Source organism: Prionailurus viverrinus, chromosome A2 (assembly GCF_022837055.1).
Source record: "Prionailurus viverrinus isolate Anna chromosome A2, UM_Priviv_1.0, whole genome shotgun sequence".
NCBI classification, from domain to species: Eukaryota; Metazoa; Chordata; class Mammalia; order Carnivora; family Felidae; genus Prionailurus; species Prionailurus viverrinus.
Window position 1 is genome coordinate 147,513,044 of NC_062562.1, and position 121,896 is coordinate 147,634,939.

Sequence of the window (121,896 nt, forward strand, 5' to 3'; positions counted from 1 at the left end):
GAGCCTGCTTCGGATACTGTGTCTCCCTCTCTCTCTGCGCCTCCCCCGTTCATTCTCTCTCTCTCATTCAAAAATAAACAAAAACAGGGGCGCCTGGGTGGCTCAGTCGGTTAAGCGTCTGACCTCAGCTCAGGTCACGATCTCGCGGTCCCTGAGTTCGAGCCCCGCGTCGGGCTCTGGGCTGATGGCTCAGAGCCTGGAGCCTGTTTCCGATTCTGTGTCTCCCTCTCTCTCTGCCCCTCCCCTGTTCATGCTCTGTCTCTCTCTGTCCCAAAAATAAATAAACGTTGGAAAAAAAATTAAAAAAAAAAAAAAAAGAAATACGATGTTGGACACTACTCACCACTGATTACGAGCTGGCCGAACAATGCATCAGTCACTCATTCTACGCTACAAAAAGGCATCAATGCTTATCAGAAGGAAAAACCTTCAGTGACTGTGAATGAAAGCAAACTGATAAATCTCAGGGCTGAGGACAAAGGCAGAGGAAAGGGAAAGAGGGGTTTACTTGCGTGCCCATCTTTAAGAAGTTGTTAACACACTGGTTTTCTTTTCTTTTTTTCCATCGACCCAGCCACACCACACACGCACACACATGCACGTGCACCTGTTTCCATTTCTAACACACCCATATATTCCCTTGGGTTGAGAGCTGCTTTACAGGCAGCTTTCTTTAATAATGCAATTTCCGGTATGTGGCACTTCTCTTAGCATTTAAGAAGAATGACTTGTGTGTGCAGCACCTGAGGACCAGCTGGGCGCCACAGGACCTAAGTCATTAGTGAACATCACTGTGACTTTAGAAGTGGAGCGTGTGGTACAGAAGTTCTCATTCCACAGCACTTGGGGCTCATTAGTTCACAACACTAGTCCCTGGCATTTAACCTACACTTAACCTGCAATACATTGTTTTCATTGATTTATTCTTAATTTTTTTTCCTGTTCATTCATTTTTGAAGGAGAGAAAAGACAGCGTGAGCGGGAGAGGAGCAGAGAGAGGGAGACACAGAATCCAAAGCAGGCTCCAGGCTCTGAACTGTCAGCACAGAGCCCAACATGGGGCTCGAACTCACAAGCTGTGAGATCATGACCCGAGCCCAAGTCAAGACACTTAACTGACTGAGCCACCCAGGCGCCCCTGTTTTCACTGATTTATTTTGTCTATATACTCCATTGTTTTTGCATTAAACAGAATTTAAGAAAGGTTGGTATTTTGTTGCCGAATTAGGCAGTTTTGTGTTTTACTGTGGCCTTAGACTCTTGGTGTGCAATAGCTACAAAGGAGTTCAAGAAAAGCTGACAAAGAACCATATTATAGAGAAACATACAATGCCTTTTTAGGTCATGTTGTGGTAACTATGCTACTCCTTGAAGCAATTATGTCAATTTCTAACTGAACTTAATGTTGTGTTACTACAAATGAATGTCAGCTTGAGGGCTGAGAATCCCTAAGATTTTTCCTGTTGAAATTATTTAATTATTGACAACTTTTAAGAATTTGTCCTACAAAGCTTTTTTAGGACAAATAATCCATGTAAAGTTGGGGCTTATAAGATTTTTTTATTAAAAAGTTGTTTGTTTCTAATTAAAAAAATATAAAACATCTTGGAGGAAAAAATGAAATGTGGATAGACCCTAAGACATTTTCACAGAAGAAAAACGCACTCAGGGCTTGGTGAGCTATGCAAGTTGCTATAATTTAGAAACTTACACCTTAAAACACCAGAGTCCACAAACGTGCTCTAATGGAGGACTACAAAGGGTTAGGGGCATGATACCAGGACATGGGTTTACAGAAAAGAGCCTTCATTAAGAGATCATGTATGGTGTGGTGCAGAGGGGCCTGGATAGCAGTCAGAAAAGCCTGGCTCTTATTCCCAGTCCTACCACTAGCAACCTGGAATGTTCATCCCTGCATCTCTGCTTCATCATCTACAAAAGGAGACACCTGATGTTCTCTCTGACTCCTTCCTACTCTGCGTTTCTATCAGCCTCATCAGCTAAGAGAACAAACACACACACAAAACACATATCTGCCGAGTACAGGATTCTAGATGCTTAGGACAATTAAATTATGCATTAACAACAACAACAACAACAACAAATGGAGGGCTCAGCTCAAACCACTATCCTAACTTTTTAGTATTTACCCATCCCATGGATATCTTCACATTTTTATACTTATGTCTGCATCAATAAAAGCTAAAGGATGGGGTCTTCCTGAACTTGTCTCTTCAGGTACGTGTTCCAAAGTTTCTCTAGGGGATACACCTAGATGGACGGTCTGCTCACATTAAACCCATCTACACACCTTCAGACCCGCGTTACTCACCCACCACAGCTTCTCGCATTGGAATTTATTCTTAATTCCGATTCCTACTGATTCTGATCCATGTGGAATTTTTTCCTTCCAACTTTACACTCAACCCAGCTTTTACTGTGTGACTTTGCTTCCCCCACTTTTTGATTAGGGATCATTAGGTACTACTCCAGCCATGCTGCCTCAATCCAACCCCAGCCTCAGGAGCTCTTCAGGTAGATGCATGCCGGCTGTGCCTGGTATAGGAGACGGCATTCCCACAGATACCCGTATCTTCCGATTTCAAAGGCCACCACTTGATACTTCAACAAGTATTTATTGAGACCTGGCAAGTACTTGCAGAGTCTGAATATCATTTGATTTCCCTATATAGACTCAATGAGTGCTATTACATTAAAAGGCTTCCATTAACATTACAATTAACCAGCTGTCATGGGAAACCCCTGTGAAGTTTGGTAACATTTCCAGGCAAGAGGATAAAGGAAACAGGTGTGCGCAAGACAAGCAGGCAACCTTCCTGTCCCTACCATCCACCCTATTTCAATGTTTATTTATTTTTGGGACAGAGAGAGACAGAGCATGAACGGGGGAGGGGCAGAGAGAGAGGGAGACACAGAATCGGAAACAGGCTCCAGGCTCTGAGCCGTCAGCCCAGAGCCTGACGCGGGGCTCGAACTCACGGACCGTGAGATCGTGACCTGGCTGAAGTCGGACGCTTAACCGACTGCGCCACCCAGGCGCCCCCATCCACCCTATTTCAGGTGTAGGCTAGATTTGGGAGATGAAGAGATTTTCTGCATAGCAGTGAGGAACATGAACCTTGTTCCATCAGGTATCATCCTGCCCCCTTCTCCCACTTGAGGGGCCACTACTGACAGAGAGTCGGCTATTACTTGTTTTGTCATGGCCCTGGCAACTCATTTGGTCTCTAAAATCATTCAGAATCTCCAGTCTCTGAATCTGTTACTTTATCTGTAAAAGGGAGGTGAAAGATACCCACCTGCCAGCCTTGTTATAAAATTAAGTCAGAATGTATAGAATATACAGGGGGTCCTGGGTGTCTCAGTCAAACATCCAACTTTGGCTGAGGTCATGATCTCACAGTTCGTAGGTTTGAGCCCTACGTGGGGCTCTGTGCCGACAGCTTGGAGCCTGGAGCCTGCTTCAGATTCTGTGTCTCCCTCTCTCTCTACCCCTCCCCTACTCGAATTCTGTCTCTCTCTCTCAAAAAATAAACACTAAAAAAATTTTTTTAAAAACCACAATGTATAGAATATACATATGCAGTAGGGTTTCCGACCTCTCTCCCTGAATAGGGCTGTAGGACAAAACCAAGAACACAGGCCAAACTCGTCGTAAGGCAGATGTCCACAAGAATAAAAAAGAACCTAATAATAATCAGAGCAATTCAAAGACAGAGGAGCAGTTAAGTAACAAAGTTCAAGCAAGAGTTGTCAGGCCTACTCAATCAAAATGATCTTTCATTAACCTTCTCCCTTCTGACAGAAGAATTACTCCAGTTCAAACAGGAGAAAATACTGTGGCTTTATTATTTTTCTCTAAAACTTAAGACTGTAGACAGTGGTTCATAAAAACATAATACTCAAAATTGGGGCGCCTGGGTGGTTCCATTGGTTAAGCGTCTAACTCTTGATTTCGGCTCTGGTCACGATCTCACGAAAGGTTTGAGATCGAGCCCTGCATTGGGCTCTGTGCTGACAGCATGGAGCCTGCTTGAGGTTCTCTCTCTTCCTCCCTCTCTGCCCTTCCCTTACATGTGCACGAGTGTATGCTCGCTCGCTCTCTCTCTCTCAAAATAAACATTTAAAAAAAAGAGAACACTCAAAATTAATGCCACAAAAATTTGTGACAGGTGAAATTATGACAATAAATAAAACAAAAAAGAACCTCTTGTATAATAAAAGAATCCAATTTCATATAGCAATTAATGAATAAGGGTCTAATAAGTTCACCATGAAAGAAAGAAAATCTAAATTAAAGCAAAATCATAATGTGGGCCCTAATGATGTCAATCCTCTTGGCCTTAGCAAGAGAAATTTCAAAAATCATTCTTTCCAAACCCTTCACGCCATGAGAAACATGGCGGTTAATGAGCAGCGCCCGATGGGCTCAAGGCGCTGCCGATCTGTAAAGTATGGCGACAGCTGCAGCGCTGTCTGTTCAGCTGTTCATTTGTTCTCGCTTAGGGGCCACCCAGAAGTAATCCACTTTCCGCATTCTCTTGCAGACAGAGCTTGGTGTAAGTCGTTCTTAGCCACACAAATAAAATGATCAGTCACAGCAGTCCTGATCCGGGTTTTTGGGTTTCCTCTGTGACACTTCTTTTACTGAGCAGCATCCGTGCCTCCCCAGGCACTCCCTCTTCTGCTCATTTTTATTCCAATGCCAAACCTTGACAGGCATCAAACGTCAGTTCTTTTGCTCTTATCCATCCCCATCAGGAGGAAGCACTAAAAAAAAGGCTTGAAAGTAAGGAACTAAGTCCAGTCATTTCCACTAGGAACCAAGTAATGGCACATGAAGAGACCCTGGCCCCATGCTCACTTACTAGCTGTTCCGGACTCTGGCAAATGACTTAACCTCTTCTGAGGCAGCAAATGAAGAGGCACGATTACATGACCTAAACGGGCCTTTCAAGCATTAGAGTTTTGCTGCCATGAACTCGATACCAGCAGAGATGCACGACGCTTTCGAGAATATGGACCAGCAAGTAAGAGCAAAGAGGATGCCAAGAAAAGTCCCATGTGGTTAGATGCAAATCCTACATTTTCTCAGGAATTCAACCCGCCCAAGCAGCCACTTCCAAGGCCACTGCTAACCGCTTACTGAAAGAATCATGAAGCAGTCTCCACAGGATACTGTATTTAAAAAAAAAAAAAAGTACAATTTCTATTTTCAAGGAAGTTTCAGAAACTGGGTTAAATCAAGTAGAATAGATTTCTCACCTTAGACTTTTAAAATGCTAAAAGCATGCTGTGAACTTCCAAGAGAGGTATTAGAACACGGCGTTTTCCCAGAATTCTTTTTTACACGGCAAATCCTGCAGGTACAGGGTTCCCAGGAATACACTCAAGACACTGCTGTTCTGACCAATTAAGTGTCCACTGTGAGACCGTAAAAATGAATGGACTTGAAGCCTCGCCCAGGGCACCACCGGGGGCCCCGGCAGCAGGTCAAGGTCCCCCACCTACTGCAGGTTCTGCTGCCAACTCATTGTTTGCACCGCACCTGCTTTACCAGCCTCCCCAGACCTGCTGGTTCGCCCCTGCGCTCCGGGCATCGGCTGCCAGCCTGCCCACTCCACCCTCGCCCCGCGCATGGCACACAGCCACCTCGCGTCTCTGTTCTCCTGTCTAAATTGTGCAGAAAGGCTGGCTGTGGAGGCTGCCCCCGTGTGACAATCCGAAAAATTCATAACCTTCATCCCACTAACATCCTAATTTCTACATTATCACGTAATAGAAATGGGGGTGGGGAATGTTCTGCAGTTGCTGCACAGTGAGGAGAATTCTAAAAAAAAAAAAATCCCAAATTTTCTTGAAATTTCCTTCGGTGTAGATAGAACTGAAGAAACTGAATCACACAGTTTCTCTTCGAAATATCCTCTTTTCATAGAAATGTCCTAATTAGCAAATGACAATGAAGCAAACACTGGAAATGAGAGGAACAACACGGCTTTCTTTGAAATTAAGAAAAAACGCTTTTCTGATAAGTATTATTGACTGAGAAACAGTTAACATGTTTGTCACTTTCAAAAAGCCACAAATGAATTTCTCTGAAAAACCCAACGTCTTTTTGAAAAAAATCCACAAAATTGGGGCTCTGCCAAAGCATGAATGTTACAAAACCATGTGCCACATGCCCTTTATGTTCCACGTTAATTACTAAAGCAAGGATTAAGCTCCTGGCGATCTGAAGTCAGAAAGATCAGACGTGGATTCAAATGCTGGCTCTGATACGTGGGCAAGTTGCTTCATTTTTATTCAACCTCCGTCTCCTAATCCCTTACCAAGGAACAAGAATACCAAGTTCACAGGAGTGTTAAGAGTTTAAATAAAACTGAATTTGCCTAGGAGATTAGGGACCCACAATAGTTAGAATTAGGTTTGGCTGAGGGTGTCTTCAAGCCCAAAGTCGTTGTGACCTAAACAGGGGAAGTTTCTTTCTTTCTCAGGCGAGTGTGGCCCTCTACTTATTTTACTGCTCCACCACAGTGACGTCAACTCCGTGGCTCAAGATGGCGGCATCCACATTCTAGGAAGCGGAATGGGAAAGGCATAAGTAAAGAGAGGGCAGAGGGGGGAACACATACTGTCCCTTAAGGAAGGTTCTAGAAAAGACCACATGATAATATGCCTCCCACTAACCAGAATTTAGTCATATGGCCATAAAGCAGCCAAGCACCCCAATATCAACTAGTGACTCTATAAAGATGGGTGTTATGGACACTGAGGGGACAACCCGCAGGCTTGGCCGCAAAACCCAGTAATGGCTCACTTCTCGTCTTGAATGGCTTTGTTGTCCGGCAGGAATGACACTCAGCCTGTACACACTGGTACGGCCACACCAGTTGTGCAAGGCTGGCATCTATTCTGAATGTGTGAACTCCTGTGCTGTGCCGGTCATTCAGTATTTTGAAAATTATCCTTGCCTTTGGGAAGTGATTGCCTCAAACTCCCACCACAAACAAGATTTCCTTTGGTTTTTTGGGTTTTTTTTTTTAAATTTTTTTTAACGTTTATTTATTTTTGACAGAGAGACAGAGCATGAGTGGGGGAGGGGAGAGAGAGAGGGAGACACAGAATCTGAAGCAGGCTCCAGGATCCGAGCTGTCAGTACAGAGCCAGACGCGGGGCTCGAACTCACAGACCGTGAGATCATGACCCGAGCGGAAATCAGACGCTCAACCGACTGAGCCACCCAGGTGCCCCAAACAAGATTTCCTTTGTAACGCTTGTAGTTTAGGGCATAATTTTTCCTTAACTAGTTTTCCCTTAGTTTGCTTTCCTGAAAAAGCACAAATCCCAGCCACTCGCTTTCATAGAAGAAGATCAATTCTGCTGAACTACAGGATTCTGTTTTCAAAACCTAACACTTGGTTTTGACTATCTGGGCACTCCATTTTTGATGTCACAGTCACCTGGAAGCTGAAATATGGAGACGTGATGGTGGAGGAAAGGAGGTTTGTCCCTTGTGCCCATGCCCCACATTGTTGGACTGTCCCACCTCTTGGTCCCTGACAGTGGCTGTAAGCAAAGGATGGGGGAGGACACCGGGCAGCCTCGATGACCAAGTCCGTGTTCAGTGTGTGTGTGACTTTTATGTGGGCGCCGTGTGCTGAATAATCTGTGGTATGTCCCTATTCAAATTAAACTCAATTAACACCAGTATTCATCTTCCTGAAAGACTGTAAATGAAGCAGGGTGCCCCAGACCTGGAACAACTTCTTTTCAACCTCATCTTTCTGGGATAATTATTTCCAAGAGTTTAAATCAGCATTTCCTAAGCCGTGTTCCATGAGAATTAAGAAAGGCTGCGTGGAAAAAAAAATAGTTCAGTACTATGAGTATTTTTTCTCCTAAAATGTATTAAGTTATACGTAATAAAACAGTTGCAAACAGCTTTAATTACTGCAAAATAACCAGCCTGTGAGAAATGGTCTGCCTAGCCCGGGTCCTGGCATGCCAGGAGGCCTCACGAGGTTTCATCTGATGGTCACGTGAAACTTCAGACCAGCCCTATGCTCCTATAAATCTATGTAATTCCTTCTGTCCTAAGTGACCCTTACCTCCTAAACCATCTATTCTGTATCCCGCACATTTTAAGGATGTATTTTGGTTTTTTTCTTCATTTTATTTATTAATTTTTGTATTACCATAAGCACATAGTCACAAGGTACATAAAGAAAGGGCAGAGAGCAAAAAAGTCATTCTATCATACCTGTCTCCCTCTTACACCATCTCCATTCCCACAGGGAACTATTCTTCCTGTTTCCTATGAATCTGTCCAGATTACATATTTCCTTTTCCACCAAAGGGTGCATTTCCAATAGTCTATTCTTTTCTCAATTTAAAAAGTTTAAACATAATACGTTGTCAGCACCCACAGTAACTAAACAGTTTGTTACTAAACACTTTCTATTGCAAGTTGAGCAGTGACACCTACTGTATGTATAGATGCAGTTTAATAGCATATAAGCGTTGCCAATTATCAAAATAATATTCTAACCTTGCAATGCTATCAGTACCAATATTCTTTCCCACAATTAACTTACTACGGAACACTAATTCTCAAAGATAGTAGGAGGACATGCGTCTTCAAAGGGGAGGATGAGAATCTTGACCGGGAAGGGCATGGAAGTGCGAGCTCTCCAGTCACTTCCACAAATTCTCAGACATCCTCCTGGACAGAGCCCCCCACCCTCTACCTGTGGAAAAATCACTGCATTTAAATGAGAAATGGACTTGAAGAAAGTTTCCTTTTTTTTTTTAATTTTTTTTAACCTTTTTATTTATTTTTGAGACAGGGAGAGACAGAGCATGAACAGGGGAGGGTCAGAGAGAGGGAGACACAGAATCCGAAACAGGCTCCGGGCTCTGAGCTGTCAGCACAGAGCCCGACGCGGGGCTCGAACTCACGGACCGCGAGATCATGACCTGAGGTGAAGTCAGACGCTTAACTGACTGAGCCACCCAGGCACCCCTTGAAGAAAGTTTCTAGTACAGAGCTGCCCAACAGAACCTTCCGTGAAATGACAACGTTCCAGATCCACGCTATCCACCATCCACACGTGGTTAATGGACATTTGAAATGTGGCTAATACAACTGAGGAACTAAATGTTTAATTTCAATTTAAATAACCACATGTGCCTAGTGGCTACCATTTTGGACAGTGCTGGTCTACTGAATAGTGAGCATACTAAACAGGAGAAGGTTACAATCCCTGTTACAAAACAGAACTAACAGGAAGTGTGTGTGTGTGTGTGTGTGTGTGTGTGTGTGTGCATGTGCACGCAGGTGTGTATGTCAATCTACACGGTAGATTAAGCTCAAACTACAGCTCCTGAACCTTCTTTCTTTACATACCCAAGGCTGAGTGGATGATTTCCAAAATTAACTTGTTTAGTTAAAATTGGAACAAGCATTAGGATGTGTTGCGATTACCTCTAAAATCTGAAATTAAAAGATTTTTAATGCACTAAAACTCTATGTTTGATTATGCACCCTGTTTTAAAATTTTCCTGGCATGATGCTGTGTGTGGATCACACCAAATTAACAGTTTCTCTGTTAGGTGGAAAAAACAAATTGCAGAAGAGTATGTACAATATTATGCCAACTGCACAGATATGTGTATGTGTGTGTGCATGCACGTATATATAACACACACACACATTTGTATATGAATAGAATTCATCGAAAACAGTGCCATTCGATAGCACATTCTGTGATGATGGAAATGCTGTCTATTCTGTCCAACACGGTTGCAGCTAGTCATGGCTCCTGAACACCCGAAACATAGCCGGTATGTGTGACTGAGGAATTGAATGTTTAGTTGTAGTTAATTGTAATTAAGTAAATTTGAATAGCCACAAGTGGCAAATGGCTGCCTCATTAGACGGCACAGGTCTAGGGGCACCTGGGTGGCTCAGCTGGTTAAGCGTCCAACTCTTGGTTTCGGCCCACGTCATGACCTCACAGTTTGTGAGTCTGAGCCCCATGTCAGGCTCTGTGCCGACAGCGTGGAGCCTGCTTGGGCTTCTCTCTCTTCCTCTCCCTCTCTGCCCCTCTGCTGTTCTCTCTCTCTCAAAATGAAAAAATAAACGTAAAAAAAATTTTTTTTAAAAAAGAAAGCACGGGTCTAGTAGAATAAAACCCAAGCTTTCAAATGGATACCTCAAAGGGGTTACTTCTGGAGGGAGAAAAGTAAACTTTTACTTAAACCTTACACACCGCCGTAGTGTTTGAATTTATTTAGTTTTGTACACCTGGCATGCATAGCTCACGAAAGAAATAAATCGGAAGGGAAGGTGTTTCATCTGGGGCTGCTGTAACGGAACACCGCAGTCTGGCTAGCTTAAACAATATGAACTTATTTCTCACAGTTCTGGAGGCATGGAGTCCAAGATCAGGGTGCCAGCAGCGTTGGGCTCTGGTGAGCGCTCTCTTCTTGTGCGGGTGGCCGCCTTCTCACTGTGTCCTCACGGGGCACGAGGGGAGAGAGCTCTGGTCACTCCTCTTCTTACATGGACACCAATCCCATCACGAGGACCCCACTCTTACGACCCTCAGATAGAAGCCGAATCACCCAAAGGCCCACCTCGTAACCCTGTAACGTTGGGGTTAGGTCACACCCCACAACTGATCTCTCAGCAAAAGGTACCGGCTCTACCTTCAGTGTCCCCAATCCAACCACCTCTTACAACCCCCATCGCTACCAACCCAGTCTTCTCAGCCATCACCTCTCACCTAGACCACGGCACACATCCACTCCTGGCCCCCAACCCCAGCCCCACGGCATCCAAAGTGACCTTTTAGGAATGAAAAGTCCTAGCACATCCTTCCCTCTGGAGACAGGCTCCCCCATGCCCCTGGGAATCAAATCCAAAGTGGCCCACCACGTAGGCCTTCTGTGGTACCTCTCCCACTTCATTTCTGAACGCTCTTTCCTTCGCTGCCTGCTCTGCTCCAGCATCAACCCTGCAGCCAACAGAGCTGTTCCTCTGACATGGCTCACGTTAGGTCTCCGAAAGTGCAGTTCCCGGGGCCTGGAAGGCCCTTCCTTACTTCATTCAGTGCTACAGACTGAACGTTCGTGTTCCCCCAGGACTTCTGTGTTGAAACCCTAATTCCCAACGTGACAGTATTTGTAAATGGGCCCTTCTGGGAGTGATTTGGTCACGAGGGTAGAGAATTAGTGCCCTTGCAAGAGAAGACACACGAGAAATGATCTCTCCCTGCTCCCCCCCCCCCACCCCCCGCCATGTAAGGACGTAGCAAGAAGGCAGTTGTCTGAAATGGGGAAGGGCGTTCTCACCAAGAAGCCTACCCTGCTGGCTCCCTGGTCTCAGATTTCCAGTATCCAAAACTGTGAGACATAAAAGTCTATTGTTAGGCCACCCAGTTGATGCTATTGTCACAGCAGCTCAAACTCAGCAAGACACTCAGGTCTTTGGTTAAATATGACCTCCCCGGTAAGACCTGATGACTTAGCTAAACAGCAACATACCCCCCACCCCATCGCTCCCCACCCCTTTATTCAGCTTTACCTTCCTCACGGCATTTATCATCATCTGACAACACATCCCATGTTTACTGGCTTACCGGGTGCCTCCCACACCAGAACAAAAGTTCAAAGCGGGCAGAGAGCTGAGTGATGCCAGCAAGATGGGGACATAGGTTGTTCCTGACTTCACACCCCATGACAACAACTAACATCTGTTCAAGAACAAGACACCACTGAGAGAATCCCGGAACACAGGGGTGAGGCTGAAGTGCCCCCTGCACCTTAGAGACCAAGCCAGACTGCATCAAAAGGAGAAGAGAAGCAGCCACATGTTGACCACGCTGCCCCGCCCCTGGGGCCAGTGCAGCCCACAGAGAGGTCTCCTATGGGCCACCAGTTCCTCCAGTGGGAAAAGAGAACCCAGGAGGGACAAACAGCATGCCCGGCCCTGTGGGTCACTTTTAGGAGCCCCCTACTGTGATCTCCCACCACGGGGATCGCAGGGGAATCTGAGGGGCTCAAACACCGGGACTCCGACTGTGATGGAGGCTAGGGGAGGGGCTTCCAACAACCAGCACAAGGATCTTGACAGATGGAAGTTCATACCTGCAGGGTCCTAAGAGTAATCCCAACCAGTGGCTTTGCTCATCTGCAGAACCAAGTTGGGGGCGCACCCTGACTGGGGAACTTGGCAGGGTGCAGATCTGCCTGACTCGGATCCCCAGATGAGGAATCTTTCCACCCCAAGAGCCCAGTCTGCCCACACCCAGGGACCTGTGGAAAGGGTCTTCCAGACCCTGGACCAGAGTTGTGACCAGAGTGCTGGGGACAACTCCTGGAAGCTGTGTAGCCCAGCAACACTCTGGCTGAGAGGCAGAGGTTCTGAGAGGCTCACTCCCAGAGCAAAGCCAGTACCGGGTATGGAGGCAGGGGGATTAATTCAGAGCCAAGGCTGAATGTAGCTTCTGGCCCCTCCCAACCAGATCGCCTGTCTGGGGAAACTGAATTAGTCTAGAGTGGACCTTCCCGCTCCTGCCCAGGCAAGGGGGCTGGGGCATAGCTTCGCACACTGTGAAGACGGTCTTCTGGCCCCATCTGACCAGATGGGCTGGTGACAACTCCTGGAAGCTGTACAGCCCAGCACAGCACAGCTCAGGCCAAGAGAAGAGCACTCGGAGTCAACAGTTTGCAGAGCAAAGTCAGAGACCCTATTCGGCCAGGGAACTTGGGGTACAGATCAGCTCCAGTGAAGACAACAAACAGAGCCTGACTGGTTTTACATTTACTTCTCCCACTGTGCCCAGGCAGGGAATTCACAGCCCTGCTCATCGCTGAATACAGCCCTCAGGCTGTCCCACCAGGGAACCTAACGGGAGCACCTGGGAAGCTTCAAAGCCCATTCAACAGCTCTACATACAACACCACCTGAACAGAGAGCAAAGCCCATGGCTTCTCCTGTTGGTAGAGCAAAACAGATGGCCTCACCTAGGCAGGGAATTCAGGCACACTCTGGGCTGATTTAGGTCTCCAGGCAATGAGGTATACGGGCCCTGGGGCCCTTCCTGCTGCCCTGCCAGGGCAGGGAAGCTAGTTCACAGACCCATCTAAGACTCAATACAGTACCCAATTCTGACCATTTGTGACCAGAGAATCCAGGCAGTAAAAAAAACCGTCCTACGGCCTCTCTTGCACGGGAACTAAGCCAGCAGTCCTACCCAACTGTTCTCAGCCAGTGACAGACACCCTCAACCCACATTCTCAGAGCTCAAACAGCTGCCTCCCCCCAAAATAGACCATAAGAGCAGGTCCCACCTGCCCCAAGGTATTACCAGCAGACACACCCAGTAACTCAAATTGAGGTGACTGGTGAAGAATTCTCTCTGCCAAAGCAAATCTGAAAAGTCTGGAAGAGGAGCCCCATTATTTAAATATGCTGATATCAACATAAGGAATCGATGATCATGAAAAATCAAGTAAATATGACACCATGAAAGGTAAATAATAAGCTCCCATTACTTACCCTAAAGAAACAGAGATCTATGAACTGTTAGCCAAAGAATTCAGAGTAACTGTCTTGAAGTTTAGTGAACTTCAAGAAAATACAGACAGCTACACAAAATTAGGAAAACACCACATGAACAAAATGAGAATTTTGATAAAATAGCAACTATCAGGGGGAGCGCCTGGGTGGCTCAGTCAGTTGAGCATCCAGCTTCAGCACAGGTCACGATCTCATGGTTTGTGGGTTCAAGCCCCGTGTCGGGCTCTGTGCTGACAGCTCGGATCCTGGAGCCTGCTTCAGATTCTGTGTCTCCCTCTCTCTCTGCCCCTACCCCGCTTGCCACTCTATCTCTCTCTCAAAAAATACATGAACATTAAAAAAAATAATAATAATAATAAAGAAGAAAATAGCAACCACCAAAAAAATAAAATAAAAACAAACCCAAAACCTAGAGTTAAAAAATACCTAACTGGGGGTGCCTGGGTGGCTCAGTCAGTTGGGCTTCCAACTCTTGGTTTCCGCTCAGGTCATGATCTCACAGTTCATGAGTTCGAGCCCCACGTCAGGCTCCTCACTGACAGTGTGGAGCCTGCTTGGGATTCTCTGTCTCCCTCTCTCTCTGCCCCTCCCCCTTGCTCACTCTTTCTTTCTCTCAAAATAAATAATAAATGAACATTAAAAAAAAGAGAAACACATAACTGAACAAGAGAATTCAGTTTTGAAAGTAGACTCAACCACACAGGAAGAAGAATCCGTAACCTGGAGGATAGGGCACTGGGAATTATGCAGTCAGAGGAACAAAAAGAAAAAAAATATGGAAGACTGAAGAAAGCCTATGGGAAGACTTTGGGAAAGGATTTTAAGAGCAGCAAAAGAGAGAAGGTACATACAAGGGAACCCCCAAAGGGGCTCCTGGGTGGCTCAGTTGGTTAAGTGTCCAACTCTTGGTCTCAGCTCAGGTCTTCATCTCAGGGTTGTGAGTTCAAGCCCTGAGTTGGGTTCTGCATGGGACATGAAGTCTACTTTAAAAAATAAAAAAGGAACTCCCATAAGACTATCAGTGAATCCCTGAACAGAAACTTTTCAGGCCAGAAGAGTATAGTATATTAAAAATACTGAAAGAAAATAACTATCAACCAAGAATTCTGTACCTGGCAAAGCTGTCCTTCAGAAATGGAGGAACACTTTCCAAAACGAACAAAAGCTGAAGGAGTTCATTACCACCAGACCTGCCTTCCAAGGAATGCTAAAGGCAATGCTTTGAGTGAAAGGAAAAGAATGCTAATTAATACCAACAAAAAAACAACACAAAAAGGTAGTGTAATCCTCACTGGTAATGGCAAATATATAGTCACAGATTCTGCTGGCAAGATGCTAACAGTGGTGCATAATTCACTCACCAACTCCAGTTTAAAAGTGAAAAAAAAAAGTGGGCAGAGGTGCTGTTTGGTGCCCTGTTCTATCCCATGTCCAGCACTCAGAGCAGTGCCTCGTGGGCAGCGATGCTGAATAAACCACTGAATAAATTCACTAAGTAGTTCTCACAGAACCATTTCTTAGAATAATCTGTGAACCGGCTGTCTGGAGTGAAGCAATAAAAACAAAAGGAGTCAAAGTGGGAGAGAGGGTGGGAACTACATTGATCAGAACATAGGAAACTGAAGCTAGTCCCTTAGAAAGAACCGAGGCCCGGTTCATGTCAGCACCCCAGGCCCAGCCCAGGATGTGAGCAGTTTAGGCTCCCAGGAAGGATGAACACAGGTGCTGGTCTCGGGCTAACTGCAAGAGATAAAATTGTACCATTAGCAGTAACACTGTTATCTTCAGTGATCCAGAAAGTAGTTCCTTTATACCCTCTGTGACAAATAACCCTATTTTTTTCCTCCTTCGGCTGTAAAGTACTTAAAATTTCAAACCTATAGTGAAGTAGAAGTTTGAATCTGGCTCTTAAGAAGGTAACAGAGGGGCGCCTGGGTGGCTCAGTCGGTTAAGCATCCAACTTCGGCTCAGATCATGATCTTGCTGTTCGTGAGTTCGAGTCCCGCATCAGGCTCTGTGCTGACAGCTAAGAGCCTGGAGCCTGCTTCAGATTCTGTGTCTCCCTCTCTCTCTCTGCCCCTCCCCCACTCGTGCTTTGTCTCTCTCTCTCTCTCTCTCTCAAAAATAAACGTTAAAAAATATTTAAAAAAAAAAGAAGTCAACAGGGAGGCATGTAAGATATTCTTGTAAGAATATGTTATGCATCAGAATCCTAGTGATAACAAATGCACTGTAAACTAAATAAGGTAATATAATTTCAGGCAATGCCACTGAAACAACGGAAGAATAAAAACACTACGACTAATGGTTTCTAGCTAGTTAGAGTTCTCCCCATGCCTAATATTCAATGTGTTGAGAGTCTATTATTAGACCTTGAATTCTACTGTTCAGGGTCAGCCCTCCAACAGAGGCAATGTGGCAGAGGAGGAAAACTGTATTCACAGTGAAGAGCATGAGCTTTTGCAGCTCAAATGTTGGGCTGTCTTTCCCACTGGGTAACTTGCTGTTTAAGTGACCCTGACCAAATGATGTCACCTCTCAGAACCTCAGTTTTCAGCTCCATAAAATAAAGGCCAAAAAAAAAAAAAAAAGAGCAACTTCACAGGATTTTTTAAAGATTATATGAAGCGATGTAAATGAAATGCTCAGCCTACACCTTAACAGTCTTCATCACAATACACTGGAATGACACATCTCAATGTTTCTCTCCTATGATCACCAGAAAGGCAGCTCTGTCATTGTCCTAGTGCTTACAGCCTCCCCAAGGGACCAGCTCTGGAACTAAATAGTGAATTAACCGATGATCAGTGTCTACTAAATGTTCCTATCTTTACGAAGAAATGATACAAAACAAGGGAAGGGGGCGTGGAATGAGGGAGTAAGGCGCCATGCAGAGGCAGCAATTAGAAGGAGCAACAGGGGAGTGGGCAGCAGCCCTCCAGAGCAGGTCAGAGAATGAGTACAAAGAAGTGTAAAGAAGAAGGTCTGGGGGGTGCCTGGGTGGCTCAGCTGGTTAAGCACTAGACTTCAGCTCAGGACATGATCTCACGGTTTGTGGGTTCAAGCCCTGTGTCGGGCTCTGTGCTGATAGCTCAGAGACTGGAGCCTGCTTCGGATTCTGTGTCTCCCTCTCTCTCTGCCCCTACCCTGCTTGCACTCTACCTCTGTCTCTCTCAAAAAATACATAAACATTAAAAAAAAAAAAAAGGTCTGGGGTCCACTCGGCAGAAGCAGGAGCCAAAACGCTCGCCTCACTGCACCTCGATAATCTGCAAAGGCACCGGGGAGCCACCGAAGATGACACATGTAGCACACTGTAATAGTAGCAAAACCCATCTATCTGGGAAACTCCTGCCTATTTCTAACCTGAAAGATGTCAATCACACTCTCCCCCACGTGCATGCAGAATAAAGCCTGGGGGACTATTTCTGCAGAGGGCAGAACCATTCAGCAGCCAAGGGAGATGGCTACTGAACACGGCTCAGCACACGGTAGCCAGATCACAGAGCCGAGCCCCGTGGCCACACAAGCACGCACACACGCAGGCACACAGCATGAGTGCACTAGGGGCCTGCCCCCCTACAGTAAATCCCAGCTTTCTCCAGCAGAAGGCAAAGGACAGCAGTGTGAAAATGTTTTACTGTACTTGAAAAAGGAAACAGACATCTTGTAGTTGCCTTTTGACAGAAGCCAGTTTGACAAGAGATGAAACCACAAAGATGACTCAGACAGTATGAAAAGCAGAAGAAAAAGCAAGAGGCTGTCAGCTCACGGACACCAAGGGGAAAGGAGGAGGCTCAGGGGCAGGTAGGACTGACAGTCCTACTGCAGGAGTGCATCGTCTGAGCAGAGCAAGGGGGGAGGAGGAGCAGTCAGAAGTTGGAAGAGAGCTTAGGAATAGTCACCATGAAGAATCAGAGTGGCAGACAGCTGCCCCGGAGAACAAGAAGCAACGGCCACACGGTGCTGAGCCACCACCTGAATTTATGCGACCAGGTGCCAATCTGCCCAGCTATATGGCTTTCTCTGGCACTACTCAGGAGCCCATGTGCAAGCCAAAGGACAAAATGGTCAGGAGTATAGGGTTTGGGCAAGACCGTGATTTAATATATGGACTATGGTTTCTAAGTTGAATCAGGAGGAAAATAAAGATGGAAAGGTACAGAGCAAAAGTGTCTGCAACCTAGAGGTCTCAGTAGGATCAAACGAGAGGTAGGGTCCAAGGTGGACGGACAGGAGGGTGTGGTCCAAAAGGACATCTCTGACTAACGGTCTGAGCCCCGAGTAGACAAGGCCTAGAGAGTGGGGAGATGGCGGAAGCTGGGGAGAAGTTGGGGAGATCGCTGGTGATGAGAAGCTCCAAAGCAAGACCCATGCAGCCAAGGAAAATAGGTGGGTCATCCAATGAAGCCGAGGCAAGGTGGAAAACAGTGAGGCAGTCTCGAGCGAGGAGCGGGAGTCATGACAAAGTCAGCATACTGTAATGGATACAAGGGGACAAAGGGCGATTATCCACATGGCTTGATGCTCAGAAAAGCCAGGAGTGGTTACAGAAAGGTAAAAAAGCGACAACCCAGTGCTGCCGAGCCAAGCACGGGGCCCGCCAACCCCACCTTCTGAACAGTTTTGTAACTGTGCAATGATAAAATTAACCTACCTAACTTGGCAGTTCCTGCCAACTTTTATTCTGGAAGAAATCAATCTTTCCCTGCATTTATTCAAAATATATACCAGTAGACTATTTCTACAGCTTACCAGAGGCTTCCTAAGATAAAATATCCAGTGTTGGGAAATTCATCTTAGAACGTTCGAAGGGGTCACACATTTACCCACATGCTGACAGAGTATAAGGAAATTAATACTTTCATTAGGCTTTTTTTTTTAATGCCAAGTTTTTACCATACCTTACTAACTGGAAACAAAGGTTTGCCTCAACATTGAAATCTATTTCCTTGTCATTTACATTGAAGACTGCAGGGATCTGGTATATTTTTACTATCTCCCTGTCTTCCGATATTCTTTCTTTTTTTTAATGTTTATTTTTGAGAGACAGAGAGAGACAAAGGGTGAATAGGGGAGAGAGGCGGAGAAGAGGAGGAGACACAGAATATGAAGCAGGCTCCAAGCTCTGAGCTGTCACCACAGAGCCCGATAGGGGGCTCAAACCCATGAGCAGTGAGATCATGACCCGAGCCGAAGTCGGACACTTAACAGACTGAGCCACCCAGGCGCCCCTCCCAGTCTTCCAATATTCTGTCACGGATTCAACCTACGAACTCATTTATGATGTAGTATTTTATGTTCCTAAAGAAGTATTTCGTGGCTCTTCCACTCCTCTGAATACATTTGTTCAGGTACTGCTTCCTTTGGGAAAATTTCATGGATACTCACACTTCTAGTCCCCATTTTCCCAACTAGACGCTACCCTGTCCTTCCAGGGCACTCCAAGAGCAGGTCTGTTATTGCACTCAATACATCTGACTGTCAAACAAAACAAGCTTTATGGCCTTGGGACAAGTACCTAACCTCTGAACTTTTTCATGTGTAAAACAGAGAAAATAATAGTAAGAACTTCAAAAGGATTTTGTATCAATTCATGAGTTAAAGCTAATGCCTAGAAAGCACTTACAACAGTACCTACATACAGTAAATACTACAGAAGTGTTTTCTATTCTCATAAGAATATTTATTTGTATGTCTCTATTTGTGGACTTACTAGCACCGTTAAGTTTATTTATTTTGAGAGAGAGACAGAGACAGACAGAGAGATGGAGAGAGAGAATGTGGGATGGGCAGAGGCAGAGAGGGAGAGAGAATCCCAAGCAGGTCCCATGCTGTCAAGCCGGGCTCAACACGGGCTTGATGTGGGGCTGGAACCCATGAATGTAAGATCATCACCTGAGCCAAAACCAAGAGTCTGATGCTCAATCCACTGAGCAACCCAGGTGCCCCCAGCACCTTTAAAATAGAGACCAAGTCTTAATCTCTATCCCCAATGCCTAGTACGGTGACTGGCATATCAGAGACATTCAGCAGATGAATGCATGAATCGATCAATAGGTCAATTTCTACCTCACAAAAAATGTGAAAATGTAGATATTAAAACTAACAAATTGAAGGATTACCTTCTTTATAACCTGCCTTGTTTAAGAGTAAGTTAAGGCAGGTCATAAACTACAGCCTGACATTTCAAATAGGTAAAGGAAACAAGTTAAAATTAAGGGTAGAACTCTATTATCAATACCACTAAAAAGTCAGTGGACTTCTTTTATTCAGTGTTTATTTTTGAGAGAGAGAGAGAGCATGAGCCAGGGAGGGGCAGAGAGAGAGGGGGACAGAGGGTCCGAAGCAGGCTCCGCACTGACAGCAGAGAGCCCCATGCGGGGCTCAAACTCACAAATGTGAGATTATGACCTGAGCTGAAGTCAGACACTCTACTGACTGAGCCACCCTGGTGCCCCAGAAGTTGGTGGATTTCTTAAGAATTAAGTACACTTACATACATTTTGACTCTAAGAATTAGAAATTTTTCCCTTATGTTGTGGGGGTGGGGGGCCAAAGCCTTGGCTCCAGACCAGGATTTGCTATTCCATGTTTGTTTGTTTTTTAATGTTTTTAAATGTTTTATTTATTTTTGAGAGAGACACAGAGTGCGAGCAGGGGAAGGGCAGAGAGAGAAGGATACACAGAATCCGAAGCAGGCTCCAGGCCAGCCAGGCACCCTGGTTTTTGTTTTCTTTTTGTTTTTGTTTATTTTTGAGAGAGAGACAGAGCTCAAGTGGAGGAGGGGCAGAGAGAGAGGAAGACAGAATCTGAAGCAGGCTCCAGGCTCCGAGCTGTCAGCACAGAGCCTGATGTGGGGCTCGAACCCACAAACCGTGAGATCAGGACCTGAGCCGAAGTCAGACGCTCAACCGACTGAGCCACCCAGGCGCCCCGGGATTTGCTACTCCTAACTTCTTCCACAGATCCAGGAACTACGGGAGAGGAAAAAGCCGTAGCGACAAAGTTCACCTACTTCATCTGTCACATGTGTGCAAGAGCGGTGTCTCAGAGCTTTTGCTGATAGAAAGGTATCCACTGCATCCAAAAGAAAATACACATTATTGTGACAAAAAGCTCAAGATGTTCATAAAGCCCACAGGTACTCAGAGAAGTGGCTCTTCTCAGTGCCCAGCAGAAAAGGGCCATCTTCTACATTTCATCTTGTCAACATTTCTAGAAAATACCTGATCTAGGATCATAACATAACCCTACTTAAACTGAGCACTGCTAATATTTAAATATTCTGGTGCTTTTCAGATTATTTCTAACACTACTGAAAATGAGTCTGTCACACAGCAGGACTTTTCCTCTTTCACTGGTCCATGCAAAAAGCCACCGTATTTGTTAAAATGGAATTCAATGAAAGTCCATGTTAAGTAAAGTCTGGGAGCATTAGGGTTTCACAGTGGAAGAGAAATGTTTATCTTATCCTCATGGCCATCTAAGAAGAAAGCCACACAAAAAGGATGAGAGTGAAGAGTTAGAGGGAAATCTCTAGCAAGCCAGGGCTATGTCTACTTGCTGGAAGAGTCCCAATCCAATTCACGGGTGGCCCTTCCACTCTCGCCCTCACGTCCCAGGGCGGAATGTGCCAGCACAACCCAAGGTGGCAACTCCAGCATCAGACACATACAAATACAAGCATGAACAAAGAAGAAACAAATGATTAGCAAGCTTCTCTTCTCCACATGCTGCAAGTTCTGATGGTAACCAACTCAAATACAGGCACACGAAAACATCATCTGCTTTTCCAAATAACTTCACGGCTAACTGAAATCACTTGAAGCAGTAACTTCTCTCCTACTTTCCCAAATAAGCCAGCATTAACACATATGAACATTCTCATCAGAGAAAGTGTTTAAAAGGTAAGGTTAAAGCACCACACCCACACCCCCCCCACACCCACACCCTAATAATAGTGTGTTTTTCTATAATTAAGCAGTAAGCTTTTTTATTATTTTTAATGAACAAAACAAAAACTGAGGTCTCAATCTGACGAGGAGCACATCACCTGAGGATTAAACCTCCAAGTACGCACCCCCTAGTTCCTCATCCTTTAATTACTGCATCCATGCTTGCCTAGGAAACCTCCTCAAAGAGGCTCAAATAAACTCATTTCCGGGCTTGCAGGTATGACTCACTACCTCTTGTTCCCACAGAGTAAGTCCTCTTGAGTTCTTAGAGGCAGGTATTTTTGCAATCTGGATAACATTTAAAAAACAAAAGGAGAATAATTATGTATTGTGAATACAGATTTCTAATGGGAATAAAAGCTAAGAATAGGTTCCTGTTCACATCAACTTCAGGAGAGAATTGTAGATTCTCAAATATGCCCATTCAATCTACATCAAGTAATTATGCAGTATTATTTTCACGGCAATATGTTGACACGAAAACGATTAAACATGGTCATGAAAGAGACCAGAAAAGACGCTGGAACAGTAAGGCCACGGACACAACAAAGGAGAGGACAGGCAGAGGGATGTGACCTGCCACCACCACCACCACCACCACCAAAAACACTGAAGAACTACCCCCAGGTCAGGTTCCCTGATGTTGCTTGCGAAGTGTCTACACCTCTGCCCAGAATGACACCACAACTTCAGGGAATAGTGACAAGAAAACACAGCACAGGTCACCCCGTGCCAACGGATCTGCGGCCTGGGGCAAGGGCATCTCTGAAGGTTCTATTTTAACCACAGCAGACACACTGAAGGAGGTTCTGCCTGCAGACTTCTGAGGAAGGGCAGAATCCTTTGTAATCACAGCAAACTGTAGTAGGAATACGCTAACGGCCTCAAGGCCAAGGCCAGATGATAGCGAGGTTCTGAAACGGTCCCAGGACAGAGATGGGACCAAATCCTTGGAGGGGGAAGGGCAGGCGACGGGGCCCAGGCCTGGAGGCGGAGCCACAAGGTCCACAAGGGTCTTGGACCCCTTTCTCTGAACTCTTATCTCAACCTGGCTGCTGCTTCCAGAACCTTCTCAGCATCTTCTTCACGGTATCACATTTTCTTTCACCGTGACGAGAGCAGTCACCATTTAAAATTGAGTAAGTTAGGGGCACCTGGGTGGTTCAGTCGGTTAAGCATCCGACTTCAGCTCCAGTCATGATCTCGCAGTTCGAGCCCCGTGTCAGACTCCGTGCTGACAGTTCGGAGCCTGGAGCCCGCTTCAGATTCTGTGTCTCCCTCTCTCTCTGCCCCTCCTCCGTTCCACTCTGTCTCTCAAAAATGAACAAACGTTAAAAAAAAAAAAATTTTTTTTTAAACTGAATAAGTTAAAACCAACTCTTCTGGAGGAAAACCAACTACTAACTTCTACTCCCCAACTACCACACGAGGCGGTCTCAGAGCTGCTCCAGGCGGAGAGGTGGGGGAGGCCAAGGGGGAGACACGCCTGAACTGAAAGCTCTCATCAGTTTTTCGAGGGAACGTTAAAGCCTTCTGCTAGCTTCTCTCCTGCCGCTCCTGCCTCACGCTGCAGCTAATCCACGCCCACGATGATGGCTGGGGTTTAAACTCCTCTCACAGGCAATGGCTCCCTATTGCCCTCAAGATAAAAATCCAAACTCTCCTCAAGGTAGGTTAAAAAAGCTCTTCACCAGCAGCACCCTGAAAACTGGACTGCACTCCACTGTGACCTTGAACCTATTAAAGGAAAACTGCCCCAAACCCGATCTGGAACAGAACCAAGTTGCTTACTATATAACGCATAACATCCTAGTGGGAAGAAATCAACAGCTTTCCAGATAAATCCTTTCTTCTAAGGCAATTTTTAAATGAACTTTAAGATTAAGGCTTGTTCTGGCGAACTCATTACCATTCACCTAGATGGCTATCAATTACCAACTAGACTAGTTAGAGTCTAAAGATTTTTCACCAGACATTCTTCCCAATGATGATTCAATCATTCCTCCTATAACAGACCCCCACCCTTACTAAGAGTGAATCTTTGAGTCCACCTACCAGGGGCCTCTTCCCTTGCACTGCAAAACTGTTAATACAATGTTGGCACATGTTCTTAACTATCTGAAGAGTTTTAACAAACCCTGACCTCAGGCAGGTCTTAATGTCCCGCAGTTTCCAGCATGTTTCTTAGTCTCTAGCCTTTGTAGGCCTTTCAATACACAGCAACCTCCCCCCCAGGAGCACCACCAGAGTCTGACATTTCCCCTGGCTCTCTGTCTTCTCCCAGTGTATCACAACCCTCATCTTCTCCCAGTTTACTCGTATCCATCCTCCCAAACCTGGGTGTCTCATGTCAGGTTCTGCAGAAGGACGTCCGGCGTGTCTGGACTGCACGCCCTCCCCAGTGCTGTTATCACACTGCACTCCGTTCCTCTCACTAGACTGGAAGCTTACTGAAGACAGCACTGGAGCTTTTTGTTTCTGTACACCCCCCTCATCGCAGAGCCTGGCTCCAAATGAGCACGTCCTAAACGTCTGTTGAATGAATGAATGCTAACAGCCCAGGGCAGGAGTCAACCTTCCGGGCAAAGGTGTTACATCCTCCGGTGCAACCCACTTTTAGATGCTCTGAGTCTGGATCAAGTTAAAATCAGACGGATAACTTGACGTTAAGACTGACGTTTCTGCATCTTAGTGTTAAGGAGAGAGATGAAGCTGAAAAAAATTCACTGCAAGAGGTAATGACTGTGCAGCTTAAGAAACCGTGCCTGAGAGGCACGCTGGTTCTGAAGACGGCCTCCCTCTGCACCGGGGTGGAACGGGAATCCACGAGGCAGCCCGGGCAGCACAATCTCGCACACCTGTCACACAGGGCCACTTAAACCTGAACGCCACCAAAGCCACTAAAAAGAGCACAGGCAGGCCAACAGCAGCTGACTTAAATGGGAGATTTCCTGAAATTTTACAACTAGAGGGAAAACACAGGGGGTTTTAGAGGAGAAGTAAAATGTAAAAGGGGGAAATTAAAAGATGGCTAACAATGTTAAAGCATCCTCCCAGATCTGAGTCTTCTTGGCACAAGAACATAAAAATTTAGTTTTCCAGGAAAACATGTTAGGTAAGTTTTGGGGATGTAAAGGTGGAGAATGAACCATGACAATTCAGGAGGAATTCTATTCTACCGTTTGCTGGCTTTGGAACAGGGCTGGGAGGACTTTTCAATGCCCTAGGGGAAAGGCAGTCTCTGCCGCCCACCCACTTCCCCCAACCTTTCCTCCCTCTGGAGCACCCTCTCCGAGAACAAACCCGCTGAGGCCTGTGCAGGTGCTGCAGGACAGGGCAGACCAGGCCCAGGGGCTGCTTCCTCACACAGATTCGAGTCTTCCTCTCATGGAGGAAAACCTCCCAAGTGCGCTTGTAGATGGTAGGGTTGAAGACTACACTTTCAGGGATCGTTTCTATAGTTTGTTAGTAGATGGTAGGGTTGATGGCAGGCTCCTGTCTACTGCTGGGGGTTGTCACACATGATCCTGGGGGGACAGGGTGACTGAACGGACAGAAGGGTAAACATAACGCTGTCCCTACACAAGCCATGGGGTCCCCTCGCACTAGCTCAGGCAAGTACAGGGCACGGCACAGGTGGTCCACACACACTTTTTCTGGCTGACTTTCTCACAATATGTCATGGCTCTTCATCCAGTATATTCTCCCAAAAAGGGCTCAGTGTTTACCATTTTTTTGAAGATCGCTTCAAGACCTTAGACACTGACCTGAATAGTAACTGCGGGAAGCCCATCTGCCAGATCTAAGCAGTAAAAATATGCCTTACTCTGAGCACAAAGGACAGGACAACCACGGCTAGCCAGGGAGGACACGGTTAGTGCTGTGGAAGGCAGGGAAGGGGGCTCCCGTCTCCAAAGTTCTAGAGTTCTCTTTACTCGCTACAGAAAAGCTAGTATTCACCCAAAGATCTTATATTTAATAGATCTTTAGCCTACCTGAGAACAAGTGAATTCATTTTTTTTATATTTCATTTTATACCACTCAGCCTTTCTCACTCTTGCACATCCACACTTAGAAAAAAGAATGAGTAATATTAAAACAAAGGAACGGTACACTGAACGGCCCTCGCACACCGAGACATAAAACGTATGTGATACTAGCCAACATTCTACACATCTATGAAAACTTGCAGGGAGACTTATAATAGAGCACGTGGGAATCCCCCACATGAATTTAAGAATCTTCTGACTGGACTGAAAGTAGACTTCAGGGGCCAGGGAAAGGATTTCCCCTGTGGTCGATTCAAAACGTTACTCTGTTTCTGAGTCGTCATGCCAAATAACCATGAAGTGAGCAAAAACTCTCTTAAAATGTATTTTTTGAACTCTCCCCCCTCCCCCAGTACTGAACTCTAAGACTGACTGAAAGACAAAATACTAGAACATACTCAAAATGGGTTTCTTAAAAATAAGCTCACAATAAGTAGGAACATGAAGGTCTAATGTTCTGGAAACACACTCTAACCAGTCCAGCTAAATGAAACATCCACACCTGTTGATGAAATTAAGGGTCTGCAGATGTGGATTTGCAAAACTGATCGTTCTGGAGCATCACAAATTTCTCACAAGATTTTCTGAAACAGTAAGTTCCCTTAGAGCACATAAAATGTTGATTCAATGAACAAAAACCCAATTTATAGATCATTTCAAGAACATTCCTGTCAGATGCTAAAACAATAATACATCATTCTTTTTAAATTCTTTTTTTCCTTGTTAAATTCTTAGAAACTGACTTGAAACGTAAATAAAGTCATTTGAGTTGTGTCCGAAAGGAGTAATCAGAGACAAAAAAGATCAAAGTCATCAAGAAATTTACCCCACAAACAACACAACAAGTGATCTGTAATCTCAACTCCTAAGGTTCAGCTGCTTTCCAGGGGGCCAAGGCGTGTGGTAGGCTAGCCTATTATGATATTAGGACAGGTGTCGGAGAGCATTAAAACTCATAAATGTTTAACACAATTTTATAATAGAAAGATTTCCATCACATTAAGTAGAATTAAGTATCTTGCAGTGTTTACTAGGTAAGCTTCAGTATGGATAAAAATGTTCTTATGCTAAACTTTTTTTCCCAACAGTAAGAGAGACACGAGGCTTCCTTGTGCTAGAAGAATAAAGTACAGGCTGTGCAACCATCTGAGCAGAACAAAGTAGGCTGTGTGGTACAGGAGATAGCATACAGGGTATGAAGATTTTTACAATTTTTTTTTTTTTAAAGTAAGCTCTATGCCCCATGTGGGGCTCGAACTCACAACCTGAGATCAAGAGTCGCTCGCTCACAGACTGAGCCAGTCAGGTGCCCCCAGGGTATGAAGATTTTTTTAATAAAACCAATAAACCAAACATAAAAGGAATGGAATGAAGACTCAATACAGCTACTAGATACTTCAAATCCCACTTAAGCCTAGGAAACTTTTATTTATTCTTAAGGCTTTAAACACAAAATCTATGCATTTGGAGTACAACAAAATAATAGATGTGGCTTAGGCATAATAGGGCACAGATAGATGAGACAGTTAACGAAACTCTTAAATTGAGTCTACGCTGTGCTTAGTGACTCGCTTCCAAAGAGCAGAGAATGGAAGAAGGCGGGAAAGAAATTTACACCTGGCAACACTACCCTGGCCAGGTGATCAAGGTCAACATCATGAGGGACAAGGCATGTCCCCTTCATACAATGTGGCAGGAATATCACTTCGCTTCTGTGGTCTTCCTCTCAAAAGCCCATCACTCCAGTCCAATCAGGAAAAACACGAGAAAAACCCAAACTGAGAGAAATTCTACAAGGTATCTGACCAGTACTCCCCAAACTGACAATGTCATCAGACAGAAGGAGAGTCTGAGAAACTGTCACAGACCAGAAGAAGTGAAGTAGACAGGACAATAAAATGGAATGTGGATCCCAGAACAGGAAAATGACGTTAGGGAAAAACCAGTGAAATGTGGACAAAGTGCGGGTTTTAGTTAATAGTAACGTAGCAACGCGTGCTCTTTAATTGTGACAGATGTCGCAGGATAATGTAAGAAGCAGCAGTTGGGGTAATGGGGTGAGGGGCATATGGGAGCTCTCTGTACTATCTTTGTGACTTTTCTTCAAGGCCGAAATTATTCTACATAAAGGGCTTCTTCGAACTTTCCAAAACTGAGTCCACAGCCCCAGTCGGATACTTGAGTGTGTTCAGTAGCACTGCTTCCACCAACACACATAGGCTAGGACCCTGACCATCCGGTGCACTGACCCGCGGACACGCTGGCCAACTTGGGAACCTGTGTAGGATGCCAGGAGATCACAGATGGCGTGCATGTGACAAGAACAAACATCTCTCAAGTGCCTAACACCCCCATCTGAAGTGAAAAATAGGCAGTTTTATGCAAGAAAAAAAAACAAAGGCTAAATGGGTTGGCCTGCAGCCATCAGTGCTCTGCGAGAACACTTGACAAACCAGCCTTCATCCCCACTTAGCAAATACCACTGCCAGAATCCAAGCAGGTGTGAAAAAGAGTTATACAGACTTCCCTCGTGCCCACGAGCTTTGTAGCCTATTTCTTTACCCTAAAAAAGGTAAACCAGAGAAGTGAGGGCACAGAATTCCTTTAAGGGTTGGTGGGAGAAAGGGGAGAGGGTAGGCCATATTAAAGAAAAACCAGGTCTTTGACCAAACAGCACGTCAGTTGTTACCTATTTGCAAGTATCTGTCCGGACAGGGAGCGTGTGGTACCATGTGAGCCGTGTTTTTTAAGAAGCAGGCAAAGCCGCTGAAGTGCTGCTCAATACAGAAAAACGTTTTGTCTTTACAGAATAAACATGTGCTAGGATTCTGTTGGCTGCAACAAATTTCTTTAATTGCCCTGAATTTCAATCGAAAAGGAAATCTGGGGATTTATCTTCTCTAACCCAACAATTCCAGAATCTACAAACTAGAGGAACATGCAGTACTTATTAGGCCAGAAACTTTACATATAAACATCTTCAAATTTCTTCAGAAAATGAATATACTGTCAATCGAAATTATAACCGTTTTAAAGGGACAGTGGCCAATTAGTTAAAGTTCAGGGGGGAAAAAGTGGTGCAGAAATAGCCTAGGAAAATCTGAAAAAGTGTGATGATGTTGATGATGAAGAAGGAGGAGGAGGAGGAAGAGGAGGAGGAGGAGGAGGAGAGGGGAGTCTTGTTCCAGTGGCTCTGATCATTCCAACAGTGTGGTACTGGCTTGAACCGACAGGTCAACGCAGAAGAAAACACCTCTGAAAATAAAGCAAACATTAAAAACTGGTTCACTTACTCAAACATTTACGGTGTGCACTGTTGATGGCTCCTGGGTGGTGACACAAAACAGGCAAAGACAGTCAAACCAAAAGGACAAAGTACACGAAAACTGGTTAACCATATGGGGAGGAAATCAGTTAGATACTTTTCTCGCACCTTACACCTGAACACATCTCAGATAAATACTTAATTATACACAATATCCCAGCAGTACTAGAATAAAACGTAGCTGCATGTATAATTTTGTCATGAGAAAGATGGAGTTCCAGAATAATCACTGTGAAACATGTTCATCTAAGTGTCAATACGGTCACGATAAAATAAATGACTCTCTAGCCACGTGGATTACCGTGTAGTTGTTAAATTGTTGGTGGAGACATTTATTTATTAACATGAAAGTGTATTCAAGTAGAAAGGTAAGTTACAAAAATGTTGTGTACAGTAAGAGGACCTACATGTGGGTATTAAAGAAAACAGTGAGGGGCGCCTGGGTGGGCTCAGTCGGTTATGCGTCTCGCTCTTTTTTTAATGTTTATTTATTACTTTTGAGAGAGAGAGATAATGGGGGAGGGGCAGAGAGAGAGGAGATAGAGAATCCCAAGTAGGCTCCCTCCACACTGACAGCACAGAGCCCACATGGGGCTCGATTTCATGAACCGTGAGATCCTGACCTGAGCCAAGAGCAAGAGCCAGACGCCACCCGGGCGTCCGACTCGAGCCACCCGGGTGCCCGACTTAAGTGTCCACCGGCTGACACTGTGGAGCCTGCTTGGGGACTCTCTCTCTCCCTCTCTCTGCCCCTCCCCCGCTCATGCTTGCTCTCTCAAAATAAATAAATAAACAGTAAAAAAAAGAAACACTGGGAAACACCCACTGTTCTACAAAGATGCCAATTCTCCTCAAATTAATCTATAAATTCAGCGCATAAACTCAATCAAAGGAAGGTTTTTCACTGGATGCAACTCTAAAATGTGTATCAGAGATCAAAAGACAAAAAGTAACAACAGTTTTAAAGAAGAACAAAGAGAGGGGAGGATTGGTTCTACCAGACAACAACACAACACAGAGAAATAAAGACAATAAAGAAAGTGTAAAATTGGAGCGGGGGGAAAAAAACAAGTAGACCAGAGCATAAGATAACCCCCAAAAGGTCTCCACAAATGGACCACAGGACCGAACCGCACCGCACTGTGGTGCAGCCAAGATGAACCGGTTCACGAGCATTGCCAGGAAAACCTGCTGTCCAGAGAAAAATAACATGAGGTTTCTAGACCTCCCAACAGACACATAACTCCATTTTAAATGGGTTGCAGGTGAAACCGTGGAAAGCAAAACTTTCAAAACTTGTAGTAGAAAACGTAGGAGAATATTTCTATACGACCTAGCCTAAGGAAGAATTTTAAAAATAAGACACAAAGAAACAATGCCAAAGAAAAGGACTAGTTAAATCTGACTGCATCTAAAGGAAACTCTTATTCAGCGAAATGTATTATTTCAAAAGTGAACAATTAAGCCCCAATCCAGGAGGAAAGTATACACAGAGATAACAAAGAATGGATAAGAAAAATATATAAAGACTGTCAACAAATTAACTTAAAAAAAAAAAAAAGAGAGGGGCACCTGGATGACTCAGTCAGTTAAGCGTCCAGCTCTCAATCTCAGTCCAGGTCATGATCTCATGGCTTGTGGGTTCAAGCCCCATGTCAGGCTCTGCATTGATAGTGCAGAGACTGCTTGGGATTCTCTCTCTCTCTCTCTCTCTCTCTCTACCCCCTGCTCTCTTGCTGTCTCTAAAAATAAATTTAAAACACTGTTTAAAAAGCATAAAATTAAAAAATAATAAAATAAAATAAAATAAAATAAAATAAATAAAATAATAGGAAAATGGGCACGTAATTGGAATTCACACTTCACAGTAGAAACCCCAGGAGCTAACAAACACATAAATTCTCAATCTCACCAGAATTCAACAAAATTCTAATTAAAACCACACTGAGATACCATTTCATATCCATGAAACTGGAAAAATTAGTCTGACAATGACAAGTGTCTTAAGGGTATAAAGCAAGGTAAAACCACTTCAGTGAGAAATTTCATTACAGTGTAGTTATGAAAGTTGAAGTTGTCCATATCCTAAGACCCAGGAATTTTCTGGTTACATAACCCTGATGAACTAAGTACATACATTAAGGAGATATATAAAAAATGTTCATAGCCACATTTTTTTTAACAGTGAAACACTGCAAAACTTCAATGTCAGTCAATAGGGAAATCTATTTAAAAATTATGACATATTTATAAAACTGAATACCGTAGGGGCGCCAGGGTGGCTCAGTCAGTTAAGCATCCAACTTCAGCTCACATCATGATCTCAAAGTTCATGGCTTCGAGCCCCGCGTCAGGCTCTGTGCTGACAGCTCGGAGCCTGGAACCTGCTTCTTGCTTCTGTCTCTCCCTCTCTCTCTACCCCTCCCCCACTCAGACTCTATCTCTCTCCCTCTCTCTCTCAAAACTAAGTAAACATTTAGGAAAAAAACTGAATATTGTAAGACCATTAATATGGGTGACTACAGCTATGGACATTAATATGAACAAATCTCAAAAAACGTAAAATTGAGAGGCACCTGGGTAACTCAGTCGGTTAAGCGTCCAAGTCTTGACTTCGACTCAAGTCACAATCTCCCGGTTGTGAGATGGAGCCCTGCATCTGGCTTAGTGTGAAACCTGCTCGAATTTCTTTCTCTCTCTCTCTCTCTCTCTCTCTCTCTCTCTCTCTCTCTGCTCCACCCCTGCTCACGCTCTCTCTGTCTCAAAATAAAATAAACAAACCTTAAATAAAATAGTATTGGGCCAAGAAGGGAAGAACAGAACACACAGCACGCACCGTGGCGAACCCTGAGATCTTTGTGCCGCTAGGTCTCCTTTAGCGCTGAAGGGCTTCCTCCCCCAGCCACTGGGAGTGCTGCAGACTGACAGTTCTCAGCTGAGCAGGGTCACCTCGCCCAAGTCATGTGCCCTCTCCAGGGGCCGCTCAGTGCCTGACCCCTCACCCAGAGCTGGGGCAATTCTGAAGGGCTAGCCCGCCTCTCCACTCCCCTTGGGATGGGCTGAGGGCTTCCTTGTGACTGCACCGCAGCCCAGTCTCTCTCTCTGCCCAGTCCTGCTTCCGTCTCTTTCGCGGGCGTTAATCCTAAAACTTCCTTAGTAAACTTCCTGCGTGTTTATCTGCTTCTCAGAGTCTGCGTTCCTTGGAACTCTACTTTCTTTCAACAGATACAATTTACATCTTGTTTGAAAACATGCGCCACAGCAAATTTAGGAAGGCTGAAATCATACCAAGTATATTTTCTGACCACAGTGGAATGAAACCAGAAATCAAAATTAGAAGGAAAACTGGGGAAACTCACAAGCATGTGAAAATTAACTGACACGCTCTTGAACAACCAATGGGTCACGGACGAAATCAAAAGGAAAGTTAGAAAATATCTTGGAAAAAAAAACGAAAATGAAAACACAACATATTAAAACTTCTGGGATATGACAGAAGCAATACTAAGAGGGAAGTTCTTGGTGATAAACACCCATGTTGAGAAAGAGGAAAGATTCCCAAATAAGCTAACCTTATACCTCAAGGAACTTGAAAAAGAGCAAACTGAAGTCTAAAGTTAGCATCAAGAAGGAAAGAATAAAGATTAGAGCATAAATAAAAAAGAGAGCAAACAGGAAAAAAAAGGCTAAAACTTGTTTTTTTAAAAAAAGAGCAACAGAATTGGCAAGCCTTTAGCTAGACTAAGAAAAAAAAGAATGCTCAAATAAATAAAATCAGCAATGAAAGAAGAGACAATATAACTGATGCCACAGAAACTAAAAGGATCAAACAAGGTTTGATCAAACAAGGTTAACAAACCGGATAACCTAGAAGAAATGGAAAAACATCCTAGAAATACACAACCTGCAGAGACCAAATTAAGAAGAAACAGAAAATTTGAAGAGATCTCTAACTAGTAAGGAAGTTCAATCAGTAATCCAAGGCGAAAAGCACGGGACCAACAGCTTCCCTGGTGAATTCTACCAGATATTTAAAAAGGCACTAAAGTGAATTCTTCTCAAACTGGTCCTGGCGTAAAGACCGACATGGAGAGACGAATGGAACCAAAGAGGGAGCCCAAAAATACACCCACACGTACACCCCGCAACTGATCTTCAATAAGAGTGCCAGGAGGAAGAGGACACAAAGGGGAAAGGATGATGTCTTCAATAAATAATCAGAAAAACTGGATATCCTCATGCAAAGGAATGAAACTGGACCCTGATCTCACACCACATACAGAAGTCAACTCAAAGTGGGTTAGAGACTGAATCCTAAGGCCTGAAGCTGGACGACTTCTAGAAGAAAACATAGGAAGAGGATGCCTACCGAACAGCACCTCTGTCTGTCTGCCTTGCCCTTAGTTCCATCACTCCAAACCCACCTACCAAGGACCCAGAACCTGCCCACCCCAGGAGAAGAGAGACCTTCTAGCTGGGTACCCCCAATCGAGAGGGTACTTCCAAACATTGCACGTTGCACGTCCAAACGTCAGCAGGGTATCTTAAGCAACCACCTTACACAGTCAATGGGCTGAGTCTGACCACTTCGGGCACGTACCTGCTGCGCCCCTCAGTGGGCCACCTGGCCACCCCCCACCACCCAAACAGAGTCAGGAGAGGACAACGTTCACCCAGGTGCAGCCAGACACGCTCGAAGTGCTGTCTGCTAAGACCTGGTACCCTGACATCTTCACGCTGTGGAGGTGGTGCTGAAAATCAGCTTGTCCAGGTCCAGGAAAAAGAACCAGGCTTAAGAATCAACAGGCTAAGTGCTGCCGGTAGCAGCAGCAACAACAGAAGGGAGGTCAAAACCAAGTCAAACAAAGCCAAAATGAAGAAATCTCCAGATCAGGAACCGAGTTCACAGAGTGGAACAAGCGGCCAATTCGCTCCCTTCTCTAGCACCTCAGTGCCCACCATTTCCAGAAGCAGTGCTCTCGAGTCTATCTGGACTCCAGATTCTGTCTCCCCACTGTCATATTCCTTGTCCCCCTCCTCTTCCTGCATACACAGGTCCTATCCTGTGATCCATACACAGGCTTCAGATGACGGTCAAGGATATGCTGCTCAGCTTCCTATTTGGGGGCACGGGCCAACGATGTTACCTGACCCCCACGTGTCACCAGCTTCCTGGACCGGGGGACACACTCAGCCCTATGGGTACCGGTGCAGCCACCAGCTATCTCAACCAGTCCTTAGCTTCTCTTTCCACCCAGGGTCATGGAGCTTCAAGCTTGCATTTTAATTCAACCACTGATTGCTTGGATTGTAAGGACCCAACTGCCTCCTGGAAGCTTCCCTTCAATGCTCACTGCCTGGATTATAAAGATCGGACATCTTCATAGCGATTCCAGGTTTTATGAAGCCCTGCAGAAGCTCTTTTTGTGAGTGATTTTCAAAGAGACCGGGCTGGACGTTCCAGTGTCAGCCAGGCATTAGTTCAAAGAGTTAGAGGTGATGATACTCTGACCTTCTGATCAACGTTCTGGGAGTCACAGGAGGAGGAATGAAGACCCTGAGAGGGACCTACCAACCAGCAGCCTGAAATGGACAGACAGGACTACTTAGGATCCTGGCATAGTTTTAGATCACTGGTTCTCCTGACTTGCAAAATGATCAAAAGCATTCCAGCCATGTGCAGCCAAACACCAAACGAAAAGGTGAGGGAAAGGAGGGAGGGAAACAGCCTTCCTAAGCAGAGGTGTTCCAATGCTCTGGCCAATCTCTGGCTGAACCTTAGGAATGGACAGTGCCTCAAGCTCACTCACGTTTCATGACCATCTGGTACTTGGCACTGAAAAACTTTGTGTGACTGATTGCATAGATGCACTTTAAAAGTAATAATAATAATAATAATAATGTTCATAAAGGGGAGCCTGTGTGGCTCAGTCCGTTAAGCATCCGACTTCAGCTCAGGTCATGATCTCGCAGTTTGTGAGTTCGAGCCCTGCACGGGCTCTGTGCTGACAACTCAGAACCTGGAGCCTGCTTCAGATTCTGTGTCTCCCTCTCACGCTCTGTGTCTCTCTCTCAAAAGTAAATAAACATTAAAAAAATAATAAAAAAATACACAAAAAATAAAACATAATGTTCACAAAGGGGCGCCTGAGAGGCTCAGTCAGTTAAGCATCCAACTTCAGCTCAGGTCATACTCTTCACAGTTCGGGAGTCAGAGCCCCACACAGGACTCCTCACTAACAGTGTGGAGCCTGCTTGGGATTCTCTCCCTCTCCGTCTCTCTCAAAATAAATAAATAAACTTAAAAAAAAAATAATGTTCATACGGAGTCACTGTGCAGCTTAAAAGATGACTGGTGTGTGTCTTACATAAGTGGTACATCTGTGGTTTTTAATCTGTGCTCGACTTCAAAACTGTGATCTGTTATTGTATGCAACCTTGAACTTCACGTCTGCAGAGCTTCTTCTGTGATTAAATAGGTTATAATTATAAGCAAAATTCGTAGCAACTGAGCACTTATCTAAAAAGATTACCTTTGGCTGGAGGTGAGCCGCACTGAAACTTGACAACAAAATGTCTCTGGACAAGGAGAGTCAAAGAAGAGCAACAAAAGGACACTAATGCATCTGTAATTTACAGCTGGTAGGCAGAGCAGTAAAGAGACACTGGTCCATTGCTCTGACCCTGATGAATTTATAAATTGAGATCACTGTCATGTATGCTTGCAGATGTTAACTGATAAAGTTGTACACGCATAAACCTCTTCTCTGATTGGCAGATACGTATCATATATTAAAACGGTTCTAGTGCCAAAAAAAAAAAAATAGGGGAAAAGCTTCATGACACTGGTCTTGCAACAAAAGCAAAAACAGACACGTGGGACTACACCAAACTAAAAAGATTTTGCACAGCAAAGGAAACAATCCACAAAGTGAAAGGAAACCTAGAGAATGGAAGGAAATATTTGCAACCCACATATCCGGTAAGGAATTAATATCCATAATATATAGGGACCTCTACAACTCAACAGCAAAAATAGATAAAGATAGACAGATGAACACGATTAAAAAATGCACAAAGGACTTGAATAGACATTTTTCCAAAAAGGACATACAAATGGGCAACAGGTATTATAAAAAGATGCTGAGCATCACCAATCATCAGGAAAATGCAAATAAAACCATGAGGTTATCACCCCGCACCTGTTAGAATGGCTATTATAAACAAAACAAAAACAAAAACAAAAACAAAAACAACAGGCACCCGGCTGGCTCAGTCAGCAGAATGTGCAATTGCTGATCTCAGGGTTGCGAGTTCAAGCTCCATGTTGAGTGGAGAGATTACTTTTAAAAAATTGGAAAATTAAAAAAAAAATCTTTAAAAAAAGAAACACAAAAAAAGTAACAAAAGCTGGCAAGGATGTGAAGAAATAGAGGCCCTTGTGCACGGCTGATGGGAATTTAAAATGGTTCAGCTACTACAGAAAACAGTATGGAGGCTCCTTAAAATATTAAAAATAGAACTATAATATGATCCAACATTTCCACCTCTGGATATTTACCTAAAACATAGGACACCAGGATCTCAAAGAGATATTTGCACTTGCACGTTTACTGCAGCATTATTCACAACAGCAAAGGGGTGGAAACAACCTCAATGTCCATCAACAGATGAATGAAGAAAGAAAATGTGACACATACAAACAAGGGAGTATTAACCAGCCTTTAAAAAGGTGGAAATCCTGCTGTATGTGACAACACGGAAGGACCCTGAGGCCATCACACCAAGTGACACAAGCCTGTCCCAGAAGGATAAATACTGCATGATTTCCATTTATATGAGGTATCCGAAACAGTTAAACTCATAAAAGCTCAAAGGAGAAAGATGGTTTTTAGGGGAAATGAGGGATTGCTGTTCAGTGTATAGAAAGTTTCAGTAGGGCCAGATGGAAAATTCCTAGAGATACGCTGTCCAACACTGTGCCTACGGTTAACAATAATGTACATTCAGAAACTGGTTAAAAGGGTAAAAATCACGTACCTTCTATTTAGGTTTAGGAATAAATCTGTACCTAGAAAAGTGTAAAAATATGCATGAGAATGATAAACACCAAATTCAGGACATTACACCTCTGTAAGGCAGGAAGAAGGTCAGGCTTATGGAACGATACATACCATGTTTTAACAACTACATAACACATAACACTTCAATTCTTTAATATTCCTTATACTTCCTTCCTATGCCTCAAATATTCTTTAATTTTTAAAGTAACTTTAAAAGAAAAGGAACAGATGGCTCAGTCAGTTAAGCATCCGACTCGATTTCGGCTCAGGTCATGATCTCACGGTCTTGGGATCGAGCCCTGCACTGGGCTCTGCGCTCACAACACGGAGCCTGCTTGGGATTCTCTCTCTTCCCTTCCTTCCCTGTTCACGTGCACTCTTTTTCTCTCTCTCTCTCTCCCAAAATAAATAAACTTAAAAACATTTTTTTAATAAAAGGAACAGCTTGCCCCTGTCTCAACTGTTCTCTACCTTCTTTTTACCAAAACAAGATGGATGACATCCATGTGAACAACAGATTACCATGGGTGTGCCCACATTTGGAAACAAGAACAAATTTTGCAGTAGAAGCAAAGAAAATAGAGCTACAGAGTTTTTTCTTTCATGTTTTCTCTTTTGAATGTTGCAATCTCAAAGGTATTTATAAGTTTTATAACTCTTTACAGAGTCCCAGCAATGATCGTTTTTTAAACTGGCTGCTATACAGATAAAATGGGCATAATTTCTATAGTAATTCCACTTCTGTTTTTCCTGCTCAAGAAATTACCAGATTTCAAACAAGTGAAAATGAAGTTATAGGGATAAGTGTGCTTTTGTCAAGTTTCAAACACAGTGGTTCCATACTTGAACCAGAACAGTCTGACCCCAAACTTGGACAAATTTATTACTAGAAACAAGCTCCAGAGAAGTCTTCTAAAAGCAGGGTTCAGAGTAATAATCCCAGATGCCTGGGATTGTTGTTTTTCTAAATTCAGAAAATTTTCTAATACAAAAAGCGTTAACAGTATAATTACCATTACATAAAACACGATGGGCTCATGACTTTTGTATTTATAATACAAACATTAGCAAAATAAAGGGATTATCTTTATATCATAAAGGGATGATTTAAATTAAAAAACCAACATTGACATGAAATATTCACACAGCTGAGATAAAACTGAATTATTAACACAAATTTACTGGAATAATTCCACAATTGCCAAATTCACTTTTTTTGTTTGGCTTTGATCTTGGTCTCAAATTTTAAAATTTCACTGTATAATATAATTACTTCCATGTCCCTAGGGGTTCACCCACAGAACAATGTTTTTCCTTGTCCACACCCAACCTTCTGAGCTATGTATGACAGGAAAACATCACATAAAAGAATTCAGAAGCATGAACAAAGAAAAAAAAGTATGAAGGTTCTGAGAAAGGCAGGATGAAAACATTCAAATCTTTCTGATTTGCCAATTTAAGGCAAACAAACAGATGTTGTACATGTCGAAGGCATAGAGCATAAACAATCCAATTTATCTTTAACCAATATTCATTGTTCAGGACCACTACTGAGAAACTAAACTTTGGATTCTTTATTTGTTTGATACAAAAGATTTATAGATACAGCTGCAAAGAAGGAAGAAAACAAAATAAATCAAAATTCTCAGAGGATACAAGCAAAGAAGAAGGGTTGTTGACTGGGAATGGAAATCTGTAATGATGTATGTCAGCAAAAGCCTTCGTATCTTAAAATTCAATCCCTTCCTTTTCATAACTGTGTTTTGAGTACCTCCTTCCCGTGACACTGTCAAAACAATCTTTTCCCTTCTCATTTTCCCAGCAATCCACTCATTTGGAACTTTGCAACCACATTTTAGAAAGGACTTCAGAGCTCAGCTCAGGTTAGCGACGACGCAGGCACTCCCTCTTGTGGTACAAAAGGGAATTGCCTGTGTACACGCACTTAAACTAAACCCAAGAAGTTATTTTTACATCACTGGAGCAGGTATTTCCTGGTCTTCATTTTATAGACAAGGGAACAGCCTGAGGTCCACCAACTTACTTCCTCGAGGTATTTCAATAAAGAATACATTTAAAGCAAGATCTGACCACATATTACTAAAAGATAAATCTGAAGCCATAGGTAGAACCTAATTTTAACTTCTGTTTTGATGCAGTTTTAAAGCAACTGCTTACATAGCATCTTTGGTTTAATATATATTCGTGATTATTAAAAAAAAAGAAAAGTAAATAATTGGCAAACGTTTTCATGAGAAAGTTATTTTCCAAATGATTCTTAGAAAATATTCTCAGAAAGTATAAAGTAGGGTATTATTTTACGGATCATGAATCTACTTGTTACCAAAGTGCTTTCAAAAGAAGGACAGGGCAGAAATAAATAGAATATCCAAAATAAATTGCCACCCTTGTTTACATGCTAAAGTCTACGGACCTGAATAAGAATTTATATTTTGTGCTAACGGCATGTCAAAAACTTTAAACCTGTTGATTTCCAAACATCTTTACTATAAATCTTTATCATGAACCAGTATGATTAAAAGTACCTCCTTTACAAGGTTGTTTTAAAAGCTAAATGACCTGATGCACGTGAAAGGTTGAGCGGTCTTTTCTAAACTTCACCCATTTTCATCTTTTTTATAGGAAAGAAGTACAAAGAGTATACTTTACAAATGATAAAAATCCAGAGAGGAGAGATCAGGGAGAAAAGAGTAACCAAAGGAACTACTAAATTCTTAAATGTGATAGGTTTTCATGTGCCAGAATTTCTGCACTCTGTGACTGCCATTTTCAAGGGTGATTTTACCTGTGCACATGTGACAGACTCGACAGCCTGTGATGCTGCACAAACACAGACCACCAAGACCATGTCAAGTTTTCACTCTTGTCCCTAATGCTCCATGGGTGTCCTGACAAAGCTGGACAAGGGGTCAGAGCATCATCTTTTAGGTTCAATCGAGCGTGTGCGAATAGCTGCACTCCTCTGATAAAACCTCCAAAGTGAATTCTTGTCTTCCCAAAACAACAAGCAAAACTAATTTGGGGGGCCTTCTGTTCCCAGGTCAATGAATGATACCACCACTTGCTTAAGACGGCTGAGGCTGAACTTATCTTGACTCCACTTGCTTAAGACAGCTGAGGCTAGGGGCGCCTGGGTGGCGCAGTCGGTTAAGTGTCCGACTTCAGCCAGGTCACGATCTCGCGGTCCGTGAGTTCGAGCCCCGCGTCAGGCTCTGGGCTGATGGCTCAGAGCCTGGAGCCTGTTTCCGATTCTGTGTCTCCCTCTCTCTCTGCCCCTCCCCCGTTCATGCTCTGTCTCTCTCTGTCCCAAAAATAAATAAACGTTGAAAAAAAAATTAAAAAAAAAAAAAAGACAGCTGAGGCTGAACTTACCCTTGACTCCTTTCTTTTCTCCCTTAATCCTTCAAATTCTGCCAGTCACAAAGTCAAAAGTCACCCCCACTCACCGAATCTCTTCACCCTCTTCTCTCTTCTTTAAAGCCAATGCCACAGCTTTCAAGTCTCCAGCAAACTCCCCCCGTCCCCACCACCTGGATAACAGCCAAGTCCTATATACCCTTCAAAACTCAGCTCTCCACATGCCCTTCCCCAGAGCTTTCCCAGCCCCTCTCTGTACAGCCCCCGCACCCCTACTGAAGGCAGGTTAGATATCAGCCCCTACCCCACCCCCATGCTTCCGTTATTTTTGCAGGTTTATCTCAACTTCAGAGTGCCTATAAATCTTTGTTGAATAAAGGATTTGTTTGGGGGGAAGGAAAAATGGGGAAAAGTAGAATTACTTTATTTGGGAAAATGAATTAACGACTTTCAGTCATTTGGTTCAGTCAAACCAAATGACTCTGGTTGTTTTCAAAATAAATTACTCTAATTTGCACAGAATGAGGCAGAATCGTGGGCAAAACGTTCCAGGATTCTTGATTTTTCATCAAAATTAGGCAACTTTCTAATAGAAAGAGACTCACTTTTACCTAAAAAAGCAAATTTCAATTTCCAATTTTATATATGAAGACATGGAGGTGAAGGCAGGCATGAAGTCACTAACCCCGGAGATCCTGACTCCTAGTCTGGTACAGAACATGGCCAGACCCAGCCAAAACAGGGCTCTGGAAGGAATTCTCTTGTTTGTAGTTTCCCCATCCCCACACCCAAAGGATCTGATGCCCAGATCACCTGATATCTCCACAAACATGGGGCTGGAGACACGTGGGTGGACACCCAACACCTAGAAAGGTGTGCCTTTCTCTATCTAAAACCTGCAAAGGTGGGGCTCCTGGGGGCTCAGTCGGTTGAGCATCCAACTCTTGATGTCAACTCAGGTCAGGATGTCACAGTCTTGACATCCAGGCCCTCACTGGGCTCCATACTGGGCGTGGAGGCTGCTCCCTCTCCCGCTGCCCTTCCCACGTGCATGCGCTCGCTCTTTCTCAAAATCGATAAACATTAAAAAATTTTAAATGCAAAAGTATTACTCCATCATCAAATTCCTTCCTGATAACCTACCCTCCACATGTTGGAACTGCTTTACACGAACAGAATATTAATCTAAGAAGCCACCATTTCTCCCAGCGGCGGGGGAGGGGGGGGAACAATTATTAAACATAAAATCAGTGTTCATGTGCAAGGGAAAAACAGTGGTTAGTAGCCACTAAATTCCATGAAAGACAACTAATAATGATTTCTGTTTTACAATTAGAATCTCAAAAAGTACTTGGCATAGAGCATCAGTTTAATTGGTCTCACCAAAGTATGCCAAAGCAATAGATAACAATGAAATCAGCAATCTAGTCCAATTTCTTGAATGGTCATCTTAAAGAGAATTTAAAATGTTGAGTGGTTAATCACCTTTTAATGGCTTTATTAAGGTATAATCTACAGGCCACCGGAAGTCATCCATTTTAAGGGTACCGTTAGACATGCTTTGTAAATTTATTCAACTGCAGCACAACTATCACCAAGAATAGTTCCACTGACACAACAGTTCCCTTGTACCTGTTTATGGCTAGTCTCGGCTCCCACCTCTGGCCCCAGACAACCACGGATCTACCCATGGCTTTGCTTTTTCTGAAATTTTCATATGAATGGTATCATACAATACACAGTTCTCGGTTTCTGATTTCATTCAGCTGCCACAATGTTTTTGAGGTTTATCCATGTTGTAGCATCTATCAGTAGCGTGAACTAGTGTTTCCTTCTTTTTCATGGCTAAATAATACTCCACTGTATGACCATTTTCCTCATCTATTCACCAGTTGACAAACTGGATTGTTTTTATGTTTTTATCTATCGCAAATAATGCTGCTATGAACATCTGCTTGCTTTTTGAATGGGCACAATTTTTATAACCTAATTGGGGTAGGACTCCTATATAATAAATTGCACATGTTTAAAATATGCAATTTGATGAACTTTTACATATGTGCACATCCATGAAACTATCATGCGTAATCAAGATAATGAATCTATAATCACCCCAATGCTTCACTGTACCCCTCCCTTGAGAATCCATTTCTCCCTCCTCCCCTAAACCATCCTCAGGCAACCAATGATCTGCTCTGTCACAATCAGTTAGTTTGCATTTTGTATAATTTCACCTAAATGGAATCAGACTGTATTGTTACTCTGGGGTGGGGGGGGAGGGGGGGTGCCAGCTTTTTTCATGCAGTATAATCACTTTGAGATTCATACATGCTGTTGTATATATCAGCAGTCCATTACTTTCCTTTACTGTGTACCAATTTGCTTCTCCACCCATCTGCTGATGGGCATTTACACAATTTCTAATTTTTGACAACCATAGATAAAAGCTGTTATGAACACTGTATATAAGTTTTTGTCTAGATATATGCTGTTACTTCTCCTGATGGCCTACCTAGGGACGGAATTGCTGGGTCATATGTTAAGTGTATGCTGAACTTTTTAACAAACGTTTTCCAACAATGGCTGTACCATTTTATATTCCCACTACCAATGTGTGAGTATTCTGGGTTTTTTTGTGTTTGTTTGTTTTTCCATCCTTGCCAACACATGGACTGTCAGTCTTTTTTAATTTTAGCCAGTAGAGTGGGTGCACAGCAGTATCTTACGACTTGAATTTGCGTTTCCCTAATGATTCATGATGTTGAAAATCTCTTCATGTGTGCATTTACCTACCATTCATGTACCTTCTCTGGTAAAATGTCTACCCAAATCTTTTGCACATTTTTAAATTAGGTTACTCTCTTATGATTGAGTTGTTTTTTTTTTTTAATTTTTTTTTTTCAATGTTTATTTATTTTTGGGCCAGAGAGAGACAGAGCATGAACGGGGGAGGGGCAGAGAGAGAGGGAGACACAGAATCGGAAACAGGCTCCAGGCTCTGAGCCATCAGCCCAGAGCCCGACGCAGGGCTCGAACTCACGGGCCGCGAGATCGTGACCTGGCTGAAGTCGGACGCTTAACCGACTGCGCCACCCAGGCGCCCCTATGATTGAGTTTTAAGAGAGCTCTTCATATATTTTCAAGACACAAATCCTTTATCAGATTATCTGTTTTGTAAGTATTTTCTCCCAATATGTGGCCTGACTTTTCATTTTCTTAACAGTGGTGTCTTCTGAAAAGAAAACTGCCATTTTGATGAAGTCCAGTTTATCATTTTTTCTTTTATATACCTCATGCTTTTTAGATCTTATTTACTAAGTCTCTAACTCAAGACAAGAAAACCTCCTGCTATGTTTCCTTCTTTATATTTCCTATGATCCATTTCAAGTTTATTTGTGTGTGTGTTGTAAAGTAAAAGTCAAGCACATTTTAGTTCACATGGGTATCCAATTGTGGCAGTACTGTTTCCTGAGAAGACTATGGTGTCCCTACTGAATGACATCAGTACCTCTGTTGAAAAGCAGTGGACCACACAGGAAATACAACTATTTCTAGACATTCTGTTCCACTGATCTATCTGTCTATCCCTATGCAAATACCAAGGTCTTTGCTTCTGTAGCTTTATGGTAGGTTGTGAAACCAGGTACTACACATCCCCCAACTTACTTCTTTTTTAAAGTCACTTTGATTATTCTAGATTCTGCATTTCCATATGAATTTTAGACTCTGTTTTCTCTATAAGTACTTCTCTAAAAATCCTTTCTGAGATTTTGACAACGCTGTTGAACCTATAGATTAATTTGGGGGAAACTGCCACATTAACTATATTAAGTCTTCCAACCTATAAACATGGCAATATGTCCCTCCCTATTTGGGTATACTTACTACCTTCGATTAAACTTCTCTCATTGAATTCATTTATATGTATTTTGGTCTTTTTGATGCTATTATGAATGGATTTCTCTATTCTTGACACTTCATATAAATGGAGCTATCTTCTTTCACTTAGTATAATGTTTTTAAGGTTCACCCACATTATAGCCTGTGTCAGTACACCATTCCTTTTTACTGCCTAATGGTATTCCACTATATGAATACACCACGTTTTAGTCATCCACTTATCAGCTGACAGACCTCAGTTTTCCAAGGGGTGGCGGTCCTCTTAGAAATTTGCTTGCACTTCTACGGTAGAATCTGCCTCTTCCATGAATGTGGCCCCTGTTGTCTTAGTTTTTTGTTTTGCTTTGTTTTGAGGTAATCTCTACACCCAACGTGGGGCTCGAACTCACAACCCTGAGATCAAGAGTCGCACGCTCCACCGACTGAGCCAGCCAGGCACCCCTACTTACTTTTTAAATTCGTATTTCTGTTCTGTGGCCTGGTTCCCTCCAGGCTACCTCTGTGTCTTCATAGTGTCCTGGTTAGCCACAGGCCACGGTGATTTGGGGAGAGGCTGTGCCCAAATTCATTGTACCTGTAAGGCTACCCCCCTCCACTGAGGAAGCTTTATGTGGGTTGAAAAAGCATTCGAAGCTGTCTCCAGCTCTCAAGGAACTCCCTGACTTTTGCTTTTTGCTGGGCTGTCTTGAGTCTCTATCCCCTAAGGCATGCAAAGTTCAGCCCTCAGCCATGACTGCGCGGAGAGCTGATGTCAGCCCTTCAATGGCTCTCTCATTTCAGGGATCTCCCCGTTAAATTCCTGGCTGGTGGCCCCAACCCAAGACTGCAAAACCGAGGTAGCAAAGCTGTAGGTTCTCCCTGTCCATTATGAACCGAGTGTGCCACTTTTAACCAGCAAAGCTGTGGGTTTTTACCGCCAACCCCACCAAACTGCATCTATCACTTCTGGTAAGAAGTACCCGCTGGTAAAACTGCAGTTCTCACCAAGTGAGATAAGAGGCGGGGGAGGGGCCCCGGCAAGAAAGGCCACAGAACTCCCACTCGTCACCCAACGTTCCAGTGTGACTATTGTCTGCCTTTCCAGTCTATCTCCAGTGCCAGAAATTATTGCTTTTGTCAATCTTGTCCAATTTTATACTTGTTTTATTAAGAAAGGACCACCCGATCTCTTTACATCATCATTAATGGGAGTGACCTTGGCTATCTATCCATTTTTAATCTCTCAACCTCCCATAACGTAAACCTCTTAAAAATATAGTATGACTATAATTCCACTTCGAGTATCAAATGCAGAACTGCTTTCCGAGTCTGACATAAAATTTATCATCATAGCCTGCGTCATTTTCCATTTAAGAGCCCTGCCACACAGTGCCAGCAAACTAACAGTACATTAAAAGTACTAGAACAGTCAGTTGTTCAGTAATTTTGAGTTCCTAGGGGATTAATTGATTGACTGCTTGGATCTCAGCCGTGGCTCTTAACCACAAAACTCTATGATGGGCCCAAAGACGACGGATTTTGTGGTGTTATTAACAATGCCTGACAGGGGCAAAAAGCAAACTCTTGCAGATTCCACTAGTATTGTTTTAAGTCGTCTCAATCCACATTTTGTAACACATTTTCTCCCCAGTTATTCAGAAGACCCTCAAGCCTAACTTGCCTTTAGCACTGTGACTCGTGTGTATAGAATGCTTTGTAGCTGACACACGAAAACCTCATGCAGGAGGTGGAGCAAATCGTATCCTCATTTTATACCTGTTGGAAGTGAAACACACAGGGATTAAGTACTCCACGTGGCAGGTGAGTCAGATCTAAGATCCAGTTATTCTGGCGACATTTTGTCTTGTGACCTTAGGCGTGTCTTTGCAGCCATCTCTTCCAACATTTTGGTAACTTCTTTAAAGGCAAGGAAAACAGATTACCGCCCCCAAGCAATAGCCTTCTCAACACTTTCAGTTGAGAATAGGCTCAGCATTTATTTCCTTAAAAATTTTAATTATAGCTATGAGAATACAGACCCTGAGCAAGAAGAAATGAAGTCAAATCTGTAACAATTATAAAAGCAACCTTTAACACAATGCCAACCTCTACACACACACACACACACACACACACACTCTCTCTCTCTCTCTCTCTCTCTCTCTCTCTCCCTCCCTCCCCCCCCCCCCCCCTCTACCAAACACTGTTCTATGAAATCCTTCTGGGAGGGAAACAGTAACCCTACCCATACACACATACACAAGGTGGTGGTCTTAAATGCCACAAATCTGGTGGATCATTTTAGAAGAGTACCTTGAAATCTCTCCTAATGCACACATTGGGAGAAATGAGGTAATTTCTTTCGTCTACAAAACCAAAACCCTGACTCCCTTTTGCCTCCACAGTTCCTCAGAAGAGGGTCTACACTCACCCTCTTCCAGGCATCTCCTCCAAGCTCTCCCTCGAATCTGTTTCCCTCTGACTTCACTAAAACCTCCCCCTCTTGTCAAGGTCACTAACAACCTCCTCGTTGCTAGAGTCAAGGATCGATTTTCAGCTCGCGTCTTACCTAGCCCATCAGGAGCATTTGACAGTGCTGGTTATTCTTGCTTCCAGAGACACTTTCTCCCCTTGGTGACTAAAATATCCCAATGTCTACCTTCCCGTCTTTTCCTCACGCTTCTTGTTGAGACTCCCGAGCTCTGATTGTTGCCGTGGTCGTTTGGGTCCTAGACCTCTCTGCTTCCTTTTTTTTTAACTAATGGAACAGCAGTACAAAGATCTGGCTTCTAGTCCTGGCTCTGCTGCTACACAGGCATGTGACCTTGTGCAAGTCCCTTAATTCCCCTGAAACTCACTTTATTAATCTCTAGGGTAGAGGAGGCAGGCTGAGAGGTCTCCAAGGTAAATTCCAGTCCTAAGACTCAACGGCCATATTTAAAAAGTACTAATTTCCAAAGAACTGACTTGATTATTACATAACATTTCTCAAAATTATAATGTTTCCCCTTATTAGATTTGACTTATTTTATTGCTTGTTATTCTTATCAAACTTAAACATGTATGTAGTTTATAGAGTCAAATACTCATCAAGGGCTTATGAAAAACGGCAGCCCACCATCCTCACATCTATCCCTCTTCGGAGGCACTTGTAAAGAAACTTTTGAACTTACAGAAAAGTTGAAAGTACTCGGGTAGTCATGCCTGAATACCTACTAAAGGCCTACTGCTGACATTTCACCATGCTTCCTCCACCTTTTTCTGTAATTCCTTTCTGCCAGACCATCCGAAAGGGGAAAACAGATGTAGGACATTTCACTCCTAAATACCTAAGTATGCATCTTCCAGAAATAAGAACACCTCCTATGTAACTCCAGCATCATTGCCACACCTGAGAAAACTAATTCAGTAACATCGTCCGATGGGCATCTTTGAGTGTGGATGATGCTACGGAATTACGGTCTGTTTCCTCTCCTCTTTTCCATCTGTGCTCACCGCCTCGGTGGCTTCAACTCTTCTTTGGGCTTTAAGTAATGATAATTGCTTATGATTTCCGATTTGCCTCTTCAGCCCTGACCTCTCGTTGAACTCCAGGCTCTGCCTACCTGACCTTTCCACTTAGATGTCTACAGAGGCTTCCCAGAGTTAATGTGTCGCAAACTAAGCACCCCCTCCCCGTCAATCTGTTCCTCCCGATCTCAACCAAAGGCAACTCCACTCCATTCCTCAGCTGTTAAGGTGGAAGAGCTTGACATATCTCTTTCTCTCTCTTTCCACATCCAAGTCCACAGTAATGGGTAATTAATTAATTCCACCACTTCTCGTCACTCTCCTCGTTTATGGGCTCAGGCACCACCATCTCTCGCCTGGGTCACTGCGGTAGCCCTGAACCGGGGCTCTCTGCTTCCACTCTTGCGAACGCTCCCACCCTCACCCCCAAGCACTTTGTCAAAACAGCTTCCACAGAAAGATCCTGTCACTTCTCATCTCGAAACCCACCGACTGCTTTCCACCTTACTCGAAGCCAAAATCCTTGCAAGTGTTCGCCTGATGTGCCCACGCACTCCCTTTCATCTCCTCCTCAATCTCTCCAAACCATCACCACGCCTCCTTCCCCCATGCCAACAAACAGGAGAGCTCCTGCCACGACGTCTCTGTGTTGCTATTCCTTCTGCCTGGAACGCTCTGCCCCAAATATCCGGAGGGTCTTTCTCTCACCTTCCTCAACTCTTTGCTCGAACATCACCCGTGCAGTGAGGCTTTCCTTGAAAGCACTTATGGCTCTCTAACAGATTATGTATTTTTTTCTTACTTATCTTAGCCTGTTTTTAGTCTCTATGAGAAAGTTAACTCCATGAAGGCAGCAAGTTTTATTTTGTTCCCGACTGTATCACCAGTGCCTAGACTACTGTCTGGCACATGTAAGCACTAATAAATATCTGATAAATCAAAGAATCCTATTCTAAAAAGAATACAGATTTATATTCATTTATCCATGCACACACCAGAAGGTTCAAGCCTAAAGAATACCGCATAATGGGTAACTAAGAATTGTTAATCATATACGATGACACGGCTACCTCTGCCCTTTGGAAATATAACGTAATCCACAAGTAATTTAGAATTTTCTAGCAATCAGTCACATAGGAAAGTAAAAGAAAACATTAAGTGGCTTACTTAACCCAACAGATCTAAACAACTATTATTCCAACATGTGGTTCATACAAAATTATTAATAAAATATTTCACAGCCTTTTTTTCAGACTAAGTCTTTGCAATGTGGTGTGTATTTTATGCATAACACATCTCCGTTGGGGCTAGCCACATTTTAAATGTCAGTAGCTACATGTGGCCAGTGGCTACCATATGGGACAGCACAGATATAGACCTAATTTAAATAACCCCATCGAAGAGGGGAACATCTTGTGTATTTATTGTTTTGAACTTCACATTCCAAAACAAGACCATGGTACAACCTCATGGTTTCCTAGTTTTGTTAAAACAGTTTCAAATGATATAACAAGACGAATAACAGCTTTCATTCTGAGAAATAATTTATGTCAAGATTACTGGCCCAACTCTTTAAATTTCATTCAGATGTTTTGATTAGAAAGCATGCATGCTCTTCTTTCTTAGTCTCCTCAATTAAAAACGAAAGTTAAATACAGAGAGATTCTATGTTCTTGTCTACATTAGCAGGAAAAAACATCATTATTTTCAAATAGAAAGAGCTATTAAAATTCTGCTTCCACAAAACAAACCAGTATTTATTTCAAGTTAACCAAAATACATTCTATGTTAAAAGACAATTTCTGTAAGGATATAATTGCATTTTTAAAATTCATTAACAGTTAACAGTCTTACTAATAATTTTGCATTTCTTAATATGAAAGTAAAATAAAGCACTAAGGAGAATGCTTTTAAATTTTTAATATATGCATTTAGGTCTTCAATGTGTTTCTTAAAAGGTAAAGTATTACGCACGGAAAATGCTTTCACTAACTTTTTTTTATCATTAGGGGATTAACTTCTGGAAACCCATTATTTATAAATATTCACTTATAGGAATTACAATAATTGCCATCATTATTCAACAACAAAATTTAAAGAACCCCATTAAAGTGCATAATACTTTAAGCCTTTAAAGTTACAAAATTTTATTTTTTTAAAGCAGTTAAACACAACACACAGCAGTTATCTACTTACTCAGATGTCGATCATCTGAGGGTGTTATCGATCATCTCCCCTGAACTGGCAGGTTTGAGCTGAGATCATCGGTGAGTCAGAGAAACTCCAGAAGGTAAAATATCTTCTAACCTTCAAAGGCATTAATAAAATGCCTGTGTGAGGAAAATAAAAAAATGGAGTTACAACCAAGAGAGAATTCTCGCGAGTGTCTTGTCTAGATAGGAAATAACTTGCTTCTTTTCTTTCTCTTCTCTTTAAGCGAGGGCTCAGAACACGTTAATTCATGGCCCTGGAATTGTGGGTGAGCAGAGAGAGCAATACTTTGCGTTCTAACCACCCTCTGTTTTAAGAACTCTCTCTGGGGAGAAGCCTAACTCAGTTTAATAATGCATGCATCCTGGACTATCACCTGGTCACCCTTTTACCGGCCCGACCCCTCAACCAGTAGATCCTCACTCTATAATCATGGTGCAAAACTAAGACACTTCTGAGAGTGAAAAGAGGAACTTTGGAAATATTTATTTATTAACTAATAAATGGTCTTTATTATATTGGTTTATATTCCAAAAAAAATAAAAATAATTTACATCCACTACATTAAAGCAAAAAATTAAAGGCTTATTTACACTACATGAACGCTTAAAATACCACAGGCAGATTAATCATTCTTGGTACATATGCATGTCCTTCAATCTGTTTACTTAATAGAGTCTATCTCTCATACCGTGTCACTGGTGCCGTTGCTAAGAAAAAAGGCTGGCATGGTATTATTTTTCAATCGTTCACCGTTGCCAAAGTCTTTTCCAAAGTTTCATTTTATGTTAAATAACCTGAAATCACTGACATTGTCTGACTCTTCTGTGTTATTATTTTTAACAAGAAATGCTCTCTTCACAGCTGCTAATTCTGCTCAAAGAAAATTCTGCCAGAGGATATTCTCAATTCTGTTCGTTTCACACCAAGACTGTTTAGTATTTAGGTCTAAAGATGTTCACAGATACTACCTTTTGGCCTAAACTGGAATCCCTTCTTGCACTCTTACCCCCTCCAGTCCATTCACCTTGACACACGGCCCCACAGGGGGTTTTCTTGCCCAATGCAAACCTCATCGTGTCACTTCCCGACTTAAAACTTTTCAATGGCTCCCACTGCTCCTTGGATATAATCCAAAACCTTAACAGGGAGACCCGGTGCCTTCCAACCTCTCAAATCCTCAAAAGCAGCAGGCCTTCTCTGCCCCAGGGCCTCTGCCTGCTCTGTTCCTTTGGCTCAGAATGCTTTTCTCGGTCGTGGCCACGCTTCACGTCGCAGAGTCTCCTAAAGCCCCCAGCCTAAGTTACCCCATGGTATTCTCTCCCAAAAAGGACTCGTACTTTTCCTACAGAGTGTTCATCAAAATCTGTATTGACTTATTTGTGTGCTTTTGGAAAGCCTATCTCCACCAGGCAGTAAAATCTTCAGGAGTGTGTAGAGATCACTCCTGTTTGATTCACCCCTTCATCTTCAGTCTTTACCCAGCACCTGGCACGGTCCTTGCCACCTTGTGAGCCTTCACTAAATATCTGGTGAACGAACGAATAAAAGACTGAGAAGGAGAAAGGAAGGAGACAAAGGACATTCTGGTTAGCTGAGTCAACTTGTCATCTATGGCCAAAACACCTCACAATCCTAAAAGGAACTGCATCATCAATGGTCCCCTCTACAAGGGATGACTCCCTTCAACATATAAACAGTCTGAAAGGGAGACAGAAAAAGACCTCTCTCTTGACCCCACATTCCAATGAATAAACTCCCATTTCTCCAATCCAATTTTATAGGAATACTCAAAAGAGCTGACTATATCTGCGGTCTCCAATTCTTTCCTCCCATCCTCACTTGAACCCATTCTAATCAGGCCTTTGTCCCCACTGCTGACCTAAAACTGCTCTTGTTAAAGCCACCAATGACTTCCATCTTGAACTATGTGAGGTCTGGGTATCTTTCCAACCCTCCAACTATCCAACCATCTTGAACTAGCCAGGCACTGAGACAGGCATTTAAAAATGAATTATCCAGGGATGCCTGGGTGGCTCAGTCGGTTAAGCGTCCAACTTCAGCTCAGGTCATGATCTCACGGTTTGTGAGTTCAAGCCCCACACCAGACTCTGTGCTGACAGCTCGGAGCCTGGCGCCTGCTTCGGATTCTGTGTCTCCCTCTCTCTCTGCTCTTCCCCCCCGCTCATGCTCTGTCTCTCTCCTTCAAAAATAAACAAACATTAAAAAAAAATTTTAAATAAAATAAAAATGAATTATCCATTTAAACTGTTCATCACAGCCGCTCTATGAGGCAGGAAGTATTGTTATCTCCAGAGAGAGGTTAACTGAATTCATTTAAGGCTACTCAGGTCAGGAAAAAAAAAAAAAAAAAAAGGCAGTAGAGACCAGTTTTATCACATCTACTAGTCAATTCTCAGCTTAATGGACCATCACCCCATGCCAAATTCCAGATGATCCATCCCACTGAGAATAATGCTCCTACAGGATTCCCCATCTCAGTAAATGATAATTCCATCTTCCAAGTCATCCCAGACTTTTCCTTTTCCCTCACACCACATACCCAATCCATCAGCAAATCCTGTTGGCTCAATCCTAAAAATGTATCTGAATTGTAACTATCTCTCCCTATATCCACCACCACAAATGCTCTCTGAGCCTCCTTCACCTCCATCTGGATTACAGCAATAGCCTCCCAGCGGATTCTTCCCTTGCCTCATTGCAGTTTTCAAAACAAAAGGCCAGAGTCCTACTGATTTTAAAAATTCAGATCATAACACTTTCTGCTCAAAACCCACCAAATGCTTCCCTTCCCATTCACAGTAAAAGTCACCATAGTGGCCTACAAGGTCCTTAACTGGCCCCAGAAAACCTCTTGCTTCATCACTACCAGTCTCTCCCTCATTCACCCGTCTTATCCTACAGCCTTCTCTGCTACTCCTCCAGGATGTGAACACACTCGTGCCAGGGTTGTTGCAGTAGACTGCTGTTCCCTCTCACCGGAATGTGCTTCTTCACAGATATTTGCATGATACTCTCCATCACCTACTACAAACCCTTAATCCAAGTATCAACCTGTCAGGGAGGCCTTCTCTGGCCACTCTATTTCATGTAACACACCTCATCACCACCACTACAACTTTCTAGCCACTTACCTTGATTTACTTTTATTTGTTTATACCCATTCATTCATTTATTCATTCGTATCACTCCCACTGAGTACCTCCCTCTCCTCTTTTTTTCACTTTCCCTTGTAGACTTTAAGCTTCTTGAAGGAAGACACTTTTGTTGGGTCCAATACTGTATCCCTCCAGTGGCAAGAAAATGCTTTGTCACCAATATGTATTTACTGAATAAATAAATGGTTGAAAATAAGATTATGGGTAGGCAATCTACCTATATCTCCAGACCTTACTGTTATTAACAGAAAGCTCTTGGAGAACACAGACCATGCAGTCACAATCAAATTTTGCAGAGTAACTTGCACCGTATTAGTATAATTTCATCACTTATCATATTTTTCATTGAAATTTTAGTTTTCCCATGTTATGAATGTTACTAACTTAAACAGTTAAGTGGAACACTTTAAAAGAAGACATTTGGATCTCAATTACCAATACCAAATTCCTTCAACTTGTACTGCAGCTATCCAACTGCATCCTCCTTTTGGGAGGCTTAAGTTTATCTGGTAACGCTTTGCCTGCGAGCGTTGTCTTGAAAGAGTTACTCTGGAGCTCCCACTGTTACGTTATTTGCTGCATTATCTGGAAGACCTTGTAGCTATGCAGAGGCCTAAACTGGATGATAGGAAGAACGGTGACTAAGAGTCTAGCTGTGGCTGCTTTCTTTCACAAGGTTCTTCCTTAAACTTCTCTGGTGTACCGACGAATTGCTGGAACACTTTCAGAGACATTTCTCAGCCTACAGCCAAATGGTTTCGAGGTTCTTTTCATGAGTCTGCCTGCCTTCCTCCCACTGCCTGCACACATTTCCATCTCTAATCCCCAGACTCCAAGTCTAAGCCTAGTGTAGTTCTTAGTGGACGCTACATAAAGAATATTTTATCGATGCAGTACTTTTACGTGCTGAACTAAATTTCACAGACAAAACTGGGGCAAGGTGGATTCTGATACTATTAGTCTACTTTTATATCCTGTTCAACCTTGTCTCATATTACCAAGAAATTCAAAACCATTTGCATTATTTCCTGAATTATCAAAACCGAAAATTTAATGAGAATCTATACACTTTCAATGTATGTTATTACTGCTTTTCTTAAGTGTCAATGTAAAACAACACTGCTAAAATCAGAATAGATCCTAACACGCCTATGTATAGATACATCTAAATGTGTATAGTAAATGCGTATAGTACAGATAAGTGTAGAAAAGTGTATATATCTATATGAACAGTATATTATATGGATATTATATAGACATAGATGTATATATCTATATGAACAGTATATTACATAGACACTATATAGTATACCATGGTAACAACCTAGTATACAGTTTAGAAAAACTGCAAATATGTGGCCATTATCAATAATATGAGAGAATGAAGAATATTTCTTAAGTACCTACTGTATGCCAGGCATCTTATCCACGTTATCACAAGTAATCCCTATGATAGCCTTGTATGGGAGGTATACAGCCGCAGACTTCAAAACCCCTCAAGATGCCTTCCTAAATCCCAGTACCACATCCTCTTACCTACCCAGGTGTGACTCAGTCTTAAGAAGTAGAAATTACTAGTTAAATTTGAGCAGGTAATAATTAACACCCATTTAAGACTGTTTTATCTGGCAAACACATAAAGATCAATCTCAAACCTACAGGACAGGCTATAATGTCTTAAAATTTTTTCGGTTAACTCACTCTGGAAGGCCCAAAGGATACAAGCATTCTTAAAAGAAACTGCACATTCTATAATGACCATACTGAAGGTTTTCATGATAAAGACAGATAGTTACTTGTACTTGACCCTCAAAGTATTTCAGGCAAAATTTGTTTCTTCCATGTCACATAAGTTGTGAAGTCTTAAATTACTTTCTGTCCTGGAAACATGTTAATGAGTGCAAGCTCCTTGGGGAAAAGACGACTCCACTTGTGTCCTTCATTCTGACGTGAACCAGACTTCTGAGTGGGCAGAAATACAGACCCAGATCTTAAAATGCCATGAAAAATGCTGTGTGCTTCCTTCAACGCTTAAAAGCGTCACATTAATCTACAAAATAAAATATCTCCAATGTAGGAATTTGTTAGAGGGCTTAAGACAGACAAAATAAAATCAGCACCAGGGCTCCTGGGTGGCTCAGCTGGTTGAGTGTCAGACTTCAGCTCAGGTCATGACCTCACAGTTTGTGAGTTCGAGCCCCACGTCAGGCTCTGTACTGACAGCTCAGAGCCTGAAAAGCCTGCTTCAGATTCTGTGTCTCCCTCTCATTCTGCCCCCACCCTGTTTGCTCTCTATCAAAAATAAATAATAAAGATTTAAAAAGTTAGAAAAAAAAATGAAATCAGTACCTCTACAAAGCCACACTGACAACACTTAATATTATAGAGAAATCTCTAACGGTCCTACTGGCAATCATGATTTTCTAAGCTCCTTCCTTCAACAGAGTTTCAAAAGAACAGAGGTGCTAGATTCTGTGCTCTCAGAGCCCCTCTGCACCCCCAGCCCAGAGCCAGCGCACGCACCTCCTGAGCCACGGCTGCGTGGCCTCCTCAGCTCTGCTTTCTGGAACCTGATCCACGGGAACTGCACTCCTGGACCTTTTACGTAACTGTGGTTGAAGATATTTTTCACCAGGTTCTTTAAACAAGATTCACGTGATAAATTTCTGCTCGAGTTTAGTTCCAGGAAATGTTTGGTTTCTGCAGATGTTTGTAATGCTTCCGGTTGTCAGTACATGAAAATTATATAATTCTGTGTTTCTTTTTTTCACTTGAGCAAGTAGAAAACGTTAAAATCAAACAGATTGCCCAAATTTGCTCAACACTGACTGACACTTGGGAGTACTTAACCCTCAACTTCTTTTAGTTCAGGTTGGTTTTATTTTTTTAAAAGTTACCCTACCTTTTGGCCTAAAATGTGTATGGTGCAGTAAGTGTTTTCAGAAACAAGAAAAGCTGCAAAATGTAAAATGTAAAAGACGTACATAATGTTGACCTGCTTGTAAGTTCCAGACTAAAATGGAAAAACAAGAAAAACACAGGGATGTTTTTACAGTGAGAAGGTGTAAATGCCCAGAATAAATGCCCCAAAATAAATTCTCTGTTATCCAAACGACACAAAAAATTCCATAAGGAGACAAAACAGCACTCCACCTTCTTGGTTTAAACCCGGTTCACACCAGTTTGTGAACACCCAAATATGCTCTTGGTTAAAATTTCCCTAGCAATACTAAAAAGTCTGACATTTTTACAAATTACTGTAGTAAGAGAGATCTTCAAACATTACTCTGAAAATTAAAAATGTCTTAGAAGAACGAATTAAACTGGTTTTATGACAAGGATACATTCTAAGTCACTTCATTTGGAAAGCAGTCCAGATTACATGTCTGGATATGATAATCGTCATCAGCCCAGAATGGTTTTTAGCTCCTTCACTCCTTCTCAAAACTGATGTTCAGTGATAGGTGGCTCCTAATTTATTACTGTATTTATATTCTACCTCCTTTCACAACACATTTGAAACAGTCTATAAAAATGCAGACATTATAATAAAACTATAATTTATAAATATAAAAATTCAGACAAGAAAAAAATACCATGCAATTATATAGGCCTGAAAGTTACTTAAATTAAGCCATAAATTTGGCCCCATACTGTCCGGTTGATAAAGCAAAACAGAAAAACCAATGAATTGCAAAATTCACACTGGTCATGATGGGATGTGGTCCGGAGGAACAGAATTTGTCTTAGTACGCAAAATCTGAGAAATATTTCTCTAGCATATTATCACATAAATAATACACTGGGGTCTTCAATACTGGCCCTGATAGACATCCTGATTGGTTCATCCAGCAGTTTCTTACAGTATGTAACATACACAGCAAAAATATAAAGCTCTCTGATAATCTGGATATATATTCAGATGATAAAAAATAAAACCTAAAACGTATGTCCAACAGAACTTTCTGTGATGTTTGAAAACGTTCTACATCTATACTGTCCAGTATGGTAGCCCACTTGTCACATGTGGTTACTGCACCCTTGAAATGAGGCTAGTGCAACCAAGAAACTAAGATTTTAGTTACATTTAATTTTAATTTTAAGAGCCATATTAGAAAAGCAAGTATCTACCCACTGGACTGCACATTTCTGAAACATTAGTTATCAGACATTTTTCAGTAGCCGAACCATTCTGGGGTTGGCAAACACAGATGGAATCGAACACGTAAGAAAATAAAGATGGTATCTTATATGTATTTATTTTTATAAGTTCAAATTTACAATATTAATTTATAGGCAATGCGAATATGAGCTTTCTAATCAGTGAAAATTAAAAATGGAAGGCTGTAAACGAGAGCTGATAAACGTAGATCGGCCCCAGTAAACACTTTCTGTATTTCGTTTGGATGCACTTCGCAGTGCCCACGTGGCACTCCTAACTGCACATTCTGAGCCACCCAATCAGCACAGGCCACACACAGAGCAGCCATCTACTCAGAAAGCCTAAGAAGAAAACACGGCATGCCAGCAGGGCAGTTTCACGTTATTTCTCTTCATGGGAGGAGTCTTCCCACATGGCCAGCCCAGAACTTTGGATTCAGATGACAGCTCAGTGCAAGGAAATGAGAATCCCAGGGTGGGTGTAGAGTCACGCAGGCTTAGAAGTCTTACGTCACAAAGAGAAACCAGTATCTCACATGATGGTCCCAATCGCAGCTTCTAGGGCCCCCACAAAGGACATACCCATGTCTGAACGGTGCTCCCAGGGAAGCTCAAAACTCCTGCTTCTAACCAAGAACTTAAGAGTTCATGTATAGTTCCTCCCAGTCCAAATACATTTACCAAGTAAAGGTCACTTTTATCATAAGCAACGTTGCCTAGTAACATAGTTGACTTTCCATTTTTATCAGGATTCAGAGGAACTAAGTAGAAAGTTCATCCGAGGTCAGATATGTACTTACAAAACGAGAAATGGTTTTGTTAATTCTTTACCTTTATGATTTAAAACTATATATGGGCGCCTGGGTGGCTCAGTCGGTTGAGCGTCTGACTTCACCTCAGGTCATGATCTCATGGTGGGTGGGTTCAAGCCCAATGTCGGGCTTTGAGCTGACAGCGCAGAGCCTGCTTCAGAGTCTCTGTCTCCCTTGCCCCTCCCCTGCTCTCTATCAAAAAGAAACATTAAAAAAATCTTAAACTCTGTGTGTGTGTGTGTGTGTAGGCACCTGGATGGCTTGGTTGGTTGGGCACCTGACTCTTGATTTCAGCTCAGGTCATGATCTCATGGTTCATGGGTTCAGGCCCACGTCAGGCTCTATGCTAGCAGTGTGCAGCCTGCTTGGGATTCTCTTTCTCCCCCCATCTCTGCCCCTCCCCTATTCACACTCTCTCATTCTCTCAAAATAATAAGTAAATAAACTTAAAAAAAGACTATATATGTATCCTAGCATATCAAAAATAGGAAAGAACCTGATTAACTTCATCAAAATGCTACAGGAAAATCATACCTAATGATTAAATAATACAAGTCTTTTCTTTAAAAGCCAGGAAATGAGACAGATGATGACAATCACTATTTCTATTCAATAATGTAGAGGTCCTAGTCAATGTAATAAAAAAATAGAGAGGCATGTGGCTGGCTCAGCCAGTACAGCATGTGACTCTTGATCTCAGGATCATGAGTTCAAGCCCCATGTTAGGCATAGAGACTACTAAAATGGGGGGGGAAGGGCGCCTCAGTGGCTCAGCTGGTTAAGTGAATGACTCCTGATTTTGGCTCAGCTCATGTTCTCATGGTCATGAGATTGAGCCCCGCATGGGGCTCTACACTGAGCACGGACCTACTTGGGATTCTCTCTCTCCTTCTCTCAAAACAAATAAATAAACATTTTTAAAAAAGGGAAAAATATAAGTAAGATAAAAATTTATGTGAGTTGACCAAACTGTCCTTATCTCCCAAGTGTTAATTATTTACATAGAGAATTATGAAGGAAAGCTATTAAAACTAATTTTTAAAAAGTTTATCAATGTTTCTGGAGAGAAGAATCAATATACAAAAGTTAATATAATTCCTACAAGCCAAAAAAGACCACTTTGAAATTTAAATAGGAAAAACTATCATTTAAAATGGTAACTACCAGGGCACCTGGGTAGCTCAGTCAGCTGAGCATCCAACTTTGGCTCAGGTCATGATCTCACAGTTCGTGAGTTCGAGCCCCACATCAGGCTCTGTGCTGACAGTTCAGAGCTTGGAGCCTGCTTCGGATTCTGTGTCTCCCTCTCTTTCTCTGCACTTTTTCATTTGCACTCCATCTCTGCCTCTCCCTCTCAAAAATCAACATTAAAAAAATTTTTAATAAAATAAAATGGTAACTACTGCTATAAGCTTTCTAATGATCTAACAAAAAAACTTTAAGAGCTTTATGGAGAAAATTACAGAGTTGAGTAAACAGAGAAATATTTATGGGTGAAGATCTAATAAATATTCCTAAATTGAATTCAATAAAACTCTAATAAAACTTCCCACAGGGCTTTCATGGACCATGTTAAGTTGATCCTAAAATCCATAAGAAAAAAGAGCCAAGAAGAACAGCTTTGACAAATAATAATAAGAAAACAGGCAGGGAACTCGCCCTTCAAAATGTTAAGACTTACATAAAACTACGGTAAGTAAAATGGTACAGACAAATGAAAAGGCAACAGAGAACCCAGAAAAAAACCTCCCATACGTTTGGAAATCTGACACATAATAGCAGTGATACTGCAAATCAGTGGGGCAAGACTGGGTTATTGAACAGTGATGCCTGGACATAGGTCATCTGTAAGGAAATAAAACTAGATCCATGTTGCATACCACCGATAAACATGAAAATAAAACTTTGAAAACTTAGAAAAAAAACACCCGTGGGGTAATGCAAGATTTTAAAAATAAGATACAAAATGTTGATAACTATTACTACGTTAAAATTTTTTTTTAATTCTAAACAACAAAAGATTGTTTAAACAAAATGCAAATCCAAGCCATGGACTGGGAGAACGTAATGATAACCAACAAAGTGTTCATCTGCAGAAAACATAAAGGACTCCTAAAAACACAAAGCAAACACAAACAACTCAATTTTTTAAAAATGGAACAAGGCACCTAGGTGGCTCAGTTGGGTGTCCGGCTCTTGACTTCATCTCAGGTCGTGGTCTCACGGTCGTGAGATTGAGCCCTGCTTAGGATTCTCTCTCTCCCTCGCTCTGTCCCTCGCAAACCTCTCTCTCAAAATACATAAATAATTTTTTGAAATATGGAACAAAAAGTGTGAACAGCCAATTAACAGAAAAGAAAATCTAAATGGAAAATAAATATAAGGTAGGGTGCCTGGGTGGCTCAGCCGGTGAAGCATCTGACTTCGGCTCAGGTCTTGATCTCGGGAGCCTGTGACTTCAAGCCCCGCGTCGGGCTCTGTGCTGACAGCTCAGAGCCTGGAGCCTGCTTCAGATTCTGTCTCTGTGTCTCTGCCCCTCCCCTACTCGTGCTCGGTCTCTCTCACAAATATAAACAAAACATTAAAAAAAATTTTTTTAAGGAAAATAAATAGAAGACCTCCAAACTCAGCACAGTGCAATGTAACACTACAGTAAGATACCATTTCACACCAGACTAGCAAAATAGGACACAATAATGAAAGAAAAATTGAACTGATTCAACCACTTTGGAAAGCAATCTGGCAAGAATAAAAGGTGAAGCTGCCCATGCCCATAACCAAGAAATTCCCCTCCTGAATATGCACAGTAGAGACACTGGCACGTGTGCATCAGGAGGCATATAAGGAATGTGTGTTAGCACTGCTTGTAACAGCAAAATATTGGAAACAATTCAAACATGAATTAATGGGAGAATGGATAAGCGTATGGTGATATCATCTTATTATGAAATACTACATGTATGTAAAAGAATCCAAGACAGTCACATAATCAAACGTGGGTAAATGTTCAAAAAAAAAAAAAAAAAACCATATTAGCTTCCACAAAGCAAAAAAAAAAAAAAAAAAAAATCAAGAGCATGAAAAGCAACCCACAGAATGGGAGAAAATACTGCATATATGTATCTGATAAGGGGTTATTATCCAAAATACATAAAGAACTTCCACACCCCAACAGCAAAATATCAAGTAATACTCGATTGAAAAACAGGCAAAGGACTTGAAGAGATTCTTCCCCAAAGAAGACAGGTATATAAACAGACGCTCAACGTCATTAATCATGAGGGAAATGTAAATCAAAACCACAATGAGGTACTACCTCACACCTGTCAGAATCGCTGTTAACAACAATAACAAAAACAGAACAGAACAAGTGCGGGCAAGTTATGTGGAGAAATGGGAATCCTTGTGCACTGCTGGTGGAAACGTAAAATGGCACAGCTTCTGTGGAAAACAGTATGTCGGTTCCTCAAAACAGTATAAACAGAACTACCATCCGGCAATCTCCACCTGTGGATCGCTAGTCAAAAAAAAATAAAAGGAGAATCTAGTAGAGATATCCGCACTCCCATGTCCGCTGCAGCTCTACCCAAGAGGTGGAATATCCACAATATCCAAGAGGTGGAAACCAACTGAACATCCACCAGCGGATGAATGGATAAAGAAAAGACGGCATATACGTACAACGGAGTATTATTCAGCCATAAAAAGAAAGGAGACCTGTCATATGTGACACGGACAAACCTTGAGGCCGTTCTGCTAAGTGAAACAAGCCAGTCACTGAAGGACAAATGCTGCATGATACCACTTGCATAAAAGTAGTCAAACTCACAGAAGCAGAAAGTAGACGGGTGGCTGCCAGGGGGTGGGGGGAGGGAGAAAAGGGGAATTGCTGTTCCCAGAGTACACAGTTTCAGTCATACGAGATAAAGAAGCTCCAGGGCCCCACTGCACAACGTGGTGCTTACAGCTAACAGTAAGGCACTGTGCGCTCAGAAATCTGTTAAGACGGAAGATCTCACGTCATAGCATTTTTGTCCTGGTAAAAGAAATGTTAGATGAAAAAAGTTGCACGTTGACAATATAATATTTAATAGTTTGAAATCATATAAAATAGCGTTATGTATATGCCACAGATATATACAACACTAGTAAAAGTGTAAAACGTGTTGAAATGTTGAACACTAACTTCAGGGTAGTGGTTTCTACTAAAGACAAACAGAAGAGAATGAGATCAAAAATGCTGAACAGAAGACTTCTATCTTGTCTAGGATGTTTTATTACTTAGGAAAAAAAAACTAAAGCAAATACTACAAACCGGAAGGTGATAGCTAGTCAATTTTTCTATATGCTTGAAATATTTTATTATAGAAATAGTTTTTTAAGAACCTAACCCTAACAACGTTTTCTTCCTTTCTATGAGTATGTTTCATCTCCTCCGATAACAAAAGGATAAGCCCATTATTACAGCAAAATTGCATTTGTGTGTGCACATTCAGTCTCCTCAGAAAAGGGTCCACGGATTTCATCGGAAGGGTCTGTGATGTAAACAAAAATGTTGAGAATCATAAACATAACTGACGATATTTGCATTTTGCACCAGGCAACAACAACAACAAAAAAAAACCCAGAACCAAATCTAAATGAAAGTAGGTCAACATACTTATAATCTTCTTCGTAGTTCTGATTTTCTGTTTATATGCTATTTCATTTTACATATTTTTGCCATAGGGTTGCCTCAAACCCTCTCTAAAAAAAGGCAAGGTATTAATTAAAAAAAGAAAGAAACCTCCTTGAAAGAATCCTATCGAATGGATGTAGGTAAGCAAGCACGCAAGAGAACAGTCAGCAGGGACGGACGTAAACAATGACACAGCAGCTCTGGGATGAGAGGTCAAGACAAAATGTTTCCACTGCGAACTTTAACAGGAAAGGCTACAGAAGAGGGTCTCACCCTTTGGGACACAAAAACCAAACCCCTATGGAATATGACAGCAACAGGAGCAGGTCAGAATCTGGGGGTGGGAACCATATTATTTAGGAAATTCCCCCAGGTCATTCTTACACACTTTCTCCCCATCCTCCCACCAAAGCCTCCAATCCCTGCCCCAGCTGAGATCTCTTGGTTAGATGTACTCCTTCAATCTGTTAAACATGTAACAGTTTATTGAGCACCTAGTGTGGGTCACTGTCAGGAAGGGAATGTTTTTATACACTTGCACACTTACAGCTTTCTGGGCAAATTTTACTGAGACCTGGATTAAGGGACAAGCCTTAAAATTTAAAGGATGACTGAGCTGGAGCTTTCTCTGGTGCACTGTGGTGTCCTCAGGAACTAGCCTACTGCCTGGTGACCTATAAGTTTCTAATGTCTGTATTTATTCATGCTATCCTCAAGTAGACAAGGAGACAGGGGCAGATCGTTAGTTAACAGCAGTAACGTTGGACTGGAGACTGAGTTTATAACCCCTGGAGAGAGCTCCAGCCCTCACGGAGTTTGCAGTCAAGCATTCGGACACACAAGTCATCTTACCACGCGGTACGGTAAGCCCGTGACAGGTTACAGGGCGTTGTGGGAGGTTAGAGAGATGTGAACGGAGACCTGCAAGATGAGGAGTCAGCCAGACGCCTTCGTCTGAAAGGGAGAGAAAATCCCAAACCAACCAAGCTGTATTATCTGCACACAACAAGAAATCCCAAGGAAGGAAGTCTCAATTGTGCCTGCCAGGGCACAAGCTCCAGCTGTCTTCCTACTCCTCCGTCCTTGTGTGACAACTGGTGCTCACTCTGTGCCTGCAACATGGCTGGAGCACAGCCTACGGTGGGCAAGATCTTCCCAGAGAGGAAAAACTTTCCCAAAGCTCTTGTGGGCCAGAACCGGGTTCTGGGCTTACACCAACTAATCAGCTGGCAAGAATGGAAGCTTCTTGATGGCCAGAGGCTGGGGCCCAAGCCCACCTTCCCCAAAGCACGTGGACATGCAAAGACTTTTGAACAAAACTGAAGTTCCATTAGAAAAGAACAGAGCCGGGGCGCCTGGGTGGCTCGGTCGGTTAAGCGTCCGACTTCAGCTCAGGTCATGATCTTGTGGTTTGTGACTTCGAGCCCTGCATCAGGCTCTGTGCTGACAGCTCAGAGCCTGGAGCCTGCTTCCGATTCTGTGTCTCCCTCTCTGCCCCTCCCGTGCTCATGCTCTGTCTCTCTCCATCTCTCAACAATAAGTAAACATTTAAAAAAAGAAAAAGAACAGAGTGGTGAAAGGTTGCGGGGAAAGCAACCAGGAGGAGGATGTGCTATAGCCATTAAGTTAGTAGTTCCTTTTTTCAGAATATTATGCTCACATTAACAGGAGATATAAAGAAATAAAAGACCACCTTGTTCTTCAGCAACCTCATAGACATAAATCTTTTAATTCTAATACACACAAAAAAGCCTAAAAATAAATGCAACTAACGTAGATTGAACTAAGTACCACAAGGGCTAGGAGATCAGAGCCATGAAGAGAGATGAGGTTTTGAATTTGCAAGAAGCAGTCCCGAAAGAAGAGAATTCTGAAATGACAGAAGTTGATTCGTGTTTAAAGGCACAAAGGTAAAAATTTAGGTGGCAAAAGGTATCTTTGTTTAGCCGGAAGAGAAACTCTGTGGGGAACACAGAAAATGAACAGGCAACCCTAAAGCCCACGAGGGCACAACCCCTGACAGTCTGTCTTGTATTAAAGGCACTCATACATATTCGCTGAATGAATGAGTGAATGAACGAATGAACGAACAGGCTTGGATTTGAAATCCTGTGTGACCAGAAACTACCAAAGGTTTTTAATCGTTGGAGGACTCAAGGGACCAAAACCATTTTTGATAAAAACTCTTGTTGTCAATAAACCGAATGGACTGGAGGAAAATGAGACAAAAAGTCTGATCAATCAGGAAGCTACTGAACTCATCCAGGCATACGGTAAACCAGGGGCTGGGATCAGAGGTTCAAGAACTAAAAATGAGAAGAGCAGTTTTTAAAAGTGGTGGTTATACGCTGAGTATACCTACTTGATTTATAAACCACGTCACAAGCACATAAAGAAGCAGTGTTGCATGTGTCAGACTCATGAACTACTGCATTATGAAAAATAAGATAATGAATTTTTAATCGAGTTTGCCTGATCCTGAATTTTAAGTTTTTACAGCATTTCAAGAGGGCTCTTTAGCCTCCGTTTCTTCCTCAAGTCTGACAGGAATGATGCAGGACTAAAACCCCTCCATCAGAATCCCAATCTCTGTGGCCTCCTAGTGTTGGCTGTCTAGCATGACAGCTTCTGTGGCAAACTCTACTTGCTAAAATAATGTGAACCCATTCTCTCGTCTAGTTTTTCCTCCACGTTTACATATGGTAATAACACCACCCCCCAAAACAACATCTCAGCGCTACCCACAGCCTTACCAAGTCCGTGACTGAGGTAAGCAAAGTATCTACCGAGCTAAGAGTCATTAGATTGTTCATGCTCACGTGGCCAGCATTATTTTCTTTAACAATCTGTGAGAAGCTGTACTCCCAGGGCTTCTGTTTTACTTTTGTTTGTTTCAAACAAGATTTGAACTGCTGTCTGCTCATCTCGTATATGCCATTTAGTCTAATTTCACTGTTGGTAACTTTAATGGATCCACCCACTCTGCTTCTCCTGGACTATTCACTATAAAAATTAACCAGTGTTTCTACCCATCAAAAAACTTAGTAAGTCTCCTTAATCAAAGAATCCTGATCTTCTGAGTGGAATGAGGGTATTTCTAAGCTTATAATGCGTATTTGAGGGGGCTCCTGCTGATAAGCAGTCTTGGTCCCACTCAAACGGGGCCTTACCTCGACCCAGCCCCTGAGTCCCACAGGCCCTCCGGGAGGCAGCCGAGATGCTCCAGCCAACCTGAGAAAAGACCGCCGGTCAGCCAGGAAGGCTGTGTGCTGGCGGGCTACACTGCCCGCTAGTGATGTGATCCGCACAGAATCCCCAGGTGTCTGGTTCATGGAACCATAAAGTTGTAGAGGTACAAGCAGTGTAAGTCTTCACGTCATCTGGACACTTCATTCTATGAATGACAAAGTATTTTATCGGAAGGGCTAAGCAACTGGCTCAAGGTCACATATCGTAACTACATTTAGACACCTGGGAAACAATTTACAAATGAGTCGGTGATAAATACATAAAATCTAAGAAAACCAACAACAGCCTCCTCTCTAAAAAAAGACAATTATTAACACCGGACGCAACTTTCATGGATTGTATGCCTCAGCTGTGAATAACGTTACCATAGTGATAATAATGTAAACACTGACTCTTACTCGAAATTTAACTATGTGAGAAGGGAGGAGGGCTCTGCACATAGGGTGAGATGCAAAAGAAATATTAAGTCCTCTTCTTCTACCATGAGAAGTCAAAGGTAATGCCTAAGACTGAAAATTTAAAAGCTGGGAAGAGCAACATACATTTAGAGATTTGGAGGTGAATAACAAGAGAATCAAGTCTTAGAGTTGAACTCCCAAGAGCAGAGAGAGCTGGGCGGGGATTTTATAAACCAGCCTTGTATAACTCTTGGATTCTAAATTCTAAGCATGTAGAACTAAGATTAAAATTAAATTAAAAAGTGGCCAAGGTGGGGCGCCTGGGTGGCTCCATCGATTAAGCGTCGACTTCGGCTCAGGCCATGATCTCACGGTTCGTGAGTTCAAGCCCCGCGTCGGGCTCTGTGCTGACAGCTCAGAGCCTGGAGCCTGCTTCGGATCCTGTGTCTCCCTCTCTCGCTGCTCCTTCCCCACTCGTGCTCTGTCTCTGTCTCTCAACAATAAATAAACATTTAAAAAAAATTTTTTTAAGTGGCCAAGGAGACGCTAGAACCTAGGGTTTCTGACTATATAATACTTGTTTTAAAATTATATATATTCTTTCCACTTGAATAAAAGAGAGATAGAACACTGATGTTTTATCTGAACAACTCAATTTTTCTATTGTTTTCATTGTAGCTATTGTGTTTTCATTCATGGAAGAAAAAAATCAAACGTTCACCACTGAACTGGAGACTTATGAACATGTTCCTGAAGCTGAGAAAACACAGCACGAAATGCTTCCCTTCCCTGCAAAGGGTCACTCTGTATTAGAGAAACACACAAATAACCAAAAAGCAAAAAGCAATGGGATAAGTACCCACAATTTAACTGCTCTGTGAGCCCTGGTTTCTTCATTTGTGAAATGCCTCCTCAGGTTTTTGTGAATATTCAGTAATTCAACGCATCTAAAGTTATTAGTGCACTGCCTGCCAGATCGTAAGAAAAATAAGACTAAGAAGACACTTACCTGCCTGATTTTGAAATCCACATTCATTCTGTCACATCACATTTCTGAAATAACGCTATTCTTTTCATAAACTAAAAAATTATTTTCCTCCTGGATCTAACGAGTAGGCAGTAAATGAACAAACTGTGATTCATTACATATGTAGATGCAGAATAAATTCTAAGGATAAAAAAAAATCTTTTCTAACTCTTTTTTTCCTTTTCTAGTTCTTTCTAATTATTTACAAATTTCATTTAGAAATACTTCCCTGTAATGTCTTCTGAGTTAGGCATAACTGAAAGTGAAGTTCTTGCTTTATTAAGAAGTAAAATGTGGTAGTGGACTATTTTCAATAACCGGAAAGTAAATTATTTATCACTAGATGGCACTGTATTGGATAATTTTTTAAAAATTTGTTAGCATGAGATCCACTTTACTTGTCAAGTTAGAAGAATAATTTATTTTAACAAAAGAAGATGAGTTATATGACTCCTGTCTTATTTCATGGCTTTAAAAATAAAGATGTGATTTAATGGAAAAGAAAACCATGATATAATCAAGTTAATTTTATTTTTAAGCTATCATGATATCTTAACTATTCTGATTATTTTCTAAAGAGTTTTTAATGTTTATTCATTGAGAGACAGAGTGCGAGCAGGAGGGGAGAGGCAGAGAGGGAGGGAGACAAAGAATCCGAAGCAGGCTCCAGGCTCTGAGCTGTCACCAGAGAGCCGGATGCGGGGCTCGAACCCATGAACTGTGAGATCACTATCTGAGCCGAAGCCAGACGCGTAACTGAGCCACACAGGCGTCCCCGACATTTTCTAGGCAGCAATAATTGTGAGTGTCTCTCCTGTTTACGATACAACAGTAAGCATGGGAACGTGCGGTGGGTTGTACTATGGCAACTTGGTTAAGGTGGAACTCCGTTTCCCAGGCTCCCCTTCCATAAATGCTGCTAGGTCAGAGGGGCCAAAAGGGGAAGTTACTTGAGATGTGGAAGGGGGAACTACAGCAGCAGTCACCCTCTGAAATCATGACTCTCTTCTTGGGTAGATGTGGTGACAGACGTGGACACTGGCAGGTTCCGGCGTGCCCTCACACCCCACCCCGCTGGTCCACGTTCAGCTCTTTTTCCCAAATACTGGGCCTACTGACCAACAAGGGCCCAAGACCAATATCAGACACTTGGAAGGAGAAACAGAGGTGGCATTCAAGAAATATGTCATGACTGACGAATGTATATTTAATTCGAACCGTGCAGTAAATGGATTAAACTCCCCTTCACATGGCAGCTTCAATGTATTGGTAGGTAATATTCCATTAACTTATAGAATTATACAACCTTTTGCATACACCAAATATTACAGTTTTTTTAAGAATAAGGCACATCACAGAGCAATCAGTGATATTAAATATTTAGACATTAAAATAAGTTGAGACCACAATGTCTGAGCAAAATAGTGAGCTAAGCAATCCAACTCGACCTCTTCTTTACTACTTCATAGTTTCATGCATTTTGCCTGAAAACCCTCAAACATTTAGAACCACGTATCTGTTTATTTATTTCTGAGACAGAGAGAGACAGAGCATGAGTGGGGAAGGGGCAGAGAGAGAGGGAGGCGCAGAGTCAGAAGCAGGCTCCAGGCTCCGAGCTGTTGGCACAGAGCCCGATGCGGGGCTCGAACTCATGAACCGTGTGATCGTGACCTGAGCCGAAGTTGGTCGGTCAACTAGTGGGCCAAGCTCCTGAATTTGAGAGCTAACCACCAAAATGGCTCTTCAGTTGTTTGATACGCAGCGCTGATCAACTACATCTAGTGCTAGAATCCATGACAAGAGTACACAACAGGTTCAGTAACTGTATCCTAAAAAAAACTGATGAGTTAAGTTATCTTCATATTGATGGCAGGCTGATTCAACTCCTTTAACATCTAGGATGTTACCACAAAGTTAATACACAAATTACCACAAAGTTAATAGAAACAGAACATCAAAGAAAATAAGAAATGTAATATGTTGCCAGTCCACTTTTGTGAATAAAAAAATATAAGATTCTGTGCTCGGTCTCATCACTTCCTGTATGTGCCTCTGGCAATGTTTTTCAGTGTCTTTCGGTCTCAGTCATTGCTTCCACACATGTAACTCCCCAAGTTGTATCTCTAACATTGAACCTCCAGCAAAGTCATAATGCCCTGGACCCATCGGAAAGCATTCTACTCAAATCTGTGTGTCTGCTCCAAAGTTGACAGGGGCCTTCCTACGTTCTAAATTCTGTGTGGCCACTATCTCTTTAGGGCTCCGGCACTCCTATGAGACAGGGACTATTAGGTCCTGGGGTTGCTATATACTAGACGTTTAACCTTGGAAGCCTCAAGGAGACTGAGTAGCTTTTCCGAGGTTATCTATCTACCACATGTCAATTCCAGGATCTGAACCTAGGTTGGGTCTGACTGCAGAACCCATCATCTGTCCCGTTAGATCAGGTAACGTGAGAAAAATGTCCACCTCTGATGCGTTTTAGTATCCACCCAAAGCATGCAGTACGCCTGTTTTTAGCATGTGCCCACAGGTGACTAAATATATACTAAGAAAGCCAGCTGACGTGTTGCCTGATATCAAAGAATAATTCTGGCTTCAATGTAAACTAGAGAACACTCTACTAAGTTTTACAAAATTGAACAACAGTGCAGACAATTCCTAGGAGTCCGTCCTCTCTGTCAGGCCACTCTGCTTCTATCCAGATGCAGGCACAGGTTCTGAGGTAAAGAGAGCAGGTCCTTGAGCCTCTGGGCCCCAAATCTAGTCCTTTCAGGTAAAAAGCTTTCTCCTCAGGCACTGGACCCACCACCTAACCACTCAGCTGTCCCCCTTCCAGAGACTTCCTTCTCCCTGAGCATATTCTCAGCCCCACACCTGCTGTACGTGGCACGGGTTCTCAATCCTTGCTCGAAGTCAGTTTTCACTACAACTCTGCCCAGCATCACCCACTCACCTGACTCAGCAAGAGTCACACAAGTTTTGCTTTAAAAATATCTTTGCTATATAACTTGAGCATTGTTCTTTCCTTCACATTTGAATAAAATGACACGGCGTGAATGTCTGATGATAGTTTAAGTCCCTGACTTGAGGCAGGCAAATGTGCTCTTTGTCCGTGACTTTTACGACGAGAAATTTTTCACTACGATGTTAATTAGTTGTTTTTAAGTTTTATGCAGAGCCTTGATGTAACAGAAGAGATTCCGCACCTCCCAATCACCTGATACTGAAACACTGTATTCAATGTACCACGGACCAGGGCTGTGAAATTTCTAATTCTGTCAATCTTCAAGAAAAAAATAAAAAACAAAATGGACAGAAACAACGATATATCCTGGCTGACTTGGTATTATCTAGCTGAAGGAAGAATTTAGGGTGTCTTACGTTACTTCCAACTTCCCTGTTTGCATCGTTACTTAGAAAGTAATGGTCCCAGAGAACCGCTTTTCCTTTTGCAGGCCTCCACGGTAAGACTGAACCTGGCTTTGGGTACTCTTCCTTCTTTAAACTCATTCCAAAAAGGAGCTTCAGAGAATGACTTTCTAAAGTCAACACAAACTTCAGACTTTGGGTCTAACCATCAATTGGTCACGGAATGCAGATGAAACTCAAAAATTCAGTGGTGCTCCCAAAGCCTTCAGAGCAAAACACTGAACAAAGATGCACAGATAAGCACAGCCTTCAAACACCACCAAAGCTCACTGGCTTACTTCCACAAAGGTCCCAAGTTCTGGAAATAATTGTTCTGTGACTTTTTTTTTTTTTAAATCAGGGTCATCCACTCCAACAACCTTGAGATGTCACTGTCATCGCTTAGATCTTTAAAGAAAAATATCTTTCACTGGCACAGGATAGAGGATTCAAGAATTCAGAAAAACATTAATAGGTTAAAAAAAAAACCCTTCAGCAAGGCAAATATCAGATTGTGGCTTTTGGCTTCAAATACTGCAGTCGGATTACTTGAATAATATTTTGTTTTGTGAGATCCTCAAAAATGAATAGTTATGTATTTTCATTTAAAAATTCTTCTCCTCTTCTGTTTGTGGTTAGGACTGAAATATATACAGTCAATAAAAGTATTTTCCTCCAGAGACCTATGCTATCAATCAATCAACTTAGTGCTATAAATTATCTCAGATAAATTCCAAGTTGGATAAATACACCAGACAACATTAACTCACTACATGAAGTCAATTAATTACACGAGTAATTCTCCACTTTTGGCAAATGCTTGATTCTGTTCTTAAAAGCTTAAATATAAAATAGGAATGTTTTAATGCTCATGAGGAGCCTAGTACATTCACTGAACACCAGGAAAACCTTAAAAAGCACATCTTTGTTAAGTCAAAGCAAAGAGATTAGACTCTTTTAGAATAATAGAATTAGATACGGTACTACACAGAGTACTGAAGGGTCGTAAAAAGAGCATGGAGTCTGGTATCAGGATGACCAGGATTTGAATCCTGGGTCAGTTACTTGCCAGCTGTAGGACCCTGTACAAGCTGCTTAAGCTTTCTGAAATTCCACTCATTCAGCTGCGGAAGGACAGTAACGGTAATATTCACCTCCCAGAGTTGTTGTGATGGCGGATGAGTCACATGAAACTTTTGCAACCGATGCAGCACCCGACACCTGGTAAATGGGATAACGTGATGAATGTGAACTGTCTTCTACCTCCCTTCCCTGTGGAAAACTCACGTCTTGAGACTTCATAATGGTTGTGGAGCAGTTGTGTTCTTGGAAACACGGTGCGTTCAAATCATATTTTAAGAACAGGGGAGGAAATTCTGACATATGCTACAACATGGATAAGGCGTGAAGACATGCTAAGTGAGTAAGCCAGTCACGGAAGGGCAAATGTTGTATGATTCCTCTTACACCACGTTCCTAGAAGAGTTAAATTCATAGAGACAGAAAGTAGAATGGTATCTGCCCAGGGCTGGGGAGGAGGACCAAATGGGGAGTTAGTGTTTCATGGGCACAGAGTTCCAGCTGGGAACGAGGAAAAGGTTCTGGAGATGGGTGGTGGTGATGGATGTGCGATACTGTGAACGTACTTAAGGTTAACAGAACTGTACACTTAAAAATAGTTAAATTTTTTTTGTTTAAAATGGCAAGTCTTACATGGATTTTATCAGACACACACACACAAAAAGAATACTGGAAAGTACTTGTTATTTTAAAAAACCTAACAATAGGGGCACATTAAGTCAGTTATGCATACGACTCTTGATTTTTGGCTCAGGTCATGATCTCACGGTGCAGGAGTGGAGTAGCTGTCAGCGTGCAGCCTGCTTGGGATGCTCTCTCTCTCTCTGCCTCTCCCCCGCTTGTGTGCGCACAAGCACTCTCTCCCTCTCTCTCAAAATAAACAAATAAACTTTTTAAGAAATCTTAAAAAAAAAAGACCTTACAGTACATTATTTTGAAAAAACAATGATTTAGTAAAATAAATAAACATGTAGTTTACTTGTTCCAGCTCCCAAGATAAAGAGTGTGCTAACGGGAGAAAAGTCAGGTAATGCTACCTTTGGTAGAATAACTTGCTTTCCACTTCAGCCAGGCCCTCGTTGCTGGGCAATGTGCCAGGACCTGTCCCCGGTCAGCTCTTTCTCCATGCCTACAGTGGCTGTTCCAAGCATGTGTAAACACGTTCAGACCGCTGCATTATACTTACACTACCTTACACTAGAATCATGATCTTCCCTCTACCCTCTATCTGTAATAAGACTCTTATTTTTTAATTGCATTAAAAAAAAAGTGGTCTATATTCATCTTCTCTGCCCTTTAACACCCACTGCACTTAGTCCCTGGAATGAAGTTTCTAATGCCGGTTATTACAATTTTTCTCATCGAGAGCTTCTGAGTTGGTCAAACCCAATGGCCTCATTTTACTTCTCATCCCAACTTAACCTCTTGGTGGCATTTGATGTTGACAACTTCCCGTTTGGAATCTGTTCTTATATGGCCTTCCCCTGAGTATGCCCTTAAATGTTACAGTGTCCCGGGTCTTTTGCTTGGCCTTCCCTCACTGCTCGGCTAGCTCTCCCTTTGTAATCACACCCTTCCACACACGTGACTCCACACTCTGTATCTTTTGCTCCTCAACTTGGGAGACCACTCCTAACGGTCTGCTAGTTATCACCACTTGGATGTCCCATTCTCAAATGTCCAAAACCAACCCCAATGCTTCCTTTCTACTTTCCCAGCCAGTGGCTGGAGGATTAAAAACCTACAACCGCTGTCTATTCTTCCACGCAGGTAGCTCAACAAACAGGTCATAAATCCTGCCTCCCCACATCATACGCCACACGTTCATTGCCTTCTCTCCACACCTCCACTACAATGCCTTAATCCAGGCCCTTCATCCCACACACCTGGACTCTTGCACCTGTTTCTTAACCAGCGTATCCACTTTAGTTCTTCCCTTCCCATCCAATTTTCACCCTGCTGCCAGGCATTTTTCTAAAACTCGAATGCGTGCCACTCCTCTGATTTTAAAGCCTTCAATGGCTCCCTGCAGCCAAGAGAGTAAAGACCAGCTACATCATCATTACACATGCGGCTCCTCCTGATCTCACTTCCCGCCACATTCCCATTCCCCAACTCCCGGGAACCTCCAACTTCCTCTCAACTCCTCAGAAAATGATCCTCATACCTTGACAGCTTGGCACATGCTCCTCCTTTTCCACTTGGTGAGCAACCACATACTCAAAGACTCAAGTCAAATGCCAGTCTTCCCAGGACCTCCCCAGGATGAATTAATCACAGGCTTCCAGAGCAGCCTGCATATGAGGTCTCTCCAGGGACACCCACACAGCACTGCATAATTTGTTTCCTGCTCCCAGCCATCCCTCAATCCTTCTTAGTGGAGCATCTCTAGATCAGAAACTCCACCTTACTTATTTTTCAGGCCATCCTGATTTCTTCAAGGCTCAAGTGGTCTATCTCCGTAGCCATGGATCTCCCAACCATCAAAGCTCAGTGACATCACTGCACACTGACGGATGGTGGGGAGTGTGTCTACTACAAAGCATGGGAAAATCACTCATTTGTCCATTCAATTAACATTTGTTAGATGGGAAGACATACAGGTGAGTAAGAACTGACCCCTTCCGCTAAGGAACTCCCAGTCTAGTGAAGAAAAGAAACGTAAAACAGATACTCATATAACATGCTGTAGAAGCCCAGTGATGGAGTGATTCCCAAGACATTCTGGAGAAGGGGCATGGAGGAGACATTTAGCCCAGCAAGTATTGGGCACTGGGAATGGAAGCAGCCACTGGAGAAAGCTTCTAGGACTGATGGTGCCTAAAACGAGCCTCAGCAAAGATAAGGCAAAGAGGCGAGGACAGGACAAGTGGGAGACAGGAAAAGGAAACTGCATCAATTAACCACATTAACCTTCTGACAGCTGTCCAAGTGCAAATAGTAAAAGTCATGACATAATCTTTGCAAATATATCCAGACCCTTAATTGTGAAGACAAACAAATCTTCGCTCTCCTGACACCCCCTTCTCACTCCCTCTTCTTTCCCTGTCCCTCTCTCACACGCCCGACACACAGGAAAAGCTTAATATGTGTAATAAAAAACTTCATGAGGGGCGCCTGGCTGGCTCAGTTGGTGGAGCATACGACTCTTGATCTCGGGGTTGTAGTTTTGAGCTCCGCACTGGGTGTAGAGATTCCCTAAAAATAAAATCTTAAAAAAATTTTCATGAAAGAACCTTCATGGCAGTGCTTCTCTGTCCGTGCCTCCTTCAATTGCCCCTTGTTACCTGTGCTGTCCACACCAAGGTCTCTCAGACTCCCCTCCCTCCTACGACTTGGGCTCACTGTCCCCCAGCCCCTTTGGTCTCTCCCCGGCTCACCTTCTACGCATTCTGCAGAGCCAAGTTACATCACTCAGTGCTGCCCTATTTATTCAAAGATGATGTGACTGAGAACAATGCTATCTTTTTTGCTACAAAGAATTGATCAATAATAGTTGTTTTTTTTTTTTTCCACAGCAAAAAGTCTACTCTTTAATTTGGAATGATGGTTGATAGCTTTTCTGTTTAGTTTCTTGAAGTCTTCAGTGAAACCAAAGTTTTTCTTTTCTATTTTGTTTTTGAGAGAGTGAGCGAGAGCGCAAGCAGGGAGAGGGAGAGAGGGAGAGAGAGAATCTTAAGCAGGTGCACCCTCAGTGCTGATGGGAGTCCAACACGGTCGTGAGATCATGATCTGAGCCAAAATCAAGAGTTAGACACTTAACCCAGGCAACTCCAAAGTTTTTCTTAAAAGAAAAGTAACACTACCAGAAAAAATTAAAATAATAATCATATCATGTAGTGGAGAAAACTCAAATTTACTTTTTTATAGCTTTGTCAGTATTTCACTACACAATTTCTTGGCCCATTAATCTCAAATCCTTACGGAAATCTTGAAATATACTGTCACACCAAGTGACTGTAAGAATATTTTCATGTTTTTGTTGACAAGTATTTCACTAATTTGAAAACTGTACATGTACAGATACTACACTGAATTGTAAAAAATCATTTTCAATTTAGTACTGACATTTGTCAGTTACTAATTTTAACCATATCTAGTACGCATTAACTGCCTGCCTGCAAGTTCAGTTAACAAAACATGAGAAGTAGAATCACTCTCCAAGTTGGGGAGTCAGGGAGAGGAAAAGGGGGATGATCTCGAGTGTGGGATCTGATCTCAGAAGTCATACAAACCAGGAGAAGGAAAAGGAAGGACAAGGAAGGGAGGAGGGCAAGAGCACAGGTGAGAATAGTTAAAAGCAGCAGGTGAAGTTAGAGAATTCTAGACTAAGCTGACTTCACTTACAGTTTAAGATTCTCTGGACACGAGTGAGGTAAAAATCCTACTTCATCCCTCAATCCAAGCACTGAGAACCATTCCAGGGAGGGATGGTGGGGCTAAAGGGAGGCAAGAAGCATGTAACATCTCAAAATCTGCAGGCATGCCAGCCATTCATCCTCCTACCTCGAGCACTTTTTAAAAAGTTAATCATCGAATTAAATGTTATAATCCAATTTCCAAAATTGTTCTACTCCACTTACACTGCTGTCACCTCTAATCACCTCACAGGCAAATGCATTCGTTTCAAACACCATTCTCTTCAGATCCTGCGACATCTGAAGTTCTCACTTCTCCACTTGTTTTGTTGTGCCCACGAACAGGGGCCTCTGTCTCTCACGGGGCAGATCCAGCTGGCTGGCTGGCGGTACTCTGAGCCACGGCCGCCCCGGGGCTTGGTCGCGGCACTCTGGCCTCCCTGCATACTCCTCCTCCCTTGAGAAATTTAACCATCACTTCTGGGTGACAGGTATGAACTCTCCCTCTTTGGTTGGACATCTCAACATGAGCCCGGCTCCCTCAACTGCTTAGCAATGTTGCCTAGAGTGTCTGAAACCAAACAAGTACCCCCTTAAATCTGGCTTCTCTTTCCAGTAACTCCATGGGATCCTTATGCGGATCTGAAAGCCCCTAGGGCCACCTCGACTCCCATCTTCCTCTCTGTCCTCATTTTGCTCATCCCTCAGACGTGATCCCACCTCTCCTTCCTCATCAGCACCTTCCTGCTGGATCACCTCACTCCCATCTACCATTCCTCCCTTTATCTTTCGCACTGTCACCAGATTAATCTTCCACTAGATAGGATGGTTTTTTTCAGTGTCAAAATCATACCACCACCCCTCTTCTTCACAACACAGCGTGGTGGTTTCGAAGTGTGTTCCCAGAGTCTTCGACACCCCTCTCCTTAAAACGTGCAACTTAGCACTCCTCCCCCGGAATGTGGGCTGAACTTACCGCTCACTTCTAAGGAGGGGAATGCGGCAAGAGTGCTCCCCGCTCCCAAATCCCAGATGCACAGAAACTGTTAAGAGACAATAAATGTTTACCGGTGTCCAACGCCACTACCATGAGGGGTACTTTGTTACACGGCAATAGATGACCAAGTCAGGAGGCCTCTACTGCCCAGTGGATCAAATCTAAACCCTGGCCACACTCAAGGCCTTCCGCGGACCACCCCACTCTACTTTTGAATACAAACACACGGCTTCAGCCTGGCACCAGGGACTTCACTGACCTCACAGGTGACGGCAAGATCTTGCTTCTACGTGAGCCTGAGCTATACCCACGTGAAATGTCCTTGATCCTCTCCACTAAACTAAATTCAACACTTCCTCTTAGGCTCCATTCAAAGTCCACCTACCGAAGATATGTCTCTATTTTTAACGCATACAAATAAATATACATGTGATTCCCAAAACTGTAAGTTATTTAAGGTAGAAATCATAATTCTGCAATGTTTATATTCCCCACATTAATACACACATAGAACTTTTTGTTTAGAATTAACTCTCATGGAGCTTCTTTCAAAAAAAAAGTTCTGAATGTCCTTTTTTTTCTTTTATTTATTTTAAGAGAGAGAGAAAGAGCAAGTGAGCAGGAGAGGGGCGGAGAGAGAGGGAGAGAGAATCCAAGAAGGAGCTGCACTGTCAGCACAGAGCCCAACATGGGGCTTGAACTCATGAACCCTGAGATCATGACCTGAGCCGAAACCAAAAGTCAGATGCTTAACCGCCTGAGCCACCCAGGCGCCCCAGAATGTCCTTTAACTGACATATACAATAAAAGTTTACTTGACTTAGAAAGTGTCACATCGGGGCGCCTCTGGGTAACTCAGGTGAGCATCTGACTTCAGCTCAGGTCATCATCTCCTGGCTCGGAGTTCCAGCCCCAGAGCAGGCTCGCCGCTGTCAGTACGTGGCCCCTGCTTCAGATCCTCGTCCGTCTCCCCTCCCTACCCCCCGCGCCTTGCGTGTTCTCTCTCATAAATAAATTTTTTAAAAAGTGTCAAATAATGTGAGAGGATAATGTGGTAGAATATATTACCAAAAAATTCTACATGGCCTAAGAATAAGCAATTCCATTTCTAGGAATCTATTTTACAGATACAGTAACACAAGTGAGCAAAAACATAGGTAGAAATATGTTCTCCACAGAACTGTAATAGGAAAAAATCAGAAGCAACATAAAATACCTCAACAGAGAAAAAATTAAATGAAATTAGGGTGCAGTACACTACCATGAACCCATTTTAAAAAACAAAATAAGTCTACACGTACTGACATGACTGTTCATATCTCCATGATACAGTAAGTGAAAAAAAAACAATTTTCACAAAGAAGTAAGATATTTAAGAATAATTTAACAACAAAGGTATAAAACCCATCCAAGAAAAACTTTAAAACATTCCCAAAAGGGCACATACTTTCACACATAGAAAGACATTTCTTATTTGGGCATACAGCACAAGTCAGTATCAAAAATGTCAAGTTGCTATAAATTAATTTATAAATTTAATGCAATCCCCACAAATATACCAATAATTTTCTAAATGAAGCTAACGATTGATACCGAACCTCATATTAAAAACACATGTGCAAGAACAGTCAGGAAAACACTAAAATGCTAGAGGAGAGGACTGGTCCTTACAGACATTAAATTATACTCTGAAGACTCTACAATTAAAAGTGTGTTGCTGACCCATGAGTAGACAGACAAATCAGTGTGGTAATACAAAAAGTCAAAAACAGACCCAAGTTCAGATGGAACTTTAATACTGTGTGTGATAAAGGGACCATCTAAAAATCACTGGGGCAAAAACTAACTTTTTAATAAATGGTTAAAACAATTGGTTGGCCATCTGGAAAAAGATAAAATTAGACCCATACTTCATACCACGCACAAGAACAGACTCCAAATGAATCAGGGATCTAAATGTAAAACAATGAAGCTATCCAAGTACTACAGGGGAAAAAATGGTGAATCTTCTCTAACGATGATGTAAGGAAAAGAATGTTAACTATGCCTCAAAATCAGGTAGACTACAAGAAAAGACTGATAATACGCTTACACCAAAATGTTTAATAAAATCTGCATGACAAGAAAAAAACATCACTAACCAAAGACAATAAATAAAATGAGATAAAGGGCTAATATCATAATATATAAAGAACTCTTGAAATTGAAGACTTAAATACTAGTAACTTGGCAGAAACACGGGCCAAAAACATGATTACACACACACATATACATACACATACATACCCCCTAAACACAGGAAAAGACATCCAATTCAATTCGTAAAAGACACAGAAGTTAAAACTACACTGAATTGCTATTGCTCACCCACCACATTGGCAAAAAGTAAACAGTTATGCTTTGGAGAAACAGGGATTCTCACACAGGAAGAATGGAGAAGTGGCCACTTCCAGGGCTGACACGGAGAAAGTACACAAGGACTATTCTGTGCCAGAAAGTAACTATGTGCCCAAAAATGACAGTGTCAAAAGGGCCTAGGAGCCTGCGTGAAGGAGCTCCCACTGGCCAAATCCAGAACAATTTGAGCAACGCAGTAAGTAAGGATAATATAAAATAAGAATACAGTAAAAATCCATGAGTCAACACCAATATAAATAAACAAGAGTTAAGGGAACACTCTTCTTTGTGGAAGAAAAAATAAATGAAGAGGGAATGATGGCATTTTTTTTAAATGTTTTTATTTCTTTTTGAAGAAGAGAGAGAGACAGAGCATGAGCGGGGGAGGAGCAGAGAGAGGGGGAGACGCAGAATCTGAAGCAGGCTCCAGGCTCTGAGCTACCAGCACAGAGCCCGACACGGGGCTCGAACTCACGAACCGTGAAGATCATGACCTGAGCTGAAGTCGGACGCTCAACTGACTGAGCCACCCAGGCGCCCCAGGAATGATGGCATTTTAAATCACCACTGGGCATCATAAGAATAACCAGTTCAGGAAAGAGTCACCCAAGGATTCTAAAGCCTATGAGTAAAAGTTTGAGGAATAATTAGGACATTAACTAAAAACATCACTCCACAAGATAGTTATTGTCTGTAAAGAGGGAAAGAGTAGCTTTACGCTGGGCAAACCTAACAGAACCTTAACCAAATAAGCAAAATGAGTATCACCAGCAGTGGGACAGACATCATGTGACTCCAAGTATGACGCACTGAGAAAAACACAATGTCCCTTGTGCAGCATTTCTGCCAAAAGTGCAAAACCTGACTCTAACCAAGAGGAAACTTCAAACAAACCAAAATTGAAGAACATTCTAGAAATAATTGGCTAATACTCTCCAAAAATGTCAATGCCATGAAAGTCAGACAGGGAAACCGTTCCAGATAAAATAAGACTAGATGTAACGTATGATCTGGTAAGGTCTGTACTTAGATAATATTACATGAGTGTTAATTTCCTGATTTTTAAAAAGAATAAACTTATTAAGAAGGGGAACAGGTAAGTTCTGGCCCGTAACCTGATTCTAAAGATGAGGAAACATCAGACAAACACACAATGAAAAAATTTCTATTAAAAAAAAAAAAAAGGACAGGCATGATTATCTTCTTCAAAAATGTCAATCTAAAAAAAGACAAAAAAATTGTAGAAATATTCCAAATTAGATATAAACAGATACGACAACTAAATACGACATATAACCCTAGACAGGATCTCCTACCACAGGGGGAAAAGATGTTACAAAGGACCTTACTAGGGGGCACCTGGGTGGCTCAGTCGGTTGCACGTCCAACTTGGGCTCAGGTCATGATCTCACGATTCATGAGTTGACGCCTGGAGCTGTCAGCGTGAAGCCTGTTTGGGATTATCTCTCTCTGCCTCTCTCTCTGCCCCTCCTCCATTTTCTCTCTCTCAAAATAAATAAACTTTAAGAAAATATATTTTAAAAAGGACCTCATTAGGATAACTGATAAAATCACAATATGTATAGCAGATTAGATGAAACTATTTTAACAACATAAATGTATGAGGTAGTAACTGTATATAACCAAAAATCTCTGTTCTTAGGAAATGCCCACTGAAATAGAGATAAAGGGTCATGCAATATGTAACATCCCAAATGACTCAGAAAAAAAAATATACATGTAACACACACATATATACATAAATACAGACAGCAAGAAAATAGGCACCAAATGTTAATAGGTGAACTAAAAATAGCTGTTCTTTGCATTATGTTTGGGGGTTTTTGCAACCTTTTAAACTTTTAATGGTCCATCCTCCAAATGAAACTATTCAGAATTATCATAGATTAAAATCAGCATCTTAAAAAAAAAAACTACCCTAAGAGTTAGTGCTTGGGGCGCCTGGGTGGCGCAGTCGGTTAAGCGTCCGACTCCAGCCAGGTCACGATCTCGCGGTCCGTGAGTTCGAGCCCCGCGTCAGGCTCTGAGCTGATGGCTCGGAGCCTGGAGCCTGTTTCCGATTCTGTGTCTCCCTCTCTCTCTGCCCCTCCCCCGTTCATGCTCTGTCTCTCTCTGTCCCAAAAATAAATAAAAATGTTGAAAAAAAAATTAAAAAAAAAAAAAAGAGTTAGTGCTTAAATATTTTAACATTAACTACATTTCCTACATGTTCACTTGGGAGATAAGGGGTCTCAAAATGACCACGCTATACCCTAAGGAAACACAACTGGAAAGAAGTTGCAATGTGCCAAAGAAATTCTATCATAAGCTAAGATCATAAGCGTCTCCAGAGTCAGGCCACCTGGCTTGGAACTTGGGCTCTAAGCCCCAAGCTTTCCTAAACTTTGATTTTCTCGTCTATGAAGTGGGAATGATAATAGTGCCTATTTCCTAGGGCTATTATGGGATTAATGGAATTACAGAAGAAAAATATTTTAGTAAAATGCCCAACACATGCTAAGCACTCACTATTATTATTATGTCTCCCTTCTGTATTATAATGTACCTGGCATAAATAAGGCTATGGGGCCTTTGGTAACTGATTACAAAGGGAACTGGAAAAGAATTCATCCTGTTCTTATCTAGCACCACACTATACTAAAGAGGCTCTACTTTTAGGCCCCAGTTTTGTTTTGGGTTTGTTGTTGTTGTTGTTGATTTTAGAGAGAGCGAGCAAGCAAGCACGTGCACATGCGCATGTGCGATTGGCAGAGGGAGAGAGAGAGAGAATCTTTTTTTTTTTTTTTAAAGGTTATTTATTTTTAAGAGAGAGAGAGAGAGAAAGAACAAGAGTGCACAAGTGTGCACCCAAGCCGGGGGAGAGGAAGAGAGAGGGAGAGAGAATCCCAAGCAACAGCGGAGCTCCATCCCAGGACTGAGACATTGTGAGCCAATATCCAGAGTCTGAGCCACCCAGACTCTGAAGCTTGGGGAAGGGGGGGGGGGGGGGGGGGGGGGGCGGCGCATATCTTAAGCAAGTATGGAGCCCAACACAGGGCTCGATTCCACAACCCTGGAATCATGATCTGAGCCAAAATCAAAAGCCAGACACTGAACCAACTGAGCCACCCAGGTACCCCAGGCCCCAGTTTCTAAGCAGAATAGCCCCTGGGGCAACAAATAAATGAAAAGTCCTCTATCAAATTCTAATGACTTGATGGAAATAGCAATTGAAAATATCTAATTTGCCCCCCCCCCCATCTTATTTCTATGTTCACCAAGTAAGGTTATGATCCAAATGTCATCCTTTCAACAAATTTACAGCTGGCCATAGTACATCTCCCACTGCAAATTAACACATGGAAGTTCAGTCTCCTGTAAGCTTGTTTGGCAGGCTTCATTCAGTCTCACATTCCCCATCAACTCTGAATGAACTAGCAAAATCAGATTTCTTCATCTGCAAAGTCACACCCTAGGTGCCTGATTAAGCAGCCTGGAGTTCCTTTCCTCTTGAAGGCTTGCCCCAGCAATCAGGGGCTTCCCTCCCTGACAGGAATTTAACTACCACTGTTGACAAGTTAACTTTCCAGAAGCATCTATCAAGAGCAGGCTATCTGTCTTTATTAACCACAGGATGCCTAATGGACACTGGGAGCAATTCAACACTCACTAATTAATAAACACTGCCCTTCAAAAGAAAAAGGCACTAAGTACCAATCAATAACTTTGTTAATCATACAACAACAGAAAATAAACTGTGGCTGAGTTAACTCCAAAATTAATTTTAACCTTTCATGCAATGTATTTCAAAACATTGCAAAAAAGTTATTTTTTAAAGATAAGTATCACACAAATTCACTATACGATTCTGTAAAAATCATCACATGAAATAATCAAATTGCTATCAAATGGAAAAAATTTACCAATAAAACAGATTTCTGCTATACTCTCAAAAAGGTTGTTAACCTTCATACAATCAGCAATAAAACCCAAGAATCTGCCTTTAAAGAAAAAAGACATTATTCCTAAACACTCATTTTCTCTTAGCAGCTTTTTAATTTTTTTTATTTATTTTTTTATTTTTTTTCAACCTTTTTTATTTATTTCTGGGACAGAGAGAGACAGAGCATGAACGGGGGAGGGGCAGAGAGAGAGGGAGACACAGAATCGGAAACAGGCTCCAGGCTCCGAGCCATCAGCCCAGAGCCCGACGCGGGGCTCGAACTCACGGACTGCGAGATCGTGACCTGGCTGAAGTCGGACACTTAACCGACTGCGCCACCCAGGCGCCCCTCTTAGCAGCTTTTTAAACACACTTCTCTTTTATCATCAAAGGCAGCATATATAGATGCAATGTAAATTACATATATTGTCCTAAAATCAAGAGTCAGACACTTAACCGACTGAGCCACTCGGGAGCCCCTATAAATTCTCTTTTTGACACTCTCCCATGTCTTGTTCTTACTTAAGATTGTATCATGAATAGATCATGAATATATTCAAGAAAATAGTGAACCTCTTTCTATTTTTATGACTATATGTGACTTTTTAAATACGTACAAACCAGTTTGTGTCTTGTCCCACCAGTTCATTCAACACACACTGTGCCAGATAAGTCTTCCTGATTTTAAAAACAAAAATAAATACACATTCCACTCCCAAATTAAAATATTTTGTATATATTTGACCATGTTATTATATCAATGCTAAACTTCTTAGGTGTGATCATTGTAGTGCGGTTATTAGTTATTATTAGAAGAAGGTCCCCTTTAGCAGGTATTTAGAGGTGAAATGTCATGGTATCTGAAACTTATATTCAAGTGGTGAGGCAAAACATTATAAATTTACTCACCACATTTGATTCAAAACGCACACATACAGTGAGCAGGAGGGAAAGCACGGCAAAATGTTAACGACCGTTTCATCTACAAGGATATGTGTGTGCTTACGGGACTGTTTTGCTAAAGGTTTCAAGCTTTCAAAATAAAAAGATGGGGTAAAAAGGCTCTGGTACTTTCACAGGGTCTCCTCATTTGCCACTTGAAAACACGCAACAGTCATTTCCCAACACCCAACCCTGGGTCCTAACCTAGCCCGACAGCATCCCTGCACTCTCGGGCAAAAGAACATGCAAACGAGTTCTCTAGGGGTCCTTAACTACCAGGGCTTCAGGCTGCTGCAACTGCATGGCTCCCCAGGGTCTTCCCCTACCGCTGCACTCTCTTCTCTCTCCTGCCTCCACCACTCTTGGGGCACTTAGACGTTCACCCACTCCTTTCACGGCCTATGCGTCAGAGACCCAGCTGGAGGGTAAACATCTAGAGGAAGAAGTCTTCACGGATAATTCTTTTGTAATTCCCCTCGCACCCGGCTCGATGTGACGCACAGGAGAGGCGTTCCAAAGTGTTTAACTGAAACAAGGGGTTTCTTTAGGCAAAGCAGAGCATGGTAACTGCTCCTAAGCAATGAGGGAAGGGGATCAGAGTTCACTGTCACACTCCGGCCTCCTCATGTTTCTCTCCAAGGCTTTCAACTCCTCTCATCTTTCCTATCCTTCCAGATTGTCACAACTGTCTTCTCTCTGACACAAACGATGCCAGGTTATCCTACTAAGAATGGAAAAACCTGTTCCACAATCCCAAATAAAGCAACTCTAGAAACCAGAAGAGCCAAATTCTCTTATATCTTATTTACATGACATTACTTTCTAACACCGTAAGAAACTACAAACAATTTGAATAAAGCACCTCTTAGGTATCCACCTATGGAATATCCCATATGGTACCCTTCCACCAGTTTGAAACTAGGAGAGACCTGCCTCTAAATGTTTTTACTTCAGTTAACCAAGATGAAGCTGGAGACACCTGAATACAGAGGCAACCACAATATCCTTAGAAAAGCTGATTCACTGACAAAATACACGAGTGATACCTACCAAAAAAAGCAGGGCGGGGTGGGGGTGGGGGGACAGTATCTACTTGAAATAAGACACACGCTGAAATCGCAGAAATGCACAACAAGGAAACCTGTGTCTCTTTCATTTTTCTCACCTGAGTACAAGTCACGGTCCTGGAGGGGAGCTTCAAGTACATCCGTCCAAAACCTGGGATCCAGAGAAGTTAATCACCTCATCCAACACCTCATAACTAATAAATTCAAGCCAAGCTAGGTTTAGAATGTGTACATTCTTCTCAGGCTTCTCTGCCCATTTTACCTCGAAATTTCATAAATTAAACTTTCTGTCCAAAAAAGCAGGGTGGATAGTGAAGTGGAACACCTAACTGTGGTCATCTATGCCACTAACCAGCCGTGTAAAATTAAGTAAGCTGCCTTATTTATAAAATAAGAAGAGGCATTCAATCAGCTGTGAAGCCAGTGGAACTAGAATATACTCTGATCCCTTGAGAATGGCATAAGTAATCATTGCGTATTTACAACCCATTCGACTGTCACATTTTTTCACCAAACTTTGTTACAGCTTAAGCAATTTAAAAAAAAAAATTCTTTTTAATGTCTATTTATTTTCTGAGAGACAGAGCACGAGTGGGGAGGAGCAGAGTGAGAGGGAGATACAGAATCTGAAGCAGGCTACAGGCTCCAAGCTGTCAGTACAGAGCCTGACGTGGGGCTCGAACTCACGAACCACGAGATCATGACCTGAGCCAAAGTCGGACACTTAACCAACTGAGCCACCCAACTACCCCAAGCTTAAGCAATTTAAAATCATTATGTTAACTCAGACAACATCGCCGTTTACCAACAATTTCATAAATAGAAAGAATCCTGAAGTTCATTATCTGTATGATTACTATTACCTAAATTTTGGCAGAATGTCCTTGAGCACAAAATCTGAACATCCATATGAAATGTATCTCACATAATATTTTCCACTCAACATAGAATATGCTATATAAACATATGAAACTCTTCAGAGATCGTTTGCATCAGCACAGAATCGTAGAGGAAAACTTGTATTTAGCTCTGGGCTGCCATTAGGTTAAAAAAAAATGCCTACAGTAACTTCAGGGTGTCACTAGGCTATCCATACCAGGAATGGCAAAGGGAAAGGAGAAAGGAAGAACAGAAGAAACAGAAAAGAACCCAAAGAGGGGGGGGAAAAAGGGAAAGAAGTGAAGACAGTAAAGAACACAGGAAGAAAAAAAGAATAAACAAGAAAGAGAGGAATGGCCGAAAATGGCTTGTCAGTACCCCAAGGCCATGGTGTGCCAACATGACACAACACTTTCAGACGGATCCCAGACATCTTTAAGCGTTGTTTGTTTGTTTCCTTTGGTTTAGTTTTGGACACAAAAGTTGCCCAGAGAGGACATACTTAACTAGGGCCTGCTCCTAGACTCCAGGTCCAGGATTAGGAGGATTCCAATGCATGAAAAGTAACACAGAAAAGTGCTGCAATCCAAAATACACTGGATTTTACCAGGAATATCCAGGACCTGACCTGTTCCTAATTAGTAATCTTCCCAGAGTTTAGATCCCTTAACTCCAAAAGAGCACAATGATCCAAAAAGATGTAAGCAAGCAATATGTATATTTATACAATTGCATTTCAGTGCTTTCAAACAACGAGTACCCTGCAAAAACAAGAACGAAACGCAGTAAGGAGGAGGGCGTTTCCAGTCCCTCTCGGGGTCCCACTGCCAATGTCCTCTAAAACTGCTGGGCCCTTCCTGGGGTTAAGGGGCTGGGACCATGAGACACAGAATGAGCCCAGGATAAGCCAGGACACCACCATCACCATCACTTTCCCATCCCCACCCCACACACATAGGAGCAAATGTTCTTCAGCTATGGGGAGGCATTTCTTATCTGGATAAACATTTTAAAAATCTTTTTAAAGCAAATCTGTTGTTGGGATATTTCTGTTGTTTACGATCGCAAATGATCTGCTACTACTGAAAAATATTCTGTAGCTGATATGAAAGGACTGAACAGCATGTTGATTCACTAAGCCTACAAAGTCTTTGTTCCAAACTACTAGCTAGGTAGTAACAAATATAAATGGCAAAGGGCAAACTCCTCTGTTCCCTTTCAGAAGAATTAAATTTGTAGCAGAAAGAATTTTAATTTTGAACCCTTTAAGAGTGGGAGAAAAACAGGATTTTTATACCTTTTGTCATGAAAATAGGAGAAGCTTATAAACACAGCAACCACAGTTAACTGTTCACAAACCAACTAAAAGGCATAATCAACTAGACCACAGATTTTAAAGATAAAGTCCAAAGAAAGCCTATGAATAGCATTCTATTTAAAAATACTTTTCACTTGGGGTGCCTGGGGGGCTCAGTCAGTTGAGCATCCGACTCTTGATTTCAGCTCAGGTCTGATCTCAAGGTCATGAGACGGCACCCCGCGTGGGGCTCTGCACTCACAGTGTGAAGCCTACTTGGGATTCTCTCTCTCCCTCTCTCTGTGCCCCTCCCCCGTGTATGTGCATGCACTCTCGCTCTCTCAAAAAAATAAATGAACTTAAAAGAAAATACTTTTCACTTGTTGCTACCAAATACTTGCATCCTCGGGCAGTAATCCCTAAAATTCAAAGAGTCCTCACAAATTCCTTTGGGATACAGCCTCTAAGAATTAGGTACCATACAATTTTGAAAAACTAAATAAGTAGGAAAAGCTGAAGGAATATGAACAACACTGAAGACAAAGCTGAGTAAGTGAGTGTTCCTGGCGCAGCAATGATTAATCTCTCTGGAAACATAAAGAAACAAAAAAGATAATCATAGATTTTTAGAAAATGGACAATACGTGCAATGAATGCACGATACATCAATACGAAAGCAGAAAGCAAAACAATTGTCAGTGGCCTTGACAATGAACAGATAAGTAGCTTGGCGTAGCTGTGAACATTACAGAAAGATTCAGTACTAACAAAAATTCCCCTAGAACTAGGAAACAGGCACTCAAGGTCACAGACCGCGTATAATTTTGCAAGAGAAAACCTGTGAGGTAGCATTTTTTTAATAAGCTGTTCAAGAATTAACAGAAGAATTAAGCAGGTTCCCAGAAACGCCCCTAATGAACCATCAATGAAAAAAGATGTCTTTAGAAGCAGAATGCCATCACCATGGAGATGAGAAGTGGCAAAACCTTCCAGATCGGGGTCAACAACCTTTCCAAAGTGGAGTGTTCAGGTTCAGTTTTCAGGTCTTCTACTGTAGATGGCACAAGAATGGAGAAGGGTGCCCTGAGGCTCCTCCCTGGCTTCTGAAGGAAAAAGAAGGCCGGCCACACTGCGGGCAGTCTGAAATAAGGAGTCCTGGATCCTGCTCCTGGGACTGAGCAGCAACACCCCTACACCGAGACCCCAGTCTTGAGTAACACGTATCTTTCAGAAAGCTGAAGTATTCCTGCGAGGGTGAATAAACTCAATCACAACATTGTAGGGCCAGACACACCTCACTCCACCAAGCCCCCGTTTTCCAGATGACAGCCTATGCCACAGAGTTGGACATTCTCCCCCACGGTTCCGTAGCAAGTGGGAACTAGGATCCCGTGGGAAGAACACGAAGCACTTAGCAGAGCATCCCAAGGGGCACGTACCCACTAATCGTTCTTATAGTTACTGACACTACTCTACCTTAATACCCTTTCCACCAAACTAAATAAAATCGGCCACAGCACAAGGAGAGAACTGGCAGGGAAAGGAAGAAGAGAAACACGTGGAGGCAGGCTCATGAAGGAAATCCACAGATGGGGGGCTTTGGCTGACCAGAAGTCAGCCTGAGAAGCTAGATGCCTAACTAAGAAAAGAAGTGACACAAGTTGGAAGAGAGGAAACTGAAGACATGTGACAAGGGCAAAGACGATGTTGCCCGGTGCTAATGTGATTAAATACAAGGAAAACACTAAGTGTCTTAACTCCCCGAAGCACAGGAGGCTTTTAAAAGATGCTGAGGAAGGGGAAGGCGGGAGGTAACACAGCAGCACACCCCACCTCCCACTGCTGAGTGAAAACTGGTCCAAGGGCCATCCCCAGCACTCCGGTCATACAGAGACTGTCAACCCCAGCCTCAAACTCGCAAGTCTAAAGAATTCAAACCAGTGTCACAGATTTAGTTCCGAAGATTATGTCACAGAGGTTGGAGTCAAGAAATGACGAGCAGCAAGTCACATGTGGTCCTTTTCAAAGAAATAAACAGTACATCAAAATCTAAGGCCCTTTCCTTGAAATGCAGTCTAAAATCAATTATATGGATGCTGACTCAACTTTAAGATTTAAGATTCAATCATTTTATAAAAGCAGTTAGAAAACCGAGAATTTCAAGATAAAATTAACACCAGCAGACGTGAAAAGCAGTGAGATCTCATGGCCTCCGCCCAGATTTGTGGCCTGTGCTACACAAATGATTTGCTTCCTAATCCGTAAAACACATCCAATAATAAACACTGTGTGTGCCTTCCAGGAATTTGATTTAAACAAGTTAACGATCATAAAGCAATCTAAAAAAGTAAGCACTGTATGGATCTTGGGCATAACGTTGGAAAGGCATGCGAGAGAAGTCAAATAATAGCATCTGGTGGTATCTTGAAGCATTCACTGGAAATTAAAAGGAAAACTCATTAAGTTATTTTCTAACAAAGAACCCTGTGCTATTAACTAGTCTTGACATACACACAGTTTTAGAACATTTAAAAAACTTAAAACCTTTCATTTTTACCCTGCCATCCCCTACACCTCACCCATTTCTTTTTTATTTCCTTGCTCTCAGGTAAGATTTTTCCCTTAAAAATTCTCGCTATCCTGGGGCACCTGAGTGGCTCAGTGGCTGGGCATCCGACTTCAGCTCAAGTCATGATCTCCCAGTTCGTGGGTTCGAGCCCCACGTCGGGCTCTGTGCTGACAGCTTGGAGCCTGGGGCCTGTTTCGGATTCTGTGTCTCCCTCTCTCTCCGCCCCTCCCCTGTTCACACTCTGTCTCTGTCTCAAGAAAAAATAAACATTAAAAAAATTTAAAAAAAAATTCTTGCTATCCTTTCTTCTCCCATAAATTCACTCACATTAGAATGTACTGTCAATCCTCACTTCAACTCACCTCAGACTGTGAGTCCATCTGGCTCTTGGCACCTGGGAGTCTAGTTTAACATGGAATAGTTCCAGAGCACAACCTGTCAGAATGCCTTAGAATCGCCACCAACCCCTCCCCAAAGCCCCTTCACTACTTCCCCCTGCCACCACCACCACCACAAAAATAAACACTCTGGGTCAGAACAGTACACGCGACCTGCAAGGGCCGCTTTGTGACATCTCCCGGCTCCACAGACGTCCTGCCAGATTTTAGCCCGAAACGCTCCTCATTTACAAACTGCAGAGCCTCCACTGTTCCCCAAAGTCCTCAAGACAGGGAATGGCCATGCCGTGACAACTTACTCTTAATCCCCTAACGAGCATCTCCTTCCTGTAGCCGTGACTCTTCTGCTAAAGCAGTTAACTTGGAAGGATGTCCAGGTTAATGCTATCCATCTACCAAGAACCCAAACTCACAGAGTTTTAACTAGGAAAGGAGCTTTGTCTCATAAACACCATTTTATTTAGTGAGCTCCCAATTATGTAATGTGCTCCATCATATCCTGGAGCTATTATAAGTTGCTTGGTTATATTTGACAGAACATTCAGGTTTAAGAAACAGAGAACAGTGTTGTCTTTTAATAACATTGGAAATATTTCAGTATAATTTAACTGGGGACCTTGACTACTGGGTGAGAATACCCAATCTAAATTTGAACAGATCCAAAGATTTTGCAAAATACCTGAATTCTCATAAAATTAAATTAATCCATTTTAAACTTTTACAACTCAGTCTGCCATCCAGCAATCTTTAAAGGACACGATACTGCAGAATTCAAAGGACAGGTGCCTGCCACTTGAAAAACGAAGAAACAGGCCCAAGATTATACAACTTTACAAAAGATGATCTGATCCAGTGGTTCTCAAAATGTAGTCCCGACCAGCAGCAGCATCTCCTAGAAACTTGCAAAAACTACAGATGGTGAGGCCCACCCTAGACCTGCTGAGTCAGAAACTCTGGCCCGGGGGTCCGACAATCTGGGTTTAACAAGCCCTGGGTGAGCCTAACGCACGCTGTCTGGGAGCCAGTGATCCAATCCACCCACCCCAGTGAGGAGAAAGAAATGAAACCAGTTAACTTCCCTCAATTATTATACCAAGTTAGTGACTGACGTCACTAGGGACAGTTCTCAATAAACCTGAAATGATTCTTTAACTACACACCTGAATCCGAAGTGGTCCCACAGGATCTTCTAGACAAATACATCCATCTTGACCTACTGCAATATGAATTCTTTTATTATTGCTACATGGTTAAACACATATAAATTCTTTTATCTAGAATAATTTACATTTAGTGCCTTTAAAAAAAAAAAACCCTTCATGTTACTGACCTCTACACAACTCAAATCTCACAGTCCTTTATATTTAATTAATTGCTTGGGTTAACTTTTGTTGCTGACAGGAGAGGTTAGCTTTGTCTTGTTATAGTTGTGTTTTGGTTTTGGTTTTAAAGGCCCCCAAATTTATGGGACACGTGGTTAACAGTTTTGGGGCTTCCCCCCACTACCACTGACATCAAAGAAGCGCACACCAAATGTGTGTAAAGAGCCATGGATTAAGAGGCCAGAAATCGCTAAAGGGAAAGTTGCCCTCCCCTCCCCGCTCCCCCCCCCCCGAAAAATACACTTCATGTTTCATCTTGGAATGTATCACGTGATCTTTTCTAAATGATAGAGTTGCATTTTCAAATATATTTTACTTACTCTAGTACAAAATTAGTTTTCATTTGTGGAACACATAGCGGCAGAAAAATAGGAAGCTAGCCTGCGTCCTAGGCATGAGGACGAGCCTGTAACCCAGCCACACCTCACACCACGAGGAAGGGAAGTCTGAGGCACAGCGGTGACAGCAGCCTGTGCACCACCTTCGACAAGCACCAGACCACATATCGGGCTCCGTCATCAACTCCCCAATACAGCACCCACCACATGAAATGAAATCTACAATTGTGGGCCTTGGGGCTCTCGTTCTGAACAGATGTTTGACGTATATAGTACCTTCCGACATAAATATTTCAAAGCCTGGTAGTGGTTATCTGCACAACCTAAACATCTGTTTCTATTTACGTTTTTAAATATTCCCTTTGAGAAATTTATAACTTGGGTGTTAGGATTACCACAGACTGAGATTTAGAGATTTAAGAAATAAATGCTTCCGTTCCTGTTTCTCATGTTGAAGCTCTTTTCTCCATGTCATGCCATACTAGATGTATTTTCAGAGCTGTTTTCAGACTCTATTAACATACATAATTACCTTCAACTTTACAAACCAAATTTTCTAACACAGCTCAGTGCCATGAGTTTATTTCACTGAAAAAGAATCGGGGACGAGTGCATAAGGCAAAAGAAGTAACTACTTCAATCTGACTTACGCTTCCAACTCTCTCTGTATGACCTGACCACCAATCTTCTCGTGACTTTACTTCTGTGTTATCAATAAAGGATCACAAGTCCTGCTACATACCTTACAGGGAAGAAATCAAAGTCACTGAGTGAACAATAACGTCCTGGGAAAGACTGCGTTCCTTGGAAGAACCATAAATACGGTGTAGTTACTGGTACTCAGCCTCTTGTTCAGCTCTACACATGTACCTTCTGAAGCCACATTAGAGGGGTTAACCTACTTGAACATTCATCCATTCGACAACTAATTATAAACACTTGGTAAGGTGTCAGATACTGCATGAGGCACCAGGGATACAAGGGTCAGCAGGACAAACACAGTGCCTGCTTTTCACAACACATCTTAGAGAAGTAATGATTATGCTTATGGGACTTTCATTCAGTTTACAGGTCAAGGGCTCAAATCCCTTTGACTTGTAGCTACTCATAATTACAACTATTCATAATCACTCCACTCTGCTCCTAAAAAAAGGGATATGACATGAATTACGTGGAAAGTTCCCAGAACACACAGACAAATGCTCTATAATATGAAGACCTCATATAGGTCGAAAATATCACCTAGTAAACACCTTATAATCTATGAACGAGAAGCACAGTGTTAGGCCCTAGGAAATGAATCAAGATTTTTCTTGTAAAGGCAGAATAACTTCAGCCTAAATGTTTACCTGTCAAGTACTAGACTTAACCATAAGCGAATCCTCCGTAGCTGTGCTGTCCAATACCTTTGCCCCTAGCTAGTGGTGGCTCTTTACGCTGAAATCAACTAGAAATCAGTTCCTATGTCACACTAGCCACATTTAAACTCTTCAAGTGGCTAGTGGCTATTACTTGAAGTCATTATAAATATATCAGTAAAATTCATGTCTATGGTCTCAGAAAGCTCTACGGGATAATGCTGCTCTATAAATACCCCTGTAATACCAAATCTAAAAATTACAGTGTAATGAAAAGTGATTAAGCATCTATACTCTGCTATGGCACATAAAATACGTCCGTCTATAACAGAGTGCCCTTTCTTCTTTCCTAAACAAGCTGAAAAGTGAGGATGTTGAGCATCCATCCCAGTTTACAGGAGTAACCAAGAAAATTCACACGGTCCAGTTAGCCAACTGGGAATGAAATTCGGAAACAAGTGAAAATTGATTACATTTTGCTCCTTCGGTTCTGTTCCTTTCACAAGAACAATACGGTTCTGTTCCGTATTCTCTGTTCAAGGATGTGTGCTTTGAGCCTAATAAGCTAGCAGCAGAGGAGATGAAGACATTTAAGAATGAGGATGGGTGACAGAGGCGAACACCACGTATAACGCAACACAAATTCAATTCAGACCCACACGATAAACTTACGTGCCTACTGTGTCCCAGTGATATACAAAGAATCACCATTAGCACCTCTGACAAGCTGGATTTAGTCAGAGTGTCTAACATGTAAACAAAAATACCCTGTGTTGTAAAACATGCAGCAACACAGATACATACAGAACACAGCGGTGACACAGGGAGGGTATTTAAATGTTTTCTGAACAGAAACCAGGGGAAATTTGGAACCAGGTCCTCAAGAAGCAGAGGAACAACCTGTGCAGAGCTGTGCAAATGAACCACAGCTGGTTAGGCAATGCTGGAGAAAAGTGTTCTTGGTGGCTTAAGGAGGACAGGGATGACAGGAGAAGGAGAGAGATCATTTCCATGCCAGACCCATGACACTCATATTTGTGTCCGGCTTGCCTCAGTGGGTCTATAAACTTTTCTAACCCAAACTGCACGCCACATGAAAACCAATCCCTAAAACTTGATAATATGCCTATGTCTGCTTTACAGCTAACAAATACTAGACAGCAGTCATTAGTAAGAACCGAAGGGGCTTATTGTGGCTGCTCATGTAAATCCTTAGAAAATATCTGCACCTTCCAGACTCTTCACTTCACAAACGCTATGTTCAAGCCTCAAAACAAAAACAAAACACTTCCACAGAATCTGTTCTCTTCACATTACTCGGATCCCTCTCTCGACACAATAAACTTCATGTAAATATTAGTAGCCTATAGGCCTTAACGAATTCACCAAGTGATTCTCCCCTATCCCCCCCGACAATACCAGTAAAACTTCGTAGATAAAAAATATACATAAACATACACACATACACTCGCGGGATCGTGGGCAGACATGTAAGTATTCCTATTCACTCAAATCCATGGCCCTTAGGTCAGGGTGTTATTTCAGATGCAGCATATGCAATGGTCTAAAGCATGAGGTCTGGAGTCAGCCTCCCCGGGTACTAATCAGGTATCAACACTGACCAACTCTTACCTCTCCTCGTGAATTTCAATTTCCCAGCTGTAAAATGGGGACGACAATGTTTCATCAAATATCCATACCCGCGTCGCCACAGTGCAGGCAGTGACCCATCTGGTGTTAATACGTGTTAACTATTTAAGCTATTTTTTACTATTTCCTCCCTACAGATCGTTTCACAAACATCTATGCCATCACGGGGGCGACCTCTGTTAAGTTCTCGCCCCTCACGGTGCATCAAACACACCGAGAAAGGTTTTTTTCTAAATACTCTATCGTCCAAGCCCTATTTGGATTTGGGGTCAATCAGTCTGGGATTGGGCCACGCATAGGAGTCTTTCTCAAGTTGTTTATAACTTGCAGCCAGGATTAAGCACGACATACAGGTCTCTACGTGCCCGCAGAAAATACACACGCCGGTAAGGTCTGCTCCATCTTGGACCGAACCAGCGCACGCCGGGCCCCCGCCCGGATGGATGAGGCTCGCCTAGATGCCGTGACGACGAACTAGAAGTGCGGTGGGATTCACACCCACGTCCGAATACGGCTTACCGAGCATCAACTCCCACGAACCCCACCAGATGCGGCCTGGACACCCTGCACCACCGGGATCTGCCGGGGGCACACGCCCCCTCGCCCCTAGCCTGGCGGCAGGCCCTCCGGACGCGTGCGTCACCGCGCCCTCGCCTCCCGCGCCCCAGCCCCCTCCCGCCCCTGGCACGTGACTCGACACGCGCCAGCTGCACGCGGGCTCCATCAAAACAAAAACAGAGGAGGCCGGCCGGCGGGGCGGCGGGGGCGCGCGGGGGCGGCGGGGAGCGGGCGCGCCCCCGCCGCCACTGGCCGGCGCCGCGGCCGCGCCTCCGCCGCTCCGGGCGCCGCCGGCCGCGCGCCCCGGCAGGCCGGGGGCGGGAGGGCAGAGGGCGCCACCCTGTTTACAGCCCTCGCTCGTGGCCGGGGACCCCGCCCGGAAACGGTCTCCCGGGAGAGGGCCGTGAAGTGCGCACCCACCCGCGCCCGGGACGCCGGCCCGGCGGGGAAGGCGCCCGGCTCCGGCCGCCGCTCGGAATAAAACGGTCGCCTCGGCTCCGGGGCCGGGCCCGCGCGAGTCTCCGCTCCTCCGCGCTCCACCGCCCACGGCTGTTTCGTGTCCGCCCCCGGCACCACTGTGCTACGCACTTCACGCCCATCTCTCGGCTCCGGCGCTTCCGCAGACCACCCTCACGTGGCCAGGCACTCCCCCGCGACAAGGGCTGCGGACCCTCGCGCACTTCGGGACCCTGCGCCTGCTCCCACCCCGCGGGACGTCACCCCTGTCAGACCACCGAGCCCGCACTCCGCCCGGGCGGGGGGGGGGGGGTGGCCACAAGCTGTCAAAAGCCTAGTTTCCACATGACGAAGCTCACCCTCACCCTTAAACATCCCCACTCACCCTTCAGCCTAGCTTCGAGCTGAATCCGTATTTAAAACAGGAGGGGCGGGGTGGAACGTCTTGATTTTTCTCCCTAATTTGCAAAAAAATATATATATATATATTAAGACGCAGTTCTGTCCATCCACGTCGTCCCACCAAATGCAAGACTTGCAAAATAGAAATGCCCACCACACACCTGCTACGCAACCAGCCCTCTGGAAGCCCGGAGACCCACCCAGCCCGCCTGCAGGAACCTGCGCCTGGGGTGGGGTGGGGTGGGAGCGAGACCGTCCGGTCCCCGAAAGTAAGAGGGAGGGAGTGGGGCAAGCAGCCCCTCGCCCCGCCCGGGAGCGCCGACCTCCCGTCCCCCAGGCCCAGAGCGATCCCAAGACACCCTCCATCCCTCCCGGCGAAAAGGAGGAGGTAGCCCCAGGCCCGAGTGCCAGGGGTGTTTTTCCCTTTCTGAACCCAGACGCCGCGTCCTCCATAAGTACCCTCCCCCTCGCCGCCTGACTTCTAGTCGACAGCAAAGGTGGGGTAGGTGGGAGAAACCAGCGAGCGCTCTCCAGATTCGGGATGTTGGTTTCCGCCGAGTGAAGAGGTGGGATCTCGAAATGGAAACAGTCTCCCCCTCCCTCCCCCCCCTCCTCCTCCTCCTCCTCTTCTGTTTACCTCAAGTTTGAATTTTATCTGCGCAACATTAGCTGGAATGCGGACATTGAAAACACACACACACTCTTTCTCTCTCTCTCTCTCTCTCTCTCTCTCTCTCTCTCTCTCTCTCAACCCGGCAGCGGCTCCGGAGGAGCCATGTGGCATCAAGCCACCTCAAAGGGGAAAAAAGTGCTCTTAGCAACACAAACATGGCGAAACCGCCTCGGCATTCCCGGCCAACGCCACAACCCCTACCTTCCCTCGTCCCGCTCCCGAACATCCCGGCCGTGACCTGCCGCCCCTTCCGGGGGGAGGCCAGGGGCCCCGGGGAGTCCGAGGGTGGGACCGCCGGGCGTGCGAAAGAGGAAATAACAGTCCACAGTGGAAATGTTTCTGCTGGACCATCCGACCCGTCCGCCTCGTCAGGAGCGAGGGGACGCCCCGTTCACCTCGGGAGGGCTAAACCGGGAACAAAATTCCCACCCCAAAGTCCCGCTGGGCCGGCTCTCCCCACCCTCCACAACTTACCTTGGGGCGGAACGCACGCTGCCGCTAGAATCCCTTTCTCTTTCCTCCTTCCAGACGCGAGGAGGAAAATGATGCGCATGTATATTTGTAGAGCATATTCTTCTAGAATTTCCCTTTGATCGTCACGAGGAGCGATGGAGGCTCCGGAGACAGGTGCGGCGGTGGCCGAGGCTGCCGGCTAAAAGTTGTTCTCTCCGCGGTGGGCGGCGGGGTCCCCGGGCCGGGGCTGAGGACCCCGTCTCCCTGCCCCCCCTCCCCCCCGGCGTCGCCCACTTCTCGCTGGCTGCTGCGTGCGGCTCGGCTGCAGGGGAGGTGGCGTAGTTTCTCTTCCTCCCACCTCTTCTCACTCACTTGTTTTCGTAGCCGTGGGCTCCCCTAATGCTTTCCTCTCCACAATGTTGTTTCATTATATCATGTCCATCATGTGACACCGGAGAGGCCTCTCTATGGAAACTTAAAGGGGCTCCCACGTGACTGCAGCAGCAACAACAGCAGCAGCGGCTGGAGTGGCCGCGGCCGCAGCGTTCCTACCACCACCCACCGGGAGCCCCTCGCAGCATCCCGAAGGGGCTTCTGGCGCTGCAGGAGCCCAGATAAGGGAGCCACAGCATCCGGGAGCTGTGGCGTCTGTGCGTGCGTGTAGCCTTTGCTCGTTACATAGGAAACCGAACAGAAGGAGCGTCTTCAAATCCTTTCCTACAGTCGCAAAACCCACGCTCTGCTACAATGACATTTCGTGGCTCCTACTTGATTTTCCCCAAGAGCAATGAGTTTTCTATCAGGTCTGATTAATTTTGTACCAAGTCAAGAAGAAAAACTGGATTCGTCTCTCTGCGAGTTCAGCCAGCTCTTGGGTAGAACAGAAATGACAAAACAATAATAACAGAAATAGAATCAGGCATCTGATACATAATTACCATCACCACCAGCTTTAAAGCTTTCTGGAATTACATTCCTCCGGTAACTGTTGATGATGCTTGCAGGAGGCTAAATGCAATGCAGTTTTTCTCTTCCGCAGCTATATTAGGGCTTTGTTGCTGACAACAGTAAAAACTTGTTTGTGTCAGGAAGTGAGGTACGTAGATGTGACCTGGAAGGTACAAACAAAACCAAAGTGGCAGTGTTTGCATTAGTTTTCTGACCACATTGTTTCAAATGGTGAGAAGCAGCTGGTTTGCTGTAAAATGCTAGTAGCGTGTGTTTTGGTAGGAAATAAAATTAACCGAAAAACATGTTTCCCTTAATCATACTGTGCATGCTAGACCCTCGAAATTACACGTACGTGTGTGTGTGTGTACGTATGTGTGTGTACGTGACTATAGAGAGAAAGAAAAAGAGCAGGTGCATTTTTAGGATAGTTGCAGCCAATAATTTTGTCATCATTTCCAGTGCATTTAACTGAAACATTTAACAAACACTCTGAAATACTTATTCAAATCCAGTGCTGTGTGGAAACTGTAACACCAGTTTTGAGTGCCCTCGGGATTACTGAATCACCACCCCTTTATGCGCTTATGCCTTAAATCCCAAATCTCTGCCTTAAAGTTTTTGTGGACCATGGAAATCCTGTGCTGTAAATCTGAGCTAAACAGCTACTTCTATGCTTTAGTTCATGCTGTTCCATTTATAAGGAAAACTCCCTGTTTGTACTGGCGGAATTACGAAAAACTTCTCAGGAAACTAAAGGGTGGGATGTAAGATCACCCGTTCTTTTGGCTTTGCCTCGACTCTCTCTCTCTTTCCACCTCATCAGTTTACCTCATCAGCCATGATGAATGATCTCCACTACATCCCTTCTAATGCCATAATATGTCCCCCAATTTTTACCTTCCTATGTAATGCCTAAATCCAACATCCCTTTCCCCTTTTGTGCCCTTGCCTCCCAGTTCAGCCCTCATGCTGCCTGGGTACTTAGCTCAGGCCTCCCCCAGTACTCCCTCCCGGTCCTCCCTCCCCTGCAGCTCTCCACCCCCCCCCCCCCCCCCCCAGCTCCGTCTCCCTTCTCAACAACTCTCCCTCCTTACCTCTCTTTGACCTCCTTTATTCTCCTTCACAGCCTGGCCCTTGACTTCTCGGCCTCTTCCTTCCCTGCAATGTCCTGCCCCTACTGGGGTCTCCTTCGCACCCTTCTCTCTGGTCCCATCCCTTCTGACGCCAAACCCCAGCACTCCTCAACGGCTCGGCCTGGTCGGCTTTAGCCTGATTTTGTTCCCATGCCCCTGGGTTGGGAAACAAGTGTGTGGCGCAAAGTGGGGGCAAGAATCCCCCTCGGCGGTGGCCCCAGCCTCGCCCCCCTCTGCCCCTCCCGAGTCCCGGTTGCGGCGCTTCCTGGGCGGATGGTTGGGACTTGCTGCAGCAGCTGCGGTTCTGCTGTGTCATGCAAGAAGGAGGCGGCGGCGGCGGCGGCCGGAGCTGGAGGGGGAGGAGGGGAGGAACCTGATCTCTCCGGTAGCGGAGGGCTGGAGGCAAACATCGAGCTCCCCCAGAGCCGCCCGGGAGCAGGGAGGGCACCGCTACCCCGAGGGGCCCTCCCCGCGGGGCAGATGGTAAGTGGGGCGGCGCAGGTGGTCGCCTTGGGAAGGGAGCGCGCAGGGAGGGGGGGGGGTGGTTAGGTGGGGAGGCGGGGAGAACTAGGAGTCACCCGGCCAAACTGAAGGAGCCCAGTGTCCAGTCGAAAAGGACCCAGGCCATAATAAGGATGACCAGCCAAACGCAGCAATAATTACCATTCTAATAACGCCCCGCAGGCTACAAAGAGGAGTTGTGCGTCCCGAACCCAGGACAGAGCTAGAGCAATGATTCAGGGTTTGAAAACCACCGTCCCATCAGGCTTGGCGCTTTAGGGTACATCTGAGTAGCAGAAGTCAGCATACACCATATTCCTATAGCTCGGCTGCGCTTTAAGGGTTGTCTTGCTTAAAACTAAGGAAGGGGATGGAAACCTGCCCGGCCTCACTTTAGCCACCAAAATAATGCTCTTGGCCAGGGGCCTCGGACAAGCAGCCTCTGGTGCAATTAAACAATCAATAGGAAAAATAGCTTCATTCCCCCTCACCACCCTCCTTCCCCAAGCTCCTTCGACCAGGATAATGTAATCTGCATAAAATGGGGAAAAAAACCTCTGTGTTTTATTCCCTCCCATCCCACTTACCCACCCCCCAGCCTCCGCCCCACACAAACTGCCACCCCACTACTCACCCCACTTTCAGACTGGGACTGATGTTGCATGAGGGGACTGCCCTAAACTCTCAACCATTTCCCCTCCAACAGGAGATTCAGAAACAGAACTGAGAGCAGTGAATGTGGGGAAAGGCTGGGCACCGACGAACATCTTTTACCTGATACAATTCTCAGGACAACTTTTTTTTTTTTTTTCAATTCCTTTCCATTTTGCTCCTGGAAATTTCAAAGCACTTTCTGAAATACCATTTCTTTCTTTCTTTCTTTCTTTCTTCCTTTTTTTTTTTTTTTTAATGTCAGTCATACATTTAGAAGTAAGGGGTTGGCGGGATTAACTGAAAGGCTAATGACGGTCTCAAAAGCACATGCTGTTGCTAGGGAACCCAAGCTCATTCTGCTCCGAACCCCTAGCATGTTCAGTGGAAATCAAACTTCTCAGGGTGTTATTAAAATGAGTGGCATTCGGTTAAAGGCGTTCTTCCCTGCGTTGTAGCATCCTGGATTATTATCGATTGCCTCACACCCACATATCTTGTTTTCCTAATTTGATTTCTGTATTTGCGTCACTGCCAGGGACATGCAGACTAGACCAGTCAGGTTCACTTCCTGTTTCTCAGAACTGGTTTATATTTGGTCTCCGTGCACTCGCTGGTAAAACATTATCAAACTGAAAACTCTTGGAAAGAAATCTCTGCTGTCTGTGAAAACAAATCATCCCAATTAAATTCTAATTCCCATGGAAAACGTCATCATTTGAGGAATAAATTAGACTGCCAGTTGCCATTTGAGAAAACCATTCTTGAGATGAAAGGCTTACAAAAATCTATCACCTTTATTTTTTTTACCCAGAATCCTCATTCCTCAGCATTAGAACTAAAACAAACTCAAGTAGAGAGTAGATTTAAGTATGATATTTCTAAAATGAAGCTCAAAAAATACACATGGAAGCTGGGGAGATCATTTAGACTAAATAACGCATGAAATTGAATGGAATCCGGGCCCTGGGAGCACAAATAAGGTTGGGTTAGCATTGGGGCGCTCAGAGAACAGAGTGTGATTACAGGGCTACCCTGCAAAATAGGAACCCGTTACTTTCTGTACTAATTGTCTCTTTTACCAATTCCCCCTGGACAAGACGGGGGAATTCTTTTTTAAGGTCCTTCCTTTTTATGACAAGAATACTACAAAGGCGGTATCATAAAAATGCACACTGTGTGAATAGGTGGGTTCTGGAGTGGATGATTTGTTTAGATGGAAAATAAAAGGGTGCTTAGAGGAAATACGAGGCAACTGGAAGTCAGGAAATTTGCCCCTACCCCTCCTTTAGACTGGCTGACCTTGGGCAAGCCATTCTGGGTCTCCTAGCATTGGTTTCCTCACAGAAGCTTATTGAAAGTGCTAGACTAAAGATCTCTAAGCTTCCTTCCGTTTGCAAAGTTCTGTGATTATATTGAAGTCACTACATAAAAATTTCAATTTTAGCTGGATTTTGCAAGGTTAAATTTTAACACTGGAACTTGAACGCCCATCCATAGACACCTTGGGGGAAGGGACGATGGGATGTGATTTGCCGTTGATACATTATTTTTTAGTGTCAGTTACCAGACAACCAAAATAAAACCAACCCTACTCCCGATGTACTTACTCTCTGCTTCCTTGATGGTGTTGTAGAAGCAACAGGATAAGAGGTAGAAAGGATATAAAAGTGTATGGAAAGACCTTTTGGTCATTTTAGATTTAGTTAACCCAAGTACTTTGATGAACAAAACCGTGGAGTGTTGAGGAAGAGCTAAACAAGAAATAAATAGTCAACTGAATCCTCATGGTGCTAATAATCTATTTGTCTATATTTTAATTAATGATAGGAAAAAATACACCTATCCCAGGTTTTCAAATTTTTCTGATTGAAGATGTGGCAAGAAGGGTGAGATTTGTGCCACAGAGAAAAGACCTGACTCTGAAACCTAGCTCTGCCGCTTTAATTCATTCATGATTGCGTGCCTGCCGTGTGCCAGGTACTGTGTTAAGCACTGGGAATACAAAGATGAAGAGCACAGCCTGTTCTAAAGGACTTATAGGGGCGCCTGGGTGGCGCAGTCGGTTGAGCGTCCGGCTTCAGCTCAGGTCACGATCTCGCGGTCCGTGAGTTCCAGCCCCGCATCGGGCTCTGTGCTGATGGCTCAGAGCCTGGAGCCTGTTTCCGATTCTGTGTCTCCCTCTCTCTCTGCCCCTCCCCCGTTCACGCTCTGTCTCTCTCTGTCCCAAAAATAAATTTAAAAAAACGTTGAAAAAAAAATTTTTTTAAATAAATAAAGGACTTATAGTGTAACAAGGAGACAGATGAGGACACGGTTGATCACACAACAGTGAGATGACATCAACAGGGAGCTTATTAGAGGGGTGCCTAACCCTGACAGAACTTACCAGAGAAGATGAGTTTGGAAGCGAGTTTGGAAGGATAAACAGAAGTATCCAGACAAGTGGGCAAGTTAAAGAGAAATGTTTTCCAGGCAGAGAACGTACTCTGTGTAGAGTCCTGGTAAAAGTTGTGGGGGTGCCTGGGTGACTCAGTCGGTTAGGCAATGACTTCAGCTCAGGTCATGATCTCCTGGTTTGTGAGTTCGAGCCCTGCGTGGGGCTCTGTGCTGACAGCTCAGAGCCTGGAGCCTGCTTCCAATTCTGTGTCTCCCTCTCTCTCTGCCCCTCCCTTACTCACACTCTGTCTCTCTCACTCTCTCTCTCTCTCAAAAATAAACATTAAAAAAAATTTTTTTTTAAGTTATGCACAGAGAGTTGAAGGTGAAAGGCAGTGCCCAGCAAATAGTAGATTCTCAGTAAATGCATTGTATGAATGCTTGGCAGAGGTTCTAAAGGACATCCCCAGAAAGATCAGCAAGGTCTTATACTGGGAAAAGTCTTCTATTTCTTCCTAAGAGGTTTCAACTTATCCCAAGGCCCATGGAGAGACATTGAGGAGATCAAGGAGCACGCTGAGGGGATCAAGATTGTCCACTTTGGAAATTCTCCAGTTTGGAGAATTTATTAGTGTGATTAACACCGTGAGCAGAGAGACTACTTAGGCGGTTGTTTTAGTATTACAGGAAAGAAATGAGAAACATCAAAATATAGGGGGCAAGAATGGAAATGGAGAGAAGAGAAGGATTCGAGGACTATCAAAGACATAGAACCAACTGAATTTTATTATTGATTATATTTGCAAGATCAAGGAATAGGAGATTTGTGGCTTAGGTAAATGAGAGGATCATGATACCATTTGCTAAGATGGAGCCCTCAGGAAGAACAAACACTAAGTGGAGGAGGGAAGGTAAGTAGTTTGATTTTAAACATGTTGCGTTTGAAATGTCCACAAGATATCAAAGTGAAGCTATTATGTAATTGAACAGGAGAGTCTAGAACGTAATTCTATTATGTAATTGAACAGGAGAGTCTAGAACCCAGGAGAGAGAGCTACACTGGGGACATCAGAATAAGTGATAGCTCATGGAAGTAGATAAAACCCCCAAAAGAAAAGGTACAGAGTAAGAGGAAAAGAGGACCTACTCTGGAACCCTAAGAAAATGCCAGCATTTCAAAGGTGAGGCAAAGAAAAAGTAAGGAAACAAAGATACAGGGGAAGAACATCCATAAAGGTTAGAAGGACCAGAAACAAATCATTTCAGAGGAGCCAAGGGAGGAAATGTCAACAGTATTAAACGCTAGAGAAAGGTCAAGAAAAATGAGGACTTGGATTTCAGAACAAGGAGGTCATTGTGTTTGGCAAGAAGGAATTTATTGGGATAGAGGGGGGATAGCAACAGATTGCATGGGATTGAGGAGAGGATGGGGGTAGAGGAAATAGGTAGAAGTGGCCGTTTGGGATAAGAAAGAGGCCAGGGCAAGTAGAAAAGGAAAATAAAAGTATTGGGAAAAGAGTGAAATCATGGTACAAAACAGATGAAGATAAAGGAAGGGAAGCAAAAATAATATAAAAACAGGGAGGGGGACAAAACAGAAGAGACTCTTAAATATGGAGAACAAACAGAGGGTTACGGGAGGGGCTGTGAGAGGGGGGACGGGCTAAATGGGTAAGGGGCACTAAGGAATCCACTCCCGAAATCATTGTTGCATCATATGCTAACTAACTTGGATGTAAATTTTAGAAATTAATTTAAAATTTAACAGAAGAGTGAAATCGTGGTCTGTGAGGTAGACGCTGCATAAAGAAATAAGGAAATAATACAGGGATACTCAATTCTTCATTCTTGCAGCCTTCTCCTCCAAACTGAATGTCATCACCGTGCACTGGTTCCTCAAGCCAAAAAAACATGTAGCTCCTTGTGGTTCTTCTCTTTTCCTCAGTTCTCATATCCAGTCCATGAAGAATGTGGGTCAACTCTACCTCCAAAACATTTCCAAAATCAGTCTCATTCTACCTCCACTGTCACCACCTGTCAAATGTCATCTTCCGGTCTCGTATAATAGCATTCTAATTGGTTTTCCTGCTTCTACTCTTATCCCTGTTCCTCACAGCTAAAGTGACATAAATCATGTCATATCACTTCTCGTCCTAGAATCCTTCCATGTCTTCTGATTGCACTTGGAATCTAGTCCAGACTCCCTTGCTGGCCTGCAAAGCCTTAGGCAGCATCCCAGACTCCCTCTTCAATCTCCTCTCCCACCACTCCCCCCTGACTTCAATCGCGATGACCTTTTTTCTACTCCTTTTCCTAGAACACTCTTTTGGTCGGTCCAATCTGTTTAAATATCACCTCCTCAAAGAGGCCCTGCCTGACCACCTTGATGAAAGTATCCTTCTCTGTCCACCTTCCCAATCATCCTTTGTATTTATTTCGTAGGGGCAAAACTTTATCACTATTGGGGTTTTTGTTTATTTGTTTGTTTCTTTGTTTTTGCTTATAGCTGATAACCCCTTTGAAATGTAATGCCCGTGGAGATTCCTGGCATTTCATAGGCACTCAGAAATGTTCATAGGATGTTTATAGAAAGAGAAAGAGAGGATCAATAATTATTAGAAATTAAAGGCATCAAGGATCCGAGCCTCGTGTGGTTGAGGAATGATCCACCAGTGATGATGGATTACTATGCTTTTAAGATTCCCGAAGTCGACAACTTTCTAGCTGTGTGATCCTGGACATTCACAGTCTCTGAACTTCACTTTGTGGTTTATAATAACACGTGCCTCACAGGGCTGTTAGTAAAATTAAATGAAGTAAAACAGGTATGCATGTAAGACTGTCTTGTCCAGCTATTTTCAGGAAGTCAGGGCTTCTGCAAATCAATTCATGACCTCTACATGTGAGCTCTTCATATGCACTCCCCATAATGGACCTTATACTCCACCAATTACTTATTATTAAAAAAAAAAATTGGCTGAAGTGTGGCTTTTATTTTATTTTTTTTTTTAACGTTTATTTATTTTTGAGACAGAGAGAAACACAGCATGAACGGGGGAGGGGCAGAGAGAGAGGGAGACACAGAATCGGAAGCAGGCTCCAGGCTCTGAGCCATCACCCCAGAGCCCGACGCGGGGCTCGAACTCGCGGACCGCGAGATCGTGACCTGAGCTGAAGTCGGACGCTTAACCGACTGAGCCACCCAGGCGCCCCATGAAGTGTGGCTTTTAAAAAACACTAGGATACCTGAAAGAACGTAGAAATCACATTATTTAAGAAGAACTCAAAGCACTCCTATCAATCAATAAGAAAATATCTTTGGATGTTGGAAAACTGGGTAAAAGGATGACAAATCAAGGAATGTTCTCCCTTAACAAGAGGTATGCAAATTATAACTGCAGTGAGGTGTATTTTTTACATATCAGGCTGACACAAATCAAAATGTTTAATAGTATACTTGGCCAGGATTGGAAGCAGGCACTCGTTTACACGGTCAGTAGGAATAAAAGTTAGTACCATGTCTGTGGAGAGCCACCTGGCAGTATTTATCAAATTCTTAAATGTACAAAGCCTTTGACCTAGATATTCCACTTTTCTGTATTTGTCCAGTAGATTTACTCACACAGACCTTGAAGGATATCTCTTGTAGGATCTTCACTGGAGCATTAATTACCATAGTTAAAGACTGGAAATTGCTTACATGTCCATCGACAGAGAAGTGGTTAAGGAGGGGCTCCTGGGTGGCTCAGTTGGTCGAACATCCAACTCTTGATTTCAGCTCATATCATGATCTCAGGGTCATGGGATTGAGCCCCATGTCGGGTTCCATGCTCTTCCTCTTCCTCTGCCCCTTACCCCCTTCCCCTGCTCTCTCTCTCTCTCTTCCTCAAATAAATAAATAGATAAATAAATAAGAGAGAAAAGTGGTTAAGTAAATCATGGTACATTATATAAGTGAGTGGTAGGTAGCTGTTAAAAATTGTGAGGTAGTTCTAGGTAGACTGATGTCAAACGATCATATATATATGTATATATATGATGTATGTATTTTTTTTTTTTTTGCCTGAAAGACATTATCTGTGAGAAGATAAAATACAGCAGGACAAGAGCAGATGTGGAGAGACCAGCTGGGGATATATTATTTCAGATTCATGTGAGACATGATGGTTTCTCAGACTATAGTGGCAACATTCACAGGAAGAAAAATGACCAGAGTCAAGAGTTATTTTAAAGAATTTGATGATTGAAGGGAAATGGGGTGGGGGGGGGAGGGAGGTTGTGTCTTTCCAAATCTGGTGCATGAGCAGAGGTGTCATTTTCCAAGATAGAAAGGAAACACAAGAATCTTGGTGTGGTAACAAAATTATAGGGGAAGACCAAAGTTCTGTGTGAGTACAGATGTCTACTGCAGACTTGTGATATGGGTCCAAAGCTCAGGAGAGCTGCTAGGGTTGGATTTATAAATTGGGGAGAAGACTGACTAAGGGTGGTAGATAGAATTAAAAAAAATAGACCCAGGACTAAATTCTGGTCATTTAAAGATTGGACACAAAGAAAGAGATGGCAATAGAGATTGAAAATCAGAAACCAGAAAAATAAAACCAGGAGACTATGGGACCAAAGAAACTAAGAGAATAATATGTTAAGGGGGATCAACTCATATTAAATGCTGCCAAAAGGTCCAGAAAGTTCACTCTCCCTTGTTTCTCTCATAAATCCTTGTCCTGTGCCTCACACATAATAAATGACCAATAAACTTTTGTTACATTGAAAAAAGAGAGAGACAAGGTTGCAGGAAGAGAGAGAAAAAAGGCAGAGATACGGAAAGATAATAGAATGTATCCTTGGGTCTCAAAAATTAAATAAATAAGACATATTCCCTTAAACATTACTGCAAACCAAACTTGATCTCAGAAAAAATAAGGAAGTTCTCTTCCCTTGGTTTTGCTCTTGAGCCATCACATCGATTGAGCTCTCAGAGTGCCATGTTGTTGTGATGTTAAGTGCCTCCTAAAAACATTCTGATAAGTAATATTCACCTGTGTCTGGTCATTCTGAGTCATTTTTGTCTTTATTTAGGTCCTGGGTGATGACAAAAAGAGCAATTTGCTTTTCCTCGTCTATCTGACCCCATCATACCACCTTGAATCAGTTGATGGAGTCTGGAGAATCCATTTCGGTGCCACTACAGTTCTGTAACACACTGTAACCACTCACAAGGATACCCAGCCCCAGTTTTCCATCAAAGAGAAAGATGACTTTTAGCAGGAAGAGATATATCACCTCTTAGAGAAACCACCAGCTTCTCGGTCTGTTACCATTCCTACAGAAAGGTGCTACCGTTGTCAAGAGAGGCTGTAGGGCTACCAAAGGAGATTGACCTTATCCTGAGAACATGGAAACCTTCTACATAGCAAAAGAGATGTCATCACCTTTCAGTCTAGTGTCCTTGAGTTAGAAACTAAAATAATAGGTGTAGTTTAAACAATATTTAAAATGTTATGACATCCTGTATTATTCAGTTAGACCAAGGGTTAGCAAACTTGTTCTGTAAAGGGCCAGATGGGAAATCTTTTAGGCTTTGTGGGCCATACAGTCTCTGTCCCAACTACTCAAGTCTGCCACTGTAGTGTGAAACCAGTCACAGACCATACGTAAGTGAACGAGGATGGCTGTATTCCAATTAAACTTTATTTGTGGACCCTGAGGTTTGCATTTCATATAATTGTCACGTGTTACAAAATATCATCTTTTTAAAAAGTCTTTCTCAGCTACTTAAAACCGGGAAAACCATTCGTAGCTCACAGGCTACACAAAAACAAGGGGTGTGCTGGATTTGGCTTAGGGACAGTAGTCTGGCAACCTTGGATTTGGAGAAATATGAAAATCATGTCACAAGCAAGATTTTCAGATTCAGACTTCTGAAGACGATAATCCGTTTTTTGTATACCCCTTTATTTTAACGTCTCAAATTTATTTGAACATACAAACACATTTGCCCACGTCTGATTTCTTTGGGAATAACATATGTCTCCCTAGTTCAGTACTGATTTAAGACTTTGCCCCTCCTCTTCCTTGTAATGAACAAATGTGTACGGATGTGGTATTTTTGTAAAGCAAACTGATGAAGTCTTGCTACTTGACTCTGAACACCCAAACAAGAGAGGACATGGTAGTTCTAATCATGTTTTTAAACTGCATTAATTCATTCAGTAAGTACTTATTAATGATCTGCTTCTTACATAGTGCAGTACGGAGTGTTACGGAATTTGACATAAAAGAAGATAGATGGATCAGGTAGATGGGTAGATACTTAGGAAGATGAAAAATCTTGTAGCTAATAGGTGTCAATGAGAATTGTTTGGATGTATCATGGGACAAATGTAGCCACTTTAGCAACACATAGACACGTCGTTAGACAAAACTAAGTTTAAATCCAAGCCCCTTTGTGTCCCAGATGTGTGACCTTGGGCTGATTACATAAACCATATAAGCCTCAGTTTCCTCTTTTTTTAGAGAGAGATAGTAATACCTGCCTTTCAAGGATGTCGTGGGGATTAAATAAACTCGTGTATGTAAATCAGCTAGTGTGGTACCTGGTAGGTGGTAAATAATCAGTAAATAGTAGCTGTAGTTGTATTCCACCAATATGAAGCTATATAATTTGCTCGAAAGAAGCACACAATCAGAGGCAAAGCAGAGTAACCTTGTGAGTTACTTCTGAACGCAAATAGAAACCCACAAGCCTGAGGGTTAATGCCTGGTAGAGAAGATTTGGGTGAAAATAAAAGCAGAACTGACATTGTCACTGGAGCATACAGTAAAGCACCTGGCCGGTTGTCTTTGCCTTTCCTGGTGACCAGTGCTGGATTGTCTAAGGAGCTCCACCTTAGAGGGGGGTCTAGCTCCCTGATCTCCCGATACTTAAACACCATTCTGACTGGGGACAAAGCGTGTCACCCGTATCAGCCCCAGCATCGTGCTTTCTTCCAGTCTGGTCAGCTGTGAGCCTCAGACACAGCTGTAGATTGCTCCTATCCTGCCTTCCATTCCTGCGTTTATCCAATTTGGGGCTTCCACCTTGACCTCCACACCTTCAGTCTCTGGTCATTTTGCCTTGCATCCCGGTCTTCCTGTAGATTTGGGACCCCTTCCTGAATCCTGCCCTTCTTTACCACGATACTGACATTATTAGTGTGTCTCTTCCCTAGAGATGCCCACACCCCTGCTTGTGATCTCCTTAAACTATGGTACACATTGGCCTTGCCCTTCATGCTGGACTGCCTAGTATTAATAGCTTCTTGAACTTTACCTTGGTAAGAGACACCAGGCTTCAGGAGCCTAGCTGCCCTAATCCAAGCCAGCTTCTGTATTCGCAGCCCATGCCCCGGGGAGTACTCCCCACCCCAGTCTTGGCTTATACTCTCTCTCCACTGGCCGTGCGTTGTCAAGCCTTGCGATCCTGTTATGGCAACATTAATAATGCTTTCCCAATACAAATGACACACTTATTGGCAGAGGGGCATGATACAGGGGTAATGAAGGACTTCAACATCCACTGACAAGCTCATTCTGGTGAAAAGAGTATCAAATAAAGTTGGCATGACTTAAATCTAAATTACTTAGAAGAGGTACTATTCTATGCTTAATTCTCACCACCTAAGAAGAATGCGTTGGTGAAGTAGAAGTGACATGCAACTTACAATAAGTGACCACAGCATCCTTGAACTTGTAATAGCCAGCGAAGGCAATTCTGCACTTGCTAACCTGACACAAAGAAGACTTGAGCAAGTTAAGAGAAAAGATAGGCACAAGGCTCTGTCTGGCCAGGAACTAGGAAAGAAGGTGACAGAGGAGTAAAATGACTTGCAATTTAAATTTCGGGGCGTCTGGGTGGTTCAGTCGGTTAAGTGTCTGACTTCAGGTCATGATCTCACGATTCATGAGTTCAAGCCCCGCATCAGGCTCTGTACTGACAGCTCAGAGCCTGGAGCCTGCTTCGGATTCTGTGTCTCCCTCTCTCTCTGCCCCTCCCCCACTCATGCTTGCTCTCGCGCGCGCTCTCTCCCTCTCTCTCTCAAAAACAAACATTAAAAAATTTTTAAAAAGAAATTTAAATTTTTATACAACAGGTGATTTCAATGAAGAAAAGGGAGCATGTGAGAAAGATCAACGTGGGCTGAGTCTGTTAAGTGCCCGACTCTTGATTTCGGCTCAGGTCATGCGTGACCTCACAGTTGGTGGGACAGAGCCCCACATCGGGCTCAACGCTGGCAGCACTGAGCCTGTTCGGTATCCTCTCTCTCCCTCTGTCTCTGCCCCTCCCCCATTTGCACTCTCCCTCTCTTGCTCTCAAAGTAAATACAATTTATTTAAAAAATAAGTGACAAATAAATATGATCAATGTGGCTGCTCCAGAAGTGTTCCGATAAGCTCATATGTTTAAAGGACACGTACAGAAAGCAGGAGTAGGGCCTTGTTCCAAGGAAGGGCTCAGGTCTGTGAAGAGAATGCAAGAGAGCTAATGTCCAGAGACAACTAGGATCTGGAAATAGTACTGAAGACAGTTAATGGGTTTTTGTTTGTTTTTTGCTTATGTTTGTAATAAGAATAATAATGAATAATAATAATAATAATAATAATAATGAAGAAGAATAATGAAGTGCTGTTGAATGTGGAAGACGATCTAATACTGATATTTGAAAAACACAGTCATTCAACTACAGCATTTCCTAGATTATAAGGTACAAACTTTCTCCTCTCACCTCTTTTATATTTGAAGCAGCAGAATGTATCTTCAGTATATATGTTTAATGTGGTAGTGTTTTGGAGGAGGGTTCTAAAAACAGTAATTAAATGGTGGTACATCAGCCAATAAATTGGTCTTCAAATTTCTTTTTTTTTTTAATGGTTATTTATTTATTTATTTGAGAGAAAGAGAGAGAGAGAGAGAGAGAGCATGCATGCACACAGGGTAGGCGCAGAAAGAGGGAGAGAGAGAATCCCAAGCAGTCTCTGCACTCGGCATTCAGCATGGAGCCTGACGTGGGGCTCGATCTCAGAACCGCAAGATCATGACCTGAACTGATACCAGGAGTCCAACACTTAACCCACCGAGCCACCCAGGTGCCTGAGAATAGAATTTCTTAAATGGCGGTTTGTTCACGTAGCTCTGCTGGGATCAATCACGCTCAGCAGATGAAGGGTCCACTTTGTGTCCTGGCAGGGGCAATGCTGCCGGTGGCCGCCAAAGGTAGGAGAGATCAGAAAGCAGTTTAGAGGCCCCATTCAAAAATGTTTCGCCCTACGGAGGGGAGCAGAGGGGGGCTGATAAGCACTAATGTAGAATAGAAGTGTCGAAAATATTAGAGACGGGACTGAGACAAGAGAGGAAAACCATGGTCAAAACATCTAAGAGGGAGTAAAAAGAGCTATTGCTGGCCCACAGAGGCTTAGTCAATTTATAGGCATGTCACAGAGGGGGAAGGGATGACGTCTTAGCTCGAGCTGCCATAATAAATACCATAGCCTGGGTGACTTAAACAAAAAAACATTTATTTCTCACAGTTCTGGAGGTAAGAAGTCCAAGATCAAGGCACCAGCAGCTCTGGTGTCTGGTAAGAGGCATTCCCTAGTTTGCAGATAACCATCTTCTTGTGTATCTGTACACACATAGAAAGAGAGAGATCATCTCTTTTGTGCCTTTTCTTATAAGAGCACGAATCCCATCCATGGGGTGGGATGGAGGACGGCTTGTCTTGGGCAGGACATTTTGAACTGTGCCTGGCTCATAGTTGTGGGCACTGCTGTGTCTTACGTTCTGAATCACTGCTGTGATCAGCATAGAGCCTCGGTGTTCCAGGGTCCAACATAGAAAATGTTTAGATCAAGATATAGATCTGGGGTCTCAAACTAGGAAAAGACATTGCAAAGTGATATAAATAAAACCCTGAATTAAAAAAAAAAAGGCAAAGAATAGTGCAAATGAATAACCAGAGAACAAAATGACCATAAGACAATGGTTTTACCAGAATAAATACAAGGGAGAGTGGAGGATGTGGTCTATTTCCACCCGGTCTACAGAATCCATATTAAAGAAGAATTTCATAGAACCTATAGATCATTTGGCCATGACGGAAATTGTTCCAACCATCATGATCAGACCTTTACAAAGTGTGATGTACCCAGATGGTCCCTATGTAGCTTGAATGTAAAGAGTTTAGCACTTGAGGAAGGGACCATGTTTTTTCATGATTTTTAATTCTTAGTGTCTACCATATTAATAGTGATGAAACAAGTGAGTTTTTTTTTTTAATGTTTATTTATTTTTGAGACAGAGAGAGACAGAGCATGAACGGGGGAGGGGCAGAGAGAGAGGGAGACACAGAATCGCAAGCAGGCTCCAGGCTCTGAGCCATCAGCCCAGAGCCCGACGCGGGGCTCGAACTCGCGGACTGCGAGATCGTGACCTGAGCTGAAGTCAGACGCTTAACCGACTGAGCCACCCAGGCGCCCCAACAAATGAGTTTTTAAATGGCAGAGAATTTCTCATTTTCTTTTTTTTTAATTTTTAATTAATTTATTTTGAGAGAGAGCACAAGCAGGGGAAGACAGAGAAAGAGAAAGAATCCCAAGCAGGCTCTGCACTGTCCTCGCGGAGCCCGATGCAGGGCTCGAACCCACAAACCGTGAGACCATGACCTGAGCCAAAACCAAGAGTCGGCGGCATTAACCGAGTAAGCCACCCAGGTGCCCCAAGAATTTCTCATTGCCTATTAAAAACAATAATCTTGATATTCAAAAATATAGTCCTTACCTTACTTTCCTTCTCAAATGCATTCCCCTTTCCCAGCAGCTGCTTCCTTTGGGACATCCGTGTAGCCCTGGGAAAGCTGACTCTCCCTTTATCTCTGGGAGGTAGAGCATGTGTTCCAGACTAAGCCAATCAATGAATTTCATTTTCTTGGTCACAGTGACTACTTCAGGTATGGTTATGTGACCTCAGTCGGTCCACTGAAAGAGAAGGTCAGGATTCGTGCTGGAAATGCCAGAACGAAGATAATTTTCTTCAGGAGTTGGATGCACGAGATTTTAACTCTGGGAGTTCTTGTCCACCATCTTGGAGCCTCAAGGGGAGGGTCTGTTGAGAATGGAGCTATCACCAGGGATTAAAGCACATAAATGAAAGGAAGTGTTCAGGTACTCTCCACATTGTGTAAACCACGTGGGAATCATGACCCTGAAGCCTTTGAATTTTTCACTTACGGGAGCCAATAAATACTTTTTTTGTTTAAGCCAATTTGAGTTAAATTTGCTGTTTCTTGAAACCAAAGCATTTTTTTTTATTCAAAAGAATGAATAAACATGACTAAGAAGGAATGGAATGCATTTCAGATGGGTTAAAACGTTAAATGTGAAAAATGGCCATATACAAGAAGTTAATAGTGTTGAAAAGATGTGGCATTAGCACATCTTGGTCTTAACATGTTAAAGGCCTTCATGGGCAAAGAAGTAAAGGCTTATAGTTTATAAAAGAAAGATATTTATAGATTTGACTACTTACAACACTTACATTTATGTAGATACAACAGTACCACAAACAAAATTAACAGATAAATGAGAGATTCTAGAACTTTGCAATTATATATGACAAATATATATATAACTATAAATATATATAAACATATATATAAAATATATATAAACATATATATAAAATATATATATAAACATATATAATATATATGTAAACATATATATAAAATATATATAATATATATAATATATATAAATATATATATAAATATAGACATGACAAAGAGTAGTATCCTTAATATATAAAGTGCTCTTGCAAACTTATAAGAAGACTACCTCTCGGAAAAAAATGGGTAAAGAACATGAAAAGGCAAAAAAAAAAAATTCAGTTGGTCAATTAAAATGAAAACAGTCCAGGGGCACCTGGGTGGCTCAGTGGGTTAAGCATCTGACTCTTGATTTCAGCTCAGGTCATGGTCCCAAAGTTTGTGAGATCAAGCCCCACATCAGGCTCTGTGCTGACAGCTAGGAGCCTGCTTGGGATTCTCTGTCTCCCTCTCTCTGCCCCTCACCCCACTCACGCACGTGCACGCATGTACTCTCTCTCAAAATAAATAAACTTAAAAAAAAAATAAAAGCAAAGCAGTCCAACCTCACTAATAATTAGAGAGACACTGATCAAGGTAAAACCAGATGTCTTTACGACTAGCAAATTGTCGAGAACTTTAAAATGGTACGTTGAGTGGCTAAAGATACAGGCAAATAAGCACCATCATACAATATTGGGCATGAAAATTGGTTCAAGCATTCTGTTGGTTCAAATTGGTTCAGCAATTCGGCATTGTGTATAAGAAACTAACATATGCAAACCATTTAACACAGTCATTTCACTTAAGAGTTTAAATACATTATTTACCTGGAGGTTTCTAAGTGGGTAGTGAGAACTCTACCACTTAGCATGTGCAAGTTCTGTGCAAAAGTACTTTCCATCTACCATCTCAGTTGATCTTCCCCAACACCCAGAAACACAAGCACTGCCGTCACCCCCATTTTACAGATGAGGAAAACAACCCTCAGGATGGTTAATGAATATGCTTCTGATTAGACAACAAGTCAGTAGTGGAGCTGGGATTCGGTCACAGAAAGTCTGGTCTCAGCGCCCTCATGCCCCACTGTTAGACTAAAGTATTCTTTTGGTCCTGGGCTCCTCCCTGTTCTGCTCAACTTACTTTTTTCTTTTAAGAGGAAGATTTAATTTAAAAAAATAAGATAACTATGGGGTAGCTGGATGGCTCCCCCATCCAGTTAGTTGAACATTTGACTTTTGATCTCAGCTCATGTCTTGATCTCAGGGTCATGAGTTCAAGCCCCACATTGGACTTTGTGCTGGGCATGAAGCCTAGTTAAAAACAAACAAACAAATAATAAAAACAAACAAAAAAATAAATAATTAAACAAAATAAAAGGAAGATTTCTTAGTCTTGAGTGACAACTTAAAAGGCATAGTTCTGCTAAGAACACAAAGCTGAGAAAATGGAAGAGAAAGAAGGCGAGAAAACCAACGTTTATGGAGCCCTCGTGATATATTAGGTACTGTACTGCCTCTTGTAAGCCTCTTCTTGCAAAGAACCACTTTGCAATGTAGTTATGATTATCCCTATTTTCACTGATAAGTTGAGCCAGAGCGAGCATGACATGACCAAGGTCACTGAGCTACCTAACAAAACCAGAATTCAAATTTACACCTGCCTGACTCCTAAGCCCTTGCTCTTTTTATTACTGGCTAATAAAAACAAAGCGTAAGGGGCGCCGAGTGGCTCAGTCAGTTAAGCGTCCAACTTTGGCTCAGGTCATGATCTCACTGTTTATGAGCTTGAGTCCCACATCGGGCTCTGTGCTGACAGCTCAGAACCTGGAGCCTGCTTTGGATTCTGTGTTTCCATCTCTCTCTCTGCCCCTCTCCCACTCGCACTGTCTGTCTGTCTCTCTCTCAAAAATAAAGAAACGTTAACATATATATATAGATAGATACATATATATATACATATATATATAAACACACGAAATGGAAAAATATAGTATTTAGTGGGAAACAAACTTCTGCAATTGGCTTTAAAAAGTCAACTGTATAAATACAAGAATTATGAGACCTATTTTATTAACATTTCAGGTGCAAAAGATCTCAGGATGTGGGTTGATTGTGAAGTACTGTGAGTAAGTATTGGTACTATCAGAATACTGATACAGTCTCAGATGGCATTAACAGAAAACCCATGTCCTGGGAAGGTGCAAGAATGTTCCAGCTGGTTTGTACACTGCTTATACCAGATAAGAGAAATTGAGATTCATTCTGGGAGCCACATTTTAAGTTTTTTTTTATTACATTTATTTATTTTTGATAGACAGAGAGAGACAGAGCAGAGGTGGGGGAGGGGCAGAGAGAGGAGACACAGAATCTGAAGCAGGCTCCAGGCTCCGAGCTGTCAGCACAGAGCCCAACGCGGGGCTCGAACTCACAAACCGTGAGATCATGACCTGAGCCGAAGTCGGACGCTTAACCGACTGAGCCACTCAGGTGCCCCGCTGGAAGCCACATTTTAAAAAGGACAGACAGCAATGGATGTCTAGAGGAGAGCTGCTAGCTGGTAACAAAATACATACATACACCTATGCAAGTATGCATACGTAAAAACTGGATTATTTCACAAAAGTTCAATGAGAATACCCAGAAGGTAGCTGAAAACCACCCTCAATGAGAGGAAGAGATACTTCTTATATTGTGTGTGGCTCCAGAAGACAGGGAGCTGTGGCTGGAAGGAGGCAGATTTGGGCCAGTTAATAAAAATTAAAACATGACCATATCTTGCATATGCTTTTAGGCACTAAAATGCCAAGTGCAGTGCTTTAGACACAGCAGGCACTCCATATATGTACTGAACTCTATGGAATGTTCAGTTGCTCAAAAACTCAACAAGTTTGCCTTGTGGGGTAGTAATATGTGGGTGGAAGCCGGTCGGCAACCTTTTGTAATAAAGATGACCATCCCGTAAAAAGAAATCCCTATACCTCGCCCAACTCCACCCTTTTCCCCAGCCATTACCTGCTTCCCTCCCAGCCAACTTCAAAGAGGAGTCTTCACTCTATCCATTCCAGCCTGACTTCTAATTCTCTAGAATATGTGCTCGTGAGATCTAATCACCAAACATAATGGTATCAGTCATCCTACCCCAGGGAGAACTCTTGGTTATTTCCTCTCGCAAGGGCTCTCCCCCCGTTGCTTGTGGACCTCCTCCATCCCATACCCAAGCTCCCTTTCTGTTCCTCCTCAGCCCTCTCCTCCCCTGACAACTGTCTGCATACTTTCCTTTGGCATTCTTTTCCCCATGCACCCTCCCCAGGACATCCCATCCATTCTGAGGACTTAGCTACCATTGGGCACTGCTTTCTGAACCTACACACTCAGTCTAAACCTCTTTCCTGATCTGCAGACCTTTGCATTTCGCCACTGGTAACCCACCGTTACTGCAAATTTAATATGCTACTCATGACCCCCACCACGCTTGCTCACCTTCCCCCTTTTAGCTTAGTTACTGTCATTACACTTCAACCTTGGTCTCTCTCCCCTGCTCCCAAGCTCCTATGTAATCAATAACCATGTCCTCAACGCTACTTCTAAATCTCCCTTGGATTTGTCACTACTTTTCATTCCACTGCTGCTATGGTGATTCAGACCTTAATCTCTTTCTTAGACTATTACAGGGGCCTTCTAATTGGCTTTCCAGGCTCCAGTCTCCCCTTCTTCTAGCGTGGCCTCCATCTTGCCAGCTAAAGTCTTATTTATTTTTTAATATGAATGATCACATCTCTACCCTATTTAAGAACCTCTGATAATTATTTATTGTCTTCAGTATAAAGTCCAAATTCCTTACCTGTAAATCAAGGTTGTTCTTGATATGGCTACAACCTACCTTATGATAGACACTTTCAACTCACACCAGACTTCCCTCTTTTCTCTGAACACAGTTTGCCTTTTCACAACTTTGTACCCCTTTTCATCCTATTCCCATAGGGAAAATACCTCTCCTCTCCCCTGGGCAGGACCAACTCATCTCCTCCTTCAGTGCCTAACCCAAACTTTAGCATCTCTAGAAAAAACAAAGAAACAAACAAACAAAACACTTTTTAACTTGCAAGTCAGACATCAGGGCACAAGACATGATATTTATTTTTTTTTAAGTTTTTAAAATTTATTTATTTTGAGAGCGCAACAGAGAGAGTGAGCAGGAGAAGGGCAGAGGGACAGAGAGAGAGAGAGAGAGAGAGAGAGAGAATCCCACGCAGCGCAGAGCCTGACTTTGGGCTCGATCCCACAAACCGTGAGATTATAACCTGAGCCGAAATCAAGAGTCAGGCACTCAACTGACTGAGCCACCCAGGCACCCCATGATAGGGTATTTAAAACAAGGGACTGGGGGTGCCTGGCTGACTCACTCAGTGAAGCATGAGACTCCTGATCTCGGGGTTGTGAGTTAGAGCCCCACGTTGGGTGTGGAGATCACTTAAAAATAAAATCTAAAATAAAATAAAATAAAGCAATGGACTGGCTGGGTAATTGTAGAGAACCAAGCCCAAGGGGGTTTCCAGCATTCAGAAATGAGGAAGGACCCAGCGAAAGAGAATGAGAAGGAATACACAATGAGGTAGGAGGAAAGCCAGTGTGGGTATGAAGCCAAGTAAAGAAAATGTTTCAACAAGGGAGTGATCATCAGTGCCAAGAAGCTGCTGAGAGGAAAGTAAGGTGAGGACGGACAATTGACCCTTTAATTGGACAACATAGAGGTCATTGTGACCTTCACGTGTGTGTTTTCAGTGGAGTAATGGGGAACAGAAGGTTGATTGAACTGGCTTCAAGAGATAGCCAGAAACGAGGAAGTAGATGTTTGTTGAATGGGTGACGTGTTGGATGAATGAAGAAATGATGTCTTAGAGAGGATTCCATAATTGGTCGGGAACCAAAATAGAGGAGTTATTTTGAACTTAGAGTCTCTGAAAAGTTTCCAAATAGAAACAAGGATGCGATTTCATGATGCAAAGCTTTTCTTAAGTGACAAGGGAATTCAGAGTAGGACTAACCGAGCAGTAGGGTTATTTTAGGGAAGGTTCTGTGTGAGTTCTGTAGTGATCACATTTTATCTACTGCTGACCCAGTTCATAAGGACCTTCATGCAGGACTCCTCAGAGGCTTGAGGGAAGAGCTGTCCTTGCAGACCCTAGGTGTATATTCAGAGACTCTTTCCAAATGCCTCTTGCTAGTGTGTGGGGTTGCTGTAAGAAGCCTGTAAAGTTGGTTCTCACTCCTTTGGAGGCTGGGCAGTACCACATCTGAATGATTGGGAAGAGGGGCGCCTGGGTGGCTCAGTCAGTTAAGCGGCTGACTTCAGCTCAGGTCATGATCTCGTGGTCCGTGAGTTCCAGCCCCGCGTCGGGCTCTGTGCTGACAGCTCAGAGCCTGGAGCCTGTTTCAGATTCTGTGTCTCCCTCTCTCTGACCCTCCCCATTCATGCTCTGTCTCTCTCTGTCTCAAAAATAAATAAACGTTAAAAAAAAATTAAAAAAAAAAAAAGAATGAATGATTGGGAAGAGATGAACAGGAAAAACCTGACCCCTCCAACACAGTACATTAGAAAATGCTGTATTTGGGAATATTTCTATAGAAATTTCTTATACTGAAATACTAATGGAATGGGCTATGTGACCACCGATATTTGAGGAAGAAGTAGGCTGCTCTTACCTGCCACCCCCCTGGAGTATAATCGTAAGGAAGTATGGAGACTACAGACTTTGGGTAGACCAGACCCGAGCTTTGATGTTGTGACGTTACTCAGTGTCTTAAAAGGCACTTTGGTATAGATCCCATGTAGAATGTGGTTTTACTTACATGACTAAGGACAAACAACCCTAGGGGCCGTATATTTTCCTTTACAGAATTGTCTATGGTGAAGTCCAGGGCTTGGATTGTGACATAGAACTCACCACAGAATATCTGAGAACTTCCTGTCCTACCATGTTCCCCGTAGTTTGCCAGATGCATAGAGTGCTCCTGTTTGTCTTTACTTTTGTGCATTCTGTGCCTTCTACCTGGAATACCCCAATCCCTTCTTCCTGACATGCTGAGATCTAGGAGCACCTTCTCTCAGAAGCCTTCCTCATCCTCTCACACACAGACCGATTCCTTCTCTGTGCTCCCCAGACCATTCTCATCTGTCATTCCATCACCACACCTACCACACTGAACTACAGTTGTTTACTCCTCTGGCTCCCTCACTGGGCTCTGAGTCTCCTGAAGTCAGCAATTTTGTCTTCTTCCTATTTTCATTCTGTGCATCTAGAATAGCGCTTGTACGTTTTGGGCACATGATCACTGTTTTGAATGGTTGTATGAAGGCTTGAGAGCATTAATGAGAGAACGAGTGAATGGATGCATAAAAAGATCAGAAAAATGTGATCCCCCAAAAGGTTGCTAATACAAGCATAAAAATGTCAGTGACTTCACATATATGCAGAATTTGTGCATGTGAAGGTACGTGCCAAATCCAGCTAAGATGAGAAGATCATTACAGCATAATGCATATAAGGAAGAGCTAGTACAATCGAC

The 121,896-nt window shown here is 43.0% G+C and overlaps 2 long non-coding RNA genes and 1 pseudogene across 2 annotated transcripts; 2 read left to right on the forward strand and 1 right to left on the reverse strand.

Annotated features, from left to right (window-relative positions):
• Window positions 1-12,290: 12,290 nt before the first annotated feature.
• LOC125153978 (homeobox protein OTX2-like) lies at window positions 12,291-34,343 on the forward strand (annotated as a pseudogene).
• A 15,248-nt stretch (window positions 34,344-49,591) lies between these two features.
• LOC125161267 (uncharacterized) lies at window positions 49,592-100,432 on the reverse strand. Its single transcript, XR_007150516.1, has 4 exons — window positions 100,137-100,432; window positions 98,113-99,202; window positions 96,949-97,021; window positions 49,592-50,098 (listed from the first exon to the last, which is right to left on the reverse strand). It is a non-coding gene; the product is annotated as an uncharacterized LOC125161267 (long non-coding RNA).
• Window positions 100,433-100,522: 90 nt separating this feature from the next.
• On the forward strand, window positions 100,523-109,407 carry LOC125161268 (uncharacterized). Its single transcript, XR_007150517.1, has 2 exons — window positions 100,523-100,658; window positions 108,786-109,407. It is a non-coding gene; the product is annotated as an uncharacterized LOC125161268 (long non-coding RNA).
• Window positions 109,408-121,896: the final 12,489 nt, after the last annotated feature.